Source organism: Oncorhynchus nerka, linkage group LG23 (genome assembly GCF_034236695.1).
Source record: "Oncorhynchus nerka isolate Pitt River linkage group LG23, Oner_Uvic_2.0, whole genome shotgun sequence".
NCBI lineage: Eukaryota > Metazoa > Chordata > Actinopteri > Salmoniformes > Salmonidae > Oncorhynchus > Oncorhynchus nerka.
In genome coordinates this window covers 30,615,770-30,724,936 of record NC_088418.1, presented here as the reverse complement: position 1 = coordinate 30,724,936, position 109,167 = coordinate 30,615,770, and the positions used below count along the sequence as shown (strand labels likewise).

Here is a 109,167-nt window from a genome sequence, read left to right as displayed (position 1 = left end):
GTCAACTTCCCACAAAGACAGGTGGGAAAAAGGGCTACCTAAGTATGGTTCTCAATCAGAGACAACGATAGATAGCTGTCCCTGATTGAGAACCCTACTCGGCCAAAACATAGAAATACAAATAATAGAACATAGAATACCCACTCCAAATCACACCCTGACCAAACCAACATAGAGACATAAACAGGATCTCTAAGGTCAGGGCATGACACTGCATGCACAGTGCATTTTGCCATCACATGTGCAGTGCACTCTTCCATCACATGTACATCTGATTCGCAAGATCTTACACACTAATGCGATGCTATTGAGCCCACCCTACTACACTGTCTGAGCCAAGGACTACATGCTTTCTGGTAAGTTTTGATTACAATACTGGGTGGGGTGAATATATTTCATAAGACATATATGATTTTTTGTTAACTAGTAAATAGTAGCCTAGAGCAAAGTGTGTTTAAATCATTTCAAACTTGTTAACAATTTCAACTAGTTAGTATTTGCTTACATGTGGGTTTTTAGCTTACTTGAGCCTGCTAACTGAGGAGTGTTAATTCACCTGTTTACACATGTTTCATTTTAAAACTTTTATCTTACAAAGGAATTGTTTCATCTAACTGCTGAACTATGGGTATTTTTTGCAATTTTTTTCTCATCTTTACAGGAAAATGCCACGGGCACTATCTGACAGAGTCATTGACCAAGTCACTGTTTTACAAGTCACAAGTAAGTCTCAAGTCTTAGCACTCAAGTCCCAAGTCAAGTCCCAAGTCTAGACAGGCAAGTCCGAATCAAGTCTCAAGTCAAGACCAACAACTCTCAAGTCAAGTCTCAAGTCCTAAACCCTGAGTTTCGAGTCCTAAACAAGTCATAATGTGCTCTTCACCAATTGTAATACCATTTCATATTTTTAACAGGAGTAATAGTTAGTATATTACGTTTACGCAAGTCATGAATGCTTTTAAAAATATATTTATTACTTTCCAAATAATACATGGGTAGCCATAAGAAAGACCCCCCTCCAATAGCGATCGACTATCGAGGATTGCTATGGGGCACAATTAGGCAATGTAGGCTTGTATACAATCGCCCAACCTTAACACACACACACTCTGTGTGGAACAGCAGTAACATCAGACAGGATTTAGACTACCAACTGCCTAGCCAGTTGTAGCTCAATGTTGCGTACATGTTGGACCCCAAGTATGCTGGCAAGAGTATCCTGTCTGGTGCAGAGACCAACAAGACCTACGGTGTCATCACTACTGTGTCTCGCCACCTTGGCCTGGATGAGGGCAAGGTTATTGGCAGTCTGGCGAAATACACTTCCAAGCAAGGGCTTTGGAATGGAGTTGCAATTTGGCAGTCATGCCAACAAATCTCATCAGCCACCTGGTGGAAGGGACTTTGTGGATCTGAGGCTCTTTCCCCTGTTCCCGCCATCATCCTCCAAATCCCACCAACATCAGCCGCCTCAGAGCGTAACTGGTCCTTGTTTGGGAACACACACACCAAAGCACGCAACAGGCTGACCAATACAAATGTTGAAAAACTGGTGACCATTCGGGCAAATTTGAGGCTTTTTGAGCGTGACAACGAGCCATCCTCAACAAGGTTGGAAAGTGACAGTGAAGATGAGTCCTCAAAGTCTGATGTTCAAGAGGTTGACATTGAGGTGGTCCAGGGAGAAGACATGGAAACCTGAGAGGAAGACAACCAAAGCTTTCGTTTCTAGACTATCATTTTACAGATGTATGTTGAAAACACTGGAGTCGGGTACTGCGTCTACCCCTAACTGCTATCTGTGTGCATGTGATGTGTGTTGACGAAGCATGGAGCCTTTCCTTCATTGTCTTTCACTTTCCTCACTCGCTATTCTCATCAAGTCTCAATATTGTCTCGTCACTGACATCGTTACCTGAGAGTAGGGGTTTGAGGTCTCAGCGAATTTCGCTGCATTTACACCCAAGCCCCTTGTGCACAGTGTGTAGGAAAACATCTCGAACAGTGGCCACACTGTATTTTATGCCTGCATCAGGTAATTTAGGTTTCGTTGTTTTAGCCCTATCACATGGTCGAGGAATTGTTGTGGTGTCTCTTGCTGATCTTGTCTAGCGCCCATTAGCTCCTGGAATAGTTCAGTACTGTTCTTTTCTCTTAAGTGGGCCTGGAGGAACCACTTGAGCTCCGCTACTGTCATTTCCTCTTTATTTATCAACATGTCTTTGAAATGTTCTGGTTTTATTGTTCTGAGCACGCCTCTGACTATTTCCGAATCACTGAAGTCTTCTTTGATTCCTTCCTCTAACTGCTTACACACACTGTTGTAGGTGATGTCTGATGTGTAGTCACCAATTTGACCACTCTGTATTTTCAAATCCCCACGGTGGAGGTAGGAGAGGCCTCTTAAGGAGATCATCTTCTCGTGTTTTGGGTGTGTCGTCAGCCCAGACTGCAGGCTTCTGCATGGCGTGTCACTGTTTTGTGTTGTAGAGGGCGGTGTGGACACTGTCTGTGAGGTAGGTACGGGAACATGTGGGAGAAATGTCTTGCTAAGCTCCTCATAGCTTGCAAAATCAGTATTTGGTGTCGTTTTGACTGTACTAGCTGTGACTGCATGAGCTTTTTCAGTAGGTGGAGGGATTGTTAATGTGTCGCACGGCTCATTATTATCACTTGAGTCAAACAGTGGTGTTACATTATGTGTAGGGATGCACAATATATTGGTGAACATATCGGAATCGGACGATATTAGCTAAAAATGCCAACATCGGTATCTTCCCGATGTCTAGTTTAATAGGCGATGTGCAAAAGAGATGTCAAAGCTTACGTGCATACCTATATAATGTAGGTACATGACACAATGACACCACATAAAAGTTGCGCTACACGTGCAACACAGCATTCCTAACCTAGCCCACAATGTCTGCTGTGTGGATCGAGCAGTCAACAAGTTGAGCAGTCATTTGAAAGAGTAAGAACATTTCAGTGAGACAACTCAAAGGCAAAATCCATTAATGCCAAGATAATGGAATTCATTGCCCTTGACAATCAACCTTTCTCTGTCGTGGGTGATTTTGGCTTTTGCAACTGGTCGAGCACCGGTACACACTACCAAGTGCGCTATTTTTCAGATGTTGCCCTACCGGAGTTACACAGTAATTGCGTCACTGATATTGCCTTCATGACATACCCTATTTGGGTCTTTGCGAGTCAAAAAAGATACATGTCAAATAGCACTATTTGACAATAACACTATTTGACGCATTAATGACACTTCAAATAACACAGCTCTATTATAGAATGTTGTGTGTTCTGAATTTGCACGTGCAAGCCAAGCACCACCACAACTATCAGTAGCACTGTCAAAGCTGAACAAAAAAGTCTGCAAACAAGCAAACACCAGTCTCGAACAATGGGTTTCCAATACCACTTTGGTAATGCATACCAGACAGTTTATGGAAAGGTAAACATTACAATTAGTGGGCACATTTTTTTTGGAATGATTGGACAGTGAAACTAAAATTAATTGGTAGAGCTGGTGAAGCTTTAATTTATTTCCCAATTAATTTAGCGATCAAAAGCTGAAGTTGGGTTTCCCAGATCATTAGGTATGCGCTACTGCTCATGACAGTGGATGAGCTAGCTAACGGCAGGTAGCCTAGTGGTTTGGCGGCAGGTAGCCTAGTGGTTAGAGCATTAGATCAAATCCCCGAGCTGACAAGATAAATATCTGTAATTCTGCCCCTGAACAAGCCAGTTCCTAGGCCGTCATTGAAAATACGAATTTGTTCTTAACTGACTTGCCTAGTTAAATAAAAAAATATTTAAAAAAAAATAACAGACAGTATAGCTTCTGTGTGACGTCACGCACTCAAGAAAGCTAAACCAATCACCCAACCGGTTCTTTGTCGAGACCCTCGTCCTACGGAAGGACATTTCGCAGAAAGAGAAGAGAGCAGGGGGAGAGCGGAATACCGGTATAGATTATTCGGCTCTCTGTTATTGTCAATGCAGGTCCCGAGGTTCAGCTTGTAGACTTAAACGTGGAGGCATGCGAGGGTGTCTTTAAAAAAGTGTCATCTTTTTTTTACCCCTAACAACAGAAAAGTGGATGAGGAGCATCGCCTGGGCAGGGAGGGGTCCTGTGGTGCAGGATTCATAACAGTGGGCTGAGCGGTGCCGCCATCTCCGTATGGAGCCGAGTTGTGTGCAGGCAACTATGGCTATGCTTGATGTCTCAAAAAAAACATCCTCTATTTCTCGGAGTGTTGCGGTGGAGCGCAAGAACCTCATCGCCGTTTGCAGGTAATGTGCGCATTTTTAAGATGTAGGCTATTACAAAATGGGTGTGCCTATAGATTTCGCTCACTCCTTAGGTTCAGGTCTACAATAGCGTATTGTGATGTGCTATCTCCTGTTTTTCTTATGAATCATTTTGACATTTACACTCAACCTTCAAAACTAAGAGACCCAGCATTTCCACCACCCCTTCAATACAGAGCACTTGCAAGATAGGCTACAGCAGCCATACTGTAGCTTGTGAAGCAATTACGTCATCCATAGGCCTATACTGTAACAAGATTACTTGGATGGGGGGGGCATATCTTTATTATTTAATGTTCATGAGCGAAACTACAAATAGACTAACACAGCACAAGCTTGACTGTTTAAAAAAAAGTTGAATCCTTTCCATCGACCTGGCTCTTGTGAGTTGAGAGTGTCTCATGTCATCTCATGTCATCATGTCTCCTCGCGGATGGTGTCGTTGCTATGACGACAACCTTTTATGGGCAAGGACATAGCATAGCAGCTGGTACCCCAGGGAGTCAGGATACATAGGCTCAGGAGACCATTAAAATTGCCTACAATTGGAAGATGAGTAATAGGCTATTGCAATGTTGAGTCCTTGGAAATGCAATGTCCTTAGAAGTGGTCCTTAGTCTTAAGGTTCCAGTCTTCTATAGTGTTATACAGTAAGCCACAGAACAGGGGAATCGCCTCCCACAATTTTGCAGCATTGGTCTTCATTTTAGGCTCAAAAGAAGCTCGTCACCCTATTACATGCCCCTGGCCACTTTATATTCCGCTGTGTTTTGTATTATTGTTTTTTTTCCCAGGTTTTGTTTTTGGAATGCCGCAGTTGCCATAGGTAACAGTGCTGTCACAATGCAGATGATGTGTGCATTTGTGGGCCAATTTGGAAACTGTAGACTGACTACCTTACCCATAATGCTCCACTGGGCACACACTGGTTCAATCAATGTTGTTTGAATGTAATTTAATTTCATAAAATTACGTTGAACCAATGTAGAATAGACAATGAATTGACGTCTGTGCCCAGTGGGGCTCATTGACTGAACATTCCATATTACCATAGCAATTATGCATCACAATAGTAATTATATTTTGAAGGACCTTCTATGATGTAAGGCAGGCCAGTAACTTTTGCAAACAAATTATTTTACTGTGCCTGGTCGCGGACAGACTTTTATAGTCACACAAGATACCACCGGTGAATTCGAAATTAGTTGCCTAAAAATTGACTTGGCTCCAGTTGCATTTGAAACCCCCAAAAATGTCTGTGCAAAATCAGTAATAGTTGCACTCATAGGTTGACAGTGAGAAATTGACATTGAGCAGTGAGCAAAATAACCATAGACAGGAAGTTGACAATATCTTATTAGTAGCATAAATACATTGTATTTCTATGGTTGCAGTCCTCAAAGATCGAATTGCATTGAATCAAATGAATCAGATCCAATGATTTACCGCCCGTAGTGTGGGGTGCCACTAGTGTCCTTATAGTTGTATCAGAGCTAAAAAATATAGAGAATATTCTACATTATGATCCAGTTGATCACATTAGAATTTAAAGAAAAAAATGACTACCTGAACTAACCAGGGATATAAATGATCGTGTCTTGCCCTAACTCCTTTTAAGTACAATGAAAAATCAGGTGAATATATGCACTGCTGGCTTCCCGTATTGTCAACCAATTATTCTCTTGTATCGGGATGCCCCAGTGTAGCTGAAGGAGACATTGTTACCCTCCGAACAATGGAGAGTGAAATCACTTGCTTCTCTGCCTGGGCTTGTTACCAAACTATCGTTAGAATAAGCATTGTGATGTGTTATTCAACCGTGTGTGTGTGTGTGTGAGGCTGACTGCCTGCCTGCCTGCTCGCTCGCTCCCCTCCCTGAAATTCATCACAGTGACTGACCACCTGAACATGAATGGCCCTCCATTTACATACAGTCTCACACTAATATTTCTGAGCAGTGCTTTAGGGTGCAAAACAAGACAAAACACTAAGACTGTAGACTCTATTATAGTATCCTTATCTGCTCTGCAATAGCCTACCCATCAGAGTCTAATGACCTTAGGAAATGTAGGAGGTTTGAAATGGTTATTCAGCAGGGGCCAGTGCGAACAAATGGCTATTTTCAGCCAGTAATATAGCTCTGTCTCATTGGACATTCTGTGAAAGGACTTCCTGAATTATTTAGCGTAAAAGTTAGTGCATGAGTGTTTTGCTCTGCAAGAAATATCTCTTAGTTACCATAACAACAGATTGGTGAAAGGAAAAATGTATTGTATGTAGAGGAACATATAGGCCTACAATAGGCAGATCTCGTCTTTGTCACATTGAACTTACAAATTATACTGTTATTACTTTTGTTGGAGCATGTGCTGTTTTCTTTCCTCACTGAGTAATTTCCTAGAAGTGTCTTATTCATGCAGTGTTGTAAATTTGAGCCAACCCGGTAAAAGCTGATTGACTCTTCTTTTGAGAGCTTCCTGACAGACTCCTGTTCTTTCTAAAATTATTGGCATCATTATTTGTTTTTCCTCATTTGTAATGATATTATAGTCTCATGAAGGTATTATGACAAGTTGCTTCAAGTATAGTTTGTAATTGTTTGTCTGTTTACCACCCTCAACATTCACATGAAACAATCTTTGTGTTGATTGGTGGAAAAAGGATCACTTAGTAGTGACCATCTACTAACTAACCATCTCTCTCTTCCTGATAGGTTTTCAGTGAAGACTCTGTTGGAGAAGTACACCGCCGAGCCCATCGATGACTCATCAGAGGAGTTCATCAACTTCGCAGCTGTCCTCGAGCACATCCTCAGCCACGGCTTCACAGGTAAAACTAGCATAAACCATAGAACATTGACATATTATCAAATACATTTGAATAGTTGCCAGTACACAAAGACATACTGTAACATTTTAAAGTATCACAATCAGAAGAGGGATGTATTCCAAAAAGCAGTGTTTTGAGAGTGACCCTTTCTTTGGGTGGGGTCAGGGTCGGGCAGCTGGTTTGATGGACAGCGCAGCTTCTGGGACTTCATCAGGCTGGCCTGCGGAAAGGTCCAGAACAGCTGCATCAGCAGCATTGAGAACATGGAGAACATCAGCACCTCGCGGGCCAAGGCAAGAGATCGGCATCCTTACTTACTTAGACTGACTGAATAACTGGCTGACTTACTTACTTCTTACTTATTTACTTACTTAAAGCCTAGTAGCGCTATGTTTGTCTCACTGGCATTTGGCAGGGACTACAGATTAAATGTAGCTATCAAGCTAAATCTGGTGCAATGGCATGTTGTACATGGTCCCTGACAAATAAACAAATAAATAAATGTGATTAATAGTTTCTGTCTTCTGCAGGGTCGAGCCTGGATTCGAGTAGCCCTGATGGAGAAGAGACTCTCTGAATACATATCCACTGCCCTGAGGGACAGTCGGACAACCAGGTCAGCAGTATGCTCTGACTACAGTGCAACCATGGTTGCTCATGGTCACGTGATGAGGTAGCCCCACCTGCGAATGTCAAAACCAGTGTCTGCCCTCGGACCAAGAGGGAATTTCCTCTTGGACTAACGGTCTAAGATGTGACCCACGGGAGCAACCAATGTGCTAGACCAATAGGATATTCCATCTTGGCCTCAGGGCAGAGACTGGTTTTGAAGTTCGCAGGTGGGGCTACCTCATCACATGATCATGAGCAACTATTGACAGCCACTATGACTATACAATGTTCACCAAAGTCCACAATACAACCATACCTGAACTAAGCCACAACCATACAGTGTGCACAAACAACTAATGCAGGCACACAAACTGGGTGCATGACAACTAGGGCTGTTGCTTTGACTGTATTACCGCTGCACTGGGAATCATGAGTCAGGACTTGGGCTGTGGCAGTCACAACATTTCGTCAGCCGGTGATTGTCAAGCAAATAACTGTCGGTCTCAAGGTAATTGAGCATTAATTTACACAAACACATTTCACATCTCCTGGCCTCCACACATAGCCTACAAGCCACTGATGCAAAACTTTGGAACATCTACATTTTAAAAAGTCTAATAAATCCATGTAATATAGCCTAAACCTTCACAAAAATACATGATTTATTTTAGACGGGTCTAAAGAAACACGATATGAAGGAATTGATCGTCTATTGCAGAAGAACAGAATAGCATATGAGGTGTTACTTCCTGATCTGGCTATGCCAAATGGCTGTGAGCTTCACTAGTTAATTTAGCAGACAAGATTTGATTATAATTCCATGTCATTATTTTATATAATTTTTTAATATGAAGAATACAATTGAACAAAGCTAAATAAAATAAAAAGGATATTTTCTCCAAACGACTTGAGGGAGAGCTCACATGCGGCTATTCTGTGTTGAGCGAAAGCGGTACTTTTATATGCTTAATTCAGCGTTATTAATGTAACTTTAGTTGTTTTACAAATGTTGGGCTATATGTTTAGATTTTTAATACACTGTAAGGCTGCATGATGCGACTCTAATGATGACTTGAAAAAAGTTGATTGAAAGGCGTGAGCTCTGCTTTGTTTTTTTGCGCAGGCTGAACATACTTCCTCAGTCTCACACTCACAATTTTACAAGCACTTGATTTTGCCTCAAATTTCCTGGTGTCATCCCCTGTGTGTGGCTGTAATGCACCCTAAAAAAATCCATGCCTTTTGCCCATGGCCCAGAGTGCTGTGTTGTGCCTTTCTCCCTGAGTGCTGCGTGATCCGAATCACCTCTCACTCACATTTCTCTCCATCACGTGATCGGGTCTTTCTCACAGGCTACAAGTGAAGACAGACACATCGGGGATGCAACTGCACGCTTCCTTATCCAATTTCAAGGTGCATATTGAAGATATTGGAAGAACTGTCCACATAGTCCTACGAACAGCAAAAGCACTAGCCTGTGTCAAATTACTATCCCCCATAGTACAAAAATTGACCTATTCAATTCAGTGCGAGAAATACATATTCCAAACATTGTTTGGGACATTTGTGTGATGCGATCGATCCCAAATTAATACAACCACTAGCATCCCAAAACGCTTTTTCCGCAATGTGGCTGATGCAACAGATCAGAACGTTTAGCAAATTTTAAAAATAAACTATTAGGCTATTTCTTCACATTATAAGAGCAGCAATGCGTACACTGCAGTAGGCTATAAGCGCAAATGTTCCATTCGTGGTAAAAAAAACATGATCAAAAGTGACTGCAAATGCGATTATGCATGTAATGCTTTTATTATAAATGTGCATTTTTATGTGAAAATGATCTTCCCAAACTGGAAACTCACGTGCTACTTATGTATGCCAGTTAGGCTCTACACCCCTTGTAAAGCGGATTAATGTGCTTCATTTTAAGAAGTTATTTGGCCACTTTAGTTGTGATACAAACCTTATCAAAACATATAGGCCTATGGGCTAGGCTACATGAGGTGTGCGACTATGATTTGAAAAATCACGCAAAAAAAGGGATTGTTTCTTGCCTTACGCTGGGCATCATTCACAAATAACAATATATAATTCACAAGTGATATGCTAATATTGTCACCCATTAGACTATTCTTGATTTAATCGTGTCTTTACATATACAAAGTAATATACACTACAGTTAAAAAGTTTGGAGTCACTTAGAAATATCATTGTTTTTGAAAGAAAAGCAAAAAATTGTGTCCATTAAAATAACATCAAATTGATCAGAAATACAGTGTAGACATTGTTAATGTTGGAAATTACTATTGTAGCTGGAAACGGCAGATTTTTAATGGAATATCTACATATTCCTCCTTTAAAAGTGGTGTCATACTGCAGCACACCGCATTCTATGGCACGTTATTTAATTGTCAGTAACTTTTTACCTTAATGCAAGGTTAGTGCTAGTTTGACCACCAGAGGTCATCATTGAGAAGCATTTGATAGTCTCCCATTTTGGCATTACTAGAGAATGTAAAACCTTTGCCATAACATAGTACATGGGATTGATTTTAAGAAATTTGGCTAAATAAATTTGATTAATATTATGGTGTTTCTATTCCGCGAAAAATGAAACCCTCAGGATGACAGTTGGGAGTAGGCTACAGCATTGGAGGATTCTAAATTGTTTGCCTTCATTAGACAACTTTGTTCCAATATTTCTGTAAATCAGTGAGATTTATTCCCATAGTAATTTGTTTTGGATCCATAACTAAATCAACATCAGTATTTTTTGAAAGAGTATTTTTATCATTATTTTGTTCATAAAAGCATAAAGATGCAGATGAAGAAATACAGTACTGTACAATATATGCTTTTACATTTGTAAAATAAAGCATTTAAAGCATTTTGAAGATATAAGCCACCTGCATTTGTTTATTAGGCTACTGTGCTGTCTGACAAGTAAACATAGACAATACATACTGTAGTAAACATGGGAAATTGCCTAATTCCTTACATAAGGGAGAGCAGGCCATGTCTGTACTAGAGAATGCGGGATACCGGTGTTCAATTTCCCCGACGGGGAGGAAGGAGTAGGCTGTCCTTGTAAGTAAGAATTTGTTTTTAACTGATTCCATATGTTATTTCATAGTTGTGATGTCTTGACTATTATACTACAATGTAGAAAATAGTAAAAATAAAGAGACATTCTGGAACGAGTAGGTGTGTCCAAACTTTTGACTGGTACTTTTTATTTTATTTTTATTTCACCTTTATTTAACCAGGTAGGCTAGTTGAGAACAAGTTCTCATTTGCAACTGCGACCTGGCCAAGATAAAGCATGGCAGTGTGAACAGACAACACAGAGTTACACATGGAGTAAACAATTAACAAGTCAATAACACAGTAGGAAAAAAAAGAGTCTATATACATTGTGTGCAAAAGGCTTAACACTGGAGTGATAAATGATCAGATGGTCATGTACAGGTAGAGATATTGGTGTGCAAAAAAGCAGAAAAGTAAATAAATATAAACAGTATGGGGATGAGGTAGGTAAAATTTGGTGGGCTATTTACCGATAGACTATGTACAGCTGCAGCGATCAGTTAGCTGCTTAGATAGCAGATGTTTGAAGTTGGTGAGGGAGATAAAAGTCTCCAACTTCAGCGATTTTTTTTTTTTTTTTGCAATTTGTTCCAGTCACAGGCAGCAGAGAACTGGAACGAAAGGCGGCCAAATGAGGTGTTGGCTTTTGGGATGATCAGTGAGATACACCTGCTGGAGCGCGTGCTACGGATGGGTGTTGCCATCGTGACCAGTGAACTGAGATAAGGCGGAGCTTTACCTAGCATGGACTTGTAGATGACCTGGAGCCAGTGGGTCTGGCGATGAATATGTAGCGAGGGCCAGCCGACTAGAGCATACAGGTCGCAGTGGTGGGTGGTATAAGGTGCTTTAGTAACAAAACGGATGGCACTGTGATAAACTGCATCCAGTTTGCTGAGTAGAGTGTTGGAAGCTATTTTGTAGATGACATCGCCGAAGTCGAGGATCGGTAGGATAGTCAGTTTTACTAGGGTAAGTTTGGCGGCGTGAGTGAAGGAGGCTTTGTTGCGGAATAGAAAGCCGACTCTAGATTTGATTAATATTATGGTGTTTCTGTTCCAAGAAAAACAAAAACCCTCTGGGTTTCCGTTAGGATGGAACGGGAAATATGGAGCTGTACAACGTGACGGTCGTCAGTACAGTACTGGGCTATTTAGCTAAAGAATCCCTGTGTTGTGCGGGCAGGGCACGCCGGAGACCAGGGTTCAACTCCCAGACGGGGAGGAAGGAATAGGCTGTCCTTGTAAATAAGAATTTGTTCTTAACTGACTTTCCTAGTGAAATAAAGGTTACACTAAGAGCATAACATTTCTGCACCCAAATGTTATAATTCTAGTCTAACCTATATCCAAACGGAGATTCAGTGAAAATGAAAATCTCATTGATTTATCAAGACCAGTCGCCATGCTTGTCTCAGAGCAGCGCGAAATGATGCTGAAATCTCATTGCTTCAATATGCTTTTTAAATTAATAAGACCTTCACCACTTTTGACATCACATTACTCAACACTAGTGAGACTCATTTTGCCTATGGTAGGCCTACAGTATATCTAAAAAAAAAAAACAATGATGTGACTGACAAAAATTACATTTAGAGGATTGGAGGATGCTAAATTAATATCTAAGGAGCATTTTCCGTTAAGATCCGTGACAATATCTAAGGGGCTTTTATATCATTCTAAATGAATTAATAATAAGAATAATCGCTTTGTTTAAAAAGTAACGATATTTTGGAGATTTCGTTTTCATTTAACCTAGAGTGAGTGAGAAAAAGGCCATTCTTGAACATGGGGTGAGACATTCTCACTCATTTGTAAATAAAGCCAGTTTGTTATTTAGCATATTTATTTCTGGAGAAACCTAACTTGATTATTTAGCAGACATCACTTGCTTATATTCAGTCAACACAAAGCTTAAGAATATCATGGAAAATAATTGAACATGATATTCTTAAGATATTTGTTGACTGGCATGGATCAAAGCTGGCAAGACATTGACATGACATGACATGACATGACGAATCAACCGTGGCCCTTGAGCAATTTGCTCAAAATTGTTACAGAAGAAAAGGAAGAATATCAAGCAAGCCGAGTCCCAAGCATCCGCTCAAATGTGTGGGGGGCAATTTCTCGCAAGAGACATGGCCCACATTTGATTTTTGATGGTAAGTTTGGCTATTTACAAAGCAAAAGGTACATCAAATATTGTAGCCTACACCTCACGGACTGCTATGTATTCCACAATAATTCACTGTTGCCTCCTTTTTCAGGAATCATGGCTCGAGACTTATTTGAGGAAGAAATCATCAAGAGATATGCTGGACCCTATGTCAGAAAGGTGTTTCTGGGACCACATCATTTCTTTCAAGGTAGGATTATAGCAATATTTTGTTATGTTTAGACCTATTTACATGTATATTTCTAGTATTGTACCTAATGTTAGGTTAAATGTCTTTATTTCTTCTCCAAATGCAGACAATGGCCCAAAACACACTGCCGCCCGGGTTTGCATTGCAAATGGGGGCATAAACTGAGTCAAGACGCCAGCAGAGTAAGTAGACCTTCATGTAGTAAAATAAAGGTTAAACAAAAATAAATAAATAAATGAAAGACCTACAACACCCATGGTAGGCCTACGGTATATCTTTTTTTTTTTATCTCTACATAAAAGGTCTCCTGATTTAAACCTGATCTAACTTGTTTGGCATCAACTGAAAACATTCATCCGTAACTCTGCCAAGCCGACAAGCAAAGATGAACTGGTCAAGGCCATCAAGATGTTTTGGCAAGAGAAATTGACGATACAACAATGCAACAAATACATTGATCATCTCAGCAAGGTTTTACCTGTGGTCGTGGAGCTGGGTGGAAGTGCGACTAAAATGTAGTTACAATAAGCGTCCGCATTTGAATGTATTTTTTCTTGTTATTTTATTAACGAAAGCATAAAGATGGTTGATGAAGAAATACTGTACTGTTGTTTTGAGTTAGAAAATGTAACACTTTAGAGTACTTAAGTATCGAATACATTGCAAGTCGAGAGATTTTCACAACAGTAGCCGCGCTATAAAAAACATATCGTCCTGCTAATAGGAAACATTTGCATGATGTGCTACACCTGCTACAGTACTACAGTACACTTGTGAAAAACAAGTGTTTGAAAACCTGTTGTTCATCACTACTGTAAATAAAAACATCATCTTGATCACATCTTGTTTATATTCTTTATTGTAACCACAATGTCACAAATAATTTGTCTCTACCTTTCCAATTACTTTACAAATTTACGCTTTTCATTATTAGTTACATTGTTTTAGTTCGAACGTGCAGACCTATTTTCTTTAAATGATTGTTTTATGTAGGATGCTACATTTTTGACCAGTTGCAATTGTAACTAGGCCTAATAAAACAATTCCAACTTTTAATAGACTGTTAAGCCTCATTGACTACCTCAGCCAGTTGTTATTTTATCAAGGTCTGGGCTCCGAAGAAATAGACTCCAATTAAGCCATCTTGTTGTTTGTAAAGTCAAATTAAAATGAAGATGAGTTATTTTAGTTTTTTAAAATTTAACCTTTTATTTAACTAGGCAAGTCAGGTAAGAACAAATTCTTATTTACAATGACGGCCTACCCCGGCCAAACCCAGATGATGCTGGGCCAATTGTGCACCGCCCTATGGCACTCCCAATCACGGTCGGATTTGATATAGCCTGTATTCGATCCAGGTACTGAAGTAAAGCCTCTTGGCACTGAGATGCAGTGCCTTAGACTGCTGCACCACCCGGGAGGCATGACCAATATATATATATACACACAGTTGATGTCGGAAGTTTACATACACCGTAGCCAAATTTAAGATCAGTTTTTTCACAATTCCTGACATTTAATCCTAGTAAACATTCCCTGTCTTAGGTCAGTTAGAATCACCACTTTATTTTAAGAATGTGAAATGAGAATGATTTATTTCCGCATTTATTTATTTATTCACATTCCCAGTGGGTCAGAAGTTTACATACACTCAATTAGTATTTGGTAGCATTGCCTTAATTTTTTTTTACTTGGGTCAAACTTTTCGGGTAGCCTTCTACAATTTTGACCCATTCTTCCTGACAGAGCTGGTGTAACTGAGTCAGTTTTGAAGGCCTCCTTGCTCGCACATGCTTTTTCAGTTCTGCCCACAAATGTTCTATGGGATTGAGGTCAGGGCTTTGTGATGGCCACTCCAATCCTTTGACTTTGTTGTCCTTAAGCCATTTTGCACAACTTTGGAAGAATTCTTGGGGTCATTGTCCATTTGGAAGACCCATTTGTGACCAAGCTTTAACTTCCTGACTGATATCTTGAGATGTTGCTTCAATATATCCACATACTTTTCCTGCCTCACATAATTTTCCTTCCCTCATATGATGCCATCTATTTTGTGAAGTGCACCTGTCCCTCCTGCAGCAAAACACCCCCACAACATGATGCTGCCATCCCCGTGCTTCACGGTTGGGATGGTGTTCTTCGGCTTGCAAGCCTCCCCCTTTTTCTTACAAACATAACGATGGTCATTATGGTCAAACAGTTCTATTTTTTGTTTCATCAGACCAGAGGACATTTCTCCAGAAAGTACGATCTTTGTCCCTATGTGCAGTTGCAAACCTTTTTTATGGCAGTTTTGGAGCAATGACTTCTTCCTTTCTGAGCGGCCTTTCAGGTTATGTTGATGTAGGACTCGTTTTACTGTGGATATACAGTCGTGGCCAAAAGTTTTGAGAATGACACAAATATGAATTTTGACAAAGTCTGCTGCCTCAGTTTGTATGATGGTATTTTGCATATACTCCAGAATGTTATGAAGAGTAATCAGATGAATTCCCTATTTGCCATGCAAATGAACTGAATCCCCCAAAAACATTTCCACTGCATTTCAGCCCTGCCACAACAGGACCAGCTGACATCATGTGGGTTAACATATGATCTCTTGAAGAGAGAACAGCTGTGCAGCATGAGGCAAGGAGCAGAGCACAAGCTTTTTTTGCGACTTTCTCAAATCATCAATAGCCTATAGTCGCATCATGCAGCCTATATATGTTTTGATTTATAAGACTTTCGAAGGTTTGTATCATTCACAACTAAAGTTGCCAAATAACTCTAAATCAAGCATATAGGCCCTGTTTCAAACCCTTTTGCGCTCAACATAGCCACTTCATATGCACACTCACTCTAGAACGGGAACAATATCCTTTCTATTTTATTCAGAAAAGTTCAATTATATTGTTCTTACTATAAATTGTATAATATAAAATAATGGCACAGGATTTATAAGTATATCTTGTCAGCTAAATTAACACGCCTACAGCCTATGGCATTGAGCATAGCCAGATAACATACAGTAGGCCCTCCATATTCTGTTCATTCTTCACATCATAATGTTTCTTTAGACCTGACTAAAATAATGGATTTATTGTGATGGTGTATATTTAAAAATGTTCTAAATGCGTGCATCTGTGGCTTGTATGTGTGGACTCCGTGGAGGCCTGGAGATGCTGACCTGTTTTATATGAATTAACGTGAGACCGGCAGTCTTTTGCATAACAATAACCGGCTGGCAAAATTTCATGACCGCCACAACCTTAATGACAACTAACAATCCCAACAAACACCTAGGGTACCTGACACACCTATATTTATGTGTGTGTGTGTGTGCTACAGGAGGTTCTATGGTGATGGGGCCATCATGCTAAGGGAAGAAGCCACGGTCCTAACAGGGATGCTTATTGGACTCGGAGCCATAGACTTCAGGTGAGGCTGGGAGAACATGCTCGATGAAATCAGAGAAATCAATTGTTTTTCTAGTGCTTTTAAAAAATGCATTTGTCAGAAAATGCTTTTCAAAAACAAGGCCTTGAGAAAGTTTGAGGAAGTTACAGCAACAATGGCAGAGAGACACCAGGAGAGGAACTCAAGAGGGCCTTGTTATTCTGTGATGGACATATGACAAGGTTGCTGTCCATAGGTTGGTGTTTGATTGGGTTATGAATTTCTGTCCACAGTTTCTGTCTAAAGGGGGAGGCCCTGGATGGAAAATCCTCTGCTGTCATCGACTACACGCCATACCTAAAGTTCACACAGAGGTAATGTAGAGCTATGTTAAAGCCACAATCTTGATTAAACAAACATTGGACAATACATTGTTTGTTTATACATGGTTTATAAAGACTGAAATGACCATGAAACATAAACAACCTTGTGTATTACAACCTGGTGTTATGATAGTGTTAGACAGTTTAAATAATCATGAGGTTTGAACATGTTCGTTTTTTAAAGTTTTTAATTTTTTTTTTTACAAATAATCCTAAGTAAATAATATGGATCTTTATTGGAATCTTTGACGGGGTAAATATTGTCCTTGTTTTTAGCGTAAGATCCCAATGGGGATTGAAACATTGTCCTTGTGTTGTGCATCTCACCAATAAGTCACTGCTGGGAGTGTGTCGTTGTTGTGGAAAGGAATGACTTTCTCATGCGTGGTCCAGCTCCTCAACCAGTGGGATGTGTGTTCATTTGCTTTCATTGATAAATGACTATAGAACGGGACACACAGTATGAATGAAATTCAACTGAACTGAATTTTAGGGGGGTTGTTCCTAGAGCTGTGGCGGTCATGACATTTTGTCAGCCAGTGATTGTCAAGCAAGTAACTGCCGGTCTCGCAGTAAGTTACCGTTCATTAACATAAACACATTTAGCATAGCCTACAAGCAGGCCTTTGGAACATCTACATTTTAAAAAGTCTAAGAAATCCCTGTAATATAGCTTACTCCATCACAATGAATCCATTATTTATTTTAGACAGGTCTTAAGAAACAAGATATGAGCAAAATGTAGTCTATTTCAGAAGAACAGAATAGCATGCTCTTGTCCTTATGTTAGGCACAGATCTGCCTAATGCCACATAGTTGTGGGCTACACTAGTTCATTTAACAGACAAGATTCGGTGGCAATATTTTATAGTAGGACAAATACAATTGAACATAGCTGAATAAAATAGAAAGGATATTTTCTCCAACAATTTGAGGGAGTGAGCTGTGTTGAGCGGTTAACAAAGAAACGGGTACTCCTATATACTTCATTTAGAGTTATTTATGCATCTTTAGTTGTAATACAAACATTGGGCTATATGTTTTGATTTTTAATACATTCTAAGGTTGCATGATGCGACTCTAATGATGATTTGAGAAAAGTATCATGAAAGGCACAAGCTGTTTCTCGATGAGTCTCTCATTCACAATTTGACAAGCACTGGATAATGCCTCGAATTTTCCGGCGGCATCCCCCTTGTGTGGCCGAAATGCCCCTAAAAGAATCCATGCCTTTTGTGGCCAGTGGCCGTTGGTGCCCTTGGGCTGAACATAATAATTATATTTCCCTTCTCCCGGCTGCCAATCGCCGTGCTCTGAAGCACCTCTCACTCACATTAAATACTATATTTCCCTCATCAATCTACACACAATAGCCCATAATGACAAAGTAAAAACAGGTTTTCAGAAATGTTTGCAAATTTGTAAAAAAATAAATAAAAATGAAATACCTTATTTTACATAACTGTTCAGACCCTGCATTTGCATAACAGTCAGGCTCCTTGTGGAGTGATATGAGAGGCAGGTGGTTAGAGCGTTGGACTAGTTAACTGTAAGGTTGCAAGATTGGATCCCCGAGCTGACAAGGTGAAAATATGTCGTTCTGCCCCTGAACAAGGCAGTTAACCCACCATTCCAAGGCCGTCATTTAAAATAAGAATGTGTTCTTAACTGACTTGCCTAGTTAAATAAAGGTATATAAAATAAAATATATATATTTTTTAAATCAGCAAAATCGGCGCCCAAAAATACCGATTTCCGATTGTTATGAAAACTTGAAATCGGCCCTAATTAATCGGCCATTCCGATTAATCGGTCGACCTCTAGTCTGAATATGGATGAAGGCACTGTATATGGATGATTTATAAAGCCAGGCACATTTAACAGTTATTCTATTGATTATAGACGTAATTTCGTTGCGGTTTCTTCTCTCTTAATTTCAAATCAAATTTCAAATCAAATTTATTTATATACAGTGCCTTGCGAAAGTATTCGGCCCCCTTGAACTTTGCGACTTTTGCCACATTTCAGGCTTCAAACATAAAGATATAAAACTGTATTTTTTTGTGAAGAATCAACAACAAGTGGGACACAATCATGAAGTGGAACGACATTTATTGGATATTTCAAACTTTTTTAACAAATCAAAAACTGAAAAATTGGGCGTGCAAAATTATTCAGCCCCCTTAAGTTAATACTTTGTAGTGCCACCTTTTGCTGCGACTACAGCTGTAAGTCGCTTGGGGTATGTCTCTATCAGTTTTGCACATCGAGAGACTGAAATTTTTTCCCATTCCTCCTTGCAAAACAGCTCGAGCTCAGTGAGGTTGGATGGAGAGCATTTGTGAACAGCAGTTTTCAGTTATTTCCACAGATTCTCGATTGGATTCAGGTCTGGACTTTGACTTGGCCATTCTAACACCTGGATATGTTTATTTTTGAACCATTCCATTGTAGATTTTGCTTTATGTTTTGGATCATTGTCTTGTTGGAAGACAAATCTCTGTCCCAGTCTCAGGTCTTTTGCAGACTCCATCAGGTTTTCTTCCAGAATGGTCCTGTATTTGGCTCCATCCATCTTCCCATCAATTTTAACCATCTTCCCTGTCCCTGCTGAAGAAAAGCAGGCCCAAACCATGATGCTGCCACCACCATGTTTGACAGTGGGGATGGTGTGTTCAGGGTGATGAGCTGTGTTGCTTTTACGCCAAACATAACGTTTTGCATTGTTGCCAAAAAGTTCAATTTTGGTTTCATCTGACCAGAGCACCTTCTTCCACATGTTTGGTGTGTCTCCCAGGTGGCTTGTGGCAAACTTTAAACAACACTTTTCATGGATATCTTTAAGAAATGGCTTTCTTCTTGCCACTCTTCCATAAAGGCCAGATTTGTGCAATATACGACTGATTGTTGTCCTATGGACAGAGTCTCCCACCTCAGCTGTAGATCTCTGCAGTTCATCCAGAGTGATCATGGGCCTCTTGGCTGCATCTCTGATCAGTCTTCTCCTTGTATGAGCTGAAAGTGTAGAGGGACGGCCAGGTCTTGGTAGATTTGCAGTGGTCTGATACTCCTTCCATTTCAATATTATCGCTTGCACAGTGCTCCTTGGGATGTTTAAAGCTTGGGAAATCTTTTTGTATCCAAATCCGGCTTTAAACTTCTTCACAACAGTATCTCGGACCTGCCTGGTGTGTTCCTTGTTCTTCATGATGCTCTCTGCGCTTTTAACGGACCTCTGAGACTATCACAGTGCAGGTGCATTTATACGGAGACTTGATTACACACAGGTGGATTGTATTTATCATCATTAGTCATTTAGGTCAACATTGGATCATTCAGAGATCCTCACTGAACTTCTGGAGAGAGTTTGCTGCACTGAAAGTAAAGGGGCTGAATAATTTTGCACGCCCAATTCTTCAGTTTTTGATTTGTTAAAAAAGTTTGAAATATCCAATAAATGTCGTTCCACTTCATGATTGTGTCCCACTTGTTGTTGATTCTTCACAAAAAAATACAGTTTTATATCTTTATGTTTGAAGCCTGAAATGTGGCAAAAGGTCGCAAAGTTCAAGGGGGCCGAATACTTTCGCAAGGCACTGTAGCCCTTCGTACATCAGCTGATATCTCAAAGTGCTGTACAGAAACCCAGCCTAAAACCCCAAACAGCAAGCAATGCAGGTGTAGAAGCACAGTGGCTAGGAAAAACTCCCTAGAAAGGCCGAAACCTAGAGAGGAACCAGGCTATGAAGGGTGGCCAGTCCTCTTCTGGCTGTGCCGGGTGGAGATTATAACAGAACATGGCCAAGATGTTCAAATGTTCATAAATGACCAGCATGGTCAAATAATAATAATCACAGTAGTTGTTGAGGGTGCAGCAAGTCAGCACCTCAGGAGTAAATGTCAGTTGGCTTTTCATAGCCGATCATTAAGAGTATCTCTACCACTCCTGCTGTCTCTAGAGAGTTGAAAACAGCAGGTCTGGGACTGGTAGCACACCCGGTGAACAGGTCAGGATTCCATTGCCGCAGGCAGAACAGTTGAAACTGGAGCAGCAGCACGGCCAGGTGGACTGGGGACAGCAAGGAGACATCATGCCAGGTAGTCCTGAGGCATGGTCCTAGGGCTCAGGTCCTCCGAGAGAAAGAGAGAAAGAGAGAATTAGAGAGAGCATACTTAAATTCACACAGGACACCGGATAAGACAGGAGAAGTACTCCAGATATAACAAACGGACCCTAGCCCCGCGACACATAAACTACTGCAGCATAAATACTGGAGGCTGAGACAGGAGGGGTCAGGAGACACTGTGGCCCCATCCGATGATACCCCCGGACAGGGCCAAACAGGAAGGATATAAGCACAGCCACCACACCACTAGAAGGATATCTTCAACCACCAACTTACCATCCTGAGACAAGGCCGAGACTAGGCCGAGTATAGCCCACAAATATCTATCTATTTGTGACCGACCGCCTTGATTCGGTCTTATGTAGCAAAATGTTAAATGGTGTTCTTGACATTGGATAAAAGCAGAGACACAGAGCTACAAAATGGTATATCATACACTGCATTTGAGGAACAATGGGAAAGTAATTCTGCTTTGAAAGTTGATAAACTTGTATCCTTACTTTTGAGAAAATGGCCTTTGAATATTTTGCCTTGAGAACTCCTCTTTGTCTACACCCATTGAGCATCATTCACACCCGCTTAAGCTTTAGCCCCCACCCAAACTCTGACCATTTTACTCGCCCTAGCAGAGCTCGTTAGGCTGTTTTCAAGTTATCCAGAGCGTTGGTGACTGCAACTGTGCTGCTGAAAACAATGTATTTACACTTTTTTACTGACACCGGCCAAATTCAGCGGGTGTTGAGCTTTCATAAATTCATCAGTTATTCTGTGCTCTGGCACACTCAGATGAGAGGGCTCTAAAATCAGAGTAGACTGGCCAGACTGAATTTTCGAACGCACTCAAAACTTGCATAGTAGAGTCTTTTGTTAAGACATGTAGCCAGCTAGCCTGCTAGCTAAACAATGAACCATAATCCCAACTCATGACGTTACTACCCTGCATCAATCTGCAGGTAGCTAACCAACCAGGTTCAATGTTAGCTAGCTAACATTATGATATAACTAGCTAAGCAAATGGCTCTGAGATACAAATAATAAGATCATATATGTAACATTAGCTAGCCAGACAGCTAACATTAGGTAGCTAGCTAACAATACACTAACTTGAAATGAAACCACTTTCTGTCAAAATTAGAAACATGTAATATCAGAAAATGTAGCTAGCTAGACTATCTTACCCGTTTAACATTACATCATAGATGGACACGTCTCCTGTCATGGATGCCATGGTTGCCCTTTTTTAAAATATTTGTAAAAATGTATTTATTGAATATTCTTAACATACAAAATACTTGCAGTGAAGCAGCTCAACAACAACATCATACCAGTCATCCAACAGATTCCCATTCAGAGCGACACACAGAAGCATCCAGTGTCAATGCCCTGCTCAAGGGCACGTTGACCGATCTACCACCAGGCCAAAAAACGTGAACCCGAACCCACCAAGATCCCATTCCCACCAACATCCCAAATGTACTTTTTATTATGTTTTATTTAAACAAATTTAAAAAACTTAGAATGACGGTCAATCTCCCACACAGCAACTCCACTCCCATTTGTCTCCAATTCCACATGCTTCAGCTTCCCTCAGCCCATCCCATCTATCTCTGCTGGCCACCCACTTCAGGTTTCTACGCAACACATAGCTTTCAACTATGCTGTGATGTTTAACGTACAATTTCAATCTATCTAATCGAATTGAATCCACAGATTGCGAGTTGAAGATAAATACTTTTACTAAGAGTATTAGTATATTAGTAATTAACTGACCCGGTCTCTCCAGATCTCCTAACAATACTATTTCTAGGGTCAATTTTAGATCAATGCTATGCATTTTCCACCATTCCTGAACCTGAGACCAGAAACAGGCTACCTGAGGGCAATACCAAAATAAATGGTCTATTGATTCTGTATCCTCACAACAAAATCGCAGAGCTTCCATGATTTTATGACTCAAATATTCCACATTTTGTTGGTGGCAAGAATTCTATATAATAATTTTAGCTGAAAAGCACAAAGTCTTGAATCTTGCGTTGGTTTATATATCATCTCATACACCCTGTACCATGAAATCGGTACATCAAAAATCTCTTCCCAACTCTTTTGCAATCTGTATGGCACAGTTGTCAACATCCGGGTAATGCTGTAATCAATTGGTTGTACTCTTGGATTGAGCAGACCTTCCCAAACAATTCTGATAACTCCATGAAGGACATAACTCTACCATTCCAATTTACAATATAATTTAAGAACAAAATACCCTTTTCAAACATATTTTCCATAAATACAGGTATTTTATCAACCAGCACATTTGAGTTCAGCCATAATATATGTTGTAATATTTATATATTTTCAGGGGGATGGAATTGAAATTGCCAAACAAGCAAACAATGCTTGTTTGAAAAAGAGAGATACTTTGAAAAAAGTCTAATTTTCAGTTAATGGAAAATCTGAGACATGGCAAATAGGCCATTTTTAAACAATGGATGAGCTTTTCTTAGTAATCTACTTGAGAACCATTTAGGGTTCAAATAAAACTTGTCAATGAGTGAAGCTTTTAGAGAGAGGTTTGGTGCTTTTGTATTTAATAATCTCAACCCACCCAATACATATTCATTATATAGATTGGCACGTTTTATTTTGTCCGGTTTAGCGTCCCAGATAAATCAAAATATTTTTTGCTCATATGATTTGAAAAACGAATCATCAAGAGTAGGCAGCACCATAAGTAAGTGAGTAAACTGAGATATGACTAAGGAGTTAATCAGGGCAATTTTTCCATAAATAGACAGGTATTTACCTCTCCATGGTTGCAGGATCTTGTCTATTTTTACAAGTTTTCTATTGAAATTCATGGTGAGAGCTTATTTATTTATTTTGTGATGAATAGCGAGTATGTCTACTTCACCATCAGCCCATTTTATAGGTAAACTGCAGGGTAATGTAAAAGTTGTATTTTTTAAAGATCCAATGCGTAATATTGTACACTTATCATAATTAGGTTTTAGTCCAGAGAGTACAGAAAAGTTATCTACATCTTCAATGAGACATTGCAGGGATCTAGCGTATGGACTTAATATAAAACTTGAGTCATCGGCATACATGGACACCTTTATTTTAAAGCCTTGGATTTCTAATCCTCTAATGTGGTTATTGGATCTGATTTTAATAGATAGCATGTCGATGGCCATAACGAATAGATATGATGACACCCTTGTTTAACTCCTCTTGACAATTCAAAACTCTCTGAGAAGTAGCCGTTATTTACTATTTTACACCTGCAGTTGCTTATACAGTAAGATACTTGATTGTTACCCAGAAATGATTTGATTTTGAGATAAAAACGGCTGCGTTGGCCAACACTAAAACATGCTTTTAATGGTGATCCTCTATAGAGAAAGATTTTTAATCCAGGACTAGGCTTAATCTGGGTTCGGGAAACGGGCCCAAAATTACATAGCCTAAATAGGCCTATTATTGACATCTGTTGTTGTCTGTGTAGCTATGACTACCTGAGTGATGACGACGACGACCGTCGGAGCATCGACAGCAGCACGAGTGATGACAGTGTCCCTGAGCACCCCTACGTCCCGCTGGTCACCGACGAGGAGAGCTGGGCCAACAAGTGCCGCAAGATGGAGCAGAGGTTCAAGATTGTCTACGCTCAGAAGGTGGGTAGCCATTTTGTATCTTTGTAGATCCCCACAGTAAGCCTATGAGTGGCACTCAAGTACAGGGGACAAGATAGTCGTTGTTGGGTGTCCTAAAGCACTGTAATAACTATTCACAGCTCACTTGCTCCCTAGGGTAGGTTGCTCCGAGGTGTACACTAGGTCATAGGTGTATCCTTGTACACTAGCCCTTGGTATATAATCACAAACTAGACACTAGGTCTATATTGTGGTGTATACACGTGCCCAGGCATGCCCCAAATGACTGTTACCTCAGAGATCAGGGCTGAATGTTATTGCACAGTTTGTTCTTATGAAGATGCTGCTCCTGCCCAACCATAACTTGAAATGCCTCATCTGCAAGAGATAATCTGGCTCACAAATTGCTCTCTGTAGTCTATCATAGGACTCATTGATAAGACAGAAGTAGATGGAAGGCATCTTTGAATATGTGTAGCTGGGTCATAGGGCACACTGTAGCAAAACGTTTCAAAACAACAACAAAAACAAGTTTCTTATTTGACAAGTACCTCCCCATTTGACTCCATTTCAGCCCGTTTTCTTCCAGAAAAAAAACAGCCCTGATGTGTGCTTGTCTCCAGGGCTATTTGGAGGAGCTGGTGCGTCTGCGGGAATCCCAGTTGACAAACGTGGAGACGGAGAACAAGGAGCTGAACGCGAGGCTGGTGGAGCTGGAGGAGCAGAGCCAGCAGGAGAAGAGGGAGCTGGAGGCCATCGTGTTGGAGCTGCAGGAGCAACTGTGAGTGGCTACACACACGCACACACATGCACGTGCAGACACGAGCATGCATGTGACGTACATGTAGACAAACATACACACACAATACACACAACTAGAGAGACACATACAGGTACCCAGCTAACAACAAACATTCCCACAACTGTAGAGAACGTTCCCTTAATGTCAAATAGAACTTGGTTACCATGTTCTCAGAATGCTATATATTAATGTTCTAGACACGTTTCATAGGAACGTTGCAAGAACACTCATGTGTCCAGTTTTCTGTTGGTTAGGAGAATATTCCATCAACGTCCCACAAAACATACACAGAACATGGTTGCCATGTTCTCAGAACATACACTCTTAGAAAAAAAGGTGCTATCTAGAACTTAAAACGGTTCTTCAGCTGTCCCCCATAGGATAACCCTTTGAAGAACCCTTGTTGGTTCCAGGTAGAACCCTTTTGGTTCCAAGTAGAAACCTTTGGGTTTCATATAGAACTCTTTTCCACAGAGAGTTCAACATGGAACCCAAAATGGTTTTACCTTGAACCAAAAAAGGTTTTACCTGGAACCAAAAAGGGTTATGCTATGGGGAAAAGTGGAAAACCCCTATTAGAACCCTTTTTTCTAAGTGTAAGATATTAGTGTTCTAGGCAAGAAACATACGTGTCAATGTCCCACCAAACATAGATATTGCAAGCCGAAGAACACCATCTCAACCGTGAAGCGCGGGGGTGGCAGCATTATATTGTGGGGGTGCTTTGCAGCAGGAGGGACTGGTGCACTTCACAAAATAGATGGCATCATGAGGTAGGAAAATTTGGATATATTGCAACATCTCAGACATCAGTCAGGAAGTTAAAGTGTGGTGCAAATGGGTCTTCCAAATGGACAACGACCCCAAGCATACTTCCAAAGTTGTGGCAAAATGGCTTAAGGACAGCAAAGTCAAGGTATTGGAGTGGCCATCACAAAGCCCTGACCTCAATCCCTTTGAACATTTGTGGGCAGAGTTGAAAAGGTATGTGCAAGCAAGGAGGCCTACAAACCTAACTCAGTTACAACAGCTCTGTCAGGAGGAATGGGACAAAAATTCCCCCAACTTATTGTGGAAAGCTTGTGGAAGGCTACCCAAAACGTTTGACCCAAGTTAAACCATTTTAAGGCAATGCTACCAAATACTAATTGAGTGTATGTAAACTTCTGACCCACTGGGAATGTGATGAAAGAAATAAAAGCTGAAATAAATCACTCTCTCTAATATTATTCTGACATTTCACATTCTTAAAATTAAGTGGTGATCCTAACTGACCTAAAACAGGGAATGTTTACTACGATTAAATGCCAGGAATTGTGGAAAAACTGAGTTTAAATGTATTTGGCTAAGGTGTATGTAAACTTCCGACTTCAACTGTACATTTGCCATATATTTGCCATATATTTTTAACTGTGCTGTTTCACAAAAGTTCTGAACCTATATACATTTTACAGACACAGTATATACTCTCACATTCTTAGCAGTTTCCCTAACTAATGGAAAACCTTAGGGGAACATTACGGGTAACATAACAAAAATGTTCTCTCTCCCTAGAATTGTTAGCTGGGTAGGGTTCTGGCGGCTCTGTTATTGTGTGGGGTGTATTTTCCTGGCATGGTTTAGGTCCACAACGTAAACTGCAGTAAATACAAAGCTGAAGGGTTTGATGAGCATAAATGATGTAAACCGTATGCCATGACCATCTCAGTCACCAGATCTTAAACCAATTCGAAGAATTATGGGACATTCTAGAGAGTTACCTGAGACACACCAAATTATGGAATACACAGAATATGGTTGCCATGTTCTCAGAACATAGTATTTTAATGTTCTAGACATGTTTCATGGGAACATTGCAAGAATATTTGTGTCCCCCCACAAAAAAATGTACACATCACGTCACTGTTGCTGAGCCAATCAAGGCACGGATTGGTGAACAACTGATCCATTCATATCGCTTTGTCTATTGGCAAGGGATACTTTTAATATACAGTGTTTTTACACGTTTTCACACTTGATTACATTGTGCATTTTATACGGTAATTATTAATCAACTTGTCTTCACCTGGGATTTGAACTCACAATCTCCTGGTTCATACTCCGATCTTTCCCGCTATGGTATGACACCATGTCCATGTCAAGTATTGGTTAATATGACTATTCTGATCATTGATTTGATTGACCTATTTCAGCTATTTAAGGCCTTTCTTTATAGTTGTCTAATGTTGGTTGGGCATATTAACATGTTTTAATGATACTCCTGAATCACTGATCGATAAAATATATTTTCTTGTGTGCACTTTTAACAGAGCTGAGATTTACTTCAAAGTGCATTCACCCTATTGCTTACACCTATCAAGTTGTTTCATCTACATAAGTGTAATGCCTAGGGAGGAGGGGTTAGGGTTTCTTCTGGACAGGGCCTAACTCTACTGGCCCAATAAGCACATGCCTATGAGAACCCTTATTGGGACAGTGTTCAGTTCGTTCCTCATTGGTGCTTGTGGCCTGGGAGGCTGGCCTTTTTGAGTTCCTCTGTCCAGTGTCTGTGTTCTTTTGCCCATCTTAATCTTTTATTTTTATTGGCCAGTCTGAGATTATGGCCTTTTTCTTTGCAACTCTGCCGAGAAGGCCAGCATCCCAGAGTCGCCTCTTCACTGTTGACGTTGAGACTGGTGTTTTGCGGGTACTATTTAATGAAGCTGCCAGTTGAGGACTTCTGAGGCGTCTCTTTCTCAAACTAGACACTCTAATGTACTTGTCTTTATGCTCAGTTGTGTACTGGGGCCTCCCACTCCTCTTTCTATTCTGGTTAGGGCCAGTTTGTGCTGTTCTGTGAAGGGGGTAGTACACAGCGTTGTACAAGATCGTCAGTTTCATGGCAATTTCTCGCATGGACTAGCCTTCATTTCTCAGAACAAGAATAGTCTGACGAGTTTCATCAGAGAAGTCTTTGTTTCTGGCCATTTTGAGCCTGTAATGGAACCCACAAATGCTGATGCTCCAGATACTCAACTAGTCTAAAGAAGGCCAGTTTTATTGCTTCTTTAATCAGGACAAAAGTTTTCACCTGCGCTAACATTATTGCAAAAGGATTTTCTAATGATCAATTAGCCTTTTAAAATGATAAACTTGGATTAGCTAACACAACGTGCCATTGGAACATAGGAGTGATGGTTGATGATAATGGGCCTCTGTACGCCTATGTAGATATTCCATTAAAAAATCTGCCATTTCCAGCTACAATAGTCATTTACAATGTCTACACCTTGTTTCTGATCAATTTGATGTTATTTTAATGGACAAAAGAAAATGGCTTTTCTTAAAAAAAAGAAGATTTCTAAGTGACCCCAAACTTTTGAACTGTAGTATATACTTCCATAACGGTAGTGTATATACTTTGATAGAGTGGGGATTGGAACCAGGTGCCTCCTGGACGACGGCCTCCATGGCTTCGGTCTCTGCATGCGAGAAAGGGTAGATGTGCCCCCGTGGGAGGGTAGAACCAGACAGTAGATCGATAGTGCAGTCCCATGGGCGATGAGGGGGCAGGCACGTGGCACGAGTCTTCGAAAAGGCCACCTGTAGGTCCCGGTACTCCTCCTGGATATGGACGTGGGTGGCCTGGTCCGGACTTTCCACGGAGGTGGCACAGATTGACACATCAGACACATCCCCTGGCACTCCTGCGACCAACCCAACAACCTCCTCTCTGTCCACGATATTCTGGGGTAATTCAGCTGTATCCATGGGAAACCTAAAACTACGGGGTGTGCAGGAGATTCTAAGCTGAAGAAAGTGATCCGTTCATGGTGGTTGTGACCAACTGTGAGGGAAATTGGAATCGTGGTCTGGCGCACCAGTCCTTTTGAAATCAAATCAAATTTTATTTGTCACATACACATGGTTAGCAGATGTTAATGCGAGTGTAGCGAAATGCTTGTGCTTCTAGTTCCGACAATGCAGTAATAACCAACAAGTAATCTAACTAACAATTCCAAAACTACTATCTTATACACAGTGTAAGGGGATAAAGAATATGTACATAAGGATATATGAATGAGTGATGGTACAGAGCGGCATAGGCAAGATACAGTAGATGGTATCGAGTACAGTATATACATATGAGATGAGTATGTAAACAAAGTGGCATAGTTAAAGTGGCTAGTGATACATGTATTACATAAGGATGCAGTCGATGATATAGGGTACAGTATATACGTATGCATATGAGATGAATAATGTAGGGTAAGTAACATTATATAAGGTAGCATTGTTTAAAGTGGCTAGTGATATATTTACATCATTTCCCATCAATTCCCATTATTAAAGTGGCTGGAGTTGAGACAGTGTCCGTGTCAGTGTGTTGGCAGCAGCCACTCAATGTTAGTGGTGGCTGTTTAACAGTCTGATGGCCTTGAGATAGAAGCTGTTTTTCAGTCTCTCGGTCCCAGCTTTGATGCACCTGTACTGACCTCGCCTTCTGGATGATAGCGGGGTGAACAGGCAGTGGCTCGGGTGGTTGATGTCCTTGATGATCTTTATGGCCTTCCTGTAACATCGGATGGTGTAGGTGTCCTGGAGGGCAGGTAGTTTGCCCCCGGTGATGCGTTGTGCAGACCTCACTACCCTCTGGAGAGCCTTACGGTTGAGGGCGGAGCAGTTGCCGTACCAGGCGGTGATACAGCCCGCCAGGATGCTCTCGATTGTGCATCTGTAGAAGTTTGTGAGTGCTTTTGGTGACAAGCCAAATTTCTTCAGCCTCCTGAGGTTGAAGAGGCGCTGCTGCGCCTTCTTCACGATGCTGTCTGTGTGAGTGGACCAGTTCAGTTTGTCTGTGATGTGTATGCCGAGGAACTTAAAACTTGCTACCCTCTCCACTACTGTTCCATCGATGTGGATAGGGGGTGTTCCCTCTGCTGTTTCCTGAAGTCCACAATAATCTCCTTAGTTTTGTTGACGTTGAGTGTGAGGTTATTTTCCTGACACCACACTCCGAGGGCCCTCACCTCCTCCCTGTAGGCCAGGGGTGTCAAAGTCAAATGGACGGAGGGCCAAATAAAAAAATCAGCTACAAGACGAGGGCCGGACTGTTCGAATGTTCATTGAAAAATTTTTAAATGACGCATATAGTCTAGTGAACCTAATTGAACCTACTGAAAACCTAACAAATATATTACAATATGATCAGATAAATAAAGCAATATTTTCTTATGGCTCTGTCAGTAATCTTTAATTTTCAACAGACACAAAAGACAAATTTCCTTTATATAAATATCCCCATAACATGAACATTAAATGAAAGAAACCGGTATTCAAGGCACCATCAGTAGACTATATTTTCTATTTTAGCAAAAGTGGGCTAAATTTACTTCAAAGAAAAAACAATAATAGCAATTTTCTATCATCCACTCAACTGAAATATTTTTAAAATATAATTGGATTGAAATATAAAAAAATAAAGTGCAAAAATCTATTAATCAAAAACAACACTTTGTTTAAGGAGAAGTAACATGCAGTGAAAACAAATATTAAATTTTAACTTTTAAACTTGAACTGAGTAAAAACTCTAAATATGTGATTGCACAGTAATGTTCACTTGTTTGAGGTTGAGGGTGATACTTGGTGGTGTCCCATCTTTTCCACAAGTTCATCAATGTTCGGGGTAAGGCTCTGAGCTGAAGAAATCCTCAGAATTGAGTGGAGGTGTTCAGCAGTAAGTCGACTTCTGTGTGATGTTTTGTTCAGGTTCATCAAAGAAAACAGTTGTTCACACAGGTATGTGCTGCCAAACATAGACAACGTTTGAGCAGCCTGGATGCGCAGCTGGGGCATTGTGCCGGGAGGAAACGGGCGAACTCCGCAGCACCCACTGCCGCATATTTTGCCCTCAGTGCATCATTGCATTGGAGGTCAATCAACTCCATTTGGAGGTTTGGTGGTGAGCTTTCCACGTCAACAGCAAATGGGTTACCGAGCAGTTCCAACCTGCTTTTTGTGCTTCAAAGTCAGCAAATCGGCGTCGAAAGTCAGCGGCAAGCATACCTATTTTATCAGCCAACTGTGTGCTCGGGAACGCACTGGTAGAGAGCTTCTCTTTCATGGTCTGGCAGCTGGGAAAGTGGCTCAAATTTTCTTTCCGCATCTCGTCTCCCACAGAGTCAGTTTGGTTTTAAATGCCTTCACTGTACTGTACATATCAGAGATGACACGATCCCGACCCTGCAGCTGCAAGTTTATTGCATTCAGATGACTCGTAATGTCACACAGAAAAGCCATTTCACACAGAAACATTTCGTCTCGGAGTTGTGTTGTGTCTTTCCCTTTGCTGTCCAAGAACAGACAAATCTCCTGAGCTCGAAACATCTTTGAAGCACCTTTCCCTGGCTTAGCCATCGCACCTCTGTGTGATAAGGCAAATCACCATGCTCCGTTTCTAACTCCGTCAGAAATGCCTTGAACTGGCGGTGATTCAAACCTTTGGCTCTGATAAAGTTAACTGTGCGCGTGATGATGCTCATTACATGCTCCATTTTCAAGGCTTTACCGCACAACGCTTCCTGGTGTATGATACAATGATAAGCTGTCAGCTCACCTGTCGCGTTTTCCTCTTGCATCTTTTCCCGTATCTTCGCCACCAGTCCGCTCCTGTGTCCACACATCGCAGGTGCTCCGTCGGTTGTCAAACCCACGAGTTTTCCCAAGGCAGCTCCATCTCATTTACACATCTTGACACCTCTTCATACAAATCATGCCCCGTAGTTGTGCCATGCATAGGACGTAAAGCCAAAAACTCCTCTGTCACGCTTAGGTTGGAGTCCACTCCGCGGATGAAAATTGACAACTGGGCAATGTCAGAAATGTCGGTGCTCTCATCCACAGCCAAGGAATATGCAATAAAATCTTTTCCCTTTTTCACAAGCTGCTCTTTTAGATTGATGGACAACTGGTCTACTCTCTCGGCAATGGTGTTTCTGCTCAGACTCACATTTAAAAAGAGTTGCCTTTTTCTGGGCAAACTTCGTCACAAACTTTAATCATGCAGTTTTTGATGAAATCCCCCTCCGTAAATGGCCGGGCTGATTTAGCGATCTCTTCTGCCAAAATAAAACTGGCCTTGACAGCAGCCTGGCCTTGTGATTTGGCTTTTTTTGAACAGAGCCTGTCGAGATTTGAGGCCTCGTTTTAATTCCTCTGCCTTTTGTAGCCTTTGTTCCATGTCCATATTCTTGTTTTTGTCCGCGTGTTTCGTTTCATAATGTCGTCTCAGATTATACTCTTTCAGTACCGCCACACTTTCTCCACACAGAAGACACACAGGTTTTCCAGCTACCTTCGTGAACATATACTCCGACTCCCACCTTGTTTGAAACCCCCGGTTCTCAGTATCCACCTTCCGTTTTGCCATTTTTGATGGGTATCTGAAAGTTAATTTTACTGTGATGCTGACGACTGCTGTGCCAATAAATATTGAAATGAAGCAGCCTACTGCTCGGTGCGTCACCTTTGCATTGTGGGAAATGTAGTATTGGTGCGTGTAAAAGATCTGCGGGCTGCCGGCTTGCTGCGGGCCGGTTCTAATAATAAATCAAGATCATCCCAGGGGCCGTAAAAAACCTTCTTGCGGGCCGGATGTGGCCCGCGGGCCTTGACTCTGACATATGTGCTGTAGGCCGTCTCGTCGTTGTTGGTAATCAAGCCTACCACTGTTGTGTCATCCGCAAACTTGATGATTGAGTTGGAGGCGTGCGTGGCCACGCAGTCGTGGGTGAACAGGGAGTACAGGAGAGGGCTCAGAACGCACCCTTGTGGGGCCCCCGTGTTGAGGATCAGCGGGGGAGGAGATGTTGTTGCCTACCCTCACCACCTGGGGGCGGCCCGTCAGGAAGTCCAGTACCCAGTTGCACAGGGCGGGGTCGAGACCCAGGGTCTCGTGCTTGATGACGAGCTTGGAGGGTACTATGGTGTTGAATGCCGAGCTGTAGTCGATGAACAGCATTCTCACATAGGTATTCCTCTTGTCCAGATGGCTTAGGGCAGTGTGCAGTGTGGTTGAGATTGCATCGTCTGTGGACCTATTTGGGCGGTAAGCAAATTGGAGTGGGTCTAGGGTGTCAGGTAGGGTGGAGGTGATATGGTCCTTGACTAGTCTCTCAAAGCACTTCATGATGACGGAAGTGAGTGCTACGGGGCGGTAGTCGTTTAGCTCAGTTACCTTAGCTTTCTTGGGAACAGGAACAATGGTGGCCCTCTTGAAGCATGTGGGAACAGCAGACTGGTATAGGGATTGATTGAATATATCCGTAAACACACCGGCCAGCTGGTCTGCGCATGCTCTGAGGGCGCGGCTGGGGATGCCGTCTGGGCCTGCAGCCTTGCGAGGGTTAACACGTTTAAATGTCTTACTCACCTCGGCTGCAGTGAAGGAGAGACCGCATGTTTTCGTTGCAGGCCGTGTCAGTGGCACTGTATTGTCTAGGGGGAAGGTTGTCTAGGGCAAGGACTGGGATAGGGGGTTGTAAAGGGACTAGAGGAATGCGTAATGATAAGGCCACTGACCGGTCTAGGAAATTTCCTGCAACACCTGATTCCACTAGGGCAGAACTCAGTGGACAGAGAGAAGCAAGACACGTCCACGCCTACTTGTGAAGGTGCAGAAGCGCTCCTCGCCCTGTCGCTTCCTTGCCTGGTTCTCCTTCTGGGACAGGTGTTCCAGGGGTGGTCTGACTCCCCGCAGTAGGAGTAAAAGACCCTGTTGAAACCCCGCGGGGAGCTGGGAAGGTGGTGTTGTAGCCTGCAGTTGGCGTACGGCCAAAGCGATGGCTTGTGTGACAAACAGGCTGGTGAGCCAAAGCAAAGGTTGGTGTGACAAACAGTTGACCAATCACAGACGAAGGGGCATAGACTTCGGTTCCGGAAACATCGGCAGGCCTCGATTAAAAAAAGGTGTGTGCCCGAACACCCAGCAAAACCCTTACCGAAGTCCAAAACGAACAAAATGTTGTCATAATATATGCACAAACTCTTCCGAACTGTTTTGTCTGGGAAGCACTTGGACGTTTTTAGGGGGCCTGGCCTGCCCTACCGTACCCCCTTGCCCGTACAAATAAACTATTGAAATACATATAATTTATTTCACGAAACGCGTGCTGACAGAAAGAAACAATAATCTCAGATAAAGCATCCGAGCGAGTGAAACAGGCTAGTAGGCTAGTTGATAGGCTAGTTGATACAATGTTGCAAGTTCGCGGATTTATTTAATACAATGCTAGCTCAAGTAAAGACAGATAGAGAGGCAGACAGGCTGAGTAGAGAGATTAATGTGGTTAAAAGATCCGGAATTTTCATGAGGATAATCTCTGCTGTTTTTATTTTTTGTCTTTAGGCTTATGTATTTTACTTAGTTGACGATGGAAGTTATACGCTTACTGCTGCATTGGCCTATAGGAAAATATTTTGTTGAACCGCCAATCGATCAGTGTGTCAATGTGTTAAATGGCTGGTGCTCTTGCATTAGTTGAATTTTAACTTTTAGATATTTGCCATTTTAATTCAGATTTTAACGATTAACCACGTGACAAGGATTGAGAAATGAAAATGTTAGTATTGAAATTAAACTGTTCCACGAAAATGCGCATATGAAAATCATAACTGGCAAAGAGATTGGTAGAAATGGTATTATAAATTGTAAGCTTCCCCAAACTTGAAACTCACGCGCCGCCTATGGTCTTTACTGTAATATCCATTCGAAAATGTGTGCAAGCTCATGCAGGAGGTCCCATGAAAAGAATGTGCCCCTCTATAGAAATCAAATTCCCATCCAACTAATTCGTTATGGCCCCAGCGATGCACCTATCTGATCTAATTAAAATAAGTTTCTTAATGACAGATGTTTGTTCTACATGGTATGTGGTGTCGAGTTCAAAAATAGAATGGAGTTCTTTTTGAGATGCTCAGCTATATACAGTTGAAGTCGGAAGTTTACATACACCTTAGCCAAATAAATTTAAACTCAGTTTTTCACAATTCCTGACATTTAATCCTAGTAAATTCCCTGTCTTTGGTCAGTTAGGATCACCACTTTATTTTGAGAATGTGAAATGTCAGAATAATAGTAGAGAGAATGATTTATTTCAGCTTTTATTTCTTTCATCACATTCCCAGTGGGTCAGAAGTTTACATACACTCAATTAGTATTTGGTAACATTGCCTTTAAATTGTTTAACTTAGGTCAAATGTTTTGGGTAGCCTTCCTGCTTTGCCTTGGCTGTGTGCTTAGGGTTGTTGTCCTGTTGGAAGGTGAACCTTTGCCCCAGTCTGAGATCCTTACCTCTCTGGAGCAGGTTTTCATCAAGGAGCTCTCTGTACTTTGCCACAATCCTGACTAATTTCCCAGTCCCAGGCCAAAGACTTCAATCTTTGTTTCATCAGACTAGATGAATCTTGTTTCTCATGGTCTGTCCAAGCGGGCTGTCATGTGCCTTTTACTGAGGAGTGGCTTCCTGTCCCTACCGCTGAAAAACAGCCCCACAGCATGATGCTGTCACCTCCATGCTTCACTGTAGGGATGGTACCAGATCTGTACTTTGCTCCGTTCCCTTGACCCTGACTAGTCTCCCAGTCCCTACCTCTGAAAAACAGCCGCACAGCATGATGCTGCCTCCACCATGCTTCACCATAGGGATGGTACCAGTTTCCAAGTGTGACGCTTGGCATTCAGGCCAAAGATTTCTATCATGGTTTCATCAGACCAGAGAATCCTTTAGGTGCCTTTTGGCAAACTCAATGGGAACAGGATGCACCTGAGCTCAATTTTGAGTCTCATAGCAAAGGGTCTGAATACTTATGTAAATAAACTATTTGTTTTATATTTTTAATACATTTGCAACCACTTTTAAAAACCTGTTTTTGCTTTGTCATTATGGGGTATTGTGTGTAGATTGATGAAAAAAACTGTAATCAATTTTAGAATAAGTCTGTAATGCAACAAAATGTGGAAAAATCAAGGGGTCTGAAAATTTTCCAAATGCACTCTAAATGAACATGCACAATGTAATCATGCATTTCAAGTATGTAAGATAAAAACACTATGTTAAAATCCCTGTGTGTGAGTATCCCTTGCCAACAAACAAAAAGAGTTGTGAATCACCAATCAGGCCCTTGATGGGCTTGGCCGTAGTAATTAAGGCATGATATGTATTGATTATTTTTTGGGGAAAACAAGGGACCATCAGGTGACATCCTGACTGATACACGAGAAATGTTCTTGCAACGGTCCCATGAAACATGTTTCAAACTTTAATATCTTACGTTCTGAGAACATGGCAACCATGTTCTGTGTATGTTTGATGTCACATCAATTGAATATTCTCCTAACCCTCAGAAAACTGGACACAGGAATGTTCTTGCAACATTCTGATGAAATGTGCTTGGAACAGTAATGTCTTATATCTTGTATATTCTAAGAACATTGGAACATAGATAGAATGTTCCCCTAATTAACAGAAAACTGGACACTCAAACATTAGGGTAACATTACGGGTAACTTTACAAAATATGTTCTCTCCCTAGAATTGTTAGCTTGGTGTGGCGTACACATATTCACTGTGAAGCACAGGGATATTACTGTAAAAGCCTACCATATTGACACAATTTGGATATGCTTTGATTATACTGGGATTCTTGTTTTTTGCAGGACGAGCCTGATTCCGTGTGACTCCAACATTTTGGCCAAAAACCTGTCAATCCCTCTCGTCAACCAATGGCAACAGCCCTACAACAATCATGACGATGGCAAGCTCTTTCGCAGGTGTGACTACATCCTCCCAGCAAAATGCTTGTCTTTGTACTGCATCTATGTAGCAACAGTTTGGTTTAATTAGTTCCTAAATTCATAAAGAGGTTATTTTGTTGATCAGTCAATTGAAATAAGGAGGAAAAGGTGCAGCCAATTATGTTTGTTTTTTAAATATTTGTCTGCTTGGCCTTGAAACACGACAGAACTTTCAGATTGAAATTAACGATATGAGGTAGATATGATTGTTTGTCATGTAGAATCGGGGATCGTGTCAGCGCTGAGAGAGCGAGAGGGAGTGTGAAAAAAAGAACGAGAGTATATTTTCTATGTCCCCATATGCCTGTAGGAGGAGCTTCCCCAGCACAGAGCTGCTGTCAGTGGTCAGCCTGGACTCCGACTCCCAGAATACAGCAGGGCAGCAGAATGGAGAGGCGTGGTGCACAGCAGGTGCTGTAGTCACACACTCATACACACTACCCGTATTGTTCACAAATAAGGATACATGCCATTACACCACACACAGACAGCAATGCATCTATGGAGCCATGGACACATGCATGCATAAGCTCGCCACACACACAAGCGTGCAGAAATTATGCACGTGCACACGCTATGCTCTCATAAATATAAAACCATGAACACACCTACAGCTAACACACATTTCATGTTGGTTTTGACAACATATGTCCTTCCCCTAGATAAAGACTACACCCCTTCCATGATGGTCCTGTGTGGTTCTCTAAACTCCCTGCCCAGCTGCAAGTCCCTGGCAAGCCTTAAGTCCAGTGAGTGCCTGGTCCACATCAGCACAGACAACAGCCCTGCCCTCTCTCCCAGCTAGAGGGCACCAAAGAACGACTGCCATTCACAAACACTGGGAGACACAGGTCAACCCAACATGAGAAACCTGGGTCGTGTTCATTAAGCACCAAATGGGTGAAGACAAACTGAAACAGGGAGGGACTCCCTGGACTTGTCAAAAAAATAAACACAAATGTTTTTTCTTCTGCTGTCAAAAGGAGGACGATGTTCCCCCTCAATAAACCTTTAAATTCCCTTTATTCCACCCTCATTCCTCAAATCCAACGCTCTCTCATTTCAAAACACTGTCATTCTATATGACCGTCTCATCTCTGACTGAAAAGCCTGTCTATCACATGCATCTCCAATCGTGTCAAAAAAGAAAACCAACCAGAAGAGCAGTACTGCCCAAACCCTTCAATTCCACTGTCTTTCAATGTCTTTACTCGGCTGAACTACGCATCATCTCCTATAGATGGGAAATATGGTTGCTTACTTGAAAACATAGCCATTACACAATTACAGATCGTAATTGACAATTTACAGCAACTACAAACATGTATCTCTCCCGTTGACCAAAACATTTCACCTCCCTAGAGGGTTGTACTGTAGAATTAAAACTATCTGTCTGTGTTCGTCTGTCTCTGTCTTCAGTCTTGCAAGTCTGTCGGTAGTAGTATCGGTACTAGTATCTACTTTCTGCCTACTGTGAACTCTTGCAGTGCAGGGCTTTGAACTGTCAGGGCTACCTTGACACCATTCAGAAGCTTAGCCATTTTTTGGGGTTGCCATATTACACCTGACGTGGCATTATTACAAGTCTGTTAGCACAAGCTAACATTGAGGGATGCAAAAGGGTTTGTATTATATCATTTCTAAACATACAGTAGTGGCCACTCTGATTGTGAAGAATAAATTAGCAGTGCTTCAAATGACCAAGTAAGTATCAATGAAGCTTTGGGCCCGACTCAGTCAATTCAGTTATCCAGGTTTTCAGGATATGGCGAAAATGAAATTGCTCTTGTACTGCACGAATGCATGGAATTTAAGTGTGGGAAACAACCAGAGACATAACTGCATATCAATTCAAGGCTGTGTTGCTGAGCAGGACGGATGTTGCCTTTCACTTATCCTTCTGACCTGGATTGAATTGTTTTGATTGAATTGTCTGTCTGTCTATGAGTGCGTTTTTGTGTGAGTGTAGGACTTACTTGTATGAGTATTGGATGTTGCAATTTTTTGGGGGGTGTATGCTATTTATTTTGTATTATGATGAATTCCCATTATACTTACTCGTTTTATTTAACTTCATGTAGATAGCCATCTCATCCCAGGTGTTGGGAGTTTGGATGTATGTCATTTAAAACAGCAATAAAACAACCTTTTTTGTTAAACATTACATTGCTTGTGTTGTTGCTAAAGTACTAAAGTATGGTACAGTTCCTTCAGAAAGTATTCACACCTCTTGACCTTTTCCACAATTCCACAATCAAGTCACATGGACTCTGTGTGAAATAATAGTTTTTAACATGATTATTGAATGACTACCTCATCGTTGTACCCCACATTTATCAATTATCTGTAAGGTCCCTCAGTTGAGCAGTGAATTTCAAACACAGATTCAACCAAAGACCAGGGAGGTTTTCCAATGCCTCCCAAATAAAGGTAACTATTGGAAGATGGGTAAAAACAAAAAAAGCAGACATTGAATATCCCTTTGAGCATGGTGAAGTTAATAATTACACTTTGATGGTGTACTAATACACATAGTCACTACAAAGATACAGGTGTCCTTCCGAACTCAGTTGCTGGAGAGGAAGGAAACCCCTCAGGGATTTCACCATGAGGCCAATGGTAACTTTAAAACAGTTACAGAGTTTAATGGCTGTGATAGGAGAAAACCGAGGATGGATAAACAACATTGTAGTTACTCCACAATACTAACCTCAATTACAGAGTGAAAAGGAAGCCTGTACAGAATACAACTATTTCAAAACATGCATCCTGTTTGCAATAATGCACTAAAGTAAAACTGTAAAGAAAATTGGATTGGAAATTAACTTCATGTCCTGAATACAAAGTGTTATGTTTGGAGCAAATACAACACATCACCGAGTACCACTCTTCATATTTTCAAGCATGATGGTGGCTGCATCATGCTATGGTTATGCTTGTCATTGGCAACGACTAAGGAGTTTTTTGGGATAAAAATAAACAGAATAGAGATAAGCCCATGTCACGACATTGCCGAAGTCGGTCCCTCTCCTTGTTCGGGCGGTGTTCGGCGGTCGATGTCACCGATGTCACCGATCTTCTAGCCATCACTGATCCATTTTTCATTTTCCATTGGTTTTGTCTTGTCTTCCTTCACACCTGGTTCCAATCCCATCAATTACATGTTGTGTATTTAACCCTCTGTTTCCCCTCATGTCCTTGTCGGAGATTGTTTTATTGTATGTGACTGTGCTAGTATTTGTTGTCGTGCGACAGGTTTTGTACCCACTTTGTTATTTTTATATATTTTGGTTTTTGGAGTTTGGTCAGCACTTATTAAAAGACTCCGTTTATACCAACAATCCAGGTGTGCATAGCTCTTACATGATGACCAGACGGCACAGGTGACATCGCACACATGTTGATTTTGGCCCCCCACACCAGCCACAATCAGGACACTCAGGTTGAAGTATCAAAGTCTGAACCAACTATATTAATTTGGGGACATGTCAAAAAGCATTAAACATTTAGAGTAATTTAGCTAGCTAGCTTGCTGTTGCTAGCTAATTTGTCCTGGGATATAAACATTAGGTTGTTATTTTACTTTAAATGCACAAGGTCCTCTATGCTGACAATTAATCCACAGATAAAATGGTGAACCGAGTAGAAATCTCTCCTCTTTCAGGCTTCTTCTTTGGACTTTATATGGCGGTTGGCAACCAACGTTAAGGTGCATCACCACAACCAACTGGACTGAAGTGTGGGTCTCAGTGCAATGATTGATATACTGTATTATTGACTGTATGTTTGTTTTACTCCATGTGTAACTCTGTGTCGTTGTATCTGTCGAACTGCTTTGCTTTATCTTGGCCAGGTCGCAATTGTAAATGAGAACTTGTTCTCAACTTGCCTACCTGGTTAAATAAAGGTCAAATAAATCAAATAAAATTGATAACATGCATATATATGTACATTTATTTTGCAATGCTCATGGTGTGGTCAGCATGTTAGAGAATTACCCAGAAAGACTCACAGCTGTAATCGCTGCCAAAGGTGATTTTAACATGTATTGACTCGGGTGTGAATACTTATTTATTTAAATGTGATATTTCTGTTTTTTTTTTTTTTTTAATACATTTGAAAAAAAAATTTAAAACGTGTTTTCACTATGTCATTATGGGTTGTGTGTAGTTGGCTGAGAAAAACATATTTAATACATTTTGAATTCAGGTTGTAACACAGCAACATGTGGAATAAGTCTAGGGGTATGAGTACCTTTTGAAGGTACTATATGTTGACTTATTGCATTTGCTATGTCACAATATAATGTTATCTCTACTGTAGTGCATGACCCATATCCATTCTTCTTCTTGAATGATATGTGTCTTTGTGTCATACAGGTTCAAATATGGGTTCTAGTTCTGAAAGACGTGCCAGTTTGTACGAGCCTGATTTAAAAGTTATCTTGCATTGTTTTCAGTGCATTTTCTTATTTGACCTGAATGGAAGTACAAAATGCTATGATGAGACAATGCTCTGTTATGTTTCCGCCATTCGCCATTAAGTTCAAAATTAGACCCTTAAGATCTAAGAGAACCAATACTGTTGTGTACTTCACCAAACCTACCAGATCTTCCCCTTTTGTGGTCTTCCTCCTTTTTTATTCTAACTTTTATTAAACCAACACCCCTCCCCTTTACAAAAGGAACCAGACGAACAAAGACTGGGTCAGAGGATAGAGTCATTCATTCATTAGCACAGTCAAACAGACCTCTATGTCTGTTTGACTACAGCAAACAACTGCTGTAGGTCTCTCGTGGAAGATGGTAATATAGGATGTTGAGGAGTGAGGACACATTCCTGGTTGACATACTGTCCTATTAGTTCCCTAGGTATAACCCAATGATGTATACACACACACTCACACTCGCACACACATCTATGGTATGACCCCATGTGGGCTATGCTCTATAGGTTATGGAAGGTTTGCGAAGGGTAAGTGATTTTCTGTCATGACACTTTTTGACTTGTGAGGTCAGCAACACAAGACATGCAGTATGTACACTGTGTGCGTGGACATGAGGTAGTAAGCATGACCCTTTGTGATAATGCTGCTCATTCACTCCCTCCCATTTCAGGGAGGCCGATGCAATGGCCTGTTATCTCTGGTGTAGGTTGAAGTTCCACTTGAATTGCTGATCTAGGGTCAGTTTTGCTTTGTACCTACCAGTGGGTAACCTTTAAATATTGGTTGATTAATGCTGATCTAGAATTTGTGGTTAAAGGCTACTACTTCTGGTTTGAGTGTTATCTCTATCCCCTCTCCGGTCACAGCATTGGCACTCCCTCTCTCACAGCTCAGGGAAAGTTATCTATCACAACGCACACTGTCACACACCACCCATGTTCCACAATCGCCCTTCTGCGGAGATACACCTCGTTGTCCGCCCTCAGACACAAACACACTAACACACTGATTACATAAGAGTGAGCCCGTTATTAGAATGAATGAAGATATGCTCATGCAGTGAATTAATTCATTAATAATGGATGTATAGATGAATGTCATATTGTCATATGACTGTCCATTGTGCACAACAAATATTATTTCAGGATTTCAGGTTAAAAGTCATTTTAAACAACAATATTGAAATGCAACATTTTATACGCTTGAATAGCCTAGGCTATGTGATAAGATTTTGAATCAGTGTCCAGTTTGATTATCCCAGTCTTGAAACAAAAACAAGAGAACGTTCAAATCAATATGACAAATGAATTGGGCAGTGACATGTTTTTTCTGTCACAGTGATCGATTGGTAGTGAGTTGCTCAATGGGCTTATGGTAATACATTTCACTAACCAACCAAATCTCAGATTCAAAACTGGACCCACCCCGCATAATTACATCCACACGAGCGTGAAAGTTGTTTGAGTTGGCGTCAATCAACAACGCAAGAAACTCCACCGTGACCACCTCAACTTAGTTGGTGATCAGAATAAGTTCCACTGCGAATAATTATGATGATATATCGTTTACTAAGAAGACTCGTGATATGTAGTTTATTAACTTACTGAGGTTGGACTGCTTCCTTCTTTGACAAAAGTGCTGCAATTGCTCAGTATCGTCACAAAGGAACTCTGCTGGCTGGCTAGCTAGCTAACTCGCACGAGCAAAGAAGATCCATTTAACTATTTCTTAGGCATAGCCTAAGTTAGAACACTATCTACCCAATAAAAACACGCACTGACTTGAATAGTTATCAACGTGAAGGTAGCTAAGATCTCAGAGGGAACAGGTAGCCGCTGTTTTAGCTTGAGTGAGACCTCCCCAATCAAGTTCTGGAAGTTGGGTATTCTAGCATTTACCAGAAATCCAACGAGAGCTAACTAAAACCTTGAGTTGCAGCCGTCTTGGGAAGATGTCTTGCCGAAGCGGAGTCAGCCAGACCCGGGGAGACACTTCTGGTCCACAGCCTTTGAGAGCAACAGTTCCATTCCAGCTGCACAGCAAAGCACAGACCAGCTTGAAAAATGGCAAGTCCGGTATGGTAAACACAGACAGTACAGATATAGCTAGCTAAGGTTACCTACATGTTTTGATTTTCATTGAGTATCTCATTCAACATAAACCCAAACAAACAGTGGTAGAAATGAGCTTGGGTGAGAAAATAAGGTCTTGCAATTATACTGTTAATTGTTCATTTATGGTAACTGCTTTCAAAAGTTATGCTTTCATCCGATGACAACCAGTGAAATGTACAACAGAACAATTTAATAATTGCCTGCCAAAGGAAATGGTTGAAACAATGTTACACCCATTCAACCATCCAATGCTGAATAAGGTCACTTGAACAAAAACAGACAAAATGGCTGTAATATACAGCAATTACTAATATTACTCTATGCTACATAACTTAGATTGTATGACTTAATTTGAAACTGTCATATAACAGTGGTAGTAATACAGCTGTACTCTTGGAACCTTCCGGCAACAGTTACTAGTTAAAACAGGTTGAACACCTTTCTGGGCTTCATGAATTATCAGTCTCCCCATCACCAAATACAACTAAAAGAAGTGTAATGGGATTCTACACTAACTTTTTCCACTGGTGGCACCAGCACATGATTTGGTCCACACACTTGTTTTAACAAAAAAAATGATACTTGACCTAGTATGAGTTCTATAATGTGCCCTCATTCCGTACAGAACCAGGCTTAACAATGACTATTCATCTTTTAAATTACCATGCCCTTGTTCTTACATTGATTTGGATAGATTTACTGTAACGGCAAAGAAAAGAGACTGCTCAAATAAAGTGCAAAATGTATTTATTGCAGATGTCGACGGTTGTTCTTTTCTGAGAAATCCTCTAGAGAGCAGAATTTCAAAAACAATTTTGTTTTTCAGTGTCAATCAACAGTGCGTAAAACTACATCGGGTGACCATTTATGAGGTCTGGGAGAAATGTCTTATTTTTTGTTGTGTGTTACTGTTTAATTCAGGTGCACACCAGCCAGACAGTTGTTTGACAAGCAGTGTTTCTGTAGCGCACATTGTAGTTACCTTTTTAATTGCCTTTCCATCTACCCTAGAACGGTTAGGCTATCAATAGCATCGTTAATGGCTACGCAAAGTAGTGGACATATAGGTCCTATGCTCACTGCACATGCAATTGAAAGATACTGGCCCCAAAATATTTAATTACTGGCCCGGTCAAGATCTGCCTGGAAAGTGAATGATGCGTTCATCATTTAAATAGCAGGTGATTTTATTTATATTGAGCTCGTAAATATTGACAAGTCAAATTCAAGGAATTTCAAATACTTTTTCATTTTTATATCTAATTGTTTTAGCCTATAGGGGAAAAATGTATGCAAAATGGTATGCATTACCGCTTTTAAGAATATATATATGGGCTCCCGAGTGGCGCAGAGGTCTAAGGCACTGCATCTCGGTGCTAGAGGTGTCACTACAGACTCTGGTTTGATTCCAGGCTGTATCACAACTGGCCGTGATTGGAAGTCCCGTAGGGTGGCGCCCAATTTGCCCAGCATCGTTAGGGTTTGGCCGGGGTAGGCCGTCATTGTAAATAAGAATTTGTTCTTAACTGACTTGCTAGTTAAATAAATATGAGATATATATATTCTTTATAGGCCTACCCAATGCATTGACATTCTCATTATTTTTACATTCTAACATTTCAGAATGTGGGCTTTGCCTGATTTAAATGGGGTTGAGGTCAGAGCTCTGTGCATGCCAGTCAAGTTCTTCCACAGCGGGCTCGACAAACCATTTCTCCATGGACCTCGCTTTGTGCAATGGGGCATTGTCATGCTGAAACAGGGAAGGGCCTTCCCCAAACTGTTGCCACAAAGTTGGAAGCACTGAATCATCTCGAATGTCGTTGTATGCTGTAGCGTTAGGATTTCCCTTCACTGGAACAAAGGGGCCTAGCCTGAAAACAGCCCCAGACCATTGTTCATCCTCCACCAAACTTTACACTTCACACTATGCATTGGGGCAGGTAGCATTTTTCCTGCATCCGCCAAACCCAGATTCGTCCATCGGCCTGCCAGATGGTGAAGTGAGTTCACTCCAGAGAACGTGTTAACACTGCTCTAGAGTCCAATGGCGACGAGCTCTACACCACTCTAGCTGACGTTTGGCATTGCGCATGGTGATCTTGGGCTTGTGTGCGGCTGCTCGGCAATTGAAACCCATGAAGCTCCCGCCGAACTGTTCTTGCAATTGGCATTGAGGAGTGTTTCTGTCAGTTATAATGCCCTTTTGTGGGGAAAGACACATTCTGAATTGGCTGGGCCCGGCTCCCCAGTGGTTTGGCACTGGCTGCTAAGTGGGTGGGCCTATGCCCTCCAAGGCCCACCAATGGTTACACACCTGCCTAGTTGTGAAATCCATAGATTTGGGCCCAATTTATTTATTTCAATGGACTGATTTCCTTATATGAACTGTAACTCAGTAAAATCTCTGAAATTGTTGCATGTTGTGTTTCTATGCATGATAAAATTCTCCTCCTTTCATTATCAGAGAAGAAGACCAAAGCGCGACAGGTGACCCCTGGGATGCGGCGGACACTCTCTCTGGATGCCATTGTGGGCCCCTACCTGCAGGGCCACTGGCCCAAAGAGCCCGAGGGCCAGGCAGGCCTCTGCAGGAAGAACCAATCAACCCAGGTGACTACCTCCCATTGAATTCTCTGACAATATCCTTTTGTTATATTTCCTCCATTTTGTATCTGAATGGGGAAAGTCAAAGTTTTTTATTTAAGTTCAGGGATGGTAGTTATAGATGTTCTGCTAGTTAGGCTTTGTTAGGAACATTAAGTTATATGTATGTATAATAAAAACAGACAAAATTATCTACAATAGGCTATGCCTACATCATTCGACTCATGTTTTGAGATTAATAATAGCCAGCACAAGTGACCGTAAATTACCTGTAAAGGTATTTGTCTAGGCTTTGGAGAGGTTGCATTTAGGTCTGGGCTTGTAGCAGAGGATTGAGAGTGAGCGAAAAGGCAAGTACTGAGAGACAAAAAAATGAGTGTTAGGTGGTGGTTCTGCTCTCTGAAGGAGTGAGAACCACAGTCGTGTGAACATGTCTGGAGTCAGCTGACAGGGCCTTTTTTTGTTGCGCAGCAGGCTGCACCCATCCTATCTGTGTGCTTGCGCTCTGCAGGGACTCGCCACTAGCCCACATCCTCTCCCTCTTTCTCCATTTCTCTGAGGCTTGAGAGGCAGCAAGCAGACTAGGTGTGTGTGTAGGGGTACGGTGTGAGTCTCTTACCTCAAGCCCTTATGCTCTGCTCTCTCTCTGCAAAGATTTGTGTTTTCAACACCGTATGCATGATGTAATGTCACTTAAGCATAAAGCATATCTAGTAATAGATGATGGACATGACACAATGTGTCTTACATGTCCCCTCTGTCCTAGTCAAAAGGTCAATGTTGCACGTTATTAGACATTATTCAATGCCCTAAACATAAAAATAAAAAAAACATTGAAGACACCAATGCACTTATGTGTTTTTTAACTTGCATTAGGCATGGATAAAATGTTTTTGATTCCATGTGGTGAACCCCTCATGACATGGAATAACGTGTGACTTGGGAAGATGATAATGATGACACTGCTCTTCCTCCTCCAGACGCCTGACTCGTGGTCAGACGAGGCTTCGAACAGGAAAGGCAGCGAAGGGCACAAACGCTCAGCATCGTGGGGCAGTGCTGAGCACCTACAGGAGGCATGTAATACACTGACACCCACTCACATCGCATGAAATCACAAGTGTTTGTGTGAGAACAGGAGTTGAAATCTCTTAGGTCTCAAAAAGACAGACGGGTTGCAAAACTCCCGGTAAATTCACCAAAGTTAGCACATTGTTTGGACATTTTGGTCATTAAGGAAATCATGGAAACTTTGGTTATTTATACATTTACATTTAAGTCATTTAGCAGACGCTCTTATCCAGAGCGACTTACAAATTGGTGCATTCACCTTATGACCTCCAGTGGAACAGTAGTGCATCTAAATCTTTTCAGGGGGAGGGGGGGTGAGAGGGATTACTTTATCCTATCCTAGGTATTCCTTAAAGAGGTGGGGTTTCAGGTGTCTCCGGAAGGTGGTGATTGACTCCGCTGTCCTGGCGTCGTGAGGGAGTTTGTTCCACCATTGGGGGGCCAGAGCAGCGAACAGTTTTGACTGGGCTGAGCGGGAACTGTACTTTATTTATATTTGAATAATAAAACAAAATATATTAGGGATGTAACGATTGACCGATGCGCATTAGTCCCCGATTTTTAAATGTTTAAGATACAAGTGTGTGGGTCCGTGGACCCCAAACCGTTCCAAATGTAGCATGCATTGGTCAGAAAATGGATTCAAATGTTACAAATTGCCGATTCGTATTTTGGCTCCTATTACATTATTTCTACCTTCTGGAAATACCTCATCTTTTGTGACAAGTGATGTCAAACTGCATGTAACTGTGTTGAGTCATTGATCTACAAGTCATTTTGCATGCCCCACAACCCCAGGCAATAAATGGCTTATGTGATATTAGGCTTTATTAGTTTTGACAACCTACGTAATTTGCTAGGTTATTGTTAATCGATGTGCTGTTGAAATTGTGTTTTGCCGGTATTAAAGTAGCTACCGGAGAGACAACTGTCATCTGGTTATACCTGCTTTACAGGGCTTACAATACATTTTATTTGAATGTTCACGTACACCATCAGCAATTGTTTGAAGCAAAACTACCAAAACTATCAGTGTATATGGTCATTTTTAGATATACAGGTTAAAGTTACAACATTTTATAGACAGCAATCCCTTTTGAGAGGTGCTCTGAGTGGCCAAAGCGAGAGGAGCAGACAATATCACTCTGTAGAAACTTCCAAGTGTTCAGAACCAGTTGATTTGCGATAAGGGGGTGAAATCCAAAGTTGTGCGATATATTCATTGCCTACAGTGCATTAGGATCCAGATCCTTTCCCTTTTCAAAACATTTTTACGTTACAGCCTTATTGTAAAATGGTTTAAAAGATTTCCCTCATCAATCTACACACAACACCCCATAATTACAAAGCAAAAATAGGTTTTTAGAAATGTTTGCAAATTTATAAAATAAAAACTGATACCTTATTTACATACGAATTCAGAGGAATTGTCCGTAGAGCTCCGTGACATGATTGTGTCGAGGCACAGATCTGGGGAAGGGTAACATCACATTTCTGCAGCATTGAAGGTCCCCAAGAACACTGTGACCTCAATCATTCTTCAATGGAAGAAGTTTGGAACCACCATGACTTCCTAGAGCTGGCAACCTGGCCAAACTGAGCAATCGGGGGAGAAGTGCCTTTGTAAGCGAGGTGACCAGGAACCCGATGGTCACTCTGACAGAGCTCCACAGTTTCTCTGTGGCGATGGGTGAACCTTCCAGAAGGACAACCATCTCTGCAGCACTCCAATCAGGCCTTTATAGTAGAGTGGCTAGACGGAAGCCCCTCAGTAAAAGGCACATGACAGGCCTCTTTGAGTTTGCCAAAAAGCACCTAAAGGACTCAGGCCATGAGAAACAAGATTCTCTAGTCTGATGAAACCAAGATTGAACTCTTTGGCCTGAAAGCGTCACGTCTGGAGGAAACCTGGCACCATCCCTACGTTGGAGCGTGGTGGTGGTGGCAGCATGTTGTGGGGATTTATTTCAGGGACTGAGAGACCAGCCAGGATCGAGGGAAAGATTAATGGAGCAAAGTACTGAGAGGTCCTTGATGAAACCTGCTCAGGACCTCAGACCAGGGCAAAGGTTCACCTTCCAACAGGACAACGACCCTAAGCACACAGCCAAGACAATGCAGGAGTGGCATCGGGACAAGTATCTCAATGTCCTTCAGTGGTCCAGCCAGAGCCCGGACTTGAACCCAATCGAACATCTCTGGAGATACCTGAAAACAGCTGTGCTGCGATGTTCCAAATCCAAACTGACAGAGCCTGAGGCCCTGCAGAGAAGAATGGGAGAAACTCCCCAAATACAGGTGTTTCAAGCTTGTAGCGTCATACCCAAGAAGACTTGAGGCTGTAATTGCTGACGAAGGCGCTTCAACAATTGTGGGCGGCAGGTAGCGTAGTGGTTAGAGCGTTAGGCCATTAACCGAAAGGCTGGTGGATCGAATCCCCGAGCTGACGAGGTAAAAAATCTGTCGTTCAGCTCCTGAACAAGGCAGTTGACCCACTGTTTCTAGGCTGTCATTGTAAATAATAATTTGTTCTTAACTGGCTTGCCTAGTAAAATAAAGGTAAAACAAACAATGTACTGAGTGAAGGGTGTGAATACTTATGTAACTAATATTTCATATTATTTTATTATGAATATTTTGAATTTGCAAAACTGTCTAAATCAGTTTTTGCTTTGTCGTTGTGGGGCATTATGTGTAGCTTGAGAGAACCTCAAATGGATTTAAGGCTGTAAGGTAACAAAATATGGAAAGGTCAAGGGGTCTGAATAATTTCCGAATACACTGTCATACCTGATTAAAAAATAAAAACATATATAATAAATTAGATACAATCTAGTGTGTGTGACTGTGATTTCAGTGGGGGGGACAAAACACACAAGTCCCCAAGTCCAGAACAGATTTCGGGAAACTACATGGAACTCTATTCCACATCAAGTTACTCGTGCAAGCAGTAAAATCAGATTATTATTTTATTTTTTAAAAGATAAAACTACACCTTGTGCAACAACGCGGACTGTGAAGAGTCATACACACGCTAGCGAACATGCACTCTACACACTTCAGTAAAGGCTCCTCAGTAGAAAGGAGTGGACCATACTTAAAAAATTTAAAAGTTATCCTTTTTAGATAAAACTATACTAAATATATTTGCATGTCACCAATTAATTGATTAAAAGTATTTTCAATGAAGATCTACAGTAGCCTCAACAGCACTAGGGTAGCACTATGGTGTAGCTAGAGGACAGATAGCTTCCGTCCTCCTCTGGGTACATTGACTTCAATACAAAATCTAGGAGGCTCATGTTTCTCACCCTCTTACATAGACTTACACATTAATTATGACAACTTCCAGGTTGAAGGAAATCCTCTATCAGAGCTCTTGCAGCATGAAATGACGTTGTCCACCTAATCAAAGGATGAGAGAATGAATCTAGTACTGAAAGCATAAGCTACAGCTAGCTAGCTGTGCATAAAATGTGGTGAGTATTTGACTCCAAGAGAGAGAATAATTGAACAGTTTTGAACACTTGTTTCTTCCAAAATGAGGGAGAAGCGAGAGATTTCGTCACTTTTTTTTCAGTTTTACTTATGTATAGCAAATGTAGCTAGCTAGTTTAGCCTGCTCAGAGGGATGCTATGTTAGCTAGCTGGCTATGACTATCCAACACAACAGTGGAACTCTTCCAAGTCAAGGTAAGCTTTTTGTTTTACAAATGTATTGCCACTGTGGCCTGCCTGTGTAAATGCTAATCTGCTTACTGACTACACGGTAACGTTACTGCATAATTGTATCGGGTTTACTAACTCTTTAGTTCTATTAGCTATGTTGACTATGATTTTACTTTAGCTAATATGGTGACGATGTAGGCTGTCTGTAGTGGTTATGATATGGCTTGGCTTGGAAAGGTTTTTTCGCCTGGTCGCATTTAAGTCCTCAAGCGAAGAGAAAAGGTGAGCAGAGGAGAGCGCATAAATGCGAGAAGTAATACAACTTGGCTGCTATGAAAGTGAACTGTTTACGTGTGATCGGGGTGTATTCATTCCACCGATTCTGTTGAAAAACTATTTTTAAACGGAAGGAAATGAAACTGGGATTAACATGCCTGAATTTGTCCATTAGGAACACTTGTTTCTATTGGACAACTTAAACGGCACCAACCGCCATGGACACGTACATTGTAATATTGTTGTATGGTGGTATTATACATTTTTTGTATTGTAGATATGTAGTTGTCTAATAATATATGATCTACTGTAATTTATTGTATTTATTTTTTGTGTGAAGTAAGTTCCTTGACGTGTTTGGCCCCAGGAAGAGTAGCTGCTGTAAAAAACAAAACAACAAAAAAACTGCTACATTGCCCCCCCTAATCTGATAGTGGTAGTGTGGTGGCAGATGCCTTGTCTCCCTTATGGCTCAGCTCAGGTGCCTACATAGTACATATAGCATAGACATACATTTACACACACAGTACATACTGTATAGACACACACACACACGCCAGCTCAGATTTAGACAGGCAGTCCACGAATTGATGTTTTGACTTATCAGATCAACTCTGAAAAAGATGTGAAAAGGTCTCATCTGATTGGTCAAAAGACCAATTAGTGGAAAAAAAATTCAGAATTGGGCTGCCTGTGTGAATGCAGCCAGAGGCCCAGCTCTGGAGCCTCATCAGCAGCAGATTTGATTTAGAATGGAAAATGAATGTTTACGCAACAAATGTTAGTTCAACTAAAATGTGTACTTTCAGAGCGCATGTATCTAATCGTCCCTAATATTCACGTCTGTGTTGATGAGTTTCTAGTAGATAGACCTTGTGGTTCAGGAGTGAATAGCCTAATTAATGGGGGGAAAAGAACATCATTTGCAATTAACTCTGCAACTCATCCAACTATTGACTTTTTCACAACCGTGACCATTTCTGCCCCAAAACACATACAACCAAGATATACACTGCTCAAAAAAATAAAGGGAACACTTAAACAACACAATGTAACTCCAAGTCAATCACACTTCTGTGAAATCAAACTGTCCACTTAGGAAGCAACACTGATTGACAATAAATTTCACATGCTGTTGTGCAAATGGAATAGACAACAGGTGGAAATGATAGGCAATTAGCAAGACCCCCAATAAAGGAGTGGTTCTGCAGGTGGGGAGCACAGACCACTTCTCAGTTCCTATGCTTCCTGGCTGATGTTTTGGTCACTTTTGAATGCTGGCGGTGCTTTCACTCTAGTGGTAGACGGAGTCTACAACCCACACAAGTGGCTCAGGTAGTGCAGCTCATCCAGGATGGCACATCAATGCGAGCTGTGGCAAGAAGGTTTGCTGTGTCTGTCAGCGTAGTGTCTAGAGCATTGAGGCGCTACCAGGAGACAGGCCAGTACATCAGGAGACGTGGAGGAGGCCGTGGGAGGGCAACAACCCAGCAGTAGGACCGCTTCCTCGGCCTTTGTGCAAGGAGGAGCAGGAGGAGCACTGCCAGAGCCCTGCAAAATGACCTCCAGCAGGCCACAAATGTGCGTGTCTGCTCAAACGGTCAGAAACAGACTCTATGAGGGTGGTATGAGGGGCCCGACGTCCACAGGTGGGGGTTGTGCTTACAGCCCAACACCGTGCAGGACATTTGGCATTTGCCAGAGAACACCAAGATTGGCAAATTCGCCACTGGCGCCCTGTGCTCTTCACAGATGAAAGCAGGTTCACACTGAGCACGTGACAGAGTCTGGAGACGCCGTGGAGAACGTTCTGCTGCCTGCAACATCCTCCAGCATGACCGGTTTGGCGGTGGGTCAGTCATGGTGTGGGGTGGCATTTCTTTGGGGGGCCTCCATGTGCGCCCCATAGGTAGCCTGACTGCCATTAGGTACCGAGATGAGATCCTCAGACCCCTTGTGAGACCATATGCTGGTGCGGTTGGCCCTGGGTTCCTCCTAATGCAAGACAATGCTAGACCTCATGTGGCTGGAGTGTGTCAGCAGTTCCTGCAAGAGGAAGGAATTGATGCTATGGACTGACTCGCCCGTTCCCCAGACCTGAATCCAATTGAGCACATCTGGGACATCATGTCTCGCTCCATCCACCAACACCACGTTGCACCACAGACTGTCCAGGAGTTGGCGGATGCTTTAGTCCAGATCTGGAAGGAGATCCCTAGAGGGAGACCATCTGCCACCTCATCAGGAGCATGCCCAGGCGTTGTAGGGAGGTCATACAGGCACGTGGAGGCCACACACACTACTGAGCCTCATTTGGACTTGTTTTAAGGACATTACATCAAAGTTGGATCAGCCTGTAGTGTGGTTTTCCACTCCAAATCCAGACCTCCATGGGTTGATAAATTTGATTTCCATTGATCATTTTTGTGTGATACTTGTTGTCAGCACATTCAACTATGTAAAGAAAAAATAATTTAAGAATATTTCATTCATTCAGATCTAGGATGTTATTTTAGTGTTCCCTTTATTTTTTTGAGCAGTGTATATTAACATAGTTACATTAAAAAAATCTAAAATATAAAGCATATTCCATTCTGAAACACTCATATTTAACAGCAACTGTATTCAAATCCACTCATTTGAAGGGGTATCCACATAATTTTGTATATATAGTGCATGTGAAAATGCCACGTTTCCATGTTTTGTAGTAAAAAATAGAGGAAGGTGAGTTTCCAATGACGTCATGCCAACTCATAATTTAAAATCACATGATGCATTTAAAATCACATGATGCAATGATGTCATTGAAAACACTTATCTTCCTAAATGTTTTACTACAAAACATAGAAATGTGCTATTTTCAGATGATGATTTAATGTTCTCGTTCTGAGTGGAAACATTTGCAAGAAACATGTTTTGGTTTATTTCATAACCATCATTTGAGTTTTGTAAAAAAAAATATGAACAAATTGTACTGCTCTTTTTGGGGCGTTAGCCTAGTGGTTAAGAGTGGTGGGCCAGTGACTGAAAGGTCAATGGTTCGAATACCGAGCCAACTAATTGCTCCTGTAAGTCACTCCAAATAAGTGTCTGCTAAATGACTAAAATGAATGTGAGCAATGAGTGGTTTTTCTGATAATGTTTAGGGAGCACGCATAGAAGTACCTGGCCTGCTCTGCGCAAATGTAGGAAAGTGCTCAATTGAGAGTGCCTGATTTGTCTAAACTCACCATGTCCACCACTAATAAACTAAGTCAACAAAGTTTGTTTTTCAACATCCATTACGAATAGGTCCCTCACAGTATCTGAAAAGTCTCTCAAATACTCTCCCGGCTTCGATAATCACCAAGCCTCAGTGTGAGAGCAAAATATCATGATCTGATGATCCCATATGCCCAGTGGAAAGGTCATAAAATACCTGAAATGTTACCCTTGTGCAAAAATAGCTGTCTGTCCCAAGCTCATTGGCAAGGGAAACTGAGCCCCCGGAATAGGCTAGTTAATACAATGTTGCAAGTTCCATAGCAATGGCATTCGGGCTGGATCCATTTGATACAATGTTGTCACTTCGCTAGAGGGCTGGATAAGTTTGATACGTTGCACTTCAGTAGTGATGGCTCAAGTCAAGACAGATGGATAGAAAGGGAGGCAGACAGGCGGAGTAGAGATGAATTCGAATGAAAGTGTTTTTTTTATTTGTCAGTGTTAGGCTTATGTATTTTACTTAGTTGACAATGGAATTCATAGCCTATAGGTCAATGCAGCAGTAGGCTTATCTCTGAGTTCCATACGCACTTTTCTAAACTATAGCCTACCATACTATGGAAGTTAAAGACAACTTCTCCACCCATGTAGCATAGTATACAGGCTTATTTAATTGAGACCACACACAGTTGAAGTCGGAAGTTTACATACACCTTAGCCAAATACATTTAAACTTAGTTTTTCACAATTCCTGACATTTAATCCTAGTAAAAATTCCCTGTCTTAGGTCAGTTAGGATCACCACTTTATTTTAAGAATGAAATGTCAGAGAATTATTTCTGCTTTTATTTCATTGCATTCCCAGTGGGTCAGAAGTTTTATATACACTCAATTAGTATTTGGTTTTGGGTCATTTGGGTCAAACGTTTTGTGTAGCCTTCCACAAGCTTCCCACAATGAGTTGGGTGACTTTTGGCCCATTCCTCCAGAGCTGGTGTAACTGAGTCAGGTTTGTAAGGCCTCCTTGCTCGCACACACTTTTTCATTTCTGCCCACTTTTTCTATAGGATTGAAATCAGGGCTTTGTGATGGCCACTCCAATACCTTGACTTTGTTGTCCTTAAGCCATTTTGCCGCAACTTTGGAAGTGTGCTTGGGGTCATTGTCCATTTGGAAGACCCATTTGCGACCAAGCTTTAACTTCCTGACTGATGTCTTGAGATGTTGCTCCGTCCTCCTGCTCCGTGGCTCGACGACTCATTGCGAGCTCACAGAACAGGGCTCCGGGCAGCCGAGCGGAAATGGAGGAAAACTCGCCTCCCTGCGGACCTGGCATCCTTTCACTCCCTCCTCTCTACATTTTCCTCTTCTGTCTCTGCTGCTAAAGCCACTTTCTACCACTCTAAATTCCAAGCATCTGCCTCTAACCCTAGGAAGCTCTTTGCCACCTTCTCCTCCCTCCTGAATCCTCCTCCCCCTCCTCCCTCTCTGCAGATGACTTCGTCAACCATTTTGAAAAGAAGGTCGACGACATCCGATCCTCGTTTGCTAAGTCAAACGACACCGCTGGTTCTGCTCACACTGCCCTACCCTGTGCTCTGACCTCTTTCTCCCCTCTCTCTCCAGATGAAATCTTGCGTCTTGTGACGGCCGGCCGCCCAACAACCTGCCCGCTTGACCCTATTCCCTCCTCTCTTCTCCAGACCATTTCCGGAGACCTTCTCCCTTACCTCACCTCGCTCATCAACTCATCCCTGACCGCTGGCTACGTCCCTTCTGTCTTCAAGAGAGCGAGAGTTGCACCCCTTCTGAAAAAACCTACACTCGATCCCTCCGATGTCAACAACTACAGACCAGTATCCCTTCTTTCTTTTCTCTCCAAAACTCTTGAACGTGCCGTCCTTGGCCAGCTCTCCCGCTATCTCTCTCAGAATGACCTTCTTGATCCAAATCAGTCAGGTTTCAAGACTAGTCATTCAACTGAGACTGCTCTTCTCTGTATCACGGAGGCCCTCCGCACTGCTAAAGCTAACTCTCTCTCCTCTGCTCTCATCCTTCTAGACCTATCGGCTGCCTTCGATACTGTGAACCATCAGATCCTCCTCTCCACCCTCTCCGAGTTGGGCATCTCCGGCGCGGACCACGCTTGGATTGCGTCCTACCTGACAGGTCGCTCCTACCAGGTGGCGTGGCGAGAATCTGTCTCCTCACCACGCGCTCTCACCACTGGCGTCCCCAGGGCTCTGTTCTAGGCCCTCTCCTATTCTCGCTATACACCAAGTCACTTGGCTCTGTCATAACCTCACATGGTCTCTCCTATCATTGCTATGCAGACGACACACAATTAATCTTCTCCTTTCCCCTTCTGATGACCAGGTGGCGAAACGCATCTCTGCATGTCTGGCAGACATATCAGTGTGGATGACGGATCACCACCTCAAGCTGAACCTCGGCAAGACAGAGCTGCTCTTCCTCCCGGGGAAGGACTGCCCATTCCATGATCTCGCCATCACGGTTGACAACTCCATTGTGTCCTCCTCCCAGAGCGCTAAGAACCTTGGCGTGATCCTGGACAACACCCTGTCGTTCTCAACTAACATCAAGGCGGTGGCCCGTTCTTGTAGGTTCATGCTCTACAACATCCGCAGAGTACGACCCTGCCTCACACAGGAAGCAGCGCAGGTCCTAATCCAGGCACTTGTCATCTCCCGTCTGGATTACTGCAACTCGCTGTTGGCTGGGCTCCCTGCCTGTGCCATTAAACCCCTACAACTCATCCAGAACGCCGCAGCCCGTCTGGTGTTCAACCTTCCCAAGTTCTCTCACGTCACCCCGCTCCTCCGCTCTCTCCACTGGCTTCCAGTTGAAGCTCGCATCCGCTACAAGACCATGGTGCTTGCCTACGGAGCTGTGAGGGGAACGGCACCTCAGTACCTCCAGGCTCTGATCAGGCCCTACACCCAAACAAGGGCACTGCGTTCATCCACCTCTGGCCTGCTCGCCTCCCTACCACTGAGGAAGTACAGTTCCCGCGCAGCCCAGTCAAAACTGTTCGCTGCTCTGGCCCCCCAATGGTGGAACAAACTCCCTCACGATGCCAGGACAGCGGAGTCAATCACCACCTTCCGGAGACACCTGAAACCCCACCTCTTTCAGGAATACCTGGGATAGGATAAAGTAATCCTTCTCACCCCCCTTAAAAGATTTAGATGCACTATTGTAAAGTGGCTGTTCCACTGGATGTCATAAGGTGAACGCACCAATTTGTAAGTCGCTCTGGATAAGAGCGTCTGCTAAATGACTTAAATGTAATGTAAATGTAATGTTGCTTCAATATATCCACATAATTTTCCTACCTCATGATGCTATCTATTTGGGATGTGCACCAGTCCCTCCTGCAGCAAAACACCCCCTCAACATGATGCTGCCACCCCGTGCTTCACGGTTGGGATGGTGTTCTTCGGCTTGCAAGCCTCCCCCTTTTTCCTCCAAAAATAACGATCTATTTTTGTTTCATCAGTTACAAACCGTAGTCTGAATTGTTTTATTGAGCAGTGGCTTCCTTGCTGAGCAGCCTTTTGGGTTTTGTCGATATAGGACTCGTTTTACTGTGGATATAGATACTTTTGTACCTGTTTCCTCCAGCATCTTCACAAGGTCCTTTGCTGTTGTTCTGGGATTGATTTGCACTTTTCACACCATAGTACGTTCATCTCTAGGAGACATAACACGTCTCCTTCCTGAGCGGTATGACTGCTGCGTGGTCCCATGGTGTTTATACTTGCGTACTATTGTTTGTACAGATGAACGTGGTACCTTCAGGCATTTGGAAATTGCTCCCAAGGATGAACCAGACTTTTGGAGCTCTACAATTATTTTTCTGGTGTCTTCGCTGATTTTTATTTTTTTATTTTCCCATTATGTCAAGCATCGAGGCACTGGGTTTGAAGGTAGTCCTTGAAATACATCCACAGGTACACCTCCAATTGACTCAAATGATGTCAATTAGCCTTTCAGAAGCTTATAAAGCCAAGCTGTTTAAAGGTACAGTCAACTTAATGTATGTAAACTTCTGACCCATTGGAATTGTGACACAGTGAATGAATCTGTCTGTAAACAATTGTTGGAAAAATTACTTGTGTCATGACTGAAGTAAATGTCCTAACCGACTTGCCAAAACTATAGTTTGCTAACAAGACATTTGTAGACTGGTTGAAAAACTAGTTTTAATTACACCATCCTCAGTGTATGTAAACTTCTGACTTCAACTGTATAGTCGCTCCTGATCTCGCCCGCCCAACAAAGACAAGGGTAGGCTACTGAATGTAAATCAGCAAGAATTAGGTTTTGAGTTTGAATGTTGCTACAGTTGCTTTTAATACAATAGATAATAAATAACCTACAAAACGAAGACCTAATCAAAATAATCTTGCATTACTTTGATGGGAGCAGGACAATTTGCAGGCAGACTCAAATGTGTAATCAATATTTATTTCCAGTCAATGTCGGAGCCTAAACTATAGCCTAACATATTTAAGAAGTTCATTTTCATGGAAAGACAACTGCATGTGCTAGTCCGCCCATGCGTATAGCCTACAGGCAATTTTAATTGAGACCAAGCCTAGGCGCATTTTTATCTCACACACCCAACATGAGAGCAGAGGTAGGCTACTGAACTTGAAACAGAATAAGTGATGAGAGTTTGTGAATAGTGCGACAGAGAGGATTTTAAAACAATAGATAACGCTTACAAAACAGACAACTGTTCTAAAATAATCCATGGGAATGCAGCTCTTACAGCCTTAGACTTTTTGTGTTTTGAGGTTGACTGACACTACTCTGCCTGTCACAGTTTGCCAAGCTGAAACACCTGCTGCAAAGGTCCGAAAAGGTCCGCCACCACTACCTTCAAGGCAGCTACTCCCCAGGCACCACACAGGTATGACTCCCACACTCCACCATTGGTGATCTTTGTCCTGCATCTGCTCACTTCATTCATAATTGGTCCAAATGTATGTATTTGTTTATGTATTATGAACTTAGTATTCTAGGTGAGTGTAAGACTTCTCTTATTGGAGTCAAACACAGAGTATACAAAACATTAATAACACCTGCTCTTTCCATGACAAACAGCTTCTAGGCCATCAGACTGTTAAATAGTTATCAATAACCGGCCTCCTCCCAGTACCCTGCTCTGAACTTTAGTCACTGTCACTAGCTGGCTTACCACCCTGTTACTCTACCATGCACCTTAGAGGCTGCTGTTCCTATGCACATAGTCATGGATGCAAATATATAAAAAATTAAAAACATAGCTTAATTGCATAAGAATTCAGACTCTTTGCAATGAGACTCGGAATTGAGCTCTAGTTCATTGTGTTTCAATTGATCATCCTTGATGTTTCTACAACTTGATTGGAGTCCACCTGTGGTAAATTCAATGATTGGACATGATTTTGGAAAGGCACACACATGTCTATATAGGGTTCCACAGTTCACAGTGCATGTCATAGCAAAAACCAAGCCATGAGGTCAAGGAATTGTCCGTAGAGCTTCGAGACAGGTTTGTGTCGATGCAAAGTTCTGGGGAACGGTACCAAATCATTTCTGCAGCATTGAATGTTCCCAAGAACACAGTGGCCTCCATTCTTAAATGGAAGAAGTTTGGAACCACCTAGACTCCTCCAAGAGCTGGCCAAACTGAGCAGTTGGGGGAGAAGGGCCTTGGTCAAGGAGGTGACCAAGACCCCAATGGTCACTCTGACAGAGCGCCAGAGTTCCTCTGTGGAGATGGGAGAACCTTCCAGAAGGACAACCATCTCTGCAGCACTCCACCAATTAGGCCTTTATGGTAGAGTGGCCAGACGGAAGCCACTCCTCAGTAAAAGGCACATGACAGCATGCTTGGAGTTTGCCAAAAGGCACCTAAAGGACTCTGACCATGAGAAACAAGATTCTCTGGTCTGATGAAACCAATATTGAACTTTTTGGCCTGAATGTCAAGCATCACGCCTGGAGGAAACCTGGCACCATCCCTACGTCAGGAACAAGGGAAAGTTGAATGGAGCCAAGTACAGAGATCCTTGATGAAAACCTGCTCAGGACCTGGGGAGAAGGTTCATCCAACAGGACAACGACCCTAAGCACACAGCCAAGACGATGCAGGGGAAGCTTTTGGACAAGTTTCTGAATGTCCTTCAGTGGTCCAGCCAGAGCCCGGGCTTGAACCTGATTGAACCTCTCTGGAGAGGCCTAAAAATAACTGTGTAGCGACGCTCCCCATCCAACCTGACCGCTTGAGAGGTTCTGTAGAGAAGAATGTGGAAACTCCCCAAATGCATGTGTGCCATGCTTGTAGCGTCATACCCAAGAAGACTCAAGGCTGTAATCGCTAACAAAGGTGCTTCAACAAAGTATTGCGTAAAGGGTCTGAATACTTATGTAAGTGTGATATTTCAGTTTTTTTATTTTTAAAATGTCATCTGTTTTGCTTTGTGATTATGGGGTATTGTGTGTAGATTGATATGGGGGGGACGATTTAATACATTTTAGAATAAGGCTGTAACTTAACAAAATGTGGAAAAATTCAAGCGGTCAATACTTTCCGAATGCAGTGTAAATTAAATGAGTCATTCCATGGATCATTTATCTTAAAACAGTTCCTTATGTCAGCTTCTATATGTCAGCTTATACTCAGTCTTCAGAACTAAAGAAGGATTTTTAAGCCGTGAGACAATTGAGGCATGGATAGGGTGAAGGGGCAAGACAAAAACTTTCAGTGCCCTTGAAAGGGTCAAGAACTGCAAAGCTGCCGGGTTTTTCACACAAGTTTCTCGTGTATCAAGAATGGTCCGTCATCCGCACGACATCCAGCCAACTTGACACAACTGTGGGAAGCATTGGTGTCCACATGGGCCAGCATCCCCCTGGAAAGCTTTCAACACCTTGTAGAGTCCATGCCCTGATGAATTGAGGGTGTTCTGAGGGCAAAAGTGGGGGGTAAAACTTATTTTAGGATGGTGTTCCTAATGTTTGCTATACTCAGTGTTAAAATAAAAAAGAAATACAAAAATGTATACTTTTTTAAAATATACTTAAGTAAACATATTCTGGTCCCGGTTAATGTGCACATTTTGTCCAGCCACTCAATCAATGCAAACTTTTTTCAAGCCATATATATAACATTTTTGGACTTAAATAAATTAATGCTCTTCACCCATTGATTCTTCCAGAATATAATTTATAAATGCCTCGTGAGCTTACTTCAACTGTTGTACCCCATCAGAACCCAAAATATAAGCTTGTTTTACTCCGATGTTTGTAAACAAAGTAAATGAAATGAAAATGTAGCCTCATGGTAGAAACAATCATTTTGATATGATGGATGGTCAGTCCTTGCATCCATAGCTCAGTCTATGCATTTAATTGTGGTTACATTTATCCAGCCCCATATCAGATTTTTACAAAAACAGGAGCGGTGGACCACAGTCAATTTTACAGAACTGAGTGGTGGACCACACAGTCAATAAGCAAAGCAGCATATCAGAGGAAGTGAATCAAATTAGCCGACTAGTGAAGCAACAGGAAAGTGACGATATCACTACCTACTTCTGCTTTCTGCACCAGCTGTGGAACACACTGTTTCCGATGCTAGCCTGTAGAAGTGGGTTGTGTTCATTAGGGCACACAGCCCCAAAAATGTTTTTAAACGTTTTGCAACAAATGAAAATGAGCATTTCTTAATGGTCATGCCCAGCTAGTATAGCCCTGTTTTCAGTCTTGTTTTCTTTAGTTTGAAGATGCACAATACTCATCGGTTCCCGGTTCAGATGTTTAAGATACGAGTGCATCAGTCCGCTGGAGCCCAAACTGTACCATGCATCAGTCAGAAAACCCATTCAAACGTTACGAATGGTCGGTTCCCAAATTAGTTTTGCTCATATTACTTTCTTTCTACCTTCTTAAAATACCTAATAATTTATAACTGATGCTTCCTCTCCTTCAGTGTTAAAATAAGCATGTAACTGCATTGACATTTGTGGAAAAAAAGCCAAAAAGCAATTCTAAAATTCAACAGTTGGACAAGGGATGAAGATCCATCAGATATTAACTGAATTATAATACATAAAATATTTGACTACTAGGGAATTTGGTGGGAATTCAGGTATTACATTTGTCAAATAGCATTTTTTTCTTCTAAATGCACTACTGCATACATTTTCTTATGGTATATGTTAAACTAAAGACGTGTGTAAATATATTGGTGTATTTGCATATATAAATACATTAACATAAAGGGGTGGAACAGGGCTACAACCATCCAACTTTCTGTCTACCCTACCTGAATTCACCTGTGCTGTCTAGACTGCCTCTAATTACTGTTGTCACGTGCTCTTTCGTAACTCAACTGAGGTGTCAATAACAGGATACCCTCAGATTAAAAATCAACACGCTCGACACATACTCCACATTGTTTGCGAGATCAGACATATCACTAATCCAAATGTTTTAGTTTCGGAAGTTGCTTTCGATTCAGCGCATCTCATTTGTAAACATTTCAACTGTACTGAATGATTACTTTTTTTCAATTGCACAAAATGGACACCCATCAAAATAAGTTGTCTTCACTTTCTTGTGATGTAGGTGCGTTAAATCCCAGATCAAGTTTTAGCATTTCTTAGATACAACAAAAGAGAACGTATTCCATTGAGCCCATTTTGTTTTTTTGACAGGTCATTACAAACATTTCCTCTAATGTTAACGGGGAAAAATGACAGGCACAAGCAAGAGTATGAACGAGTCGCAGAAGAAAAATTTAAAGCAATCAATCAGCGAGATTTAAGTGACAAGTGGAATTTGATTCCATCAAACACAGGAAATGGATGCATATAGTAGACAGATCCTCAGGTGGGTGGGGCATGCGCGTTGCTATGCTGATCTGTAAGACATTTTGCATGCCGAACAACCCCAGGCAGTAACAGTAGCCTAGTCAAACTGTGCTGCTTGGTGCGCGGCATGTTCAGCATTCAAATGGCTTGAGCAATATTAGGCTTTATTTATAGGCTTTAAATGTAATTTGATAGGTTAGTTTTCAAATGCACTGTTAAAAATGTTTTACCCGAATACAATTAAGGTTCCGGAGACAACTCATCTGGCTATAGCCTACCTGCTAATCGGGGCTTACATTAGATTTAATTTCTATTAAGTTTCACCAGTAGTTTTGTTTTACAAAATCTGTATATGTCTCTCACGAGCCTGTGCGGGAGTTGTAGCGATTAGACAAGATACCACGAAATTGGGGAGAAAAGGGGGTAAAATTAAAAAATATATACAATAATAATAAAGAAAATGTATGTCTTTATGCAACAAATGTTATGCACCGAACTAATTTGTTCCTCTAATCAAACCGCATCGAATCATTTTAAACAAAAAAATATATTTTCTGTATATGAGCCCATGGATCTAGATACGAGTCGAACGAAAGGGAAAGATACACAATGAACATGACCCTTCTATAGGCCTTCAACCCATATGCACTGCATTATCGTCATTTTGCAAGGAGAGAAGGAAGTATGGGCCAATACACACTCCAGAAATAGGCCTACTCTCATCAAAACATATGAAGACTAGAAATAAGCACAGTAATGGTTATAATGCATTGTAAAATATATCAAACCTGGGTTCAAATGGAAAATTACTATCTTTCAAATTCTCTGAGTGTTTGCTTGAGCCTGCCTATTGCCGGATAGGCTGGATTTGTACTTTTGGTATGGTTCCATTGCTCTAGGTTAACTCACTCAAGCACAGCTAAAGCTTTGACCGATTTCCACTACTAGGCTTATTTAAACCTGGGTTCTTAATTTCCTTACATTTCCAAAGTTTAGTCACTAACTGATAACTCGGAGGATGTGTACTGGGAGCGATATGTCATTTTGATGTGCTTTATCTGTGTGTGTGTGTCCATACGTGCATGTTGCAAGTGTCTGTTTGGTGTACCTATGCCCTACGCTATGCCAATGTTTTGTTTACTCTATGCATTGCACATACATTATGAATGTGTACTTGATGTCCTACTGTATTGTTCTGTTGTCTCGTTTTACTGTAGTCTTCCACTGATTGTCAGTCAATTTTGAAGTATGAATTCAATTTATTAAATCAGTTGATGCCTCTATTTTTTCTCCCCCAGCCTATCCCACCCACCCCCCTGTACAAGCTAACCCCTCGTCTGCGCCGCAGCGTGGAGGGCCTCAACCAGGAGCTGGAGGGCATGTTCGTGTGCCAGCCGCCCCACCACCAGTGCTGGGTAAGACATTTACATGTTTAGATTGTGCTAATTTCCATTGCAGCCCTACAATACTCACTCCTCAAGGGAAATCTATTCTTGATATTGCGATTATCCATCTCGTTATCTTACCTGTTTTCCTGAATTAGTTCTTAGTTTAAAAATAAATATATATTTCACATGTCATGCCTTCTCTGCCAAACCGCACTCCTTAACACCTGCCCGCTTAACCCGGAAGCCAGCCGCACCAATGTGTCGGAGAAAACACCGTTCAACTGGCAACACAATTCAGCGTGCATGTGCCTGGCCTGCTGCGTTAGTTACATCCCAGCCGGCCAGACCCTCCCCTAACCCGGACGACGCTTGTGCGCCGCCTCATGGTTCTCCCGGTCGCGGTTGGCTGCCTGGGATCAAACCCTGGTTGTTGGTGATCAGGCTGTTGACACTGTTGTGTCGTCGGCAAACTTAATGGTGTTAGTTGTGCATGGCAATGCAGTCATGGGTGAACAGGGAGTACAGGAGGGGACTGAGCACGCACCCCTGTGTTGCCCCCGTGTTAAAGATCAGCGTGGTAGATGTGTTACCTACCTTACCACCTGGGGGCGGCCCGCCAGGAAGCCCAGGATCCAGTTGCAGAGGGAGGTATTTAGTCCCAGGGTGCTTAGTTTAGTGATGAGCTTTGAAGGCACTATCTGTCACTTCAAGAGTTGTTTCAACAGGTTTGCAGAAAATCTCAATCCTAAACAGAATGTTTAAATATAGCTGCAAGTAGCAATAAGAGGTGCTGGCTTATGTGCAGGCTGAGAGGAAGCATAGCAGCATTATACTCAATTCTAAACAAAAATGCAATTTTCTAATCTTTGGATGTATTGCTTTTCTCAAATGTACTAGAGACAGGCATGATTAACATACATTCTGAGTTCATGAGAACATTTTTATTTTTGATTTGATAATCTTGTATTAAACAAATCAATTTCAATTTTTAATTTTACCTTTATTTAACCAGGCAAGTCAGTTAAGAACACATTCTTATTTTCAATGACGGCCTGGGAACAGTGGGTTAACTGGCTGTTCAGGGGCAGAAAGACAGATTTGTACCTTGTCAGCTCGGGGGTTTGAACTCGCAACCTTCCGGTTACTAGTCCAACGCTCTAACCACTAGGCTACGCTGCCGCCCCAATATTTGAGATTCTTCAAATAGCCACCCTTTGCCTTGATGACAGCTTTGTAAACTCTTGGCATTCTCTCAATCAGCTTTGAGGTACTCACCTGGAATGCATTTCAATTAACAGGTCTGCCTTCTTAAAAGTTCATTTGTGGAATTTCTTTCGTCAATGTATTTGAGCCAATCAGTTGTGTTGTGACAAGGGGGGGGTGATAGCCCTATTTGGTAAAAGACCAAGTCCATATTATGGGAAGAACAGCTCAAATTAGCAAAGAGAGATGACAGTCCATCATTACTTTAAGACATGAACATCAGTCAATACAGAACATTTCAACTTTAAGTTTCTTCAAATGCAGTCGCAAAAAACTGGCTCATGAGGACCGCCACAGGAAAGGAAGACCCTGCTGCACAGGATAAGTTCATTAGTTACCAGCCTCAGAAATTGCAGCCCAAATAAATTATTCATAGGTCAAGTAACAGACGCATCTCAACATCAACTGTTCAGAGGAGACTGTGAATCAGGCCTTCATGGTCGAATTGCTGCAAAGAATCCACTACTCAAGGACACCACTAAGAAGAAGAGACTTGCTTGGGCCAAGAAACACAAGGCAATAGACATTAGACTGGTAGAAATCTGTCCTTTTGGTCTGATGAGCCCAAATTTGAGATTTTTGGTTCCGTCCGCCATGTCCTTGAGATGTTTTTTTGACAGGTCATTACAAACATTTCCTCTGTAATGTTAACGGGGGAAAATGACAGGCACAAGCAAGAGTATGAACGAGTCGCAGAAGAAAAATTAAAGCAATCAATCAGCGAGATGACAAGTGGAATTTGATTCCATCAAACACAGGAAATGGATGGATATAGTAGACAGATCCTCAGGTGGGTGGGGCATGCGCGTTGCTATGCTGATCTGTAAGACATTTTGCATGCCGAACAACCCCAGGCAGTATCAGTAGCCTAGTCAAACTGTGCTGCTTGGTGCGCGGCATGTTCAGCATTCAAATGGCTTGAGCAATATTGGGCTTTATTAGAGATGCAACCAATGTAATTTGATAGGTTAGTTATCAAATGCATTGTTATTGTCTGTGCAGATTAAGATGGCACGAGGGCTCAACCGTATGTATGCTGCGGTCGCACCTAAATGGTTCTTAGTCATAAGACTGGGCGTATAGCTAAGTCACTCAAAGAAAAGTTTGCATCAGGTTACAAAAAACACTGGAATATAACGAGACTATTCTTTAAGCAGTAAGACGGGATAGCATGACTAATTACAGTTGAAGTCAGAAGTTTACATGCATTTAGGTTGGAGTCATTAAAAGTCGTTTTTCAACCACTCCACAAATGTCTTAACAAACTATAGTTTTGGCAAATCGATTAGGACATCTACTTTGTGCATGAAACAAGTAATTTTTCCAACAATTGTTTTCAGACATTATTTCACATATAATTCACTGTATCACAATTCCAGTGGGTCAGACGTTTACATACACTAAGTTGACTGTGCCTTTAAACAGCTTGGAAAATTCCAGAAAATAATGTCATGGCTTTAGAAGCTTCTGATAGGTTAATTGACATAATTAGAGTTAATTGGAAGTGTACCTGTGGATGTATTTCAAGGCCTACCTTTAAACGCAGTGCCTCTTTGCTTGACGTCATGGGAAAATCAACAGAAATCAGCCAAGATCTCAGAAAAAAAATTGTAGACCTCCACATGTCTGGCTCAACATTGGGAGAAATTTCCAAATGTCTAAAGGTACCACGTTCATCTGTACAAACAATAGTACGCAAGTATAAACACCGTGGGACAACGCAGCCGTCATACCGCTCAGGAAGAAGACGCGTTCTGTCTCCTAGAGATGAGCATACTTTGGTGCGAAAAGTGCAAATCAATCCCAGAACAACAGCAAAGGACCTTGTGAAGATGCTGGAGGAAACCGGTACAAAAGTATCTATTTTCACAGTAAAACGAGTCCTATATCGACATAACCTGAAAGCTAATTGACATCATTTGAGTCAATTGTACCTGTGGATGTATTTCAAGGCCTACCTTCAAACTCTGTGCCTCTTTGCTTGACATCATAGGAAAATCAAAATAATTCAGCCAAGACCTCAGGAAAAAAATTGTAGACCTCCACAAGTCTGGTTCATCCTTGGGAGCAATTTCCAAACGCCTGAAGGTACCATGTTCATCTGTACAAACAATAGTACGCAAGTACCTTGGACCTTGTGAAGATGCTGGAGGAAACCGGTACAAAAGTATCTATATTCACAGTAAAAGGAGTCTTATATCAGCAAGGATAAGCCACTGCTCCAAAACTGCCATAAAAAAGCCAGACTATGGTTTGTAAGTGAACATGGGGAAAAATATTGTACTTTTTGGAGAAATGTCCTCTGGTCTGATGAAACAAAAATAGAACTGTTTGGCCATAATGACCATTGTTATGTTTGGAGGAAAAAGGGGGGATGCTTGCAAGCTGAAGAACACCATCCCAACTGTGAAACACAGGGATGGCAGCACAATGTTGTGGGGATGCTTTGCTGCAGGAGGGACTGGTGCACTTCACAAAATAGATGACATCATGAGGGAGGAAAGTATGTGGATATATTGAAGCAACATCTCAAGATGTCAATCAGGAAGTTAAAGCTTGGTCGCAAAAGGGTCTTCCAAATTAACAATGACCCCAAGTGTACTTCCAAAGTTGTGGAAGTTTCACCAGCTCTGTCAGAAGGAATGGGCCAAAATTCACCCAACTTATTGTGGGAAGCTTGTGGAAGGCAACTTTCACCGTTTGACCCAAGTTAAAAATTCAAAAGCAATGCTACCAAATACTAATTGAGTGTATGTCAACTTCTGACCCACTGGGAATGTGATGAAAGAAATAAAAGCTGAAATAAATCATTCTCTCTATTATTCTGACATTTCACATTCTTAAAATGAAGTGGTGATCCTAACTGACATTTGACAGGGAATATTTACTAGGATTAAATGTCAGGAAGTGTGAAACTTTGTTTAAATGTATTTGGCTAAGGTGTATGTGAATTTCTGACTTCAACTGTATGTGTGGTCTCAATTAAATTTATGGAAATTTCCATGACATTTCCTTAATTTTGAGACTAAGTTTCAACTTAATAGAAAATGACTTACAAACATGTTCATTAAACATGCATTAACATGAGGGAAAGACTTTCTTACAATTAATTTATCGCAATTGAAGATGACTTCCGTTGACATTGAGTTTCAACCCTTGCCCTTGATAATGTCTCTCACCTAAGCTGCCAGTGTCCTTTACAGTCCATTATGCCCTGTCCATTTTCCTACAAGTACACCAGCAGTGTGAGAGAAGTTTGACCAGGATCTCTCTCCATGCTCCCTCCACATGGACTCATGTCGCACTCTGTAGAAGTGGTACAGGACAGCCCCGTAGTGAACTGAATTTTCCAGACTGTTAATCCATACAAATGATTTACTCTATGACCAATTCTTAATCCTACCAATATATTTATACAGATTTCTAGATCAAATCTCAAAATAATACACAGTTTAAATAATTTCCCCCCCTAATTGGCTTATACTCCTATCATCTTGGCGATCTCACTGCCAGGGTCAAGGAGTTAGAGGGCCAATCCTTAGGGAGACATCCCGACCATACAGCAGACCCAATCTGGTGAGATTTGTATCAAAACAAAGACAAGAACAACCAAATCAACAGTAATACACATCACTCGAGGTGGGGAAAACTTCAATCCATTTGGAGTAAATGTCAACCATTACCAATATATATTTTTCCCTTTTACGGGCAGGCATGTGAACTCCATAAGGAAATAATTATATCCCATAAATTATTGGTAAAATAGACTAGACAGGTGTCCCTCATCCGGCCGTAGGGGGAGCTCCCAAATAAGTAAGGCCTGGCCATTTATTTGTTTGTGCCATACGTTTTACCCCACACCAGCATTGCACACACAACTCACCTATTATGAATCTTTGTTAAGTGGTGTTAATACTGTGTTGGATTTATTGTGTGGGGTCTTTTTAATTTGGTTATAAACTGGGTACGTAGAATGATGGAAATGTTTGAAATATTTGTAAATGGTTTCTGGAGGTACAGGGAAAGAACACTCTTAATGGGGTTGAATGACCTTTGTTCTGACTTCCTGTTGATGCCCGACACCCTCACTAGAAAAACTGGAGACATTGGGTGAGATCTAAATGGGCTATGTAAACACTAGTAGAAGTTTATAATTTTGGACTAGTAATTAGAAGTTTATCATTTTGTAATAGTCCTATGTGTGGACCACGAGAAGGACAGAGTGCTACCCCTGAATGGCGATATTGTGACAAAAGTGGAACAATAATAAGAATTCCATCAAATGAGGTATTCATTCTTGTCCTGTTGTCCAGTGTATTCACTGCATTCATTTGTCTCTCTCAGATTCTGGAGGTTCCTGACGGCCACAGGGCTCCAGTTCCACCACTGAGCTGCAGCAGTGGCTCCCAGAGCGAACCCTCCACCACACCCCTCTCCCCCACACCCTCACCCTGCTCCTCTTTCTCCCCCTCTTCTGTAGAAGACCTACCTGTGAATCAGGACCCAGGTCAGTCTCTCCCTAATATAGCCCTGTAACAACAACAGTGCAGTGTTATGTTCAGTACTGTACACACAAACTTGTTCAGTAAGGTGCACGCAAACCTGCAAAATGTTTTGTAATTGAAAACTGTGTTCTTATTGGACAGGTTCAATAAACCCGGGGGTTTATCTGTTTCAAAACGTTATCTCCATACTGAACAAGACCCATTTGGTTTATCAACATAAAATTGATTAATACCAGGCTGGAAAAGCTAAATTGGCTATAAATGGTTGAGACAATTTCCACAGTAATGGTGCCTCTTTACAATGACGTGATACAACTTTGATACAACATTTCCACTTGTTGTAGCATGAAATGCATGCACCAGAAACAGGGCACACTTTGTGAGATATCAGCAAGCTGTCTGCTTGGCTAGCTATCTAGCTGCTTGGCTAAACACAATGTCAGCGCACTGTTCTGATTGGCCAGTCGCAAGTCTTTAGCTAAGATTTCACATGATGACCTTGGAAACCCCAGCTAGACCGTTCAGATCAAGCAAACTGCATAAAGCCGTCTCGGGTGCTGCATCTGAACTGGGCATCAGTGATAGGAATTTAGAAACACAGATATAGGACCTATTCAGATATTGGACCTATTCTCACTCCACGCTTCAGGTGTGGCAGAGGGTGCAGAGCCGTGTCTCTTGTCATCCCAGGGTGGGTGGGAGCCATCCCCCTTGCTGCTCTCCTCCTCGCCCCGGCCCAACAAGAGCTACTGCTTCCAGAGGGAGCCCCCCGAGGGCTGCGAGAAGGTCCGCGTGTGTGAGGAGACCAGGTAGGTTCTCGCAAGTACACGCACACACATGCGTAAATGTTTGATGTGCACTGAAACGTACATGCCCACACAAATGTAAATACACACTAACGTGTGTGTATGGACAGATGTATGCTTTGGTACATAGATAAATACAAAACATTCTGACTTGCATGCATTTATTCCAAAAAGCTTATGAACAGTAACATATGGCTTCTTAGATTGAGTCTGCACTGACCCCCAGTGGTTTCAAAGTTATTGGAGACTGGGTGTGTCAATATCACAGGGTTTATCTGATCATGAAAAGTAATGGAATTTTTAAATGGTGTTTCCCAGTCCTGGAAAAGTTTTAGAAAATCCTAAAAGTAATGGAAATTAATTTAATAATAATAATTTAAATATTTTATCAATAAAATAAAAATCAACATCTGCCTGGATCGGAATAACACTTTAGCTCGCCTCCATGTGTGCGAGACGAGTGGGCCGTTGCTCAAGGAGAGAGAGCGAGTCAGAAATTTCAGCAGCAGGTAGGCATAGCCTATAAAACATGATAAACAGACTAACTAGGTTGTCAAATCAAAACATATATTGTACCCTCTAGTTAAGTGTTTGGCTATTAGCATGTATTAAAATGTTTTCATCATGTCCTTAAAAAGCATATCACCGACACTCACGAATAAGGCCATACAAAGTTGATGTACTTTTTTGAACGATTCACATGATTAATTTAAACAATTATTTTCGAAGAAACAAAAACAATTCACTTCACCATTGTATTAGTTGGTATTCGGTTTAATTGCATTGAATCTAATCATCTGAATCAAAATCATTTGAATTGTGAACATTCATTTTAGTAAAAAATAATTAGATGTAGCCTTTCTTTTGGATTATGTTGGTTCAAAACTTGTATATGCTTCCAGTTGATTTGGGCATTTAACGTATGGGACGTTGCAATAGATGCTAGTCAGCCTGCAAAGTAAACACTTCTAAGATAAATATGACTAAAATAGAAAAGGAACATTTCTGGGCTTGCTTCAGCTGAATAAAAAGATTTGTAGCCTACCATAGCCATTTGATCTTTGATATATTGAATAAGCTAATTATTTGTTTTACATCAAGGTAGCTCTCCAGAGTGAGGGTTGACCACATGTTTCGTACTGTTGCCTAACAGGTATTCTACTTTGTGGGGGGTTAAGTGCCTTACTCAACGACAGGAGATGGTACATGGGATCAGAGAGCAGACACACTGAGCAGCCTCCCAGTGTCGATACCACATTACTCATACTTTTTTACACTACTTCAGAGATGCCGTCAATTGTTGGTCATGGAAATTTGGTTAAAAGGAAAAGTCATTCAATTCCATTTGTCAATGTGTATGAACCATGATATCAGGTCGACTGACACATTTGAACAGTTTGTGATCCTGCTCCTAACAACCATCTCTTTCTGTCCCACAGCTTTCCACACCTAGCCCAGTCCTCGGTCCTCTTCTCCTCCTGCCCCGACCCCAACAAGGTGAACTTCACCCCCCACGGCGTCTCTGCATTCTGCCCGGTCAGCCTGCTCAAGCCCCTGCTCCCATCCATGGACCTGCTGTTCCGCAGCCTGGCTGTGGCCCCAGCCACGGGTTGCTCTGGCCAGGGTGCAGACCCCTACCGGGCCCCCTCGCCTGGGTACCTGGGGCCTCACCCCGACTCGGTAACCACTGCTATGTAAAAGAGGCTACATTAAAGGGGGAAATGTCAAGGCAGCGGTATGTTTTGAAAACTACATTACACATCATGAGGACGTCTTGGTTACTCTCCCCAGCCTTGTTGATTGTGGTCCCCCCAAATTAAACACAATGTTTCAAAGTGCTCGAGAAGACAGCCTTTTTACCAACCATGCTCCAGTTTAGTAAGAGTTTACAAACTTGTTACTGTTGACCAAAAATGTCAGGGAATCTTTTTTGGACAGTAGTGGCTTCCATTTTAATTTCTCGTCTTCATCATAGCTTTTTTAAAGTGTCATTGGCTGTGCTCTGACTCTTTTTTTTTTTTTTTTTTTTTCCTTTTTTTTTTTTTCCTTATCCGTATTGAAAAGACATGACACACCAGCTGACTTTTGGCCTTTAACCTTGGGTGCCAACCACAGTCGCTGCCACATTGAAAGTGGTCTGAAATGTATTAACTTGTGGACCAATAGCCACTGAGAGGCAAGCATACTTTTATAAAAGGATCACTTTATTTGGTCATTTTTGTTAGAAAAGAAAATGTTTTAAAAAATAACAAGAAGAAGAAATAGACTATGTGTGAGGTTATGTTATTTGCTTGAATCAGTCCCCAAGATGACATCTGCTTTTTTTTAGAACAGATCGGTCCATAAGGGTTTCGAATCGGAACATAATTAGATTTTCTATGTTAGGATGGTACATATAACACTGCGAGTCATTGGCTTGTCAATGGCTATAGTCATTTTTGCAACAATTCTGATCTTTTGTATTAATGTTCATTTGTCCCTATTTTATGATGCTCAAAAGACACTGCGTTGCTTCAACATTTGGTAGGATGGTGTAGGGTAGTCTTGTCACTTTGACCAAACTACTAACCGTCTTTTATTCTCTGGAAGAGCAATGTTTCCCTATGATTTTTCTAGGGGACGATGCTTCACCCCTCACTTTATGCACATTGAACTCTCGTTTTGGATTTTAGGAGCCTGTTGGCCCACTTCTCTTTTAATGGTGATTCAGATTTTCCCTCTCATTGTATGAAAGGTGTCTTGGGAAAGCTTGTACTCTTCGGAAATGAAATGTTCTGCTCTGGATTAGTTTGTGTATTGTAGGAAAAGGCTGCTGTCAAATACCAGTTAATTATTTAAGTTATTAGAAAAGGGGGCAAATGTTCTTCACCAAAATCTGGTTGCTTTTAGTATTTAAAGATATTTATATAGAATTTTCAATTAAAATAAACTTTTTTAACCTTAAAGTAACATCCATGACACACACATGCAGATGTTTTTTTTTCTCCCTTAACCATCTTAGTGTTCTCATACAAGGCATGACAAATCAGTTTGCCACATTTGTGTTAAGTGGAACATAGTGCTCGATGAATTATATTTTTCTTTCTTGCATGCTTTTTAATTTTTCTAATAGCCTAGTTTATATAGGTAATAAGATGAGTCTTGGTGACTAGTTTTCCTTTTTTCCCCTGCTTTTCCTCGTGATGGTGAAAGAAGACATTTATAGAAGTTTGGTGTTATTTCTGTTAATGTTTAGTGCCTCTATTTTTGTTTCAAATAAGGCGATGTATACATGTTAATCAGAGCATAGCTCTTCTAGTTGTGTATATGTGTATAGCTCCATGAGGACTCTTACGACACTGACTACCTATGTAGTGGTCTAGAGTCATAATCTGATCTCATTGGTAAATGTTGATCATTTTCTTGATGTTTTTTTTTTTTTTTTTTTTACCAAGGTTACAAGATCAAGTTAATTGAGAATCTTTGCACAAAGTGACAGCTATTTCTTTTCATTTGCAATTTTTATTGTTTATTTTGTACTTTAGAGTTACCTTGTTTTGGTGTATGAATGTATTTTGGTATATTTTTCAGTTATCTGCTACATAAGCTAAAGAAGGTTCAAAAGTATGTTCGGATGTTCATTTCAGTTCCCCACTGTCCGTTTTATGTTAGGGGACTGACAAGCAAATTGTATTTGGGGGAATTATTATTTACTTCAAGGACAAGGTTTTATGTGGCAGCTATTTTATGTTTGAACACATTTCTGTGTAGTTATAGTTGTTCATTATTGAAATCGTTTTCAATGTTTTGGGGGAATTTTCCAGGTGTCATCTTTTCTATGGTTACATCCCAAATGGCACCCTCTTATGAAATAGGGTTCTGTCCCAAATGGAACCCTATGGTACCCCTACTTGGTTCTTATACAGGTGATTGACGATAAGAGGTGGTCTTTAGATTATAGACCGGCCAGTGTAGACACTCTTTATACACTGCCTAACCATTGTACACTGCAATTTGCCCACCTGTAACGCGCGCAGCGCACGCTTCCCAACATGTTTGGTTCTCCCATTATTAAAACCGATATTTGGGGGTGAACGGATCATCTAGCGCAACAATCGTGATTGCTTTTATGGCCAAGACGCTGAAAAGCCACCCGGCATAAATGGTATGGTTTTTGATCAACCTGTTAATGAATTTAAAACGTGCCTTTGGGTTTTGGAGTAGTGGCTGCTCCGCCACCCATTTATAAGCGCGCTCCGATTTTTCATTTTAGGAGATTCGTGTACTTTAATGGCTGAAACAATCCAGTAGCCTCAATAAAGCCAAATAATTGTTGCTGTATAGATTTTTTTTCGATAGGCATATTGATACTAGGCTAAAATAAAAAAAAGTTTCTTTACGTTGAGTTAAAAGTCAAATGTAGGCATTGGCATACTGTAAGAATTTATACACGGCTAGCTCCCATGGTTTTATTGTTAACACAGACAGGTGCTGCAACCTGCGACGATGACAAAAATCTGGTATGTTTGGTGTATAAAATGAAGAAGCAGATGTGCGCTTCACCCAGGTCTGTAAGAATAAACATAACATAAAAATACACGTTTCTGTTAAATACATACATTACACACTGGCTGCTAGGTTTTATGTCAACTATAGAGAAAAGGCGGGTCATGACAAATAGTTCATGTGAACTACAATAATTCAGATGTTTCATATGTATAGCCTTTCACAACACAGAAGTATTGATGGGAATAATTCCGCGTTTATATGCCAGTCGGAAATAGAAAAGTCAGACTTTTCTGATTAGTTAATCAATTGAACGAGGCACGTAATTAACTACAACTAGTTAGCAAGTCGAAAATGACCCAGTTCTTGACTAGTACGTGAACGTGGTAAAACGGTGGATAGACCAAATGTAAACCAACATGTCTGTAGAAGGTTGTCCAGTGTCAACGTGAACATTCAATTGTCGTCAGACAAGCGCAGATACATCCCCAAGCTCTGACAGTGCTGGTCAGAAAGAAAGCTAGCTGGTTGATGAATGCAGACAATAGACCAAAAATAGCTAAATGACAATCTGTTTCAGTAGCTATAGGTAGCTAGCTAACTATCTTACTCGGTGTCATCTAAAATACCACACATTTTTAAGTCGGTTCATTTGATTAATTATAGTAGGACATGCTTATGTGAAGCTAGCCACAATAATGTAATTTGCGGTTCGCCTTCAAAATAAAAGGCCCTCTTTGAAAGTGACACCAACAGAACACAACTGAAGCGTTTACACAAATAAAACCGTCATAGCGCTGATTGCTGGACTTTGACTGTGGGGAGTCACCTCCCCAGTCACCCTATTGTGTGTATTGACATTCATATTGCACTGTACAGCCTTACCCCATTTCATTGATCCACAATCCATAGGTATCAGTCTATTCAGTACCCAAGCATGTAAATCTTGGTGGGGCAAACTCCCCTAAAATTTTTGGGGATTCATGTCAGCAAAGCCACTAAACAATACATTAATTGCACTATACTGGTGACAAACAGTGCCCAAACTTAAGGCTGACATAAAGCTGTCCCAAAAGCAGAGCTTTCTTTTCAGCACCATGGAGTGAATCCTTCCGACTTCTACACCTGGCTATCAGTGGAGCCTTGTCTGGCAGCTAAACAATTCATTCAGACTCATTTACTGCCTTTTAAAAAAGATGACTTGCTTAAACAAATGTGATGTACAAATTATGGCATAAGGGGACTATTGAGCGCATAAGAGGCAATCCATTTCTTTGATTAAGACATTAGTGAGCTAGGTCGGACGTAGTCAATATAACTATTTGGTCAGCACTTTTGAAATGTACAGCGACAGAATTCACAACACTGGCCGTTTTTACAGTATTCTCCCTGTGCACCAACTGTAGGATAAATAAAAGGGACATACAGTTGAAGTCAGAAGATTACATACATGTAGGTTGGAGTCATTAAAACTCGTTGTTCAACCACTCCACAAATTTCTTGTTAACAAACTATAATTTTGACAAGTCAGTTAGGACATCTACTTTATGCATGACACAAGTCATTTTTCCAACAGTTGTTTACAAACAGATTATTTAACTTATAATTCACTGTATCACAATTCCAGTGGGTCAGAAGTTTACATACACTAAGTTGACTGTGACTTTAAACAGCTTGGAAAATTATGACATGGCTTTAGAAGCTTCTGATAGGTTAATTGACATAATTAGAGTTAATTGGAAGTGTACCTGTGGATGTATTTCAAGGCCTACCTTTAAACGCAGTGCCTCTTTGCTTGACGTCATGGGAAAATCAACAGAAATCAGCCAAGATCTCAGAAAAAAAATTGTAGACCTCCACAAGTCTGGCTCAACATTGGGAGAAATTTCCAAATGTCTAAAGGTACCACGTTCATCTGTACAAACAATAGTACGCAAGTATAAACACCGTGGGACAACGCAGCCGTCATACCGCTCAGGAAGAAGACGCGTTCTGTCTCCTAGAGATGAGCATACTTTGGTGCGAAAAGTGCAAATCAATCCCAGAACAACAGCAAAGGACCTTGTGAAGATGCTGGAGGAAACCGGTACAAAAGTATCTATTTTCACAGTAAAACGAGTCCTATATCGACATAACCTGAAAGGCCGCTCAGCAAGGGAGAAGCCACTGCTCCAAAACCGCCATAAAAAAGCCAGACTACGGTTTACAACTGCACATGGTGACAAAAAACATACTTTTTGGAGAAATGTCCTCTGGTCTGATGAAATTGTTTGGCCATATTGACCATTGTTATGTTTGGAGGAAAAAGGGAGAGGCTTTCAAGCCGAAGAACACCATCCCGACCGTGAAGCATGAGGATGGCAGCATCATGTTGTTGGGGTGCTTTGCTGCAGGAGGGCACTTCACAAAATAGATGGCATCATGAGGTATGAAAATTGTGTGGCTATATTGAAGCAACATCTGAAGACGTCAGTCAGGAAGTTAAAGCTTGGTCGCAAATGGGTTTTCCAAATGGACAACGACCCCAAGCATACTTCCAAAGTTGTGGCAAAATGGTTTAAGGACAACAAAGTCAAGGTATTGGAGTGGCCATCATAAAGCCCTGACCTCAATCCTATAGAAAATCTGTGGGCAGAACCGAAAAAGTGTGTGCGACCAAGGAGGTCTTCAAACCTGACTCAGTTACACCAGCTATGTCAGGAGAAATGGGCCAAAATTCACCCAACTTATTGTGGGACGCTTGTGGAAGGCTACCTGAAACATTTGACCCAAGTTAAACAATTTAAAGGCAATGCTACCAAATACTAATTGAGTGTATGTAAACTTCTGAACCACTGGGAATGTGATGAAATAAATAAAAGCTGAAATAAATAATTCTCTCAACTATTATTCTGACATTTTACATTCTTAAAATAAAGTGGTTATCCTAACTGACCTACAACAGGGAATTTTTATTAGAATTAATAGAATTAAATGTTAGGAATTGTGAAAAACTGAGTTTAAATGCATTTGGCTAAGCTGTTTTTAAACTTCGGACTGTATATGCAGACAATGAAAGCTCTTACTTGGAATACACACCCAATCCACTGAATAGCAGGCTAGGGATTGCTTTGCAGTGCTTGCTGTTAGCCACAGATTCTTTCCAATCCACTCATTGTTGAATTGATTTCCAACTTGTGTCATGTTTATGTCCGATGAGCACCAACACGTTTTATCTATAATTTCTCTTCATATGACCGGTGTCAGTAAACATCATCAAAAAAATGTTATTAAATTGTTGCCAGTGTAACGGATGTGAAATGGCTAGCTTAGTTAGCGGTGGTACGCGCTAAATAGCGTTTCAATCGGTGACGTCACTTGCTCTGAGACCTTGAAGTAGTAGTTCCCCTTGCTCTGCAAGGGTCACGGCTTTTGTGGAGCGATGTGTAACGATGCTTCGAGGGTGACTGTTGTTGATGTGTGCAGAGGGTCCCTGGTTCGCGCCCGGGTATGGGCGAGGGGACGGTCTAAAGTTGTACTGTTACATTGATGCTGTTGACCCGGATCACTGGTTGCTGCGGAAAAGGAGGTGGTCAAAAGGGGGGTGAGTGTAACGGATGTGAAATGGCTAGCTAGTTAGCGGTGTTCGCTAACTAGCTAGCCATTTTACATCCGTTACACCAACAGCACAGTTGCAGTCACCAAATCAAATTTTATTGGTCACATTCACATGGTTAGCAGATGTTATTGTGAGTGTAGCGAAATGTTTGTGCTCTGGATAACATGAAAACAGCCTAACCAGCTCTGCTAGGGCTAGTAAGATGGTCAGAGTGTGATGTTCTCTCATTTGTGTCCGGAAGTAGCTCGCAAGCTAGCCAACTATAGGCAGTTAGCTTGGGTACTTAACTACCATTGCGAGGTCAGAACTCTCAGATCAACCCTTTACCTCTGCCAGAGCATCCAGTGTGCACTCTAAACACTCAGAGAGCAAAATGCTCTGAATTTACAAATGTACAATCTGACAACGCAATCTGACAATGCTCTGAATTGACGAATGCCCAGAGTGCACTCTGGTACTCCAGATTTAAATTTACAAACTCATCCGGAATTGTAAGATGTCTAGCTAGTCATTTGTTATGTTAACAAACAAGTTAACAAGTAAGAGGTTGCATAGCAACAGCATCAACTTCCGGGTAGACAGGCGAAATGCTAATACGCTCAACTGAAAGGATACAGTTTCCTTTACAGTATACTAAAATAACTAATAGTATGTAGTATATACTCATTAAGTATGTAATATACAGTATGTTACTATGAGTATTCGAACACAGTTCATGTTTGTTTGCGGCTTTATGAACTCAATTATTATTATTTTTTTACATTGTTTGCAAACTGACACGTATTAATGCAAAAATAAAGTTGTAAAAAATGTCCGGACTGACTGACCTTCATGTCTTAAAGTTATTATGGACTGTCGTTTCTCTGCTTATTTGAGCTGTCATAATATGGACTTATAGGGACAAATAGGGCTATCTTCTGTATATCAGCTCTACCTTGTCACAACACAAATGATTGGCTCAAACGCATTAATAAGGAAAGAAATTCCTCAAATTAACTTTTAACAAGGCACACCTGTTAATAATTTAAATGCGTCCCAGGTGACTAACTTATGATGCTGGTTGAGAGAATGCCAAGAGTGTGCAAAGCCATCATCAAGGCGAAGCGTGGCTACTTTGAAGAATCTCAAATCAAATACATTTTGATTTGTTTAACGCTTTTTTTGTTTACTACATGATTTCATATGTGTTATTTCATAGTTTTGATCTATTCACTATTATTCTACAATGTAGAAAATAGCAAAAAATAAAGAAAAACCTTTGAATGAGTAGGTGTGTCCAAACGTTTGACTGGTAGTGTGTTTATATAAGAAGGAAAAATTACAAAAATCTTATCCCGTCTTAATCGTCCTCTGGAACATGGACATTCTGCGGTAATAAATACATAACCAACGTTCTCTATTAATACTAGTCCTCTGCAAATAGGGCCTAAATAATAACTCATGCAGAATAAAACATTTCTTGCAGTAAAATTATACACCAAATGGGCTGGTGTGGTTACACGTGGTCTGCGGTTGTGAGGCCGGTTGAATGTATTGCCAAATTCTCTAAAATGACGTTGGAGGCGGCTTATGGTAGAGAAATTAACATTGACATTTTCTGGCAACAGCTTTGGTGGACATTCCTGCAGTCAGTATGCCAACTGCACGCTCCCTCAAACTTGAGACATCTGTGCCATTGGCCTTTTACTATCCATAGCACAAGGTGTTGTTTAATCATCTTCTTAATACGCCACACCTGTCAGCGATGTAAACACATTTGTGCACAACATGTTTGAGAATTAAGCTTTTTGTGATCATGGAACAATTCGGGGATCTTTTATCATGAAATATAGGACCAAAACTTTACATGTTGCGTTTATGTTTTTGTTCAGAATACATTGTCTAAGAGCGACATGCTGCCACCAGCCATGTGTGCATGCCATGCTAGCACATAGTGCATGGTCCCATGCGTGATGTGCCCAAGAACACCAAGGTAACCTGCCTAAATGACTACCGACCGTAGCAGTCACGTCTGTAGCCACAAAGTACTTTGAAAGACTGGTCATGGCTCGCATCGACAACATCATCCCAGAAACCCTAGACCCACTCCAATTTGCATACTGCCCCACAGATTCACAGATGATGCAATCTCTTTTGCACTCCACACTGCATTTTCCCACCTGGACAAAAGGAACACAATACGTGAGAATGCTGTTAATTGACAACAGCTCAGCGTTCAACACCATAGTGCCCTCAAAGCTCATCACTAAGCTACGGACCCTGAGGCTAAACACTTCCCTCTGAAACTGGATCCTGGACTTCCTGACGGGCCGCCCCCAGGTGGTAAGGGTAGGCAACACCACATCTGCCACGCTGATCCTCAACATGGGAGCCCCTCAGGGGTGCATGCTTAGTCCCCTATGTACTCCCTGTTCACCCATGACTGCGTGGCCAAGCACGACTCCAACACTATCATTAAGTTTGCCAAAGACACAACGGTGGTAGGCCTGATCCCTGACAATGATGAAACAGCCTATAGGGAGGAGGTGAGACACCTGGCTGTGTGGTGCCAGGATAACAACTTCTCCCTCAACGTGATCAAGACAAAGGAGATGATCGTGGGCTACATGAAGGGGGCTGTAGTGGAGCGGGTTTAGAGCTTCAAGTTCCTTGGTGTCCACATCGTTAACAAACTGTCATGGTCCAAACACACCAAGACAGTCATGAAGAGGGCATGACAATGCCTATTTCCCCTCAGAACACTGAAAAGATTTGGTATGGGTCCTCAGATCTACAGCTGCACCATCGAGAGCATCCTGACTGGTTGCATCACCGCCTAGTATGGCAACTGCTCGGCCCCTGACCGCACGGCGCTACAGAGGGTAGTACGTATGGCCCAGTACATCACTGGGACCAAGCTTCCTGCCATCCAGGACCTCTATACCAGGCGGTGTCAGAGGAAGACCCTAGAAATTGCCAAAGACTTCAGCCACTAGGTGAGAATGGTCTGTTAATTGAACGATTAGAATATTCCACCCTGAAACATATAATTGTATGAAATTGATTAGAATGTATAAAATCATAATCATTAAATGTGTAGTCCTAGTCAGAATTAGGGTAAAACAATGTCTTTATGGTATTTTAAACACAGACTGTCTGAGCTTGGTGCCGACCTGAATAGAGATTTGGGAGAGAATGGGGAGTACGTCTCAAGGACAAGGTCACTATCTCTGTCGGCTGGGTAGTGAGACAGACAGTGTGTGCGTAGCAGGACATGTGTGTGCATATGTTTGTGTGTATGTGTGTGCGTATGTTTGTGTGTATGTCTGGGTTTGAGAAGTCTTGTTTTGATGAATTGTTTTGTATTCTTTACTTTAGAACGTTCTCTGAATAAACTGTACTAACCTTTTGTATAAGCTGAGTCTTTGACTAATTATTATTATACCCATGGTCTTACAAACCTCGGGAATTGGTCAGAGCTATTGATTGACTGTTATTATCATTGGGATTGGAAATTCTCTTATCAATAGTCAAATACTGTTCCCTCTGCTACCGCACGGCAAGTGTTACCAGAGCGCCAAGTCACCCCCTTTATATATCCTCGTTATTGTTATTTTATTGTTGCCATGTTTATTTTTTTACATTCGTTTATTTAGTAAATATTTTCTTAACTCTTATTTTTCTATTAACTGCGTTGTTGGTGAAGGGCTTGTAAGTAAGTATTTGATGGTAAGGTTGTATTCCATGCATGTGACAAATACAATTTGATTTGATGTGATAAGGCAATATGATGATCTTTACTGTATCATAAACTTAAACAGCAGGGTACTGTATTTTATCAAGGATGACGTAATGGCCGGGTTAAAACCCCTAAAAGTCTAAGCCTTGGGGGTGTTCTACTAAGCTAACATATGGAATTGTTTTAAGATGGTCATACCATGGATCATTTTGGTATTTGATTTTAAATGTTAGTACCCCCATAGAGTCCCCCAAAAATAAAAATACATTCTTTTATTGATCATTGAATTTGGCCTTACTGCTATTAGCCCATAGAAAAACACATTGAATAGCATATTCATATGGTAAAACAGATAGTCAAAAAATACATCAAAAGGAAGTTTGTTTTGAAGTGTCTCCTGTATCTGAGCAATATAAGAAAGATCACTGTTTTTGGGACCCATATTTAACCCCATTTTTGTGGCACTAAACTACTTCCATATACACTACCGTTCAAAAGTTTGTGGTCACTTAGAAATGTCCTTGTTTTTGAAAGTTACGCAATTGTCCGCTAAAATAACATCAAATTGATCAGAAATACAGTGTAGACATTGTTAATGTTGTAAATGGCTATTGTAGCTGGAAAAAGCTGATTTTTAATGGAATATCTACATAGGCGTACAGAGGCCCATTATGATCAACCATCACTCCTGTGTTCCAATGGCACGTTGTGTTAGCTAATCCAAGTTTATAATTTACAAGGCTAATTGATCATTAGAAAACCATTTTTCAATTATGTTAGCACAGCTAAAAACGGTTGTTCTGATTAAATAAGCAATAAAACTGGCCTTCTTTAGACTAGTTGAGTATCTGGAGCAACAGCATACTACTATTTTTTTTAAAGTGTTACTGGGCTACCTTCAGATGAGAATTGTGTTCGTGAGTCTTATCTTTCCATAGATGGGTCATATTAGGTTTGGACGCTAAAGACGTTTTCTTGAGAAGACTGATATTCGCAATGTCTCCTGCTCTGACGAACACTGCAGTGAATTTGACATCGACTATAAGGCGTTGAAACGACTTAATGGTAGCTTCCATGTTATTTAAATAGGCTATAACTGTTGCGCCTCTTCCTATGAATAGGCCTATGCATTATTCTAAGATCAAAGCCATGTATCCTAGAAGTTACTAGAGACCACAACCCTATAATAAAAATATAATGAATCAATAAAAATGATTTGAGGAAGACCCTATAGTAATGAAAAATTGTATATTTATGGGTTTGATATGATAATTACACCTGCACATTCAGTCAAATATGATTTAATTGGTTGTTCTAGAAGAGGTGGCTACTGTAACATATTGATGTTGGCACAGTGCCAGTGTGCAACCCCATGGTATTGATCCTTTTACAGTATTTGACAGTATGCCATGTATAGTTTTGAATGCCACCTAAATATATTACAAATGTTAAAAGGTGTCTGCCTGACTCATAGTCCATTTATCTCTCCTGTCTACTCTCACCCTATAGTCAATCCCACTCTTTGTTTTCATCGTGGGCGGAACAGTCATGTAAGTGTTTTCTGCATCTGAGGGAAAACTCACTAATTGTCCCTTTAGTCTTTGATACTGCCAGGTCCTTCAGAGTCTATCCACAGGGGTTGTAGTGTGCTCATTATTGTAATAGAAGTTGCATGTCTTGTCTCTGTAGATGGGATCACAAGAACAACCTAGAGCCTTGGAACAAGATGGCTCCCACTGACCAGTACAAAGTAAGAACATAAATAAACGGAAGTAGTTTCGATTCACAGCTTGGTTCGGGAAACAGTTTATAGTTATGGTCACATAATGCATATTGAATACAGCCAACCCCTTTCAAAATAGATGAAATGTCCACTCTTCTTCTCTTTGCAACTGATTACAACTAGAAGGCACTGCATGGTCAATCTGACGTCTGCAATGGCCATGCAGCATTTACGGTGATATGGCCTCTGCAGAAGTCAGGGCATTCATACTTCTTGTGCTTCACCGAGCAGCGCAGAGCTGTTGTGAAGGAAGTGAGTTTGTGTTTATACGGGACGTCCTGCTCTCACCTACCATCAATCAATCATGTCAATGCGGAGCTATATGGAGCCCTCCGCGTTGTTACAAAACTTGAGGGGCGTACGGCGATGTGGTACGGAGCTCAATTTGGCCTCAGCGTGCCTCCGGAGGCTCCACTATTGCATGACACCATCCATACGGCGCCTCCGATCACATTTTTGGATCAAGCATAAATTAGCTCTTACCCTTCCCCCCTTTGCCTATCTATCAATGAATGAATCAATGTTGTTTTATAATGCCCTTTTTACATCAGTAATTGTCACAAAGTGCAAACTTATGTGCAGGCACGTTTTTTGGAAATATGAACCACTCAGTTACTCTGCTATGGCGTATGGCACTGTAATTCTTGTATCAAAGATCATATCGTTCTGTGCTTGTCTTTTGCAGCTCTTCACAGTCAACATGGACTACTCCAAACTAAAAAGGGATAGGCCTGTCTTTCTCAACTTCCTCTCTCCGACATTGCATTTAGTTTGAGGGGCCAATGCACTTTCGCCAGATGCCATAAAACCCATAGCACTTATATAATTCTGAGACACGCAGTTCACTTTAGTAGTTCTTCAGGTTCGTTTCCATTTGAGGGGGAAAGGAATCATGCCATATAAGGCCTATGGGTGTCTACATGGGTGTAGGCCTTGGTGTCTACAATCATATAGAATCATATAGAATCATATAGAACAGGCAAGCACCTACCTGTAGTACAAGGCAAAGTGATTTTGTTACTGTATTGTAAATTATTTGATAAATATTGACATAAACCTATTTTAATCATATCTCCTTCCATGTGTACTTTTTGGGGTATTATGTGTCAGTCTGGGGTGTAGTGCTGTTGGTGCTCCCTCACTTTTGTTCAGTGCTCCCTCACTTTTGTTCAATTTGAGAATACACAGAGCTGGTAAAACTATTTCTGGAAAATGTATTCTGATCAATTCTAAATATATTTAATTACCACTAAAGTTACATAGAAAAATGATAGAATCCCAAATCAAATAAATATGTATAGCAACCTAAATGTAATTGGTGGTTTCTTCCCTGTCTTCTCTCTGGTGGTGGCGAGAATGATTAACTATAGGCTACGTGTGTGTACTGCGGAGGCCCGTTGGAGGCTCACTGTGTGTCTGCCTTGATGTTCATAAAACTCCACGGACCCCTCTTGCGCAGTGGAACCCAGAATGTTTTGTGACCACGGCAACACCGTTCTGCCGAGGACACCCGAGCCAGAGAGGTTGTAGACCTGCTTGGGATATTTTGCCTATATTGGCTGTTGGTTGAGACACAGGCCCAAATCTAGCTTGGTATGTCAGGGCGGGCAATTGGAAATGTGAATTGGGCCAATTTTTTGAGGTAATAATTTAGCTTATAGTTCATTGAGATGCATGAATACACCACATCAAAAGATTGATTCAATGGCTGTTTTAAAATACATTTCCTGCAATTCTACGTAGTAGTGATTTATGTTCACTACTTGGTCAATTGATATGATACCATGTGTAATCTTTAATCTTGCAAATACATTCTGAGTTCACCTCTGTTTTCTTTTATTCTGTAATTTGTAAGTCGCTCTGGATAAGAGCGTCTGCTAAATGACTTAAATGTAAATGTAATAGAGTATATTGAAATAGATTATGTGTGTTCAAGCTAATTAAATCAAAGTTGATTTATGATACTGTGTGTGAGCTACAGAATACAATTAAATGCCTACCTGCGATGAAGCTCTCCTCTAACAGTGCAATGATATTAAGCAACAGGTTTTTGTATTTGCATTGGGGTATAGCCTACAAATAGCGATACCACTTAGTCGTAGACCTATTAGGCTAAAGGCCTGCTGCAAATTGTTATTGTTTGTTCCTGAACTGTCCGAATGGCAGAGCTGTCCTTCAGCACCACAAGTTGGTTCAACTTCTTTAACATCATTGAGCGATCCTGGTGCTGTCCTTTCAGCACCATGAAAATGACATCTCATCAAGATATGTTGCCTACGCCTAATAGTCATACTCATCACTTATTATTTTTTACAAATAGAAGATTATCACTTCTCACAATGTTTCTCATTGGGTAAAGTTAGATCAAAGCTGAATCAATGTCTTGCAAGATTACAATGATTCATTTAGCATTTTACTTAACAGAACCGAATATACAGTGTATTCTGAAAATATTCAGACCCCTTGACTTTTTCCACATTTTGTTACATTACAGCCTTATTCTAAAATTGTAAGTAATTGTTTTCCTCGTCAATTTGCACACAAACCACATAATGACAAAGCAAAAACTGATTTTTAGAAGTTTCTACAAATGTATTAAAAATGAAAAATAGATTATTTACATAAGTATTCAGACCCTTTGCTATGAGACTCGAAATTGAGCTCAGGTGCATCCTGTTTCCATTGATCATCCTTGATGTTTTTACAACTTAATTGGAGTACACCTGTGGTAAATTCAATTGATTGGACATGATTTGGAAATGCACACACCTGTCTATATAAGTTGACTGTGATTGTCAGAGCAAAAAACAAGCCGTAAGGTCAAAGGAATTGTCCGTAGAGTGCCGAGACAGGATTGTGTCGAGGCACGGATCTGGGGGAAGGGTACCAAAATATTTCTGCAGCAGTGAAGGTCCCCAAGAACACCATGGATTCCATCATTCTTAAATGGAAGATGTTTGGAACAACCAAGACTCTTCCTAGATCTGGCCACCTGGCCAAACTGAGCAATCGGGGGAGAAGGGCCTTGGTCAGGTAGGAGACCAAGAACCCGATGGTCACTCTGACAGAGCTCTAGACTTCCTGTGTGGAGATGGGAGAACCTTCCAGAAGGACAACCATTTCTGCAGCACTCCACCAATTAGGCCTTTATGGTAGAGTGGCCAGACGGAAGCCATTCCTCAGTAAAAGGCACATGACAGCCCACTTGGAGTTTGTCAAAAGGCACCTAAAGACACTCAGACCATGAGAAATAAGATTCTCTGGTTTGATGAAACCAAAATTGAACTCTATGGCCTGAATGCCAAGCGTCACGTCACATGTTCTTCAGCCGCAGGGATTGGTAGACTAGTCAGGATCAAAGGAAAAATGAACGGAGCAAAGTACAAAGAGATCCTTGATGAAAACCTGCTCCAGAGCGCTCAGGACCTCAGACTGGGGCGTAGGTTCACTTTCCAACTGGACAACGACCCTATGCACACAGCCAAGACAATACAGGAGTGGCTTCGAGACAAGTCTCTGAATGTCCTTGAGTGGCCAAGCCAGAGCCCGGACTTGAACCCAATCTAACATCTCTGGAGGGACTTAAAAGTAACTGTGCAGCAATGCTCCCCATCCAAACTGACAGAGCTAGAGAGGATCTGCAGAGAAGAATGGGTGAAACTCCCCAAATACAGGTGTGCCAAGCTTGTAGCGTCATATCCAAGAAGCCTCGAGGCTGTAATCGCTGTCAAAGGTGCTTCAACAAAGTACTGAATAAAGGGTCTGAATACTTATGTAAATGTAATATTTCAGTTTATTGTCAGTTATATAAATTGGCAAAAAAAACTAAAAAACGTTGTCATTATGTGATAGTGTGTAGATTGATGATGAAAAAAAAACACCGCATGCAACCAATTACCTTCAAAAGTCACATAATTAGTTAAATAAAGTCCAACTGTGTGCACTCTAAGTGTCATATGATCTGTCACATGATCTCAGTATATATACACCTGTTCTGAAAGGCCCATGAGTCTGCAACGCCACTAAGCAAGCGGCACTATGAGGACCAAGGAGCTCTCCAAACAGGCCAGGGACAATGTTGTGGAGAAGTACAGATCAGGGTTGGGTTATAAAGCAATATCAGAAACTTTGAACATCCCACATTGAATGAACGTGGCACCACAACAAACCTGCCAAGAGAGGGCCGCCCACCAAAACACACAGACCAGGCAAGGAGGGCATTAATCAAAGAGGCAACAAAGAGACCAAAGATAACCCCGAAGAAGCTGCACTCCACTTTAAGCGGTACACTCCACAGAGCTGGGCTTTACGGAAGAGTGGCCAGAAATAAATAAGCAAACATGTTTGGTGTTTGCCAAAGGGCATGTGGGAGACTCCCCAAACATATGGAAGAAGGTACTCTGGTCAGATGAGACTAAAATTGAGCTGTTTGGCCATCAAGAAAAACGCTATGTCTGGCACAAACCCAACACCTCGCATCACCCTGAGAACATCATTCCCACAGTGAAGCATGGTGGTGGCAGCATAATGCTGTGGGGATGTTTTTCATCAGCAGGGACTGGGAAACTAGTCAGAATTGAAGGAATGATAGATGGCGCTAAATACAGGGAAATTCTTGAGGGAAACCTGTTTCAGTCTTCCAGAGATTTGAGACTGGGACAGAGGTTCACCTTCCAGCAGGACAATGACCCTAAGCATACTGCTAAAGCAACACTCGAGTGGTTAAAGGGGAAACATCTAAATGTCTAAACATTTAAATGTCTAGTCAAAGCCCAGACCTCAATCCAATTGAGAATATGTGGTATGACTTAAAGAGTGCTGTACACAAGCGGAACCCATCCAACTTGAAGGAGCTGAAGCAGTTTTGCCTTGAAGAATGGGCAAAAATCCCAGTGACTAGATGTGCCAAGCTTATAGAGACATACCCCAAGAGACTTTCAGCTGTAATTGCTGCAAAAGGTGGCTCTACAAAGTATTGACTATGGGGGGTGAATAGTTATGCACATTCAAGTTGTCTGTTTTTTGTCTTATTTCTGTTTTGTTTCACAATAAAAAATATTTAGCATCTTCAAAGTGGTAGGCATGTTATGTAAATCAAATGATACAAACCCCCCAAAAGGGGTGGGGGATTAATACTTTCATAAGCCACTATATTTAATACATTTTTGAATAAGGTTGTAACAGAACAACAAGTGGAAAAAGTCAAGGGGTCTGAATACTTTCCAGGGGCACTGTAATACCATTGCATAGTAGGCCTATAATGTTACTGTTGCACCAAAAACACCTAATTTCTAATGAGATTTTAGGGTGGTTAGCTGAAGCTGAATTGTCAAATTTGTTTTCTCATGGGCCAAAGCTCAACAGGTCGCACCACTAGGCAGGATATATGCTTTGATTGAAACAAAATACAAGAAATGCTAACAGTTTGTTAACACCATCCGCACTAATTCACTCACGAAACAGTCATTAAAAAAGATCTAAATGCATATTCCCATGAAACTGATTGAGACCAATCACATGATTGGCATGGAGAAGCAGTTTGGATGTTTCTCCATAAATTGTGAAGTATTATCATACATGATTGATGGCCTATTTTGAAATTAGGTCATCTATGCCTAACTTTGTGTTTGAAGGTATTAAAGACAATATGTGGGGGGCAAAGGCAGACGTTGCAATTAGAGGATGCATTTTCTGCATGTTCTATATTTACATTTACATTTAAGTCATTTAGCAGACGCTCTTATCCAGAGCGACTTACAAATTGGTGCGTTCACCTTAAGACATCCAGTGGAACAGCCACTTTACAATAGTGCATCTAAATCTTTTAAGGGGGGTGAGAAGGATTACTTTATCCTATCCTAGGTATTCCTGAAAGAGGTGGGGTTTCAGGTGTCTCCGGAAGGTGGTGATTGACTCCGCTGTCCTGGCGTCGTGAGGGAGTTTGTTCCACCATTGGGGGCCAGAGCAGCGAACAGTTTTGACTGGGCTGCGCGGGAACTGTACTTCCTCAGTGGTAGGGAGGCGAGCAGGCCAGAGGTGGATGAACGCAGTGCCCTTGTTTGGGTGTAGGGCCTGATCAGAGCCTGGAGGTACTGAGGTGCCGTTCCCCTCACAGCTCCGTAGGCAAGCACCATGGTCTTGTAGCGGATGCGAGCTTCAACTGGAAGCCAGTGGAGAGAGCGGAGGAGCGGGGTGACGTGAGAGAACTTGGGAAGGTTGAACACCAGACGGGCTGCGGCGTTCTGGATGAGTTGTAGGGGTTTAATGGCACAGGCAGGGAGCCCAGCCAACAGCGAGTTGCAGTAATCCAGACGGGAGATGACAAGTGCCTGGATTAGGACCTGCGCTGCTTCCTGTGTGAGGCAGGGTCGTACTCTGCGGATGTTGTAGAGCATGAACCTACAAGAACGGGCCACCGCCTTGATGTTAGTTGAGAACGACAGGGTGTTGTCCAGGATCACGCCAAGGTTCTTAGCGCTCTGGGAGGAGGACACAATGGAGTTGTCAACCGTGATGGCGAGATCATGGAACGGGCAGTCCTTCCCCGGGAGGAAGAGCAGCTCCGTCTTGCCGAGGTTCAGCTTGAGGTGGTGATCCGTCATCCACACTGATATGTCTGCCAGACATGCAGAGATGCGATTCGCCACCTGGTCATCAGAAGGGGGAAAGGAGAAGATTAATTGTGTGTCGTCTGCATAGCAATATATTATATATATAATATATATATATAATATATATATATATATATAATATATAATATAATATATATATTATATACTATATTGATAGGCTATTCAATTGGCTACATCTGTTGGTGCAAACTTTGAAGAAATTATGGAGTCATTTAAAAAAGTGCATTGCGCTCCCTCACCTAAAAAACATTGCGCTACATCACTGCAGTCAGGGTGTCATCTGTGCATTATTGTCTTTTTTCTAAAGCTCTTGCATGGTGAAAATCGGATGTTTTTATAACAGATTAGTTGCAATAACAGTGTATCAAAAATCAAAAATGGTTGTTTAACCAGTCAGACTAGTCCTTTATGATCACAGGGATATACAAACCCCGACCAATTTCAACCTTGAATTTCAGCTTCAGTTCAATGGAAACTGGTTGAATCAACATTGTTTCAACGTAATTTGTCAATATATTGAATGTGAAAATGGATTCAAAATGGTCGCCATCTGCCGGTGATTTGTAAGATGTGCAATGATACAAGTAAAAGAGGGCTGTTATTGGTTACATTGCCTACTATGCCAATTTCTCTGTATAAAATGGGCCATAACCTAGCAGAGATCCCACTCTGGAACTTTGAAATGCCCGTAGAGCAGTGGTTCCCAACCTTTTATGAAGCGTGGCACACCTTGATGGGATATACAATTCTGCACCTAAAATGTCCCTTTTAATTTATTTTGTGGTAGTCACATCTGAGCCATACTGAAAATCCTCTAGGTGGGACAACCACATATCACAGGCATAGTAAGTACACTTTTCCCTCAATAAAGTAGCTATCTGCAAAGTCCGAGCTAGAAAGGGGGGGTGGGGGGAGTCAAGTGCTGGTTCAGGAAAGACATATTTTTGGTGGGGTGGGGGGTCGAGGTGAGGAGGGGGATTATTTAAGATACTCTGAAGAAGTAGGGTTTCAGGTGCCTTTCGGAAGATGGGCAGGGACTCTGCTGTCTTAGCTTCAGGGGGAAGCTGGTTCCACCATTGGGGAGCCAGGACATAGAAGAGCTTGGACTGGGCTGAGCAGGAGCCAAGAGACCAGAGGTGGCAGAACGGAGTGCTCGGGTTGGGGTGTAGGGTTTGAGCACATCCTGAAGGTAGGAAGGGGCAGTTCCTCTTGCTGCTCCTTAGGCAAGCACCATGGTCTTGTAATGGTTGTGAGCTTTGACTGGAAGCCAGTGGAGTGTGCAGAGGAGCCGCGTGACATGGGAGAACTTGGGAAGGTTGAAAACCAGGCACGCTGCATAAGTTCTGGATAAGTTGCAGGGGTTTGATGGCAAAAGCAGCGAGCACAGCCGACAGCGAGTTGCAGTAGTCCAGATGGGGGATGACAAGTGCATGGATTAAGACCTGTGCCGCTTCCTGTGTGAGATAGGGTCGTACTCTATGGATGTTGTAGAGCATGAACCTGCAGGAGCGAGTCGCAGCTTTGATGTTTGCAGAGAACGACGGGGTGTTGTCCAAGGTCACGCCAAGGTTCTTTGCACTCTGGGAGGGCGACACTGTGGAGTTGTCGACCGTGAAGGAGAGGTCTTTGAGTGGGCAGGCCTTCCCCGGGAGGAAGAGCAGGTCCGTCTTGTCAAGGTTGAGTTTGAGGTGGTGGGCCAATGCAGAGATGCGTATCGTCGCCTGGGTGTCAGAAAGGGGAAGGAGAAAAGTGTCACCTGCATAGCAATGATAGGAGAGACCATGTGAGGATATGACAGAGCCGAGTGACTTGCTGTATAGAGAGAAGAGGAGAGGGCCAAGTACCGAGCCCTGGGGGACACAAGTAGTGAGAGTACGTGGTGCAGACACAGATCCTCTCCACGTCACCTGGTAGGAACGGCCTACAGTGTGCAGAGCCTGAGACACCCAGCCCTGAGTGGGTGGAGAGGAGGATCTGATGGTTCACGGTGTTGAAGACAAATATGAGAACAGAGCAGAGAGTCAGCTCTGGCAGTGTGGAGAGCCTCCGTGATACACAGAAGAGCAGTCTCGGTTGAGTGATCCGTTTTGAAGCCTGACCGTTTAGGGTCAAGAAGATTGTTTTGTGTTTTGGAAAGAAAAGAAAGAAGCGATTCAGTTCTATAGTTTTTTACGTTAGATGAGTCGAGTGTTGGTTTCTTGAGAAGGGGAGCGACTCAAGCGATTTTGAAGTCTGAGGGGATGCAGCTAATGGTCAGGGATGAGTTGATAAGGGAAGTGAGGAATGGGAGATGGTCTCCAGAGATGGTCTGGAGAAGGGAGGAGGGGACGGGGTTGAGTGGGCAGGTTGTTGGGCGGCCAGACCTCTAGTTTCAGGATTTAATCTGGAGAGAGAGGGGAGAAAATGGTTAAGGCGTAGGGTATTTCTGGATAAATGGGGCCAATGGACTCAATAGACTAAGTGAATGAGGAAGTAGTTGACAAATGAGGAAGTAGTTGACAAAGTCGTCCACAGAGAGGGAGGAGGGAGGGGTTTGGGGATTAAAGAAAGAGGAGAATGTGGAACAGAATTTCCTAGGGTTAGTTGCAGAAGCTTGAAATTTAGAAGAATAGAAAGTGGCAGCGGTCACAGTGGGAAAGAAGGTAAAGAGAAGCAAGTGAAAGGATAATAGGTCCTCTGGAAATGTAGTTTTCCTAAATTTTCCCTTCGCTGCCCACAGCCCTGTTCTGTAAGCTCGCAATGAGTCACTCAGCCATGGAGCAGGAGGGGAGAGCCAAGCCGGCCGGGAGGAAAGGGGACAGTGTGCGTCATAGGACGCGGAAAGGGAGGAGGGTAGGGTCGAATAGGCAGAATCAAGAGACAGGAGGAAGAAAGATTTAGCAGGGAGAGATGATAGGATAGAAGAGGAGAGAGTAATGGGAGAGAGAGAGAGCAAAGATTGGGACAGTGCATTACCATCTGGGTAGGGGCTGACTGGCTAGGGAGACTTGGAGGGGGGGTGCAATGAGATTAGTAGGAGAACAGCCACTAGTAAAGATGAGGTCAAGTGTATTTCCTGCCTTGTGAGTTGGAGGGGATTGGGAAAGGGTGAGGTCAAAAGAGGAAAGGAAAGAGAGAGTTGGAAAGAAATTAATTGAAGGCAGACATCGGGAGGTTGAAGTCACCAAGTACAAAAAGCAGTGAACCATCATCAGAAAATGAGCTTATCATCAAGGTGCCATGGAACTCTCCAAGGTGGGTGATAGGTGACAATGTTAAGCTTAAGTGATAGTGACCGCATGGAATTCAAATGAGGAGGAGGAGGACAGGTGAGAGAGGGAGAAAAGAGAAAACCTTGAGTTAGGAGAAATGAGTAGCCCTGTGCCACCACCACGATGACCAGATGCTCTTAGACTATGAGAGAAAACATAGTCAGATGAAGAGAAAGCAGCTTGAGTAGCAGTGTTCTCTGGGGTGATCCATGTCTCCTTCAGGGCCAAAAAGTCAAGGGATTGAAGGGCAGATTAACTCTGCAATCTTGACAGCAGCTCGGCAGTTCCAAACACTGCCAAAGACCCGGAATTCCACATGGGTTGTGCATGCAGGCTACACAAAATTAGAAGGGTTGCAGCCAATGTTTCCTCAAAAAAATGTTGACACTGAGCAAATTTCAGGCCTGTTGAGCTTAAACTTGAATGTTGTGAAAATTCTATGCAACTTCCAGCTCGCATTTACTGTGAACACTGAGGCTGTACCCGCTTTAAGTTACAATTTTAACAGTGGCCATGTAGGCTACTGTGGCTATTTGATCACAATATAGAGCAGAGCAGCCTACCATCAGAAAAAATGGAGAAAGCAATCCCATAACATTTTTTATTTTATTTTACCCCTTTTTCTCCCCAATTGTTAGTAGTTACTATCTTGTCTCATCACTACAACTCCCGTACTCGCTCGGGAGAGATGAAGGTCGAAAGCCATGCGTCCTCTGAAACACAACCCAACCAAGCCGCACTGCTTTTTAACACAGCAGGCATCCAACCCGGAAGCCAGCCGCACCAATGTGTCGGAGGAAACACCTGGCGACCTGGTTAGCGTGCACTGCGCCCGGCCCGCCACAGGAGTCGCTAGTGCGTGATGAGACAAGGATATCTCTACTGGCCAAACCCTCCCTAACCCGGACGACGCTATGCCAATTGTGCGTCGCCCCACAAACCTTCCGGTCGGGGACGGCTGCGACAGAGCCTGGGCGAGAACCCAGAGTCTCTGGTGGCACAGCTAGCACTGCGATGCAGTGCCCTAGATCACTGCACCACCCGGGAGGCCCATCCCATAACATTTTAACATTCTAAATAGCTGTTCTATCGTTCAGCCTACAGTAGTATTGTTTGATGCAAGAAACAACTTTACAAAATAAAATGCATTATTATTACCATGCCATTATTACAGAGAATCAGACAAATTATGCTACCCTCTGCCTATTGGTTACTTAGCTTATTCAAAATACAACACTGTGTCTTTAAGACAAAAAAAAGCTCATTAATCTGACTCATTTTTCAAAGATGTCGAGGTATGTACACGTTTTGTGCTTTTGTAGGAAGCAATCACTCCCCTGTAGCTGACTTCAAATTATCGAAACTGGGATAATATGTCACTAACTGCTAGAGTCCCTAACCCGTCTGTCCTGAGCTGCTAGAGTCTCCCGTCTGTCCTGAGCTGCTAGAGTCTCCCATCTGTCCTGACTGCTAGAGTCTCCCGTCTGTCCTGACTGCTAGAGTCTCCCGTCTGTCATGAGCTGCCAGAGCCGTCAGCCAGCCAGGAGCTGCCAGAGCCGTCAGCCAGCCAGGAGCTGCCAGAGCCGTCAGCCAGCCAGGAGCTGCCAGAGCCGTCAGCCAGCCAGGAGCTGCCAGAGCCGCCTGTCACGTCGGCGATGCCGGAATCGCCCTTCACTACGGAGCTGCCGGAGTCTCCCGCCTGTCCGGCGCTGCCGGAGTCTCCCGTCCATTTGGGACCTGTGGCGTGGGTCCCCAGTCCAAGGTCGGCGGCGAGGGTCGCCGCTCTAAAGAGGCCATGGAGGCGGGCTAAGAGGCGCACTAAAACTATGGTGAAGTGGAGTCCACGTCCCGTGCCAGAGCCGCCACCGCGGACAGACGCCCACCCAGGTTCAGGTTTTGCGGCCGGAGTCCGCACCTTTGGGGGGGGGGGGGGGGGTACTGTCACGTTCTCTGACCTTTATTTCCTTTGTTTTGTCTTTATTTACTATGGTCAGGGCGTGAGTTGGGGTGGGCAGTCTGTTTGTTTTTCTATGTTGGTTTTTGTGTTCAGCCTAGTATGGTTCTCAATCAGAGGCAGGTGTCGTTAGTTGTCTCTGATTGAGAATCATACTTCGGTAGCCTGGGTTTCACTGTTGGTGGGTGTTTGTTTCCGTGTGAGTGTTTGTCGCCACATGGTACTGTTTCGGTTTTTGTTTTCATCAAATTGTTTATTGTTTTGTATTTCAATGTTCAGTTCGTTTTTAATAAATCGTCATGAACACTTACCACGCTGCATCTTGGTCTGATCCTTACTCCTCTTCAGACGAAGAGGAAATCTGCCGTTACAAACACAACATGATAGCAGCACAAAACAGGGTACAAACATCATTGGACACAAACAACAGCACAAAGGGAAAGACGGTAGAGACAACAATACATCACACAAGCAGCCACAACTGTCAGTAAGAGTGTCCATAATTAAGTCTTTGAATGAAGAGATTGAGCTAAAACTGTCCAGTTTGAGTATTTGTTGCAGATCATTCCAAATCGCTAGCTGCAGCGAACTGAAAAGACAAGCGAACCAGGGATGGGTGTGCTTTGGGGATCTTTAACAGAATATGACTGGCAGAACGGGTGTTGTAGGTGGAGGATGGGGGCTGCAGTAGATATCTCAGATAGGGGAGAGTGAGGCCTATGAAGGTTTTATAAATAAGCATCAACCAGTGGGTCTTGCGACGGGTATACAGAGATGAGCAGTTTACAGAGGAGTATAGAGTGCATGGATGTGTCCTATAAGGAGTATTCCCCCTCAGGAGACTGAAAATATTTGGCATGGGTCCTCAGATCCTCAAAAGTTTCTACAGCTGCAACGTCGAGAGCATCCTGACTGGTTGCATCTTTGCCTTGTATGGCAACTGCTCGGCCTCTGACCGCAAGGCACTACAGAGGGTAGTGATTATGGCCCAGTACATCACTGGGGCTAAGCTGCCTACCATCCAGGACCTCTACACCAGGCGGTATCAGAGGAAGGCCCTAAAAATTGTCAAAGACCCCAGCCACCCCAGTCATAGACAGTTCTCCATGCTATCACATGGCAAGCGGAACCGGAGCGCCAAGTCTAGGACCAAAAGGCTTCTCAATAGCTTCCTAGACTATTTGCATTGTGTCCCGCCTCCCCCCACCTTTCCAACCCCCTCTTTTACGCTGCTACTACTGTCTGTTTATCATCTACGCATAGTCACTTTAACTATACCAAAATGTACATATTAGCTCAATTAGTGCGACTAACCAGTACCCCCGCACATTGACTCTGTACGGTACTGTAGTGTCTTAACACTTAGTACTTATTTATGTAATAAGAAAGACTCGGAATACAAGCAATTGAACTGGAGCTTCACATTTACTCAAACTAGTTAGTACCAGAATAACATAGAACAATACTGCGCATGACCAAGGGTGCTCCATCCTTAAAGGGGACATCAGTAATTAACAGAACATAACATTCCTTCTCTTATACAATCAGAGTTACTTTTACCAAACCACAACTGAAACATTTCCCAGAACTTCTTGTAGTTATTTTGCATCTTTTAATTTGAACTTGAACAGTTCGTTTTTGTTTGTTTGTTTATAAGTCTAGTCTGTCTGGTGGACGGTGCCTTCGTTCTGGGTAGCGCCTCGGATTGTCTGGAGGCTCCTGAACATCCTCAGTGTGTGCTTGTTCCATTATAGCGTCTGCTATAGCAGCACCTTCATCAACACGTTCCCTTCTTTCAGCCTGGGGTCTCTCTACTGCCCCACCGTCCTCTACAGTTCCCTGTGTGTCACTCTCAGGAGCTCTCTGTGCCTGTTCTCTCTCGATTGTTGTGCTGTTTTCCGTGGAATGCATTTGGTTAATGTGACGCCGCCACATTATGTCTGGGCTCACTTGAACCTGGTAAGTTCTGGGTCCCGTTTGTGTGTGTACGGTCCCTCTTGTCCATTTCCCTCCTCTTCTGTAGTCTCGCACCATCACTTCCTGTCCTGTTTGGAGATGGCGCTCCCGGCCACCGGAGAGCATCTTGGCTTGTTTGTTCAGCACTTCATTACGCCTGTTTGGCTTCATGATGTCCAGCTGTGTGCGGAGAGGCCTCCCGAACATCAGTGCGGCTGGGCTTTCATTTGTCGTGGCATGTGGGGTGTTTCTGGGCAGGAGGCCAGGAACTTGGCCAGTTTTGTTTGCAAAGTCCCTTCGTCTCGCTTTTGCTGCACGGAGTCCTTGCTTTAGGGTTTGCACAAAGCGTTCTGCCAGCCCATTGGTGGCAGGGTGGTATGGAGCTGAGGTTGAGTGTTTGATTCCATTTACTGACATGAATCTTGTAAACTCGTCACTTACAAAAGCTTGCGTTGTCACTTACCAGCTGCAGTGGCAAACCGAAGCTGCAAACGTTGTTCTGAGACACTCTATCGTCTGAGCTGAGGTGGAGGAGTCAGTGCAAAACACCTCTGGCCATTTGGAATGGGCATCAACTATAACCAGAAACATGTGCTTTTCAAAGGGACCAGCGTAGTCCACATGAATTCTCTGCCATGGCTCTGCGGGCCATTCCCATGGGTGGACTGGGACAGGAGCAGGCATGTGAAGGGTTTCCAAACATCCACTACAGTTCTTTGCCATATTTTCTATCTGTTGGTCCAGACCTGGCCACCAGAAGTGGCTCCTCGCGAGCAGCTTCATTTTGACAATTCCAACATGACCTTCATGTAGTTGCTGCAAGACTAGATGTTGGCATTTCTGGGGTATCATGACTCTCATTCCCCACATCAAACATCCTTGGTACGTTGTAATTTCGTTTCTCCGCTGGAAATACGGAGTCAGCTCCTTTCTGCCAGTAGCTGGCCATCCTGACATGGTGTAGGTGTACACTTTTGACAAGGTCACATCTTTCCTTGTCTCCTGTTTGATAACTGTGCTTGTGACTGGTAGTGCCTCAAGCTGAGCGGTATGGAACATGTCCACTGCATCCACCCTCCTTTGTCTTTCTCTTGTACACGGCAGTCTGGATAATCCATCTGCATTTGTGTGGAGGGATGACGGCTTAAACTCAATGTCATACATATGACTGGCAAGGAACAGGGCATATCGCTGTAACCTGGCTGCTGTCATTGCCGGAATGCATTTCTTTGGACTGAAAATGGAAAGCAACGGCTGGTGATCTGTAACCAGTGTGAAACGCTTGCCATATAGGTATGCGTGGAATTTCTTGACGCCCCACACTAGTGCCAGTGCTTCTTTGTCGATTTGTGAGTAGTTTTTCTCTGCATCATTCAATGTTCGTGACGCGAATGCAACTGGCCTCTCTGACCCATCTTTCAGTGTGTGTGAAAGGACTGCCCCTAATCCATAAGGGGACGCATCACAAGCCAACTTCACTGGCATTTCAGGGTCGTAATGCATCAGGACCTGTTCAGATGTTATGAGCCGTTTTGCCTCCAGAAATGCATTTTCACACTGCTCTGTCCACCGCCATGTCCTATTCTTTTCCAGGAGCTGATTTAGAGGCTGGAGTACTGCTGAAAGGTTTGGGAGGAATCTTCTGTAGTAATTGATCAGTCCCGTGAAAGATCTCACTTCTGTGATATTTTGTGGTCGTGGTGCCTGTACCACTGCCTCGATTTTGTCCTGTGTATTGTGCAATCCATTGCAGTCAATCTCATATCCACAGAAGACAATCTTGTCTTTGAAGAACTCACACTTCTTTAAGTTTGCCTGTAGACCATACTCTTTCAGTCTTTTCAGGACCTCTTCCAGGTTAGCCAGGTGCTCTTTGTCGGTGCGTCCTGTTATGATCATGTCATCCAGGATACACTGGGTTCCTGGGATTCCTTGCAAAATCTGGTCAATAGTTCGTTGCCAAATGGCTGGGGCTGATGCAATGCCAAAACCAGGCGGTTATACCTGTATAGACCTTTGTGTGTGTTTATTGTCAGGTACTGTTTGGAACTCTCTTCAACCGGTAGCTGCAGGTAAGCCTGTTTCAGATCGATTTTACTGAAGTGTTTCCCACCAGCTAGTGCAGCAAAGATGTCATCCAGACGTGGTAGGGGGTATTGGTCCACATGCAACATTGGATTCACAGTTACCTTGAAGTCCCCACACATTCTAACAGACCCGTCTTTCTTCACAATAGGAACTATGGGTGTGGCCCATTCGCTCTGTCCACTTTCGTCAGGATCCCTGTATCCTGCAAGCGATCGATTTCCGCTTCCACCTTTGGTCTCAGGGAGTATGGAACAGATCTGGCTTTGCAGAATTTTGGGGTTGCATCATCTCTTAGTACAAGTTTTGCTGTGAAGCCTTTTACTGTTCCCATCTGATCACTGAAAACTGTGTTGTATTTCTTCCGCAAGTGTTCCAGTGTTTGGTCTGTGCCTTTCTCTTTGGACTGGAACGTGTGGAGCATTTTCAAGTCACACCAATTCAGCTTTATTTTGAAAGCCATTCCCTGCCAAATAATGGGGGCCAGTTCCAGGCACAACATACAGCTGTAACTGCTGTGTTTGCCCCCCATAATGCACTCTGACTTGCAACGCCCCCATTGGACTCAATCTCTCTCCTGAGTATGTCTTCAGCAACACATTTGTGTTCTTCAGCTTGATAGCCTTAAATGCTCATTGTAGACAGTAGTGGAAATTATAGACACTGCAGATCCTGTGTCCAGCTCCATTTTGAGGGGTTTGCCTTCGATATCTGGTGTCACCCATATTATGCTACTGCTGGGAGAAGTCACTGTGTTTAACTCCATTGTACCAATTAATCGTTCATCTGAATCACTGCCACTGTTCTCTGCTAGTGCATTCACAGACCCTTTAATTTTCTCAGTTTTCCTGTTGTGACTGAATTTTGCTTTGCATGCTCTTTGAATGTGCCCCCTTCTACTGCATTTGTGACAAATTTCGTCTTTGAAACGGCAATCCTCTGCTCTGTGACCATCTCTGTCACACCTGTTGCATTTTTCGGCCACACGGGGGCGCTGTCGACTGCGTGAAAACTTGTGCAGGGAAATTTGTGACAGGTCAGTACTTCTTTTACTTTGCAACTCAAATGCATCTTTAGTCGCGATTTCCATAGCCACAGCAATTTCAACAGCCTTTGCAAACGTGAGCTCTGATTCTGTGAGCAAACGTTTTTGAATGTGTTCATGTTTCAGTCCACAAACAAATCTATCCCTTAATGTGTCATTTAGGTTCTCTCCCAACTGGCAATGTTCCGACAGTTTCTTCAACACTGCTACATATGTACTAACCCCCTCCCCCTCATTCTGATCTCTCTTGTGGAAACGAAAACGTTCCGCGATGAGGAGTGGTTTAGGTGATAGGTGATTTTGCAATATCTCCACAATCTCTGTGAATGTTTTATTTGAGGGCTTCAGAGGGGCAGTCAGATCTCTTAGCAAACTGTATGGTTTTGGGCCAATTAAACTCAACAACGCTGGTACTCTTTTGTTATCAGCAATGTCGTTTGCAATGAAGTACTGTTCCAGTCGTTCAATGTAAGTTGCCCAGTTTTCTTGCGTGTCATCAAACACATCTATTTTCCCGATGCTAGCCATTCTCTTTACCTCCGGCTCCACAGGTCTTTGATCTGCCGCCTCGTTCTCGTCAGCTCTCCCCTCGTTTTCACTGCTTGCTAGCTGTTGTGCTACAGGGTCAAAATCTTCCTCTCTTCCTACGAACTCCATCTGAATTCGTGATGCACACTGCAGGTAATCATCCTCGTCGCCATTGTAGTGTCTTAACACTTAGTACTTATTTATGTAATAAGAAAGACTCGGAATACAAGCAATTGAACTGGAGCTTCACATTTACTCAAACTAGTTAGTACCAGAATAACATTGAACAATACTGCGCATGACCAAGGGTGCTCCATCCTTAAAGGGGACATCAGTAATTAACAGAACATAACAGGTACCACCTGTATATAGCCTCACTACTGTTATTTTCACTGTCATTTTCCTTCTTTTTTTCCCCTTTTTTTCCCTTTACTTATCTATTGTTTACCTAATACCTATTTTTCACTTAAAAATTGCACTGTTGGTTAGGGCTTGTAAGTAAGCATATCACTGTAAGGTCTACACCTGTTGTATTTGGCGCACGTGACAAATAAGCTTTGATTTGATTTGGTGGCAAATCTGATGGCAGAATGGTAAAGAACATCTCATCTAGTCGCTCAGGAGCACCCTTACCTGTCGATCTATAAATTACATCTCTGTAATCTAGCATGGGTAGGACGGTCATCTGAATCAGGGTTAGTTTGGCAGCTGTGGTGAAAGAGGGGCGATTGCGATAGATTTAACTTTAGCCTAAAGCTTTGATATGTGCTGAGAGAAGGACTGTGTACCGTCCAGCCATACTTGTCAGATGTGACGACCTCAAGCTCTAAGGGACATTTTTCTTACCAAACCACATGACCTTTGTTTTGGAGGTGTTCAGAACAAGGCTAAGGGCAGAGAAAGCTTCTACAAGCTTTGTTGAAGAGTGTTTAAGACAAAATCCGGGGAGGGGCCAGCTGAGTATAAGACTATCATCTGCATATAAATGGATAAGAGAGCTTCCTACTGCCTGAGCTATCTTGTTTATGTAAATTGAGAAGAGAGTGGGATTGGTTATAATCTGAGAAAGATGTAGGCAGTCCCATTGCTTTAGGACTTGGTCAGGTGGTTTAAGCATGTCCCAGTTATCGATCACCTAGCAGGGCAAATTCAGACTTAGTGTAAGGGGCCAGGAGAGAGCTTAGGGCAGGTAGGGTACAGGCCGGTGCTGATGGAGGACTATAACACCCAGCGCCAGTCAACAAAGAGCTATTTGAAAGTTTAATGCTTAAAACCAGCAAATCCAATTGTTTGGGGACAGACTTGGTGGAGACAACCGAGCACTGAAGGTGTTCCTTGGTAAACATTGCCACTCCTTCACCTTTGGAAGATCTGTCTTGCCGAAAAAGGTTATAACCAGAAAGGTTAACATCAGTATTCAAAACACTTTTCCTTAACCACGTCTCAGTAATGACTAACACATCTGGATTGGAGCTGTGAACCAACACTTTCAATTGATCCATTTTAGGTAATAAGCTTCTAGTGTTAACGTGCAGAAAACCCAGGTTTTTACGAGAGCAGAAATCAGTGAAGCAGATATCAGAGCACAAGTCGGAATTGGAGCTAGCAACAGTAGATGGGCTAGGGTGTACATGCACATTTCCAGAAATCAACAACAGTATTACAATCAAGGCATTGCAGAGGACAGGAAGAACTCTGCAGTGTTGATTTATGACATTTGAAAATGCATCAGATGGCAACAAGATCATATTGTATAGCAATTTCATTGGGTAACATGAATACAAAGCTGGCTAGAATAGAATGGGTTGCCAAAAGTTTGTGTAACCAGTAAAGAGTCAGAGTCCCGAGTGTGGGAAAAAACAAGTAAGTCTATAGTCACGAGGCAAATAGCAATGGGGGGGAAGTGATATGAAGTGAAGGTTATGTTGTGGAGGGTAGCATCCTGTATATGTCCCTGCCGAAAAATCCAAGTTTATCTAACTCCAAAACTATCTTATTGTAAAAAACATGTTAAAAAATGTGAGAACTCACATGCAGCTGTGTCTCTCTAAGCAGTCTATCTGTAATGTGTTTAGGGTTACGCTGGGAACCAACTTGAACCAAAACACATTTTACTTTTCACGTGGGCTTTGCTCCTTTCATATTTATTTTGATCATCTCCCCAGTCCCTACCAGTGACAAGCATACCCATAACGTTATACTGCCAGCATAATACTTGAAAATACAGATGATCAACGTTGCATTCACTCCACATTACTGGCCAATAAACCATCCATCCTCAACAGTATCCCCCTGTAGGCATATAGGCCAACACTGCTGTTAGCAGAATCTGAAGCTTCAGGTTTCGACACCATGTGACCCATCATGGTTTCCCCCTTCATCTGTGGCAATCACTGAGGTATAAAGAACTGGAGAATGCAAGATGTCCCACCGTTGTTTTCAAGGTAATATACTCACCACAGTTGGCCGGTGGCACCTTATTTGGGGAGGATGGGCTCATAGTAATGACTGGAATGGGCTGCATCCAGACCAACATCACATGCGCACTAGCACTCAGTGAGTACCGCAAGCAGCGACAACGTCATCCAAAAACATGGCAGACATTGGATGAATATATAATATTAATATCTTTGTCTGTGAGTGATGGGGAGGAAAATCAGCCTCAGAAACGATTATTTAGAAACATTCAATGGATGTTTTGTGCGCAAAGGTGATGACTAAAGTGTCTTATTAGGAATTTTCTGACATCTCTGTGGCCTAAAGAAATTGTATTTTTTGTCCGGGTGTCAGAACTGCAGTACCGAAGCAAGACTGTAGGAGCAGTTCAAACCTGCTTCTAAACTGGAACCCTAGTTCCTTGGTGGCAAACCTCTCAATTTTTGCATTTATGTTACGCATTTTCTTACTAAATCCAGTTGATAACGCCATTTCCCTGTCCCCTCTTGCAGTCTGTCTACAAAGGGCATGTCGTGTATTTCAGTCTATGACTAATCTTAATAACTATCATGATTTTCTGACTGAATATGCTGTTCACATCATGCAATATGTGTTTGAAGCTGGTTAAGCTTAATTTCAAATGACCTACAGTGTGAAACTAGGGTAAAATCACCAAACAAACAAAGGTCTTCTTCAAGATGGCACCGATAGAGATGGCAGCTTCGCTTCAAGCCCTTAGGAAACTGTGAAGTATTTTTTTTTTTTTCTGTAGTATTTCTTACATTGTTAGCCCAGAAAACCTCAAGTGTTAGTACATACAGCCGGGAAGAACTATTGGATATCAGAGAAACGTCAACTTACCAGCACAACCAGCACTACTACCAAGAATATGACTTTCCCAAAGCGGATCCTTTGTCTGCACCTACCAGGGCGTTTGAACTGATTCCAGAGGCCAACCCAAAACAACAGCGTCGGAGAAGAGGATGCCGGAGCGGTCTTCTAGTGAGGCTTTGGATGCGCACACACCACCCACCGCTTCCAAGTATATGACTCGCTAATGTCCAGTCCCTAGTTAACAAAGTCGTAGAAATTAGGGCAAGAGTTGCTTTCCAAAGAGATATGTGGGATTCTAACATACTCTGTTTCAAGGAGACATGGCTAGCTGGGGACATGCTGTCGGAGTCCATACAGCCAATGGGATTGTCAGTGCATTGCGCCGACAGGAACAAACATCTCTCTGGTAAGAAGAAGGGCGGGGTTGTATGTTTCACGATTAACGACTTGTGGTGTAATTGTAACAACATACAAGAACTCAAGTCCTTTTGTTCACCTGACCTAGAATTCCTCAATAAAATGCAGACCGTATTATCTCCAAAGAGAACTCTCCTCGGTTATCGTCACAGCAGTGTATATCCCCCCGCAAGATGATACCAATACGACCTACAAGGAACTTCACTGGAAACCATATATCCTGAGGCTACATTTATTGTAGCTGGGGATTTTATCAAAGCTAATCTGAGAACAAGGCTAGCTAAATTCTATCAGCATATTGATTGCAGTACACAAGTGAGTAACACACCCGACCACTGCTACTCTAACTTCTGCAATGCTTACAAGGCCCTACCCAGCCCTCCTTTCCGCAAATCTGACCATGACTCCATCTTGTTGCTCCGCTCCTATAGGCAGAAACGAAAACAGGAAGCACCCGTGCTTAGGTCTATCCAACGCTGGTCTGACAAATCGGATTCCACGCTTCAAGATTGCTTCGATCACATGGACTGGGATATGTTCCGGGTAGCCTCAGACAATAACATTGACATATACGCTGACTCGGTGAGCGAGTTTATAAGGAAGTGTATAGGAGATGTTGTAACCACTGTGACTATTAAAACCTTCCCTAACCAGAAACTGTGGATTGATGGCAGAATTCACGCAAAACTGAAAGCACTTACCACCGCATTTAATCATGGCAAGGCGACTGGAAACAGTGTAGTTATTCCCTCCGTAAGACAATCAAACAAGCAAAGCGTCAGTGTAGAGACAAAGTGGAGTCGCAATTCAACTGCTCAAATATGAGATGTATGTGGCAGGGTCTACAGACAATCACGGATTACAAAAAGAAAACCAGCCCAGTTGCGGACATCAACGCGTTGCTCCCAGACAAGTTAAACAACTTCTTTGCACACTTTGAGAACAATACAGTGCCACCAACACGGCCCGCTACCAAAAACTGTGGGCTCTCCTTCTCCATGACCGACGTGAGTAAAACATTTATACGTTTTAACCCGTACAATGCTGCTGGCCCCGACGGCATCCCTAGCCAAGTCCTCAGAGCATGCGCAGACCAGCTGGCTGGTGTGTTTATGGACATATTCAATCAATTCCTATTCCAGTCTGCTGTCCCCACATGCTTCAAGATGGCCACCATTGTTCCTGTTCCCAAGATAGCGAAGGTAACTGAACTAAATGACTATATGGCTCTCTATCCACCGGATGTGTACCAAACTCACTAAAAGTGGCAGTAATAAAGCCTCTCTTGAAAAAGCCAAACCTTGACCCAGAAAATATAAAAAAAACTATCGACCTATATCGAATCTTCCATTCCTCTCAAAATTTTTAGAAAAGGCTGTTGCGCAGCAACTCACTGCCTTCCTGAAGACAAACAATGTATACAAAATGCTTCAGTCTGGTTTTAGACCCCATCATAGCACTGAGACTGCACTTGTGAAGGTGGTAAATGACATTTTAATGGCATCGGACCGAGGCTCTGCATCTGTCCTCGTGCTCCTAGACCTTAGTGCTGCTTTTGATACCATCGATCACCACATTCTTTTGGAGAGATTGGAAACCCAAATTGGTCTACACGGACAAGTTCTGGCCTGGTTTAGATCTTATCTGTCGGAAAGATATCAGTTTGTCTCTGTGAATGGTTTGTCCTCTGACAAATCAACTGTAAATTCCGGTGTTCTTCAAGGTTCCGTTTTAGGACCACTATTGTTTTCACAATATATTTTACCTCTTGGGGATGTTATTCAAAAACATAATGTTAATTTTCACTGCTATGCGGATGACACACAGCTGTACATTTCAATGAAACATGGTGAAGCCCCAAAATTGCCCTTGCTAGAAGCATGTGTTTCAGACATAAGGAAGTGGATGGCTGCAAACGTTCAACTTTTAAATTCGGACAAAACAGAGATGCTTGTTCTAGGTCCCAAGAAACAAAGAGATCTTCTGTTGAATCTGACAATTAATCTTAATGGTTGTACAGTCGTCTCAAATAAAACTGTGAAGGACCTCGGCGTTACTCTGGACCCTGATCTCTCTTTTAAAGAACATATCAAGACCATTTCAAGGACAGCTTTTTTCCATCTACGTAACATTGCAAAAATCAGAAACTTTCTGTCCAAAAATGATGCAGAAAAATTAATCCATGCTTTTGTCACTTCTAGGTTAGACTACTGCAATGCTCTACTTTCCGGCTACCCGGATAAAGCACTAAATAAACTTCAGTTATTGCTAAATACGACTGCTAGAATCCTGACTAGAACCAAAAAACTTGATCATATTACTCCAGTGCTAGCCTCCCTACACTGGCTTCCTGTCAAAGCAAGGGCTGATTTCAAGGTTTTACTGCTAACCTACAAAGCATTACATGGGCTTGCTTCTACCTATCTCTCTGATTTGGTCCTGCCGTACATACCTACACTTACGCTACGGTCACAAGACGCAGGCCTCCTAATTGTCCCTAGAATTTCTAAGCAAACAGCTGGAGGCAGGGCTTTCTCCTATAGAGCTCCATTTTTATGGAACGGTCTGCCTACCCATGTCAGAGACGCAAACTCGGTCTCAACCTTTAAGTATTTACTGAAGACTCATCTCTTCAGTGGTTCATATGATTGAGTGTAGTCTGACCCAGGAGTGGGAAGGTGAACGGAAAGGCTCTGGAGCAACGAACCTCCCTTGCTGTCTCTGCCTGGCCGGTTCCCCTCTTTCCACTGGGATTCTCTGCCTCTAACCCTATTACAGGGGCTGAGTCACTGGCTTACTGGGGCTCTCTCAT

The 109,167-nt window shown here is 42.1% G+C and overlaps 2 protein-coding genes across 3 annotated transcripts; both read left to right on the top strand.

Moving 5' to 3' along the window:
• The first annotated feature begins 3,933 nt into the window (after positions 1-3,933).
• Positions 3,934-39,559, top strand: rundc3ab (RUN domain containing 3Ab). Its single transcript, XM_029629687.2, has 11 exons — positions 3,934-4,305; positions 7,037-7,152; positions 7,318-7,445; positions 7,683-7,768; positions 16,553-16,642; positions 16,894-16,974; positions 24,613-24,781; positions 25,384-25,541; positions 37,258-37,371; positions 37,706-37,806; positions 38,058-39,559. Exons 1-11 carry the CDS (start codon positions 4,193-4,195, stop codon positions 38,198-38,200), a joined length of 1,299 nt encoding a protein of 432 aa, XP_029485547.1. The 5' UTR covers positions 3,934-4,192; the 3' UTR covers positions 38,201-39,559.
• Positions 39,560-43,287: 3,728 nt separating this feature from the next.
• On the top strand, positions 43,288-76,209 carry LOC115106700 (protein FAM117A-like). Of its 2 annotated transcripts, none has more exons than XM_029629686.2 (8): positions 43,288-43,908; positions 46,424-46,569; positions 47,544-47,639; positions 59,636-59,722; positions 64,970-65,086; positions 70,667-70,829; positions 71,477-71,636; positions 73,073-76,209. In XM_029629686.2, the coding sequence occupies exons 1-8, from the start codon at positions 43,794-43,796 to the stop codon at positions 73,329-73,331; spliced, it is 1,143 nt and encodes a 380-aa protein (XP_029485546.1). In that variant the 5' UTR covers positions 43,288-43,793; the 3' UTR covers positions 73,332-76,209. The 2 variants fall into 2 exon arrangements, with proteins under 2 accessions (XP_029485546.1, XP_029485545.1); XM_029629685.2 differs by having other exon boundaries at positions 43,288-43,917.
• The last annotated feature ends 32,958 nt before the right edge of the window (positions 76,210-109,167 follow it).

What these genes read in the sequence shown, in the direction of transcription:
- LOC115106700 (XM_029629685.2), top strand. Translation starts at nt 43,794, where the DNA reads ATGTCTTGCCGAAGCGGAGTCAGCCAGACCCGGGGAGACACTTCTGGT. An exon ending in CTTGAAAAATGGCAAGTCCG is followed by an intron (nt 43,918 to 46,423) that starts GTATGGTAAACA and finishes TTTCATTATCAG; the next exon opens with AGAAGAAGACCAAAGCGCGA. An exon ending in ACTCCCCAGGCACCACACAG is followed by an intron (nt 59,723 to 64,969) that starts GTATGACTCCCA and finishes TTTCTCCCCCAG; the next exon opens with CCTATCCCACCCACCCCCCT.
- rundc3ab (XM_029629687.2), top strand. Translation starts at nt 4,193, where the DNA reads ATGGAGCCGAGTTGTGTGCAGGCAACTATGGCTATGCTTGATGTCTCA. An exon ending in CTCGGAGCCATAGACTTCAG is followed by an intron (nt 16,643 to 16,893) that starts GTGAGGCTGGGA and finishes TTCTGTCCACAG; the next exon opens with TTTCTGTCTAAAGGGGGAGG. An exon ending in GATGGCAAGCTCTTTCGCAG is followed by an intron (nt 37,372 to 37,705) that starts GTGTGACTACAT and finishes ATATGCCTGTAG; the next exon opens with GAGGAGCTTCCCCAGCACAG.